Raw genomic sequence first — 144179 nt, 5'->3', positions numbered from 1 at the left:
CTCAAGCCACCCACCGCAAGAGCCCCGCCAGAAAGGTGTCCCCAAGCCCGGGACCTGGTGTGTGCCGCCAACCCGCCCGTTCGGACGGAAGAGAATCCCTCCCGTGCCCTCCGTAGCTCCCCCGCAGCTCTTACCTCCCTATCATAGTAGAATGCTGCTGCACGGCAGCCTCCAGTAGCCTCTCTAGAATAGTCCATTCCCCCATCGCTGTTCATCCGGAGACAAAGACTTTGGCAAGCGGAGGGGATCTCTTCACTTCTTCCTTCCTTGCCCCCCCTCCTCCCCTCCCTTTTTTTTTTTTTTTTTTTTTTTTCCTCCTTGCAGGGGGAGGAAAACAAGCGAAAGAGCAACGCCCCTCTACCGCCCGCAGTCCGGTGGCGGGAAGGCGGCTGGAGGCTGCAGCTCTGCCGAGGACTCCCGGCTCGGCGGGGCTGTTCTGAGCTGTGCCGGGCTGTGTCGGGCTGGGCTACACTGGGCTGTACCGAGCTCTGGGCCCCACGGCGGCCGCCACCGGCCCGGCCCGCTCGGCTGGTGGCCGGCGGATCCGCGGCGTGGAGGGAGGAAGGTTGGCTTTTAATGTCTTGCTGCCTCTAATCTGCCCTTAAGTAGTCTCCGCTTGCGTCACTGACAGGTTGGTGGAGAGCAGCCAAAAGCAACGCTCGGATTTTCTCATTTTCTATTATTCCGGTGAACAGAAATGAATAAATAAATAAATAAATGAGATAAAATAAATGAAATAAATAAATAGGAAAAAGAAAAAAAAAAGCAAGGAGGAGAAAGGGGAGGAGGATGAGGAGGGAGGGCGGAGGAGGAGCTGCCCCAGCCAGCACGAGGCTCGCTGTGCACCCATGTCCCCCCTTACCGGGGCGCCCCGGCCGGGCACCCACCGCCCCCGCCCGCACCCGGCGCTTGGCGCTCGGCCGGCTCCGGGGAGAGGAGGGGGGGGGGGGGGGGGCAGCCCCGCCAGGCTGCTGGTTTGAAAAGCTGCTCTAGGGCGTGCCTGGGACACCGGGGGTGTTCCGAGGAGTTGCTGGGCTTTGCCTCTCTCCGAGAGAGCCGGCGTTTTCTGCCGCTTACAAAACAGCGGTGTCATACAGAGGTAACCTTACCTGTTCGGGCTGCTTACCCTTGGATACTGTACTTAAAACTGCATCTTCATTCTCCTGAGTTACGGATGTAACAATCACTAAGGTTAAATTAAACCTATTTATAGCCATTTCAGAGAATTCTGAGGCTAGAATTGTATTTATGCTAGGAAGGTCAAAAAACCTTTACTAAACAATCTCTAAACAGCACAAGAATAAAAGTATCTTGGATAAATCTCTGCATTATAATCAGTTTACATATTTTATACCCATAAAATACTATTCTATGTTTTTAAAAATTTTGTTTTACAGGTACCCCTTGACACTGCACTTGAACCACCACCAAATAATTCTACACAAATGGCACCAATTGGAATCTCTTCTCTGGTGGAGAAGTGTAAAATGTATTCTGTGGATTTCCATAAAGATCAAGTATAGCTTCAAACCTGCTGTTCTTTTTGGCTCAATCTTATTAAAAAGCAGCATAAGAAAAATTCTAATCATTCTGATCATAATGCTTACTGGCAAACTCAGTAAAAAGAGTCTATTTCAAAAGCAGACTGCTTAGGCTGTTGTAAACAGTGTAGTCCTTGATTCATTTGCATCTCTCTCATGAAACAATTCTGTCTTGCATTAATGCTGTTAAGTGTTTTTTGAATAGGTGGGGCCAAACTTCATCTGTGCGGAAGACATCTGTGTGTTTTAGACACCCCAAGGTTTGTTGTCGTTTTATCTGGAGCATGCAGATGGTCTCTGATTCACATGATATTGGGTCAGTTGCCTGATTGGATCCCCAAATCTTTGAATTAGTGAAGTATCAAATAAGAAGATCAGTGAATGCCTCTGTTTACACAGAAATTGATAGATTTTTCTTCTCTCCCAAAGTCTCTGGAGAAACATTCAATAACCTGGATTGTTGCCTTCCTCCTGCTGCTGGGAATTACTGGGAAAAGTGAATATTCATTGTTTTTCCTTAAAATCTGACTGCATTCTTCTTAGAAGCTGATTCCCACAATTATTGCTTTTTTTCTGTGTTTCTTCTTTTTTTTCCCCATGTAGTTGGTAAAACCTGCTGATGCAGTGACAACATAACTAAAGAGGTTGTGTCTTTTTGTTTTAAGAGGTCTGTAGTATTGACACAACTAGCCTGATGACTGAGTGTCTCATAAGGACCTCAAAGTATCTATTTGCAGATGGAGCTGAAAATGAGAGCAATCAAAGCAGTAGAGGAAGCAGTAATGTATGTGTAGAAGGAGAGAGGGCAGGGAATATGCTAAGAAGCTAATGATGATAATCCTATTTAGCAATCCAAACAGAGAGGGAAAGCCCATGACTGAAATTACTGAAGAGATTTTGGTTCACAGACAAATATAAAAATTTCACAAAGGATAGCACAGGAATAGAAAAGTCACTTTTTTTAGCTTCGAGATCCAGTAAAGAAAAAAAAAAAAAGGAATCGAATTCAGATCATATCAGACACTGGCCTATCAATGAGAGCTGAATCAGTGTTTGCTGTGCATGATGGGTTCTATTTAATACTGGCAGCCCAGCTGTGAAAACATGGAAAGGAAATATTACAAATGAATGCTACAAACATGTAAGCACTGTTATGAAATTGAGTTCCATTTAAATATGGTTTAAAGTTAAATACTTTCAGGCCTGCTCTTGTAGGAGTTACAGCTTTTCCCAAAATAGATGGCCTCTCTGGTTTTTTACCAGTAACCTCATCCACGCTCCCCCAACCATATTCACATGCAAGATAATTGGCCTTAGATTTGAGAAAGCTTACTGAGCTTCAGACCTTAGTGAGTTGGGAAAAAAAATCATTTCCCTGTGAGAGTTTCTACCATGATGCTAACATTCATTTTAAGTGACTGGAAAACTCAAAAGAGTTTGGTATATGTCAAACTATCATGTAAGATTGCTGAGGTTAGGAATTGTTGTTATTAATTTGAGCCCTGAATTATTGCCAAAATAAAAGAAATAAGAACCAGTGGCGATGCTCTGTGCTTAGTGCAAAACTGGAAGATGTAGGAAGACTGTAATTATTTTGCATTTCCAATGCATATTACATGAAGAGCAGCTACCTGTGGACTTGCCTGACAAATTGTCTAAATCACAAAGTGCTCAGACTATGTATAGTCATGATTGTAAGAATGTTGCAGACATAAGAAGATTTTCGGCTTCTGAAGGTTCATCTTAGGTTTCACACCATTCCTCTGAACACTTCAGCCCATTGGTAAAGCTAGGATTTGCAGAGCAGCAAGCTGCCAAGCTACAAGGCTGTAGATGCATATTGCAGAGTGTATCATATTTGCATTAGAAAACCATGCCTACATTTCATTCACAAGCATTCAGGATTAGCAAAGCTTTATGTCTCCCAGCTTGCAAAGAATCATTTCCTAATAAAGCAGCAATACCACTGAGCATCAGGGTCAGGCCTAGCCTGGTCAGTATCCTTTTTATCAGTTGCATACAAAGGAAACAAAATCAGCTTCCCACTTCGAATAGGCGTTTGGGGGAGGGGGTGTATTTCCATCTGGTTTGCTTTTCATTCAGTGAGAATGAGCATTCCTCTACAGAAAAAATTCAGTATAAACTCTGTTGTTCCTAATATGACCTCAGACTGGCTTTGCAAAAATAAAACATCAGAGTCTGCATTTGGTTAAACATGTCACTGCCACAATATTAATTCATGAGAAAATAATGAGGTTGATAAAATAGACTGGGGTTGATCTTGGATTAGGTCAGAAGAATGAGACTGTATGTGTCCTCAATATGATGACAAACTGAGGTTAATCTGTCTCTAAGAAGCTGTAGGCCAAATTCTCTCTAACAAATCCAGCCCTTTTGCCCTTTTTGTAAAGGGTCCAGAGGAGTCAAATCCTGCTGGCTGCACATTCCTCAAGTAGGAAGCCGATCAGATTGGGAGCAGATCTGACACATTTGGCTCTCTTGTCAACCCCCCTGCAGCCTGGACGTGGATAGCATGCCTGGGATAGCATGAGGAAGCCACATGGCTAGTGCCATACCTGCTGTCAGACAGTGTGCCACACAATAGCATTCCCCTGCTTTGCTATTTGCTATGCTGAGAGTTACTGATGCAAAAACAGAATCCAGATCTTAACAGATGCCTTCCCCACATACTACCTCATTTTAAAGTACACATCCATCCTAAATTTATTCTGAATTTTTAACCTTAAAATAAAGCTACATATTTTCAGCACTATCTTGATGACCTTCCTTGATGATCTTTTTTTGCTGTTGGTCACAGTGGTTCCATAATCACAATAAATAAATAAATGTCACATGTAGAATCCAAAACTGCATGACAAATGACCGTATTTCATTACTATATTGAAAACCACTGTTCTCCATGAACTGCAGAAAACTGGGAGCAAAGCACCATAATTAATTACTAAAGTAAATAATCTGTTATTTATTTAGAACATACTGTGAGATGCTTTGCTCCTTATCTGCTTTGTGACTGCATTTTGTAGCTTGTGTCACAAGAGAGAGATTTTTCAGCATTACTTTCATAAAATAGTAGAACTTCCTTTGGAAGACTGGTGTTTTCTTTCTCATAGTATTTCATATAGTCCATGAAATCTAAGTCATTAGCTACTAAATTGAAAATGCCTTTTTAAAACCTCTCAAAGCCATCTGCTATGCTCTGTTTTCATTTGGTGCCGTGTGTGTATTAATGAAATGATTGCATCAGATTATATCTTTTATTCATAAAATCATCTAGGTCATCTGCTTCCACCTACACTTTCTCTCATTAAAATGAGCATTTGCACATACATTCTCCCTCCACTGTATGAATACAATCCTAACTGCAGTCAGCTGCTATGTGCATCTTAATAAGAAACCCCTCCCTATGTTTTATTCTTCAAGAAAATTCCTGCAAGAGACAAGTCCTGTGCTTTACATCACATTTTTCCTATAGTCTGGAAAGTAAAAGCTTCCCAAAAGGTGCAAGATCTGGATGTACTAATGACCTTAGTCCTACATGAGAGTAAGCAACATTTTTAGGACACTGTTGGTTTTGCTGCCAAGAAATAGATGGTGCACCCTTCACATCTGGTCAACAGGGTTTGTGTCAAAACTGCCAGTAGCAGAGCAAGCATTTGTGATCTTGTTGTGAGGATGGAATACAGCCAGCATTTATATGCTTCACACTTCAGACACCTAGCCAGGTGTCAAGTGCACAGAATTCAGGGCTTTGCCTGATTCATAAACAGGCAAAATTATCCTGATTATCACATTAAGTCTCTATTGTGCATCAGGGATTCATATCTACCACTGAAGATTGCTATAAATGTAAAGTTTTTCATAACATCTGAGAACGATATTAATAAATAATAAATATATGAATATGAACAAGCTTTTGTTAGTGTGAGTACAGGTGTCATACTCAGTTTCTATAACTATTGCTACTGGGAATGGGTGAGTAGTTTGAGAAATATTCAGGGAGATCAGGTATTGAGTAAATATCCCTCAATGTTTTGAACTAAGAGAATTTATAATACCTAAATGTAACTGTTGTAACTAGAAAACAAATTTTAAGTGTCAGACTTTTGCTGTTACAGAATATTTTATTCCCTGTCACACAAAATCACTCTAGTTTCACTGGGGTCATCTGTGGTCGTCTGTCCACAAGGACCTTTTCGTCAGCAAACTAACATCTCAAATCAATTTCTGTGGAAATAATTTGGACATATACACTGGATCACAACTGCATATATTTCTGGCAAATATACAGGTCCCAGTGCAGCACTTTGTGCACTTTGTGCAGACTCCTGAGAGCAAACTCCAGTTTGTTTGCTGCAGATAGGCTGCAGCTAAAAGAAAAATTTAATTGAATCAAATCATTATGAACTGACAGGCCCTGGAAAGCACTACAAAAAGAAGTAAAATATTCCAGTAGCCAGATCATTTATTGCCAGTCACCTGGTTTTCTCTTCTCTCTTTCACCAACCTCAAAAGAGCACTCACTTGCTGCTAAAGCATCTGTTAATGCACCTTCATGAACTTTGACAGCCTACGTGTAAATTTGTGAGCAGATCTCACTGCTCTAATGTTCCACATCTCTGCTTTAAGGCTTCATACTTACTAAAGAGACACCCTTTCAAAAATACCTGGGACACAGAGGAATATGAAGTACTCCATATAATCAGATCTAGTCTGCATTGTAAAGATGCAAAGAAATATGCACACACTAACATAACAATAAATTCAATATGTGAATAAAAAGTATTTTCCACTGACAAAATTTTTTCCCCTAGGATCTATTCTTTCAATATATACGTACTCCGAAATATATGCAGCCTTATCTGACAGATTAAATGGATTAAAGTTCACTATGGTGAAATACTATACAGCCACTGTGCTAGAACCAGTACAGAGTATTGTCAAGATTCAGTCTGGCTTATTTTCCTTACATATCAAAGGGAGTTATGAATTGTAATCAGAAGAAACTTAACTGAATTTATTTATAATTATAAGGCTTTTATATAAAAACTGAATACTTCAATTTGCATTTCTATACTGTTATCTCTGTCCCATGATAGTCACTTTGCATGGTACTAATGTCAATTCCTACTTACTTCAGTGAAACCAGAATTTAAAAACCCTTAAGATCTCATTTACAGCTGAACATTTAAAAATCGCTACTAGTAGAATGCAAGTTATGAGAAGCTCTTGTGTCAGACTACCCAGAACAGCAGAAAATAAGATTGAATAAGAAAATAGTCCTATCTATTGGAACTCTAAGCAGCATTTTGATGCTTCTATTATTCCGTAGTAAAAAAATGTTTATGAGAAATTGTGCTTCAGTATTTCAGTATAAATGCATTACATCAAGCATTTTTTCAGAGCTCCTGCTTTGCTTTGCCTCGTCTACATTTGTCTTCGTCCAAATGTGGAATCCCTGTGCTCCCAGCTGCTTTCAGCTCAGTGATGTGATTTACAGCAGAGTTCCTTCCCTTTGTTTTGATTGTTCCACCACCATATGTCTCCAGTATTCCTGGTGCCCCTCGCTCTCATCCATTCCCTCCCTGTCTCACCAGTCTCAAAAGGGAATTCACATTCCACTAAAGCATCCCTTCAGAGGCCAGGCTGAAACAATCCCTTGAAATAACCAGGGCAGACAAGTGATGGATGTGAGAGTAAACTATGCCAGTGAACAGGAGTGAAAAGTGAGAGCTCAGTAAGAAGTGCAGAGGGTTTTTTAATCTTTCTGTCATTCAAAGATTCTACACTTACAATAAAAATGTGTGAAATATATTTTATATTAAATCAATTACAGATATATAAGGTATAAATGTGTACACACACATGCATGTCTTTGCAAGTGTGTGCATTTATCTGTATATTTTACAATAAATGTCTATTAGCATGGCAGACTGCAAGAAAAAAAAAAAAAAAAAAGGAATATTATTGAAGAGAGTTTTCCGTAAGAAATCCTATGCTATAGAAATGCTCTTCTATTAGACAATTAAGGTGATATAATTGACCTGTGTGGGGAAAATATATTTAAATTCCATGTGATTTTAGACTATGTGACAGGTAGGGCTCTAGGTGAAAGTTATTGAGTCATTGAGATACTGAGTTATCTTTTCAGTAAGTGTAGCACATGTGGATCAAGAATACAGTCATGGGCTTGAGAGAAGAATCTGACATGTTTTGTAGACTTTGTGAAATATTAAAAGAAAGTTTTCAAGTTAAAGTTTTATAAACATTTGAAAGTGTCAATTTTTTTAAAGTCTCAAATATTTAAGCTACTCCACATATGAACATATTTTCACTAGAAAGTACTGATTCATGGACCTGGAATAATTTCCCAGACCATCCCTATCATGCACATCTGGATTTCACAGGTGGTGATTTAAACTGGCATTTTTGTGGATTCCACAACTGTTACTAACAAACAGCATCTGTTCAGTGCTGCTGAGCATCCTTTGTTTTCAGAACACCATTTGTTAATATTTTCTAAACAAAAAACTTTTCCAGAATAAGAATTTCAGGGAATTTTTGTAATGTTTCTGTTCAAAAATGGAGCAAAAATCAAATTCAGAATATCAAAACTTTCTATGACTGAAAAGCTCTGACTTTTATAAAGCTGTGATTATACTGTTCAGTTTCTCTTGTCCCATAGAACACTGAGGTGGCTCCCTATAGATTTTGAAAAAAAAAAAAATCATGTTCTGAAATATTCAATTCCTAACTGTGTTTTCCAGACCCTAATAGAAATTATGTACTTTTGACTATGCTGCAGGAAAGAATTTGTGACAGAACAGGAGAAAAAGATAAATTAAATAATTCATAAAACATTGCAGAACACCTACAAGTGTTTGTGGTTTATTTCTGTGCTTTTAGGAAAAAGACAGATCAGCATTATGTGTAATGTTGTTATGGTATTGGAAGCTACAGTTTATGTTTCTAGATAACAGTGAAACCCACATAATTTCTCACATAGGTCAGAGTTGCTCAAGGGCTGCACTGATTTACACATATCCTATGCAAATCTGCCCTCATTTATAACCAGGTATTTACTTTGAATTTAAGATTTAGAGGTTGCTGATTGCAATGTCTTCCATGCTTTCCTGTTAGAAAGTGAGGACTGTTTTCTTGTGAAAAACATAACCACAGAGACAGCAATTTCTACTGAAAAAACTTAAATAAATAAAATTTCAAGGTAATTTGCTCCACAGTTTCCTGAATCTAAGGACTATCTTACTGAGTAGGAAATAGCTGGAAAAAAACATACCTTCTTTATCCACATCATTCCCAAGAGTCTCAGGGGTCTGGTGTGGGCAGACTGGATCCCACTGGCAGCAGCACCAAGCAGCTGTCTGAGTCACCCTGGCACCTTCCTGCTCCTGCTTGCCCAGCTCTACATCTGCTTGAGGATCAAAGGGAAACCAAAAGACTCCATTAGCCACACCTTGCCAGGCTGAACGTCTCACACAGGCCCTGAAACAGAGAGGCTGCCATTAAACAGTGTTTGTCAGTTGAACTTCAAAGGTTACAACAGAATAAGAACAGTGTCATGTGTATATAGATATATATATATGTATACACACACACACATACACACACTTAAATGCAAGTGGGTAAATACTTTATGTGTACAATTTTATCAACTATTATTTTATAACAAGTGTTAAGATTTACTGCAAATACTACGTTATGTTTTATCTACATTTTCTGTTTTTCAAGCTTAAAGGATCTCTTATATTTGTACCCCTCTGTATCATAGACTCACAGAATCAAAGATTATGCTGAGTTGGAAGGGACTCATCAAGATCATCAAGTCAAACTCCTGTCCCTGTCTAGGGCACCCCCAAGATCACACCATGTGCTGAGAGTCTCAGGCACACAAAAACCAAAATACAGAATGTTATTTTTTTCAGTCACAGCTCCAGAATGTCTCTCTTCTGAACACAGCCTCCTCAGAGCAGACCTGTTCAGACTGTGTTCAAACCATTCTGACATGGGATAGTAAGCCTGCCTTTTCCCATATGAATTTACTGCCATTTTCCTTCTTAGCCCAGAGCCACGGTGAAACACAGGGTTTCTCCTGGTAAAACAGGACGTCAGGGCTCCTAAGCTTCAGATTTAATAAAGATTTTCACATGGTTAAGATGGATTAAAATTGCACACGCATACAACATTTTCAGACAGGAATTTCAAGACCTCACATCAAGATGCAGCTATCCAGTGTTTTTTCAAAACTAGATCTCTCCTGTTGTTGAGGAACAGAAATCAATAGATTTCTGGCCCTGATTTCATTTTTTAAGTGTATCTATATCCGATAGTGTCAGTGGAAAAAGAATAGGCAATTCACTTCAAGTATTTGCTGAATAACACAAATTCTTGCCCCGTTTAAAAATATGTTAGTAAATAGTATGTCAAAAAACCTGGATAAATTATTGATCCATTGTCTTTTTTTTTTCCATTAATGCTGTTAAATACACTTCATTATTTCAAAAAATTCCGCAGAATGAAAGACCTACTACGGGGCAGAAATTTTATTACAAAGACCAAAGGCTTACAGGAAAACTAGTGCAGGTGAAGAGACAAAAAAATTACAGCCAAGTCCGCATGGGGCTTTAATAAATATTTTTGAAGCATATTTAGTTTAATTACACCAACTAGTTATCAAAGTCCAATGTCGTGCTACCTGAAATGTCAGTGCAAACTGTTCCTTGGTCTTGAAGACACTGTGTATGCCAAAAAATGAATGTGTGAAATCCAAATATGACTGCCACAAAGACAAACAAGGCATGAGAGAAAACATGAGCTCAAAGATATATCAATTAATCCAAAGAACAGCAACTAGACAGGTGGATGAGTCACACACACCATGCAGGCAGAGCTCCTCTTGAATGGAAAATGCACTTCATGCAGTGTGTGGACAGCAGGCTATACTAATTTAGGTGGCAAACCTTTTGCTTGTGCTGTGATGATCAAAGCATCCTCAGTGAGAGAACAGGTACTGAGTTTCCCTTTTTATAAGGTTTCTTTTGTAATTAAACCTTCCCAACGCTGTGGTTTTCTTCAGTTATTTAAGATGACTTTGGAAAAAGAAGGTATCGTGTAAAGCGAGACATTGTTCTTACATGATAAATAAGAGTTTTCTTTTCAGTGGGAGTTTTGATCAGACAAATATATCAAATGATCATGTCACAAAAATTAAAGATATTTAATTGCTCTTTTCTCTGGCATCAGGGTCAAAGAGGCTTTTCAGAATTGGGAAGTGACAATATACTTGCTTCACAGGGCAGTGATGATTGTTCTGCACAGAGGGTATCACCTATCACAGCTGGCTCTGGAAAAAATCAAGCACACTGCTACAATGGCTATGCATAACTTCTTAAAATATTTTTATTTTTAATGAAATGAATGTGTAAATAGAAAAAACAATACACACAGAAAAGGCAAAGTTAAAAGTGCAACACTCAAAGTCTAAGAGGCCTTCTGTGACTGCAGAGCACTGCTTTCTTCAGAGAACACAAAAGGGTTTCGTATATTTGATATGTATTATGAAAATCATCTTAGAAAGCGAAAAGTACATTCACAGCGATGCAGCTGCTTTTAAGACATAAAATCACCAGCATTTTGGTGGGCATAATAAACAGTTTAAAAGTTGAATGCACCATTAACATTTAAATTATACCTTAGTGTCTGCAACAATGTTCACTGGAATCTAACCCAAGACACCGAGTTCAAAAAACCCACACAAAGTGTCCTTGGACAAAGAGAATCTGACAGTGTCTTCACTTGACCCTTTTCAGCCACTATAACCAATGGATAACTAAAAGCATATATTGGAGAAACTGGAAAAACTGTTCAGGAAAATAGCCACACTTCAGACTCTCCTTCTAGTATCATTGGCTTCCAAACAAGAGCAGTGTTCCAATTTATATGAGCTGAGAATTTGGCCTTTTTTTTTCCTAATGGACCTATGAATATAGTGCAGCATTTTTGTTATATCTCCACAACAGCATTTAAGCTATAGCTGGTGTTCTAGACTTCCAAAATAATACAATTATACTTAAGAAGCATAACACATTCCACTTTTCAAGAGATTTTTTTAAAGAGCTCAACTTACCTATGATTTGGGTAAATGTTAAGTGCTTGTAGAAATTACTGAGCTTGGATAGAGTACTCTCACTCCCTAACGCACCGCTCTCCACTGCTTTCACCAGGAAAACTGTGTTTGTGGGAACAGCAGGGAATTTGGGGGACAGCACATGCCAAATGAATGTGAAGAGTTGATGCCAAGGAATGACAGCAGGACTGACTGGTAGCAAACAGGTTTTTTCAACAGCCCAGGAATTTCATTATATACTCTTCAGTGCCATCTGCTGTAGCCAGATGCATTTGAAAACTTCACAGGTAATCAAATAGCCAGTCTCAGCCACTCTGTGGCAGGGAAATTATCAATCTCTAGGCTTAGGTCTGTCCTGCAAGGATAGAATCCTATGAAATAATCAAGTAACATCATCGCTAGAGAGGAAGAACTTGTTCACAACTATAGGTCACATTCTTTCCACTTTTTGCAATGCTTTTTTAAGCTGCAGCAAAGTATCTTTTACACAACCTAATACCTATGAGAATAGGTGCTAAAACACCACAGCACATCCTCCAGTCAAGCAAGGACAGAACTGCACCTGCAGAGAAGACTCAAGAGCAGCTGTCCGTTTCATGTGCACCCTGTGAACCTACAGGAGACAAGTCAAGACACAATATTTTTTCAAGGTGTAAATGGGATTCTGATGCCCTGAATCCAAAAATCCAACACTGAAAGACAATGGCAAAGCCTTTATCTCCTCTACCACCAGTGAAGTTGTTTTATTAGGTAAAGAAAAGATAGTTCCATTATGCCCTTCGATATCTTAATGTCTTTTCTGCAGTTATTGAGAAGAAAATAATGATGATTTTTTGGTGTGTCTTAGAGTAAGGGTATATTGTGATTGATTATATCCATTCTGTCCTTCAGGATTTAAATAGAGCTCAAGAACTCTTAAATTATATCCTAGAGGACAACTTTCAACTTGAAAATCCATTTTTTCCAACAAGACTTTCACAGTTTGGTGTTAGTCACAAGACACATGGCATATTTTCCAGTGGAACACTTCATAACCTTTATGTACCGGACAGACCCCATTTCATCTGTGATCTTGTTTTTATTAGCTTTAGGACACTCAGACTCTGACAGGGTCTCAATTGCTCTGAAAGCTACAAGGAGACACAGAAATATCTCCTATACAAAAGACCTTTTTGTCTAAACAGGCAAAATAAAGGAAACAAAAAACATGACAAACACTTTTTTTCTTTTTCCAGACTGAGAAAATCCTTGTGAATGGGACCTGTGACACATTTCCAGAACACAGAGTGAGTGCTACAGGTTTAGCAAAGCAATCACCAGCATTTTGCTGGATTTTACACATCAGTATTTATCTGTTCTGTGGTATTTGTGGCATTCTCTATACTTAGATTGCCAAATGCCAAAAATACCATGATAAATTTAACCACTGTGAGTGATAAATGTCAGGCTTTTAATAGCACCACTGTCTCCCTGTCAAAGCACAACCCTATTTGGAGATTGCACAGTCACTGTCTCTGTATTACTACTTATCAAATAAATAGTCTTTTTAGCATTTTAAATGGCAATATGTTTATTATTTGCTTTATGTAATATATACAGACAAGATGAGCAAAGGAACCCTTTGTATGTGTTTTTGCAGAAAGAAGAGCCTGAGGGTACTATTCCTGGTAACTTCACATGCTGTTTATTTACAAAAATAAGGTCAGAGGTAGTTTCCTTTTTCTGTTAGGTGCCAGTATAATGGGAAGAATTCATAGTCTCAGTGGAAATGAAAGGGCAGAAACCAATTTGTCTACCCAGTTGATGACAAGACCTGACTAGGGAAGCAAAGGCCTCCACACTACAAGATCAGGTTCATAACCATCTGACCAACCTGAGTATGTGCAAGGCTATGGGGTCAAATGACAAGAGACACCCCAGAGTCCTGAGGGAATGGCCTGATGTAGTTTCCAAGCCTGTCTCCATGATATTTGAAAAGTCTTGGCACTCAGGTGAAATCCCAAGTGACTGAAAAAAGGGAAATATTGCACCCATTTTTAAAAAGAGTAGAAAGGAAGACTCTGGGAACTACCAGTCTCTCAGCCTCACTTCCGTGCCCAGGAAGATCATGGAGCCTCCTAGAAGCTAAACTAAGGCATGGGGAGGACAGGGAGGTGAGTCAAGACAGCCAGCATGGCTTCGTGCCTTACCAACCCAGGCACCTTCTGTGGTGGAATGACAACATCAGTGACCGAGGGAAGACCTACAGGTGTCATCTACTTGGATTTCTGAAAGGCAAATCTCTCTGAAGAGTTATGGATTTTTAAATGGGTGGAATATTTGGTGAATGAGGAACTGGCTGAATGGTGACATCCAGAGGGTAGTAGTTAATGGCTCAATATCCATATGGAGATCAGTGAAAAGTGATGTCCCTCAGGGGTCCATATTGTGACCAGTACAATTTAATGTCTTTACCAGCAACCTAGACTGTGGGATCGAGTGCAGCCTTAGCAAGTTTACACATGACAGCAGGCTGAGTGGTGTGGTCAACATCTCTGAGGGACGGGACACCATCTAGAGGGAGCTGGACAAGCTTGAGAAGTGGGCTCATGAGGTTCAACAAAGCCAAGTACAAGGTCCTGCACCTGGGTCCAGGAAAGACCCCACACCAATACAGGGTGGGGGATGAAGGGATTGAGAGCAGCCCTGCAGGGAAGTGCTTAAGGCCACTGGGGGATAAAAAGCTGGATGTGAGCCAGCGATGTGTACTCACAGCTCAGAAAGCCAACTGAGCTGAATCAAAAGGAGGAAGGCCAGCAGGTAGAGGGAGGTGATTCTACCCCTCTGCTCTCATGAGACCCCACCTGGAGTACTGCATCCAGCTCTGAAATCCTCAGCAGAAGAAAGAAAGAAAAGACTGGAGTGGCTCCAGAGGAGACTGGAAAGATGAACAGAGGACTGGAGCAGCTCTCCTATGAAGACAGGCTGAGAGAGGTTGTTCAGCCTGGAGAAGGCTCTGGTGAGACCTTATAGTGACCTTGTAATACTTAAAGAGGGCTTATAAGAAAGATGGGGACAGAATTTTTAGCACGGTGTGTTGTGATAGGGCAGAGTTGAATTAGGCTAGATTTAAGGAAGACATTTCTTACAATGAGGGTGGTGAAACACTGGAACAGGTTGCTCAAAGACGTATAAAGCTGAGGGATAAAAAAAGTCAAGCTCTCTTCATCCTGGCATCCTGGGAGGAGTCTGCACATTCTTCTGCCTTTGATCCCAACCCATGTGTTCCTGAATCCATGCATTCCTGTCTCCAGCTCCTGTTTGCCACCCAGTCCAGTAGTCCACTCCAGGACTTTACTAGGGCCTGCCCTGCAGCCTTGGGGGTGAGATAGAGCATTACTGGGGGGAAGCACCATAGTGGGTTTGTATCTATTTGTGCACATATTTTCTTTTTCATCATTACTGTTCCGTGAAAGCTGTGTAGTTTAGTTTCCAACTCATGAGTCTTTCTTCCTTTCTTTTTCTTGGAAGGGGGAGGGGTTGATACAAAGCATGTGCCATTTGTTTAATTGCTGGCTCAGCATTAGGGCTTGGGACTTGAGAGAAAAGTATCTGTGCGCATATATATATATGTATGTAAATGTATATATATATGCACATGTATTACTATAAACATATGTATGTATAAATATACATGTACAAATATATTTGTATCTGTCTAAATGTGTTGTTATGATGTATATATATATTATATCAAATACACTGGAGAACACAGAACCAAATAAATGCAAGAGTGACCATCATCATCAGTGTCATAACCACTCATTTTCCTATGTGCAGTGAAGATATCCATCTCATGTCTCTTTCAAAGACCATTCAATTTAGCTGCCAAAATATTTGGGCAAAAGATCAAAAGCTAATGCATTGCTGTGGTTTGTCTGCTTGCCATACAGAGCTGAGCTGCTGCACAAGAGAGTTGCAATTCAATTAAAAATAAATCTATAATCATTTACACAACCATAAGAGTAGTAAGGCCTAAGACCATTTTTGTAAACTTGTTCATCACATATTAAAGTTTTTGTTACATATTGATGAGACAAATTAACACATATTAATTGTATTGCCATAATACAATTAATTATAATTTAAAAGTATGTCTGAGCATTTCATCTATTTATCTATTTTATCATATTGTGGCATTTAGTAAGTCATATATACATATACATGAAACATATACATATAGATGAAATATCTATGATATATTAATTGCTGTAAATGCACATATGACTATTTAAATACAAATTAAAGAAATGATTCAACATTTGTAATACTATACCCAAAGACTGCATTTTGCCCACCTCAAAGTCATGCATAAAAACCCAGGCTGTCTACTGAGAGTTCAGTGTATTAATTATGAATGAAACAGTAAGGTAACAAAGCTGAAGTAGTAAATCAATTCGTTAATGATATTACTAATATATCAGATAGTGCAAGTCTAGCACAAGAAAGGTTTTTTCCGTTTAGACTTTAACAGAAGACTGAGGATTCCCTTTAATGTTCCACCAAATGTAAAGCTACAGTCACAGAAATTATGGAAAGTAAAATTTTGTGTTTGGGGTTTTTTTTAATAAAATAGTCTTACCTTTTGAAGACAGAAGCCTGTGTCCTGAAAATAAGCTTATAAAATAAAAACAAGGAAAAATTAGCATGAAGTTCAGTGTCAAAACTCATCTCTGACAGACACGTGGATTTGGCTTGCCTTCCCTACACATTTTTCTTTAGTGATGGCAGCTACTGTAAACTCCCCATGCTTCTGGATGTTGTAGTAAATCTCCCTACCCTGACTGGCCCAGCAACAAATGCCTCCCATAGCCCTTCCTCCCCAGAACTAAATGAACAAGCTTTTTCACCTGCTTGATTTCTCATCTCAGCTGAGGCAGAGGCAGCCAGCTACAGAGAGCTGGGGGAGAGAAGGGAACACGTGGAAGGAATTGCTGTGCTGCTACAGCTGCAGATTTCCACTCTCTCTAGAAGGACTGGAGTTGCATACCCTCCCCAACATCTGGGAGTGCCTCGATTTCCCTTTGAACACTGACTTTTTGCAAAAGCAGGTCTAGAAGGCACAGTGTAGCTCATAAGGTATCTGTGACCCTTTGGAATGAAAGCTGCTGCAGTCCTCATGATCTTTGACAATAACCTTTCTGGAGATCTAAACCTGAGGGACTTAGAAACTCGAAACTAATGGCTAAACTCTTTGTTACTGCCTCACTACCTGGATTTATTCTAGTATCTTCCCAGACTTATGACATCATTTACATCTTACATAAATCTATGTCAGTGAAGCTTTATGCTATTCCACATCCACTTTTTCTCCTGCAGAGAAAAAGCATAAAAAATGTTTCTAAAATGCAATCCGTATCCTCCAAGTGAGCACACTGCCCTACATTTGGTAGACTTCAGATATACTGTATTTTGTGAATTGTTTCTTTATGATGAAAAATAAGATTGCCACCAGGTATATTAACTTCTGATAATGTCTGCTAAACTCCGTTCATCCACTGTGATTCACACAGCTTAATCACAAATTAAATCCATCCTTCTGTTACAGATCAACATTATAGTTTTTTCCAGTACTTAATATCTCTATACACTGAGCTTTCAAGCTTCATCAGTTGTAGTAATCCTCAGGAGAAAAAGCCAAGGTAATTGGTAGTATGTTAACTGCCTGAATCACTTCTTTGTTGAGTGTAACAAATGAGATCTACTAATCATTCAATTTTATAAGTATTTTTTTCTCTCCTTTTTATTGTATCTTGATAATGATAGAGGCTTCTCTCACAGGATGCTTCAGGGTGGGACTGGGTTCAGCTGTTACTTGATGAAAGGTATCAATCTCTGCCTGAGCCTTGTATTCAGTTCTTACTACCAGCAGGGATTTTTCTGTTTGTTTGGGAGGTTTTTTTGTATTATTACTGTAGATTAATCTGTCACAGATATTTAGAGTCACCTAATGGTTTAAATCAGAAAAAGCTCAGCTCTTATTCTACATTTCAAAAATTATAACTCTACAGAATTCAATTATTCAAGATAAATATTTTCATATTAGTTCTTTGCCTCAGGATGACTTTTTTAAAGATTTTGCTAAAACAGCTTTCTTAGAGAGGATTAGTGCAAAGTAGACAACTCTATCAGATTTATAATGACTGTCCTACCAATTTTTTTGAAGGAGCTTTGAAGCACTGACAAGTGTCTTCTGAGACATTTTATTTCCTGTTAAAAATTCAAGCAGAAGCATGGGATTTTCAGATATTTAGCATATAGTTCATTTAGATATTATAGGTTTTTTGTTTGGTTCATAATCCTATCCTTCAAGTGCCAAGTTTCCTCGAGCTTCGTGGAAATTTTCTGTAAGAGCTGTGGGTACCTCAAAATCCTTAAGTCAAAACCAGAAGTATACTTCCAAATTATTTTACTTCCAGAGCAACAAAGAGCTGCAAAGTCAGATAATAGGACACACTTGACTGTAGCAGACACAGTTTGCCATGTACCCACAGTACTTTTCAAAATGAGTGTGTTGAATCTATAAATTTGGCTAAACACTAAGTTTTCTCCTTTCATCCAAAAAGATTCTCATCAATGAAGGTTAGCTGCTATCCTTTAGTCTCAAATTTGTCAATGCCTTCATTAACTAAGGTGTTACAAAGAAGAATATTGATGATCACAGAAACACTCAGATACAGCTGTGTTTTAACTTGCCGTTTTCAAGGAAATATCTGTAATAATTTTACTAGTTATCCCATAGGTGCTCTCTAGTTCATTTCTGCATCCCATTCCATCATTTTCATTTGTCATACAAAATGTTTATTAAGCCTTGTAAAATGTAAATCATTGGTATACTTTAACAGTGGCATTTCTTACCAGTGTTTTGAATTGTATGAAGTTACACTCAAATTCCTCCCACTCAAATGATCAGTTGCATTATCAATATTTAAAAGATCTAGTTTTTCTTCTATAAATAGTTATGATTCCCATCCCACTTAATTATAAAAGTTTTCATGTCACTGAGTGTGAATACATATTTTTCAATGGCAAAATATGGGACTATTTCACTAAAACTGAATACATCTGGAAACAGACTGTAAGAGAAGAGGTAAAGCATTGCTACTTTTTAGTCCTACCTTGCGAGCATATCACCACTTTGCACCATCCTTTTAGCTCATATCCGTTTCTGTAAACTGTGAATTACAAACTCCCAAAATGTCTCTGGGAGGAAATTTTCCGTCATGTCATCAGTGACTTCCCTCAGATCCCTCCTCATGCCCACCTGCTCACAGCCAGGGATGTGGTGCCAGCTGTCTGCCTGCCATTCCTGACCTAGCACTCAGTGCCACCAGGCATCCACTGGCTTTGACTTAGCGTGCCCTTCGCATACTTGCTTAACATTTTAAGCTCCAATTAGTTGCAATTTATGTCCAGTATCAACCTATTTATTCACACTAATACCTGAAATGACCTGTCTGACCAGCCTAATCTTTCAAATTAGCAAGCAAGGAAAGTACAATGATTCTGACCAATAATGCAGAAACAGAAACTCCAGCCACCTTCTCTGTCCAAGAGCAGAAATATCTAGAAATATTTCAACAAGCTAGTGGTAGGCAATTACAGTGGAACCTCAGTAAAATATCTTTAAATTATAAGTAAATTAAATACAACTTCATCTATTCAAAGAGTAAAATTACTTCTGCTTAACTGCAGATCACATCTAATGGTCAGTTTTAATGTCTTTCCAGAAAGTAAGAGGTGAGAGAAACAGAGTAATTTTCCCTACAACTATGTAAAGTGCCTATTACCTGATTGGGGTTTTTTTATTAGCATTTGAGTATAAAATGCTAATAAAAAATAAAAATAAAACCCAATATTAAAATACATAATACATAAAAAAACATTATCTAATGGTTTTGAATACCAAGAGTGGCTCTCAGCTGAGCACATGCCTAACTAAGCACAAGCACACCTTATTAAGTACTTTAATTGATTTCCTAAACCAGGTTCAGGTGACCTCCATTCTGTTCCTCCTTTTAGATGTCACTTTTTTTAAAAATAAAAAGAACACAGTTATAAAAAGTCAGGGGGCAGAGCACAGAAGCCCATGGAATGTAGGCAAGTTATTATTGTCAGATCTGGGTCAAATATCAACAAAGAATAATGCATATTAAGGATTAAAAATTGCCTAAAACATATGTATGATGATGTGAAAATAATCCTGATTGTAACAAATATATATTTATACAGCAAAAATTTTGTTTGTGTGCATTAGTACAATAAAGGTTTAATTTCTTTATCTCTGGCTTTGAGGAGGGGGGGGAAGATGAGTAAACTGTCACTTTGAATTAATATTTTGTCATAAATATTTATAGCCCACAGAAAACTATTGTATGACTCTTTAAGACTGAGTTAATTAGTTATAAATCACATTCTAAATGCCGTCACATAATTCTTTCACAGAAGTTTGTCTTTCAATAAATTAATATTACAATACTTGGGTTATGAGAAATGCAACAGAAGAAACATTTCTAAACCTGGTGAGTGAATATGAGAGGTTTCCTTCCACTTGTTCCACTTACCGGCTCTACCCTCAAGGCAGTTTCTTTTGTAAGCCTTGATATGTGATGCTTCTTTTGGTTCAAGTTTCAAAGTTAAAACTAAAAAGTGTAAATTCTTCCCAATACAAAACCGTGACCTTCCATGCCTACATCATGCATGCAGTGAAGGAACTGATAGGTTTGATGGGAGCTTCCAAATCTCAGGATGCTTAGTGTCATTTTTTTTAACCAGAGAATAATTACAATAAAAGAAAAGACAGTCATTTGTAGGTTGCAAGTCCCAGATCTTATTTATTTATAAAGCAATAAATATTAGAATCACAAATAAATTGCACGAGTGTGTAAACAAACTGTACAATGACTGAAGAGTTCAGGAAGGGTTGCCAGAAGACTCCAAGAAGCAAATTGTCGTCATCCTGAGTGGGAAGTAAATTGAGGGAAAACATGCTTAGAAGCATTTGCGGTGGACAATGGATGGCCCAGCCTCATCATACTCCTGTTTACTAATCCACATTTGCTGGAAGGTGGACAGAGATGCTAGAATGGAGCCACCAATCCAGACAGAATACTTGCGCTCAGGTGGGGCAATGATCTAGAATAAAGAAAAGCAACAAAGTCCTCGTTTAACAGTGACATTTCTGAACAAACAACCTGTGTAACAAATCACTCAATATTTCTTTAAGTAAATAAATAACTTTTCTATTATAACAGCATTGGTCTGCAGCAGCTGGTACAACACATGTAATATTCCTTAAGAAAGTCTGACAGTATTTTCCTCTGTTCTTACACTTAATCCTAGTCATTTAATCATTTTCTCTCATTTGTCTGTCAGCTGTAGATCTCCCTTTTAAGTCGTTCCTATACCCCAGTTTAATTATGTGGACATTTTCCCCATCCTTATCCACATTTTATGTGGATACAGAGTCAAATTCCTCACCTTGATCTTCATAGTGCTAGGAGCAAGTGCAGTGATTTCCTTCTGCATGCGGTCAGCAATACCAGGGTACATTGTTGTTCCACCTGAGAGGACGTTGTTTGCATACAGGTCCTTACGAATATCAATATCACATTTCATGATACTGTTGTAAGTAGTTTCATGAATACCAGCAGATTCCATGCCTTGAGAAGAAAGAAGACAGTAGATCAGTAAATTATAGAAGTCTTAATGAAAATAGCACTCAGCATTTCTCCTCACCATTAGCATGAACTTCTATGATACTTTTGCTTTTAAATTACTTACTGATTTCTAAATGTTATAGAAAAACATAAAAAATGAACAAAGGAAATATATTCAAACTATACAGTTAGAGAAGAGGTAGGCAAACAAGACAAACATTTCTTTTGCCCAACAAGACAAAGTTTGAAATCATAGAAGACATGAGTATCAGGTCACGTCAGTCTCACAAAAAGCAGATGAATATAGAAAAGACATCAATAAAGGCAATGAAAGCAGCTGAAGTAGAGTTAAAGAAGACAATAGTAACTTCATGTCTTTTTTAGCCTATTCCAAATACAGTCTATACCATTTATAAACATCAAGGCAAGACATAACCAAGATATGGACCAAGGTATTAGTACTTGGTGGCAAGGAAAAAGAAACCAGAAGCAAATGTTTGTAGGTTGCATTCCAACTTAGTAATTTTAACAGGTGCTTCTTGAAAGAGCTGACATTAGATCCAGAGTAAGATGTCAGCTGATGAACAACTGCATCTATTGCTCAGGAGTACAAGCATTTGCTGTATCCGTCAGCTGCATCCACAAAGAGCAAAGCTGACCAGCTTGACCATGGCAATGTTCAGTTACAGTGCATATAAATATACACACACTTTTGTACCATATTTTCCCCCACCCAGGACCTTTATTTCTTCTCAGTCAGATAGGGTTTGAAGCACAAGCTTTAGAAATACAGCACTGGAAGCTATTCTTTCCATCAAGACATGATATTCAACCTACATTTTATTATGAAAAATTGTGACCTTAAAGCCTGGTCCAAAATTTAGAAGAGGACTCCGAGCTCAGCTAGGGGTTAACACTTAATGCTAACATCAAGCACAGCTTGCAGGGACCAAGCAATCAAACTCATTCTTTATGTCTGATTTCATTTAGATAAGCAGGAAGAGAAGTGGGACACCTTCTAGACCATCTTATTCATTCATATCTCCTGCAGAAAGGAATTTCCTGGGAACACTTACCAATAAAGGATGGCTGGAATAAGGTTTCAGGACAGCGGAAACGTTCGTTCCCAATTGTGATCACTTGACCATCAGGCAATTCATAGCTCTTTTCCAGAGAGGAGGAAGAGGCAGCAGTGGCCATCTCATTCTCAAAGTCGAGTGCAACATAGCACAATTTCTCTTTAATATCACGAACAATCTCACGCTCAGCTGCAGACATTGGGAATCAAATCAAAGTTTGGATAAGAAAAACCCAAGAGGAAAAAGATGGGCCAAAAGAAAAGTGAGTTTTTTCACAGGAAGGCAAAGCTGAACTGACCTGTTGTCACAAAGGAATAGCCACGCTCTGTGAGGATCTTCATGAGGTAGTCAGTCAGATCCCTGCCAGCCAGATCCAGACGCATGATAGCATGAGGCAAAGCATAGCCTTCATAAATAGGTACATTGTGGGTGACACCATCACCAGAGTCAAGAACGATACCTGGGAAAGAAATGTTAGAGACCAGTTGGAATCACCTGGCAAATGCTTAGAACTTTTCAAGAAATATAAAGCAGCATAATTCTATTTAAAAGATTTGCCCATTCCTTCTGTCCTTTCTTGCCTGGACACTGCTATTTGGTGTGAAGTTTCCCATAAAAGAGTTGTCCCATACATACTTTGAGCTAATGCATACAAACAGCCTTCTACTCCTACTACACTAAGCAGTAAGTACACTTGCAATAGTGATTGTCCTGATCCAATAACAGGCATCTTCTGTGCTCAGTTTAAACCCCTGAAGTGGTGTAATACTTGTATAACTTCAGTATCTTTGCATGAATGTCTCTTTGCATGATGACAAGCATCAAGAGAATCAGTTCCACAGTTCTCCTCTGAAAGCAGTGCAGCCAGGTCCACTTTGTTCTTTCCACAGATTAGTTTATACTGGCTTTTCTGCTACTGTCATCACCACTCACTATAAACAAAAATTATCCATTTTCTATAAATTTGAAAGAGTTATGGTATTTTTTTCCTATTTGGAGTGAGAAAGAAGGAGAGTTCCTTATAGATACTAGTGTTTGGGGTTTTTTTATTTTACCTGTTGTACGACCAGAGGCATACAGGGAGAGGACAGCCTGGATGGCCACATACATTGCAGGCACGTTGAAGGTCTCAAACATTATCTGGGTCATCTTTTCACGATTAGCTTTAGGGTTCAAGGGGGCTTCTGTGAGCAAGGTAGGGTGCTCCTCTGGGGCCACACGGAGCTCATTGTAGAAAGTGTGGTGCCAGATCTTTTCCATATCATCCCAGTTGGTGATGATGCCATGTTCAATGGGATATTTCAGAGTAAGAATACCTCTTTTGCTCTGAGCTTCATCACCTACATAGGAATCTTTTTGACCCATACCGACCATAACACCCTAAGAGAAGAATATACAGAAAAGCATTAGTTGTGGAAGACAACACCACTGAGCACAAACAATTAAATGACAGACAACTATGCTATTTTCAAGAAAGGTTGTCATGGGAAGGTTGTTTAGGAAAAGAAAATACCATAATTGAAATGAAGAAGATATGGGGGGTGGGGGGAGGAAATAAGCCTTCTTCTGAAGGAACATTAAAATTACTATTGCTGTGAAGACTCAGGAGTAATGTATTCACAACAACAATAGACAAATTGCAAGATTTTAGTTTAAAAAATAATCTTTACAAACTTTTTACCAAGAAAATTGTAGGAGAAATAAATGCTGTTTTTTTTCTGGGTGCTGATTTAAATGAGAGGAATGAGAGGGAGAATGATAAGGGAACAGACAAAAGGAGACTTTAACAGCAATATGAAAGTAAGATCAGAGTCAGACAAAGTAGAAGAGGGAATTGAAAGAAGGTGTTTGCTATGTCTAACATTGGGCTTGATGGGTGGGAAGGGCATTAAACTGCACCGTGGGCAAATTCAGCCAATGGAGCTGCCTTGGTCTGGCCCAGGGGATGGAGTGGGCAGCAGCTTTGTAGGAAGTTGAGTTTGGGCTCATTAGAAGAGAGAAGGGAGAGAGTCAAGATCTAAGTTGCTGGATTAGGGGGAGCTGAGGTAAGCACCGCAGGGACATGGGAAAGTGCCGCTAGTACCAGCAGAAGGGAAGGGCAGGGTATCTGGGGTAGAGCAGAAGAGTTACAGAAGGAAGGAATGCGGACCTCTGGAGAGAAGGGGAAGGCTTGGTCCTGCCCTGATCGTGCCCCTTGTATTTACCTGATGCCTCGGGCGGCCGACGATGGACGGGAAGACGGCCCTGGGGGCATCGTCTCCGGCAAAGCCCGCTTTGACCAGCCCCGAGCCATTGTCACACACCAGCGCGGTGGTCTCATCTTCGTCACACATCTTCGGAGGGAGTCACGGACCTGAAAAACAGCGCGGCGAAGCGCTCAGAGCCCCGCGGGCAGCGCAGCGCAGCCGCCCAGCCCCGCCGAGTCCCTGGCGGCCCCTCCGCGCCCACTCCCCCCTCCCGCCACCCCGGCGGCCGCACACCCACGGCTGGAGGCGGGAGCGGGAAATTTGACTCGTCCCGGCAGGATTCTCAGTGGCTCAGCCACGCTCCTGGGCAGGCCTTTAAATAGGATGGTCGTCAGCCCCTTCCTTCTGCGCGCTACAGCTTGCGGGACGCTCACTAGGGCACATTAGCCTCAGATTGATAAGGGAGGGCAAGAGTTGGAAATCGAAGAAATAGGCCCTGCCCAGAGCAAGGCTCACTACGGGGCTGGAGCCACGGGCACTGCGCGTCTGGGGAGGGCGTGGGGGGTTTTCCCGACAGAGTAACACGCAGCCGGGAGGTTCGCTGGCACTGCAGCGGCTGCACCTGCACGACCGGCAATCGCCGATCGCCGGTGTGTGTCTGTCTGCCTTCCATCCATTCATCCATCCACCCATCCATCCACCCACCCATCCATCCCTCCGCCCGTCCATCCGTCCCGTCCCTCCCTGCGCCGGCACCGCGGGGCTGAGGGTGCTGCCGCGCTACTCACCAGACCAGCACAGGCGGCGGGGGGGGGCTGCGAAAGAGAGCCTGGGTGCCGGCTTGGTGGAGACGCCCCAATTTATACCCTCCCCTGACGGGCAGCGTCGGCCAGGACCGCCGGGGGACAGGCCGGCCACCTTCTCCTTATTTGGTCGGCTCCGCGCCATTGAGCGGCCGCGCAGCCATGAATGGAGCCCGGCCAGCCCCGGCGCAGCGCGGCCGCCCGGCCCATGTAAGGCAGGCGCGGGGCAGCGCGCCCCCGGCCCTCCGCATGGCCAAATAGGGAGCCCCGAGCAGCCCCTCGGGGGGCAGCGCCTTCTCGGAGCTGGCTGGAGAGGTAGCTGCCTGGGTCACGCTCGGCTCTGGCCACCGCCGGCACCCCGAGGTGTCAACACCCGCCGGGTGCTGACCCAGGTGGACCCAGAAACTCGAGATGCTCCATTCCGCGGCCAAGTTGGCGGACGGAGTGGGGGAAGTTGCACAGGTGGTTCCACCCCTGGCTTTTTGTTTTTCCACTGAGAAAAAGCCGATCGAACTCCCATTTAATCGACGACCCATGAGGTTACTTCGGTGCCAACAGCTGAGGCTCTTCCACTGCAGGGAGGCAGCATCTGCCGCCTGCATTGCCTTAGGAAGGAGCGGTGCACACTCAGGTTCTTTTAAATTTTGATGAGCACATGCTGCAAAAAATCGTGTTTCTCTCTGCTTTTGGCTGGCATCCACAGCACTAAACGAGATCTGCTCAATTACATTAATATGCATATACCTAAGCTCCCCATTTTTGCTTCTTTAATGCACACCAGATCAGTAATGCTCAGTGAAATGGATAGGGTGGAGGACAAGAGATGGGAATAGCTTGGACAAAAAGCAGCTATGGTATTAATGTAATGTGGCAGTTGTTTTCCTGCTCAGTAGTGAAAACATCCACGTTGATAATTTGTTCCAGCAGTGGAACCTAGAATATCCATGTATCTTCAGGTTTGGGGGTTTTTTGTTGGTTTTTGTTTGTTTCTTTGTTTTGTGTTGGGTTTTTTTGTTTTGTTTTGTTTGCTTGTTTGTTGGTTGAGTGGGGTTTTTTTGGTTAAAAATAGAAAGACAGGAGAGGCATCACTTGAGTGGGTTTGGCCTGGTATGTGAAGACAGGGATTATTAACGTGTGTCCCCAGAGGAGTGGCTTTATAATGCAAAGTACAGTGTCCTTTGGGAGATCAGCTTATAAACTGCCCAGTGTCTGCCCATGTAAGACACAACAGGCAGAAAAAAGAATTGGGGTTTGGGACAGAAAGGAAGGGGGGGATGCACAGTGCAAGAGGGTAAAACTTAGTAAACTAGATCAACTGCTTAAACACAGGTCCAGTTTTTGCCCTGGGCAAAGAGTCATGGCATGGTTATTTACATTTTAAACAAGGTGGAAGAGAAGAGCTTGTGGATATAGCCCAGCCTGCAATTCAAGAGCTTTAGAGGGTGGTGTTGGTTTAAGAACTGTCTTAGCACTGTATTTTGGATCTCACAAATGGTACAAGAACTGGAAATTGCGGACTACTCATTTCTAAACTGCAACCGAAGGGGGCGTCAGAGACTCTTAGACTTTAGGTTTTTTCCCAAATCAGAGATAGCGGAATCAGTTTCCTCATTTCTAGCACAATTAATGAGGTGGTTAGCTCCACCCCAGTCCCAATTTATCTTGGGGTTGTGCCCAATTCTGAACACAACTGTGAAGCAGATGTAGCAACAAACTTCCTGGCCACTGGTAGCTTCTGTGTTCCTTTAAATGCCTTGAGGAGACACAACCTGTTACAGGTGAGGCACTATTTGTGTATAAAGGTGTGTGTGTGTGTGTGCATATTTCACATATGTGTATAGATAAATAAATATCCATCTGTGTGTTACATCTGCATGTATTCATATGTGTATATAAACATACATTTTGGGTGTGGTTTTTTTCTTAGCTGCCTAAGATGGAAAAGTGTAGGACTGTGAAATACAGTGACCTCAAAAGGTCAAAGCAGGGAACGACTGTGCTTCAGTGCCTCTGCTCTGGATAAACTATGGCCCTTGGTTTTCTTGGGATTGAAGAAAAAGCACTTAGAATCAGTACTGGTGGGATAAGGACCCCAAGAGAGAATATATTTCTGCAAATCCATTAAGCACAGGTAAGATAAAGATGAAAATATTTTGGGGCAAGCAATACCTGTTTGTATAAGAATTCATGTATATGATAGGGGTGTATAGGTGTATACAACCTTGCACAGAGTACCATTTCAAAGAAAAAAAATTACCATATACTGCTTTCAATTAAAAAAAGTTAGCATATTGTATTCCATTGTAAGTTACCAGGTAGAATTTAAATCTGCTGCTTTTTTCCCCTAGCATATCTTTTCTACAGAAACCATAAAATGTAAGGGATTGGCCAGCTTCTATGGCACTAGAGATTAGTTTACACTGTTATCTCAGCTGTTCCTCCATTCAGAGGTGTTGCAGTATTTACATAGAAGCCTGCTGCTGATAGCTGCACTGAATTCCTCCCCAATCAGAGCCTTCCTGTCACATCTTACATTCCCTTTGGCTAGAGAGAGAGACAGACTGTGCTGAAACTGAGAGCCATCTCTGGCTGCAATATCTACACAAACCAGTCTGGATTTTCTTGTTTCCTTTATAATTAAATATTGGCTTTCTCTACCCTTTCCTCAAGACTTACATTTCTAAGCCAGCAGGACTCATACCTAGGATACTGATGCACTCAAGAGCTCATCAATCTCTCCCTCTCCTCTTCTTTCCTTTTGACCTACAAGGTCAAAAGTATAGGGCACAATGTAATTTCCACAACCCCCAAATTGCATCTGCTTCCTTGTAGCTGTTTGAAAAGTACCCATCTAAACTTATTCCTTTGGCCAAAATAATTTTTGCTTTCTACAATGAAGTGGTATTGTAACCTCGAATAAAGCAAACAAGCAAAGAGGCAAAAACATGAACTGTGTTATGCAATGTCATCTATAGGAAAAAAAAACTTCAAGCATCTGACTGAACAGGTTCCCCACATGCTATGTATATATTCATGACTTAGCTCTTGTGAATCAACCCAAAGACAAAGGAAGTACAGGCAGCATGAGGTGTTGGAAGAACAGACAGGTGGACATGGTCTGCAGGTACTCTACAACACCCTGAACACACAGGAGCATGAAGCCCCAGTGTGTACACAATATTAATGGCAGAGCAAAATAAAATGACACACATAGGCAAAACTGGAGGCATTTTTCAACCAACGACACACTGTTGTGACTGCAATCAAAATCACATCATGAGTTCTTACCTCTTCATGATGAAAACATGAACAAAAAAATCATGCTGCAATCTTCTGTAGTGCAGAAGTCTTCAAAACTTCTATTCAGCTTTTGAATGACAAAAAACCCAAACAAACCCTAAGCATTTATTTTTAAAAAAAGCCTGGAATCTTCAGAAACTTTAAAGCGTAGCACACTTATTGTCACAGATACCAGACTATTTACAGTAGCTAACATTGCATTCAGAAATTGAAAATATGTAAAATCAGATCCTCTCTGTATTTTTTCAGCCTTTAAGATTATTCTTCTATTATCCATACGTTTCAGTAAAAAACATAACTTTTTTATAATACACCTAACCACTGCATATACAGTACACTCTGACCTAGCAGTCTTAGAGCAGACAATTTCTCATGTAAAATCTGTTATCTCTAAATCCAATGGACGAGGACATTAAAGTCTGCCCTAGCACAAAGCCAAGTGTTACCTTTCTTAAGCCTCAGGAGAGCATAATGTTTGGAAGAAACTTTATTTTCCAAGAATAATAAGCAAATGCCACTCTGACAAGTTTGTCTTTATTCCATGACAGCTCTTTGAAGCTAAATGTGCTTTAGAAAAATAAGAAGCATCACAGCAGAGTGTTATTGATGGGCAGTAGTCCTGATGAGACGAGAATGCCAAATATACACTATATCATGAATATCACTGTCATGAACAAGTTGCTGTCATGAAGGAGTCATATGTGGTTAACTACATCTGTGTATACACAGACATAAAAAGAGAAGCCAGAAAAGACAATTCTACAGCCACCACCAACCTGAATTTAATCCCTATAAAAATTGCTATTACACTTTTCCAGTCAGATTTGGAAACTTCTGAGTGAGAAATCTTTCTCCTGCCCTGCTAGAGGGGAATGTCCCAATTTAATAATCACACTGTCAGACAAACCTCTTCAGAGAAGAAACTTCTCTTACTGGGTATTTCCCTTTCTTAGTTATATCTCATTCACCCTACTAATAGCCCATGTTTCATACTTAATACCTTCCCTGTTTTCTCAGCATTTAAACCCCCCACATAGCTGCAGAATGTTATCATCTCTCTGCCTTTCTCTCACTCACTTATGTACTGCTGCACATCTATTATTAACCTGAAACATCTTAAGTGTGCTCTGAAATGGTAGAATAATGATTTGGGCACTGGGACTTAGAGATGCAGCTAAAATGTCTTGTTATGAAGCTGAGAGAATTAGGCATGGGCAACAGAAGTGGAAGTGAATGGCAGGGAAAGGCATTTGTGCTTCTTTGCCTCTGACTCTCCAGAATCATTGCACCATGTCACTTAGAAGGAAAGGCTTGGGCTCTCCCTCACATTACACACCCTTTGAGAGAGCTCAGAGAGTGCCAGGATATCCTAAAATCCCAGTGCCTGCACCGAAGGAATGTGTTGCTTCCAGAAGTGCTGTGCGTCTGTGGCAAGGCAGGACTCCAGCATTTCAGACTGTGAAGGCTGCAAGCTGCTCTGAAATAAAACACAGCCCGGGGAAGCCGCTGCAATTTCTGCTCCTCAGGCTGTCTTATGCACTGAGGGACGTGGAGCAGTTCAAGAGGACACAAATATGTCCCCAACACTTCAGCTGTTGCCAGTCTTGTGCACTGTCTCTGACAGACACCTGCCCTACATCAACAAGCTGATGGGAAGTGTTTCTAATGGCATTTCTAAGTCTCATTTCAACTGCTGGGTTGGTTTTTGGGTTTTTGTTTGCTTGTTACTTGTATTTTATTGTTTGGTTTTGGGTTTTTTTTTTCCAGTTAGAAAAAGCATGTGACCTACACACTAGAAAAGCACCTTTGTGCATGTTTCCTCAGTATCACAGAATCATCCTTTGATACCTGATGATTCTTTGCCTGCTAGTAGGCATCAATAAAGAACAATTACAAGGGCAATGATTAATTGCCAGGTGTACCAAAGGTGGTCTGACAATACCTTATATTACAAATATTTCTGAATTCACCAATGCCTAAGGCTGAATTCTGCCCAGCTAATTGAAATTTGTGATTTTTAAAATTTAAATTATATTTCTCTCTTATCTGTGGCTGCAAAAAGATCAGATTTGCTGAATAGTCACAAAGAAAGAATAATTAAATTTTATGGGACCTAAGCAGATGCTTCATTAGTCCATAAGTTATGTAGATTAATACCTAGATACTTAAAGATGACAAAGGAGAAAAGTGTGTGTGAAAAAGTGAGGGAGAAAATAAGACATAGAATCAGAAATTTGCACCCAAAGGCACTTTCTCACCCTGATTTATTTCTCACTTCACCCTAGGACTCCTCTAATGCAGTTGATGCAATCTCCTGTCATTGATTGTGTTTCTAGTGCTCTGCTGCAGCCTTTCAGTTCACTCTGGTTCTCTGTTCCAAGTCCTCCTGCAAGGTCTCTGAGCCACAACCACCTATGGTAATTCATATAAACAACAGTTTAGAAGAACTGTTCAGAACATTTCATACTAGGAACTGATCTTTTCCCTTTATCACTTTTTCTAATGTCCCCTTCTTCATAAAGTTCCCTTACTTTTATTTATGTTTTCATAATTTTCCATCTATCCTCTATTTCATCACCCTCCTTCTCTTGTAATTTCCATCTTTGTTTTCTTTATTAAGAATCTCTAAAAGCTTTATGTTCTCCAGTGAGCATAGATTGTTGTGTGCTGCTACAATATATGTAAAATGAGAAGGCACCAGCTCTGTGAAGGTAAAAGAGGATCAAAAAGTCAAGGAAAATTTTTCTAGAGTAGCAAGAAACATACCCATTTTCTTCCTCAACTAGCATACCGCTGTATGAAGATGAAATCCAATAAGTAAATCTTGTCTTTCCTGGAATATAACATAAGCCATGTCTTCTTATTTATAACTGATCTTCACGAGCAGATGTAAAGTCCACTCCAGTTCACTACAGCAAACAACCTTCAATAATACGAAACAAAAGGAAGCTGAATCTCCCAGGTGCTGCAAAGCACTCTGTGAGTTTCCAGATTGTTTCTCAGCTGCCTTTTATTTTTCAGGATCAGAGAGAGATTTCTCACAGCTGTAAGAAAAACAATCAAGCAGTCTATTCTAATTGCATTCTAGCTAAAGAATTCCTAGAATTACCTTTTAATAAGGTAATTGCCTTTTCTGTTACCCTCTCCACATGCATTCTCTTGTACTGCATTTTAAAGCAGGAGGACCTGCAATTTTTAATCTGTATAGAAGAAGGAGAGAAGGCTTTACAGAGGAGACACTAAGGTTCAGCAGGATGAAAAGACTTGACCAAAGTCACAATGGAAATTATGAGTGTGTGGAAGACTTAAATCCAAGTGATTATTGAAAGCAATTCAAGCTGTTGAATAAGAAGTGCACAGCTGTTTTACATAAGGGTCCCTGAACCTGTGGCACACACAGAAACTGTTGGCTTTGCCACAGCTGATGGGTATATCCTTCTCAAGAAATACCATTTTAGAAGACCAAAGGATTCTGCTGCTGCTCTGAGAAGCACAAAGATATTTGATGAGTCTGACAATAATGTCAAAAAAACAATGTTATTGGTTTTCCAAACCAATTTTATAAAGTTGCAAGGTGATTCAGACAAGGGCATCTCAGTTATTAGCAAAGGATGTAGCTGGACAATGACATATGAAGAAAACATTTCAGTAAGTGAATTTAAGAGCAGAACTGGAGGATGTTGGGACTGTCTTGTAACTTTCCGGCAAAGTTCTCTCAAAATTCTTCAAAATGCATTTTACTCCAAAAATTTTCTACTCCATTTTTCAAAGAATGCTTTCCAGTCATCCCAATTAACCTTCTTATTAGTTAAAAAAGCCCCCAAAACTAGATGATCATAGAACCTTCCAAGTTGGAAATGACCCTTGGGATCATCAAGTCCAACCAGCATCCGTACTCTGCAAAGTTCTCCCCTAAACCATATCCCCCACACCACATCTAAACGACACTTAAACACATCCAGAGATGATGAATCAACCACCTCCCTGGGCAGCCTATTCCAATGTCTGGCCACTCTTTCTGTGAAATTTTTTTTCCTATTTTCCACTCTAAACCTACCCTGCTGCAGCTTCAATCCATTCACTCTTGTTCTATTGCTACTTACCTGTGAGAAGAGACCAGCACCAACCTCTGCCAATGCCCTTTCAGGTAGTAATAGTGATAAAGTCTCCCCTCACCCTCCTGTTCCTCAAGCTAAATAGTCCCAGTCCCTCAATCATTCTTCACAAGATTTATTCTCCAGACCCTTCACCACCTTCGTTGCCCTCCCCTGCACTCACTCCAGCATCTCCATATCATTCTTAATTGAGAATTATTGCCCCAAACTGGACACAATACTCAAGGTGTGGCCTCACCAGTGCTGAGTACAGGGGAGTGATCACCTCCCTATTCCTGCTGCCAGATTGATTTTGCAGAAAAATACTCTCTGCATTATGAAGAAAAAAAATTAAATTGACAGAAGCTATTTTTCCCAAATTTTGTGTTTTAGCACTTTAAGGTTTTTTACCTCTTATGCAAATTCAATAGAAAAATATTTTTATTTCAGGTTTTTCAAAAGATGGGGAAAAATATCCCAAATATAACAATTTCTTAGTCAAAGCCAAAACTTTGATAATCAAAATAAAATTTCTCTGGAATCTTGCTGACCATTAGAATCCCTTGAAAATTAAGCAATTAGAAGACTGCAGAAGCTTCTACAAAGCTACCTTAGAAAGAGAGTTTATGCAATACAAAAAACATACTAAAACTGTAAGTTGGTGTATTCTGACTGCATGCCATGTTGCAAATGCAAATTTTCTTCATTATTTGCCATTCATTTCTTCTTATGTCTAGTTGAGTAGAGCAGAGAGAAAGATACAGCATGATTCAAAAACCTGGACTTTCCAGTGAAGTCAACAAGTATGGAATATGGGTTGAATTTTCTGGATTTTCAGCCAGCCACTGGACCTAAATTTTACTTTCATGGTGCACTCCTAATGTGTATTTTTTTTTTGGTGCAGGTACAGCTTAGGTACCCCTTTCACTAACTTTTATGAATAGTTAATTGCATAGTGTTTTATAAAGAATATCTAGATATTTCTAAACCAAATATCCTACAATATGTTCTCTTCCATTTGCATCCAGCATTCCCATAATAGGTTCAGAAGAAGCCATTTCAGCCTGGTATTTTTCATTTTTAACAATAAAATACATGTGTAACATGACAAAAGTAGTGACAGATTTTTCAGGTCTCAGAGGGAGTTTACTAAGCTACTCCTATTACGTACATACAGGGTAAAAAAAAAAAAAGATACCACAACACAGGAAACAGAGTTCACTTGAAATGAAAATAGCATAAATCCTGTTTTGAGACATTTTAGAATACATGGTGATAGAAACAATTTCAGGGGACCAAAAGGGGATTACTTCTAGGGTTTTCAATTTTCTGAATAGCATTCTAGAATGGTAGTGGGGAATGTTCACTACAAATACTTATTTTGTCACTTATTTATCCAAAGTTCTAGCTATAGAAAAAATAAAGCAGGGTGTACCTCATTTTTCTTGTAAAAAGGCTCTGTTTTAGGCAAGACTAATCATTTAATAAGGCTTTAGTGAAGATCCTACAGTCTCTTCTGTATATATTCTGAAAACAATCACTGCATTTCAGACTTAGCATGTTCCATTAATATCACAGAAAAATGTTGCAGGGGCTCTTCTGAGTTACCTGTAGAGAAGAATGCCTGGTTTCTGATGTACTGAAATACTTTATTCTAGTTAATGCCATCCTTAACATAGAAAGACCTCTTATGGGCTCAGCCAACTTGATAGGAAAAATATTTCAAAGTCAAATTTAAATCAGCATTTTATATAATGCTGTTTAACATGTCCTGCAGAAAAATAGAGTTGTGAACAGCAGCAATGTACTTCTCCCAGTAAAGAATCTCAAAGGTATATCTACAATCTCTGTTTATTTTCATTTCTCCTGTGAGGAATGGCCAGACAGAAGAATTCCTCAACTTGGGAAAAATGATCCAAAAGAGGTGGGGGTTTGAACTATTACAAAAATGTAGAAAACTTCTGAAAAACAGGGTTAAAATTGAAAGGTTAAATGCATATTTAAGGAACAGGTAATCTACAAAAAATCTCAGTGATTTAAGATCAGAGGAAGTACCAGATGGCATCTCTAAAATTTAACTGGCAAAAGTTCATAATTTAAGTCAACTGGGGAAAATGTTGCTGAAAACACAGTTTTAATTGTTGCCTAAAGCATGTAGATGTTTTGGGGGGAAAAAGGTCAATTTGATGGTTCATAAAGCAATTATTTTTTTCTATAAAGTATCTTCTAAAATAACACAAAAAAGCCAAAGAAAAAATCACCACAAAGAAAATCTAGATGTAAAATAGTATCAAAACCTCCAGGCTACATGGTTGTCCTCAGAGGAATAACTGTAACATTCATGATAAGCAACATCATGATAAGCAATTGTTTCCCAGCATGAAACGTCTTGGATTGACCAAGGTATTAGATAGTCATTGGACAGAGCATGACATGCAGAAAAATTCAAATACAGCATCCTCCTGCAGTTCAAAATGAGAAAAAATGGCTGTAAGACAAGGAATTCAGTAAAAAGCAGTAGGAAAAGAAAAGCTACTTGCTGAATGAAGTTGCCAAATCTCAAGCCAGCCATACTTTACAGAGCACAAGGGCACACAGATGGGCTGGCATTGATGTCATGCTCCAGTAGAGATAGTGAGGACCAAGGTTTTTTAGGATTCAGACTATATTCAGGCTGACTGACAGAGCAAAGAGAAAAAAAAACAACATGTTTATTTAACTTTGTTTAACCTCGTGATATTTGGAGAGTGTATCTGCCAGTGGCCTGAGGGCCTGACTGTCCCTGCTCACTCTCATCCCCTGGGGCTCCCCCCACATTTCCCATGGCCCAGGACCCCACATCAGCTCCCTGGGCCATCAGCCCCTTCCCCAGCAATGCCCCAGCAGGTCCAGTCTTCATCTCTCCATGGGCTGAGGTTTGCTCTGTCCCAGCTCCTACAGCCCTCCCCATGGCATCTTGAAGTCAGGTCTGAGCCTCATTGTCCCTGTTCTTGTTCCCCAGCTGAAACTTGATATCTCAGCCCAGCCTTGTCTCTATGGGACCTGCTGTGACTGACTTCCCAGAGTGACCTCAGTCCTGCCTCATCCCCGTGACACTGCCTTGTCATATGGACTCTTGTTTGGCCCTGGCCACCATCTCCAGGCTTTCCTGCTTGCTTCACTCGTGCACATCCTGGCTGGTGAAACTCCAGCCCTGCCCTGCCCTGTCTGACATGTTATTCCCCACGGGATCCCTACCCTGGTGGCTGCAGCACCCATTCTTTGCTGCTCTTTGCTAACCAGGTCACTACTCTGCTTTTCCAGCCAATGTATTCCTTGCCTGTCCTCCACTCATCAGCATTCACAGAGGCTGTACACAGATATTAGGTTAAAAAAAGCAAAGCTGGTACCCAGGACACCTTCAGCCAAGTACAGCTGGTAGGTTGCAGAGTCACATTTCATCTCTTGTTTCCTCTCCCTTTGCTTTTTCATACCCAGAGGCCCACATGAAGCACAACGAAGCAGAATTTTATCTGTTAAGCTTCAAAGGTAGAATGGTGCAGAGGATGCTGACCTAAGAGCTGAAAAAAACATTCAACTTGAGTCTCACATCCCAGCAGGGTACTCTGACCTCTAATCTAAAATAGAAGGGAGAACAAATAGCCTCCTCTCTACCTCCAGCTTCTTTTCCATGCCCAGGTGCTACTTGAAATTGAACCAAACAGAAGAAATAATAAAGAGTAAGTCCTGTTCAGGTTTTCAAGAAGGTACTGACTGTTTCTACAAGGATTTTAGGTTCTAGCTCCCAACTGACCAGTGTGTTTACTTGCTAGCTTTTCCAGTTCAACCACAGTAACTTCAGAAAGTGTTTGAATTACATGCCAAGATTTAGAGGTTCCATTATAATAGCTCTAAACATCTTACAACCACTTCAGCTTCTTCTGGCACGTTCAAGTGCCTAAATAATCTCATATATTTTAGGTGGATCCTACACACCTATTTCAAAAGTCCTGTGAGGTTTTCATACCTAAGGCAATGAGGTACAGATTAACTGATTAATGATAAACAGTATATTGCCGATCAGTATAAAACCCAAATGTCAAGCTTAGAAATACCACTCCAGCATTCGAAGCATCAGTCCAGGAACCCTCTAATTTTTGATTTATCAGCCCATTCCTACTGGTGTTTTGGGGCATGCAGTTTGACAGAGGACTAGAGCAAGATCTAATAGATGTTGAGGTGAAGAAATTGCTTTGCTCAGCCAGGTTCTCCCAGTTGATCTGCTAAAAAGCCATTGAGGTTCTGCTGGTTTCAGCAAAGTTATCCCCAGCTGAAGTGAAATTCTGAGTTCAGCTGTTAACTACAAGGGAATAAAATACTGAAGGGTTTACCTTTAGGGAAAAAATCTCTCTGCAGCATTTAAATTAAAAGAAAAAGGACAATCTTGGAATCCAAATGAGCACCAAAACACAAGTGGGTTGAAAATCACATCAACTTTACACAAATTCTTGGTTTGTCTCCTGTGTCTGGAACTGCTAGGAAAATGCAGTTGGATATCAAAATGTCACTGCTGCTAAAGCCAATAATATGATATTGTGAGCAGATTAATTGCTTAACCTGGGAAAAAGTCATGTGGAATAGGTGAATTCTGAAAGGAAAGATAAAGGAAAAATATATCCTAGTTTTACACAGTACCATAGAAATCAGAGTCAGGGAAAAGAATGTTAGAAAAGTAAATGTTGGGTAGACATGTCTGCAAGTAAAATGTCAGTAAAGTTAACACAAGGTTATTTCTTTTTAATATTCATGATTTCAAGTTGCCATATATTTGTAATGCATATTTATTTAAATTACCTTATATATCATATTTAGACATCAGTACTCATCAATTCTTATCTGTTTGTCGCATGCTATTGTTCTTACAAGGAAAAAAAATTAAAGCATTACAAAAATACAGCTTGTTTAGTAATGAGCTCATTGTGGGAAATTCTAGCTATTTTTTCTGTTCCTATCATTAAAGGACAGAACAAAATTAGAAGCACCATAAGAGCTGCAGTGCTACTCTTCCTATAGTACCTGGCCTCATTCAGAATCAAGCCTTCCAAGAATAAAAAGGGAGGTCATTCCTCACTGAAAATAAATACACTAAAAATGCAGACCTAAATAGTTTCTAATACTAGCACAGAACTGTGTAAGAAGTTCTGTTAAAGTGAAATTAAAAGAAGTTTTGCTACACCATTAATAATGAAGGAAGTCCAAAGGAGGGCAACCAGGCTGGTGAAGGGACTCGAGCACAGACCCTATGAGGAGAGGCTGAGAGAGCTGGGGCTGTTCAGCCTGAAGAAGAGGAGGCTCCCAGGAGACCTCATTGCTGTCTACAACTACCTGAAAGGAGGCTGTAGCGAGGTGGGAACTGGACTCTTTTCACAGACGACCTTCAACAAGACAAGAGGACACAGTCTTAAGTTGTGCCAGGGGAGGTTTAGGTTAGATATTAGAAAGAATTTCTTCACGGAGAGGGTGATTAGGCTATGGAATGGACTGCCCGGAGAGGTGGTAGATTCTCCGTCCCTGGAGACATTTAAAAAAAGACTGGATGTGGCACTCAGTGCCATGGTCTAGCAACTGCTCCGGTGGGTCAAGGGTTGGACTAGATGATCTCTGAGGTCCCTTCCAACCCGGCTAATTCTATGATTCTCTGATTCTATGAAGTGTGGACCGGTTTAGAACATAGCAGGAATTCTTTCTGACTTTGTAACAGAATTGCAAATGGCCCTGTGTGAGAGGTTGACAGGTTTGTAAAAGTATTTTATTGTTTACCTTAAAGGGATTGGCAAAAAATACACCAGAGAGATAAGAAAATTGAGAAGAGGAAGATGAATGTGAAGAATTGTTTGAGTTCACTCTACTGCTGCACCAGCAGTTCTGGAGCTGTTACAAAATTTGCTTCCTGTATCAGATATGGAAAAAAATAAAAACAAACTCAGAACACTTACAGAACTCAGGGGCTTTTTGGAAGGAGTACGTTGAGGTGCCAATGCTTGTCCTGCCAATATGTAGAAAAATGGTTTCCAAGGGAGGTGCATATAACCTAGGGGGTGGAAAAGACAAACCACTGGGCTGAGGGAATCCGAAAATATTTTGTGTACTGTTAATAAATAAAATTTTAAAATATGTGTCCATACTGTTTATTTCCTTTTTACTTCAATCTCTCCTTTTTTTTTTTTTTTTTTTTTTTTGCATATGTTTTATAACATACAGAATGCATTAGTACAGTAGTAACCATATGTAATAAATACATAATAAATACACACATCTCAGGGATGGATGAGTAAAAAACTTTTACTGATTGGGGTGTGTGATCAAAAATGTTTGGAGACCACCAGTGTAGGGCAGTTACTGCTGAAGGTCAGTTCTCAAAGGGATATGATAAACAATAGGATGCAGTCCAAAATCAGACCAAGAGTGGCTGAACAAATAAATTGAGTAACATCAGGTTTAACAGACTGAGATCCAAACACAAAACACAACAGCCCCTTAAGACATACTCAGCACAAGCAATTCTACAAGTTAGTTTAGGCATAAAAGCGACTTTATAAATGTAAATGGAAAGCCAACAAATGAAGTAGATAAAGGGGAAGGCAGAAAATAAAGGAAAATAAACCAATTAATGAAAACCTAAATAAAAAAAGGAGAAAATAAGAGGATGAAAATTGTGATTAATTCAATTAAATAGCAAAAAAAGGGAAAAAAAAAAAAAAAAAGGGAAAGAGGTAATGAGGTAGATTGAAGATGAGCAATTAGATTAGAATTAAAAGAAAAAAGAGAAGAATGGAGGCATGGAGGCTCTTCTGGCTATACCAGGAAACATTCACATCTTTCTGGACTCCAAAGCTTGTTGTACTCCTAAAGGGATTTGAGTCATGACCTACTAATTTCTAAGTTAAGAGAGATGGGGAGGGAAGAGCAAGACAAAGAGATGCTCACAGAGATCACCAGGCAGTCTCTCTCAGATCCTTCTGATATTCAGTGTCACAGAGACAAGAGGCCCTCTGGTGCTACCAACCAGCTATAGAACAGCCCCAAATCTCCCTGAATGTAGCTGCTAGGGTTGAAGCAGTAACTTAAAAATGTTTGTACATTTCAGGCTCTAGTTTTCCAGCTGGTACAATTGCTGTTGGAAGTCACACAGTAACAGTTATGACTGAGGAGGTAATGTAATAAAAACACTGATTTCAGAAAGCTCATTTCTATGCAGCTAAAAAAAATGAGAGACAGATAGTTCAAAATTAGCTTTCAGAAAGAGTTTGATTTTTTAGAAGTTAGTTTCAAATCTGCTTGAATATTGTGGAGGTACAATATAGGAAGAGAAGAGAAAATATCAAAGTGATTCTGTTTGTGGTGAATAACTCAAAAGTACTCATTTGTTCAGCACTTTGAAGGCTCCCTACAGGGATTCCATCACATGGACCATATAATAGTCTTAGGGTTTGAGTTTGTGTGCATTTCTGTCTCCCATTTTCCATATCCAGAACACATACACTGGTCAATCTAAATCTCATGTTTCTACTTTTAATATTAATATGCATGTTAGAGGGATACTTAATGCCTAACTTTTAGCTGCCTGTCCTGCCTTAGCAGTATTCACAGCTCTTGATTTCCATGTTAACACACAGTGGGAATTAAATGTTTCAAAAAGCAGAATCAGCACAAAAACCTCTGAATCACCATAATCAGCATTGTGTTTTCTCTTATCCTATCCTCTAAAGTATTAAATTTCTCCTATGTATCATCACCTAATTCAGCATAAGATGATACTTTCAGGTTGAGGCTAAATGAGGACAAGGGTCTTTCTGAAATAGTGTTCATCTTAGCTTTTTTCCTTTTCCTTACCCATCTAGATTCACAATCTGAAACTCCCTTCTGACACCTCAAGCCCCTTGCTATTCTCATTGCAGGAACCAAAAAATCCTGCAGTTATGGCCAACTTTATTTTAGAATATCTTTTTAATTGCAGTAGCTGACAGGTAAAGAGCATGATCCTCTGGTATTCCTACAGTGGTAGAAATGTATCTCTACCTCCCAGACCCAAGTTACAGGCAGAAGCTATTATATGAATGAACCATGGCCAGATAGACACCAGACTGACCCTCTTGCTATACCCTAATAATTACATGTTTACTCGGAAGAAGAAATGAGAGATGTTTTGGGGCTGTTTCTATATCTATTCTTTCCTTTAACTACTTCAAAAAGTAACAGAGTTGGATGTGGTGATTGATGGTTGGATGAGGTGATTTAAAGGTTTTTTTCAACTGTGACAATTCCTTGATTCTGTGAACTGTTGCATATAAGTTCTGTAAATGGTCCTTGGAGCTGGTTCTCTGGGACATAGGCTAGAGAAGATGGACTGACTAATTTCCATGGACTGGATGATATCCTCAGGGACTTTGCTGTACCATGCTTTACCACAGAGCTTCCCATGGGTCTTGCAGAACAAAATGATACATTAATATCCACATTTAAAAAGAACTGGAATAGATGTGATGATGTTAAAATCCAAAGTATCACACACAGATCCTGTCCCTGTAGTATCCAGAATGATGCCAAGACCCTCGCTGAAGAAAACACACACAGTCATTTAGTTCCCATTTAATCCATAGCTGTAAGTCAACCATTCTGACTTTGGATGCTTGACTCTGCAAGCATGGTATACACTCACTGAACTGCTTTTGCACAGATGTTTTGGGGAGATTAAAAAAAGAGAGCTGAAATTCAGGAGAGACATCATATGGCATCATAGTGCCACTCTCTCCCCAGCAAGGCCAGTGTATTTACAGTCACAGATACCACTGTGACTAGAAAAACATGTTTCTACAATTACACTGGAGATAAGTATCATTCCTGGATGTGTTGCTTCCTCCAGTTCTTCCAACAACATCTCTTCACCCTCACAACCTCGTTCTTACCTACTCACATTCATATCAAGCTCCTCAACACAATCTTGTCTGGCTTCCCCAGTCTTTCAGTTCCAATCCTCTTCTGAAAAAATGCCTCTGCTGAGAATAGTGGCCAACCCCACTTGCCCCATCTCTGAACCCAGGGTTTTCATTCCTAGTCCCAGTTTCACTTGGTTTTCCCTTCTACAGCTAAGAACCTTCTTCATTCAACTTGGAAAGGCTACTGCAAACAAAGAGAAAAAATCTCCCTCCCTAAGTTCTGCCATCTGACTCCACCTCAGTCCATGGCTGCTAGGAAAATCATTGATTTTCTGTGCATGAGCAGGCAAATGTGGCATCCTCAGCACTTCTGTAGGCATGGGGAGGACATGGCCCAGTCTCATGCAACAGATGAGCACAGTTGAATATAGACAGACTCTTCAGGGATTTCAGCTGCTCTTCTAAGAGTTTGTGAAACAATTGATTTTCAGCAGATTTTCCTCAAAATAGCAAAACAAATCATCCATCACCCTTACACCTCCCTCTGTCCAATCTCAAATACGTAAATTCTGGGATGGTTAGAACCTCTGAACAAAGTTGTTGTACTTATTCTTTTTTACATATTACAAAAATACTTGACTTTCAACAATAATTTTGGGTCAGGCTTGCCAAAATATCCAACCCAAGGTAGACTTTTACGTGAAAATTTCTGCAAAAATGTTACAGTTCTGACAAGATAGATGAGGTCTCTTAAAATACCAAGACCAATTTCCAGAGATATTCCACAGAGATCTTGCCACAGTACTTACACATTCAAGGAAGTAAAGAAAGTCCTACTCAAAACCAGTGAAGCATTTGACTTTGTCAAGTCTGTTTGAGTCACTCAGCTGAACTGGGGGAAACTTTCTTTTACTTTTTAGACAAAAACACATTCTTTCAGTGACAAACTGGATGAAGTGACAAACAACTGAAAGCTATTAACAAAGGAAAGTCTTCTCCAACGTCAGTAAGGTCCCTTGTATCATTAAATATACCTCTGAACTTACCAGGCTGCCATTGCAGACCTCTTGGAATGCTGTCTGATTTTCAGAGGGCAACTTCTTTCTGGTCTTGGTACCCTGAGAAGGCACTGTTTCATCTAATCATAACCTCTGGATCAATTAAATCTCTTCAAATAGCTTTCTAGCTTACTAGATTCTAAAGTATTTCTGGAAATACACAGGAAACTGTAGTTACTGTCTCTCTGTCAGGCGGTCATTATAAGCGATGCAACATCTGAAGAAAGAAAAGGAATTTTCAGAAAAACAATCTTATTTTTTATATAATTGCTCATTATAATAAAAATGCAGGATGATGGAACCGGGAAACATAGGCTGTAAAAAGTAAAATAAAAAGGATTTTCTCTAGAGACTTAATAAAATCCTTAAAAATGCAAAGTATTAAAAGTAAATGGTTGGACAATGCTTAATATTTAATAGGTCATAAAAATATAAAACACATCAAATGCAAAACAAATAGGAGACACTTCAGTCAGGATGTTTTACAGGTGTTTTTTCAGTAAATAAATATATTTTAAATAATTGCAGTGAACCCACATGAGCGAAGTTGTCCCACTGAAAAAATGCTCTTTGCAGGAAGTTCACACAAAATGAGATATAAATGAACAAGATTTCTAATGTCAGTTGCAAAGGAGTGAAACTAAACAGGTACTGAAACATATATGAAAAAACACACACTGTAAGACATCAGGTCAGAATTTCACTTTTCTTATTACTTATTTCACTTTTTATTATTACTGAGCAATGTATGCTCTAGATTAAAATAATCACAAAAATAAATTCCAAAATTAGTATTCACCCTTCACAGGTGTCTTAGCCAGACCCAGTAGGTGCTGTATTTTAAACTATTTATTTAAATTTTGACACATTGCAAAGCCTGAGATGCAGGCATTGCTGCCTTCTCTGAGTACATGCTATCATTTCTCATTTTCAAAATTATCCCTGCAACTTTCATTGTATATAAATTATAGAAGACAAACCTCTGGACTTTTAAGGTTTCTTAGACATCCTCTACAGAAGTGGATGCAGTTTTAAAAGAATTTTGTTTAGAGCTGAAAAAATTAAGAATAACAGAGTAAATTAAGAAATCCAGCAGTATACAGCCAAATGCTTGTCAGACACAGGGCTCTCTTCACTTCTTAACACAGGGGCTTGCAATACCCGTACCCTGAGCAAGCTGCCTCCCCAGACACATGCCCTGCAGCAACACTTCATTTAGTTCATCTAGTCCCAGTCAAGTAGCAAGAAGGGAAAGGAATACATGGAGGGCACACTATGCCTTTGGGCCAGCCAAAACCCAGCAGCACAATGAGCCAGAATAATCCCGACAATGAACACTCACATTTTGCCATCTAAAACCCAGTGACACAGAAAAGAAGGGTTAATTTTGGCTGCAAGTGTATACAGATACACATAGTTAGAACTTTCCATTTGAAAATCTTCGGGGGGAAAAAAATATGTATTTTCAGCCAAGAAAAATATGTTTTCTGTGTTTAACAAAAGACTAGTGTAACAAATACCAAGTCAATCAGACTTCCTAGAAAACTTCCTAAGGAGAAAAGGGAAATATCAGATTCACTTTAATAAGTAGTTTTCTAGACTATAGTGACTTGGATGCGAGTTTTCAACATAGCTGTAGAGAGATATATTCCTTCAATACATGTCAGAGTACTGCTGCAGAGGAGGGAGACAATATTTGGAATATAGTAAGTTAAGAATATCCTGAGGTGCAGACAATGGCTACACCATGGATCTTGCAGAACCTTTCAGGTTATCAGCCTGAGGCAGACACTCACCATTGCTTATTCACTGCCTAAATGAGAAACAGGCTGCACACAACTAGCACCAGGTTAATGGAGTTTACATCTCTGCTGCTCCTTTTCATTATCATCTACTCCCTGTGCTGAGCTTTGAGCCTCTGAGTTTTATTTAACAGATCCATCAAGCCTATTATCCACCAAGACTATTAACAGTAATCTCCCCAATGACTGAGATGTGTCGTGAGCTGTCAGAGCATTTTATTTCTGCCTTCCTTGTTCATTCCTTCAGCAGTCTGCAAAAATTGCAGATATAATTATATGTAAGAAAATGCTGCACAAGCTGAAACAGAAGCTGGCATTTTCTGGTAGCTTAGTGGGAAATCCAGCAGCCAAATAAACCAAGAAAAATCAAATAATAGAAAAATAAATTGATCCTAAGTAAAACACTGGGAACATTTCTCAGCAATCCATTTTAAGTAAGTCATGGTTAAGATCGCATGGTCAAAATTAAAACTGCTCAGGAAATTCTTTTAAAAATAAAACCTGAACACTAATACATACACTCTGGTTATCAAAGGACTGCTGTTAACCAGTCATATAGTTAAGGTCATAAAGTGGTTAAACATCAAGGAGAGAGAAACAGAAGCAAAAGTTAAAGTAGTAAGATGCAGTATTACTTGGCCTAATGAGCAAACACTGCAGGTGGCACAGTGTTACTGAGTTCAGTAGTTTGCTCTGATTCAGACATTAATAAAATACATGAACAACAAGACAGCAGGCACTGCTTTGAGATCCTGTCACAGTGAAAAATGTCTTGAAAAGTAACAGAAACTCTGGATCTACAGGTAGTCCAAATGGTTTCATTTTTTCAGCCAAGTTCTGTTTTCAAAACATTTAAAATACAATTAGAGAGCGTGTTTCATTTAACAGTGTCACTCTAGCTAGAGAGTGGTGCTCACAGACTGATTTCATACCAACCACTCTAATATTTCATACTCATATATTAATGCTGCTTCCACTGTTCCTGATTAGAAAAAGGGACTATACATTGGCTCAGGGAACAGATGGTGTAAATTTATTTGCTGGATTTATGCTGCTTTATGAAATCATACTTAAAAGTACACAAATTGCTCAATTATCAGTAAAAGCAGAAAAATATATGGAAAGCAGCCTGACCTTTACAGCTCAACTCTAGATGCATTTTAAATGATCAGTTTTTCTCTGCCAAATACTCACCAAAACAGAAGAGCAATGTGAATACCTTGTCTAACAAAAACCCTCATCTCTTCCTTTGTCACCTGAATATGACCAACCACACTGTGCCAAAGCACAGACACAGCCTCAGCAAGCAGCTCAGGCCCTGGGTGGACTACAGGGATCATTGCAAGGAGTAAACAGCTCTCAGGACCTGAGGCACCCTTAAGCCAGGCAATTCCTGACATTCACACCTGTAAACCTGCAACTGTGGGGAAAACTATCTTTGTACTGGCTTGTGTCATCCCAACTGGGCATCTGGGAGCTACTGGGCTAGGAGAGAGAGGTGCTGAAGGCACCAACACCACCCAGAGATGCCCATCCCAAGGGGAAGTGCTGGCTGCCCTGTAAAATCTGTGTCACCTGTGCCACAGTGGAAGGTGAAGCTTCCAGCCTTACCCATGCTTGTGGCAGCTGCGTTTTTGTTGCTAAGGGAAGTATTTTCTGCTCTCAACCCCAATAAGCATGATGTAGGGAAATTAAAGATAGACACCAACACATGTACATGACAAGTTTTGATTAGGGAAAACTGTTGGAGGAGATACCTGGCATATCCTAGAGATATTAAAAATACAGTTTTCCCTTTCCTTCCATTACAGGGATAGAGAAATAAGGATGGCTAAAAAGTTTTGCAGCAATCTTACAAAAGAATCTTAGACTGAGCTCAGAGGAAAAGACTTGGTTTTGAAACAGAAATACACTAAAACCAGCAAAAGAACAGAGAGGGAGGAAAATGTGTGTCTCAAAATCTCTGTGGGAAGGATCCTATTTGTATCAGTTACACGAATGCTTCTGACATTCCTTATATTCTACAATTTCCTTCATTTTGTCTTTCCCATCTTTTTATTAGATACCAAGAACATTCTATCATTTCCTAGGAATTCCTAGTCTGTATTTCTTTCAACACATTTGGTAGATTTTTAAAAGACATTACGTAAGCTCTGCACAGGCAGCTTTTTATAATTCAGTTACATTTATGCTACAGAAAATTCTAGTAAAATCCACTTGGGCTATACCAAATCACATCAGAGTGAAACACTGTAGAGATATTCTAAGTAACTTTATTTTTATCTAGACATCTGCAAGAAAGCCTTAGCCAAAAAATGATTTCAGCATTTAGTTTAACAAAACATCTTATAGTCAAGGTAAATGCATGGTGGTCTGTATTATGTCAAAATTATGCCTTACCCATGTCAACATTTGTTTCACACTGTATATGAAGATGTGGGCTTTTTCATAATTTTTTTCCACCACTGAAGTTGCTAAACAAATATTATGGTTGCAAATGCAAGTATATGGATGTCATGATGTTCACAGTTACAATGCTGCCGGCAAGCCTGACAGCTTGCCAGCTGAAATTTTAAACAGCCAGTCAACTTAAGCAGAAGAATTAATTCAAATGAAGAAACTGCAGAGGACATAGCAAACCAGCTATAATTTTCAGCCTTGTCTTTGCTGCACAGGCTCTTAAAATGTAGTTGCAGACAGTACTGTTTTTTTTCTCCCACTAGAAAATAGCTAATCTTACTCTGAACATGTACTTACTGAAATAATATTGCAAATTAGTGTTCAATTTCTGGTGGCCTTTCATAAACAAACTAGTTAAATAGCTAATTAAAACTGTCTTCAAACATCTCAGCTGCAAATATATTGAAGATGTCCTAAATATGGCTTCAAGCCAGAAGAAGAAAAGAAAGTACAGTCTTTATTGTTCTATTGAATGACTGCCCTCCTTTAAGCAGATTTTTCTAGGGTATCTGAAATGTTGATAGTCCACAGAATTGAATGAAAACACTAAAAACGCTCAAGTCTTTTGTGAGTGCTACCAAAAAGATTGTTATAAATAATTGTTCCTTTTCTCCAAGACTGCTGATTGAAAAGGGTGCTGCAAGACTCACTGATTTTTCTTCCATCTATTAATACTTACAGTGATCAGACCTGGATCTGGAAAACAAAACAAAGCAAAAAAAACCCCACCAAAACCCACAAACCAACAAAAGCCAAAAAACAACAACAAAAAAAACCCCTCTGTGACTATTTTGTACCTCAAATATTGCCTCCAGCTCCTCCTTCAGGAGGGAGATTGAGGAGTTGGAGCGTGTCCAAAGAAAGGCAATGAAGCTGGTAGAACAAGTTTTATGAGGAGCACCTGAGAGAAGAGGGGGTTTTCACTCTGGGGAGGAGGCTGAGGGGAGGAGACACCTTACTGCTGTCTACAATTACCTGAAAGGAGGTTGTAGTGAGATGGGTGGTAGTCTCTTCTCCCTAGTAACAAGAGAAAGGCAAGTGAAAATGTCCTCAAGTTGTGCCAAGGGAGGTTTAGATTGGATATTAGGAAAAATTTCTTCATTTGAAAATATTATCAGGCACCAGAAGATGCTGCTCAGGGAAGTGGCATCATCATGCCTGGAGATGTTTAAAAGATGTGTAGCTGTGGTGCTGAAGAACACACTTTAGTAGTGGACTCGGCAGTGTTAGGCTTCTGGTTAAACTCAGTCTTAAAGGTATTTTCCAACCAGAACAATACTGTGATTCTACAATGGGACATGTGGGAGGATGTTGGACTTGATGATCTCTGAGGTCCCTTCCAACCCAGCCAATTCTATGATTCTATTCTATGTGTGTGATTTGCAACTGTCTCAAAGGAGCAATTTTAAAATTAATAGCCCTGGCTTGGGTGGAGGACCTGTCTGGCCAGAGCTGAGCAGGGGTGACACCACGATGTGATAAGGCCTATTGGGTGGAGGCTATTCCTCTTCTCTGAGTGCCAGCCTTCAATGCTGGGACATCCCTCCCAGCATGACTGAGCCACCTTGATTGTATTTGTGAAGTACCTGGCTTAGGGGGCTGGAGCAGAGCAAGGATGGCATCAGGAAGAAGATAAGAACTGATGATTGGGTTGAGACTACTCCTCTTTCCTGAGAGCCAGCCTTCAATGCTGGGATGCCCCTGGAGGCAGGATTATGTACCTGGCTAAAGTGGCTGGAAGAGAGGAGAAAGGCATCTGGAAGAAGATAAGAATTGATGAGTGGGTGGACGACTACACCCTTCTGCTCTCCTCCAGGCAGCCTGTCTGCTAACGACCCTGGCTGACTGACAGCTGCCCCTTCAGAACAAAAGGACTCAGGGGTATATATGGCTGTCCATGCTCTGACTTGTGTCATCTTTTGACCCACTGTCATTACTGCACCGGAACCAGCACCATCCTGAAGAACCTCGCTGGACAGCTGGACCCCTGGTGGTGACTCTCTCTCTCTCTCACTCTCTCTCTCTCTCATTCTCCCCACTTTCTTACCCTTTATTTCTTCACTTTTCTCTCCCATGCTTTCTTACCAATTTTCTTACCATTTCTCTCTCTCTTACATCTTCTTTTCCTCTCTACCTCTTTTGCCTGGCTCTACATTTTTACCTGTGTCAATTGTCAAATAAAATCTGCTTGCACTTGACCATTTCCATGGTTGGACTTTGTTTCACGTATCCAAAACAAAAACAAATTTTAATGTTACTTCAGCCCGTAACAGGATGTAAACATAAAAATCTAAAGCTGTAACCTGCAAATCTGCACACAGCTCCTGCCTAGTGCCCAAGGGCTGTGTGGCTCATGAGAGACCTTGATGTACACTGGTTACACTCAGAGTCAAGCAGAGGAAATGAGGTTACTGGCAGTTTGGCACTTTAGGCTGACTACCTAATGCACATTTCTACTTCTGATTCTTCTTCACATTGTATCTTTCACAGGCATACCACAACCAGTGCAAAATACAAAGAAGGCTTATGCATTCCCCCTCAACTGTGTCTTTAATGTGGTCATAACCAGACTACAAAAAGCTGAAGCAAAAAGCAGCAAAACTCATCCAGCAAATAGTTATGAAGCAGGGAAAAAAGGGTCCTGTCACCAGCAAACTGGAATACTGAACCCATGCCAGAAAGAGAGTAGGGCAAGATTCCCACTAAGGCTTTTCTGGTTGACATAAGGAAGAGCTTTTCTCTGCAGGCATGAATGAAAGAAGAGTCATGAACACAGTTACTTCTCTCCCTCTCCCTTCTCAAAGGAGAAAGGTGGCCTAAGGTAGAGACAGGTACCAACTGGGAAAATATTCAAAGTAGTTGTACTTACAGTTCATCTGAAAGATCTTGCTGTAAGAAATACAGAACTTCATAAATTAAAGCAAAAACAGTGAAGTGTATGCTTAACTTACTGATAAACATTTCTGGACATCTTCTTCTAATATACTTAAGGCATAATATGCTTACTGCACCTCTGATCTAATGTTTTCACCAGTTTCTACCTTTAGCCCTACAGGTCCCAGTTACCCACAGCCATGCAGTCCCTCATAGTAAAGTTTGGATGGCAGTTTTCAGGATAGCTTTATATTTGCATGTATGCAAGCTTAGCATCTTTAGATAAAATCTAGGAGGATTAAGATAAAAATTCTTGACCCAAACCCTCATTAAGTGGATGGAACATGCTCTCCTCTACTATTCTCCTTTGCTGGAAGAATTCAGAAAGCCAGGATAGGGACTGCAATATCTCCTCCTCCATCCATGGTACAGGACCATCAGTAACTTACATTGTCTCTTTATTCCACTGCATTCATCTTGAAACACTGTAAATCAGAATTTCTAAATATGAGAAATAAATTTAAATAGAATAAGACTGGGTTTGCAGGGCAAATATTTTTTGGAAAAATGAGATGACAAAACATCACTTGCAAGGGCATTAAATTGCTTAAATTGAAAGTTTTTTCATATAATCCCAAAAAGAGAGGGTGTGGGTTTCATTCACAGCTGCATATATTGAGTATATATGCAGTTTTCCAGACTTTGTGCATTATTTCATAAAATATCATGTTTCATACTGACATAATTAAGCAGATTGCATCTGTGATTAGAGTAAGAACATAGATTTACCACTACACAAGGTGTGCACGCTCATTTCCACCAATACTCGCATTTCAATAAATCAAATTTGACACTAAGCCTGCCATGTTTCCTTGTTTTCAGCTTTCCTTTCCCATTTATACTGATAATTGTTTCAACTTCAGAGCTACAGGAAGGCAGAGTGCATGGGGCTGAGCAGTCGGATGAGTCAGGAGCAGCTGCTGTCCTCAGCGCCTCATCTGAGGAGGCAGCCGGGACTGACAGAATGCCAGTGGGGGAACACTGCAGGAGCAGGGAGCAATCTGGGACAACTGCCCCATCTCTGAAGTATCTGGCTATGCAGGAGCAAGGTTAGTTCATAACACATTAGAGATGAAATGAGTCAAGGAACAGAGCCTGCGGAAATTATGAGCTACCCAGGAGCATTTCTTAGCTCTGAGTAAAACAGGTGCCTGGAACACGGGCAATCTCAGCAAGGAAAGAAATAGTGTGTGACTACATCCTGCACCAGGGGAGGAAAGCAGGGAACTGAGAACAATTTTAATAGCTTCACCTTCATAAAGACTGTAGTGAATCATTCACTTCTGTGTCCAGACCAGACAGGCTTCAAACTGGAACTCAACTGGTACCACAGAAAGGGCTGAGCATCCAAACATTTGAGCACAGCCAGTCAGATTTTCCAGTCTGAATTGTGTGTGAAATTCCAAATTTTAAAATTTCCTTTCAGTGCTAATTGGAAAGAAATCCAACAAAACAAACAAACAAAACCACCACCACCAACAAAAGTGTCGAACATTTTTAAAAAGCTCTGAAGTATTTTGGCATTTTTGGTGTGGAACTTTGTGTGATTGTTTTTTTGACTGGAAATACTGTATCATTTACTCTCTATTTTATCACATTACTTTCTAATAATGAAAGATTAACAGAAGGTTAAAGTGCATTTTAAAGTGTCCTGGTTTCATGGGAATAGGATCAGAGGAGGGCAGGCCATTAGTGGCCCTGAGGGAGCTTCAGTCAGGGCACTGCCCCAGGGTGACTCAGGGGGGTGACCCACACCACTGTCACCACTGTCCCCAGGCTCATTACTAAGGAGGAGCTGTACTGGGGGCTGTTTCCTGGGGCTCCTGCCTCTTGCTCTCCTGCTCCTTTGGATGCTCGGGAGGGCTAGGCTGAATACAAGCTTGTATACTTTATGTTTGTGTTTGTATTAATTTTGTTATTTCATTAAATCCATTATTATTTTAACCAGAGGGATTCTCTCTTTTTCCCTGATTTCCCTTCTGGGCTGGAGAAAGGACATCAGGTGACTGATAGAGCAATTGCTATAGTTCAGCCCTGGATAGAGGCTAAATGCAGACATCAAGCTAAGTGCCTGAATAGTCCTTGTTTGGTTGGTCGGTTTTAAACATGATACCTACAAAGTGCAGCACTAAAAGTCTGGGAAAAGCATTGCTTTGGGAGAATTGTCACAAACTCTACTATCACATTTTTTTCTAAAACAATATCCCACAGAAGCTTCCTAATTCCCCAACATGTTCTGTATTTCAAATTCCTAGTTTATCACTTAAGGCTTATGTAAATCACACTCATTACAATAGTTTAGATAAAATATTACAACAAACACAAACACAGAATTGACCAGGATGCCCTGCATTCTGGCCTTCTACCCCACATGCTTTTTCACCACTACACACTGACAGAACCAAGAAAATCCAGAGCCATGCATGGTAGTGTCAGTGAAAGCCAGTCCACAAAATAAGAACTCAGCATTTCCTAGAAGGCCAATGTGTAATATTTTCCTCTAGGATCTGCATGAAAGCACAAAACTGCTACTTTAGTTTCAGTAAAGATTTCATCAGTCAAAGAACAGCAATTATCAATATATCTTTCTGATATGCAAAACCATTATTTCTTATCTTAATGGCATCTTGCTGTAACTTGAGTCAATATTAGGTTTAAATTTAGAGTCATTCAGAGGGAATATTTGGATATGCATGAGTTCTGCTTGAACTTAGCTACATAGAGTAGTTATTTTTTAAACTCTGTTCATGTTTCCACAAGTGGTCAGTGACAGACAGCAAGACAACTCTTTTGCAACTGGCCTTTCTTTGCCCCCACAATTAGTCCTGTTTCAACACAGTTGCATGTGTCCTCAGCACAAGGGGATTATTAGGACAGTGCTTTCTCCCCTGACTCAGCATGAAAACATGTGACATGTCTCATTTTAGAAAACATGATATTGCCCAATAGGACATGAATGCTGCTGCCAAAAATCAGGCCGAAAATAACAGGGCAAGTCTGTACCACCGTGGATTGAGATCAGAAACAAAATTTTAATGTTTCTATACCCTGTCCATTTCTGCTGCTCCTGAACTACTTCCTTTACAGTAGTTAAGATACATTATGTCCCTAATGATTGCCCAGCTAAAAATAAGTGCTCTTGACACAGAAGAGATGTCAGGCTAGCACAGCAGGATGCTGAAGCGTCTCTGGATGCGTCGCAGGGCTTCTCTTACACTGGCTTGAAGCAATTTAGGAATTCACACTTGATAAATGCAGTAGGGGCGGCTGCTTTTTATCTCTAGCAGCTGGTGCCAGGGCTGATATATTCCTGACCCTTACTTGGGTCTCAAGCTTAATCTTTTATGCTGTTCTCTGGAATCATAGAATTCTAATGTTTGATTAGGCAAACACGCACTGTAGTTGTACACACTTTTTCACTGACATCTATAGATGAACTATGAACTGACAGCAGCTGGCTCAGCTTTTTGCTTGGGTCTACATTTTCTGAAAAGAGACTCATACAGAAACATACTCCGTTGGCTTTGATAGTGTTTCTCAAGCACAGAGATAATGCCTGAACTCTGGAAACTTTCTTACCTATAGCCAAAATAACTCTTCAGCTTTTATTTTTATCTTATTTTCCAGATAAACAGTACAGCAACAGGCTTCTCTGCATTACACTTTAGTAATGTTATTCATTGATCCAAAGATCCCTGTCCTTGCTCTTTTTTCAAGGTGAGGGGAAAATCACAGTGGGAGCTGAACCTATTTTTCTTACCAGCAACAGCACATTATCCCTGTTACAAACTAGATTAGCTGATTAAAGCCCTTCAAGAGCAAGGCCAGAGAAATAATCTGACCTTGTTGCTTACTACAGGAGAGAGGAAAGACCACTTTCTCATTACAGTGGTAGTATTTACTCTCCTTAAATACTACGGTTTGCAAACAGAGAGGGAGTAGAGTTGCAGGTATTGTTTCCCTCACTTTTCTTGCATTCTCTTCACAGTAGTAATTTAACAGACACCTGTCCCAACAGATAAATTTTATTTTGGAATACTGAGAACCAACCCTTCCAACCCAAAATACGCCGTGATTCTGTACTTTACCAGAAACCTCCAGAATGTTAAAAAACATACATGGATTTATAGGGGGTGCTTAGTTGGAAGTCTTAAAAAATTTCTTTTTCAACTTGCAATTTTAACAGCGTTATGTTGTTTTTTTTAATCAGTACTAAAGCACATAAACATTACAAAGTTAACAACCCATTCTCTGAGAAAAAGGACTGTAAGAGAACTGCACTTGAGAAACCACATAGCACAGGAAGTACCAAGGGCCATAAAAACAGCCTCCAAAACTCCCCCCAAAATACCCATTTTCTATTGATTGATTCCACTGGGATCACCATGTTTGGCAAAGGAAAGCACAGTGCCATATGTCTTAATGGCATTAACAGCTTCTTGACTGCTGTGGCTTGTGATTCATTTGTTGGCTAGGACATTCACTTTTGTCTGCTCACTCTACAAGATTTCAAGTGTTACCTAATTCTTGAATCAATAGGATTAATTATATGTCATCATGTTTATCCACTATGTGATCCAGATCGCCTCTAGTTCTTTTCAAAAGAATTCTGGGATTTCAGAGAATAAAACTGGTCTCTTTTGTTCTGTCAGCAAAGCACTCTGCCAGGAAAGCTTAATTTCTACTCCTCATGAGAGTACTTTTCTTCAGGATTCAATCCTTTTTTGCCCCAGCCAACTGCAGAGACCCACTCCCAAAGGGAGGAGAAGGGGCCTGATGAACCTACCTTAACCACCACATAAAACCTTTGATATTCACTATTAAAGGAAATGCAACATAGACTAGGAAGATGTAATGGCCTTATCTTAGGAACCTATGGACACATTACTGTAAACCACTTACTGAGAACTCCAGCTTGTGTTTTCTTTTCCCCTTGGCAAACTTTGTCCTGAACTTTTCACTGCCAACCTGTTTTAAAGCCCTGTACAGACTAAAAGAAAAGCAAGCCATGCTCTGAGAGTGTTACTGAAGCATTTTCTTTGATCCTACCTAAACCTGAACTTACTGTGTTATTTCCAAGTCACAGATGGAAAGGGGCTTTTATATAGTACTATCTCAGCTATTTATGGATGACAGAATCCTAAGTAAATTGCTCTTTGCCTTTGTTTTTCTGTTATAGAAATGAAACGTTCCCTGAATTACAGTATCATTTTCATCTCAGCAGAAAATGGAGTCCAAGGGCAGAGCTGCTTCAAAACGAGACTCTATTTCTGGAAAGCAGTGCCTGAGTGCTTGGTGTAACAGAGGAAAAATAAGCAGCTTATGGAAGCACTGGCTAAATAAATATGAAGAAAAAACATTAATAGTTCTTCAGTTTCACTCAAAAAGTCCTACATGGGTTTTTTTTAATTACATGGCTTTGGAACAATAAAAGGAAAAGCATTATTTGCTTTATACACTTAAAGGATATTGTCTTTACAGATTTTGTTCTCTAGATTTTTATGGAGCGCTATAATAATTCTTTGCAATAATACATGAACAGAATTTTAAAGCTATTTTAACAATTGTTTTTTTTTTTCACTTGCTTAGGAGTTCGTCTTTTAAAAATAGTTACATTTGTATATGCCTTTAAAAAAAATTCAATACAAACTTCAACTGGATCATCTTGTTCACTAGAATAAAGACAGGGACAACAGAAGGGGACCCTAAATCCCAAGTAAATATTGACAACCAAACCTTGTAGATAAAAATTATAGCTTTAGACTGCTCCACTACACCCATCTACTCTTTCTTACAAGAAAATGTAAATAGAAGGTAAAAATTTTTGTGGAAAAGACAAAGTTCATCCTTCACCAAAAATGAAAGAACTGAAAAGCTTTTTGGGGAAAAAGCCCCAAACCCTTGACCTTGCACTCCAAACCAAAGCCTCAAAAGCTCTCCAACCACTACTACAAGAAAAGCATGGTTTTCCAAACCACTGAAAATCTACTATCGTAATACTATCACATTCCTGAAAAAAAGTAAAGGTCAACATATGGAATATGGCAGCAAGGCTCATGAATCCTTTTCTCAGCTCAAGTCAACTCAACAAAACCTTCCATCTCTTTTACAGATGCTGCCTGGTCCCTCAGAAAATAAGATATTAAGACTGCTCAAGCTTTTGCAATTGTTTGCAGTTCAATTGGCTCTTACTGCCCCTTGGCCAGACAGTCTTCATTACAACTCCAACCACTTTAGAACACTGAAGTCTAAGAAAACTCCATACTTGGCTGTTCAACAAGGACTGAGCCAGAGGTGACCATGTACATCTGGGGCCTGCACATGGAACCCAGCACAGAATTCTTTTGATTGGAAAAGACTTTAAAGGACCATTAATCTATAACCACACAGGCAGGTGTGGTCACAGACCAAACTATGTTTGACTCAAAGGTCTTCAAAGCTCCTTTCATCTTTGGGTGCTTGCCAATAGTGATTTTATCTATTTATTGATAGCATCTGTCAGTTAAATCATCCATTTTTAGAAGAAAAAAAACCCCAAACAACTGTCCAGAATTCTTTTCCTTCCTAAAATACAAAAGCATAATGACACAAATATGTATAGAACTCAGTCCAGAAAACAAAGATAACAAGTCTCAGTTGAGCTACTCAGGTGTGGCCTGAAGGTCCTGAATTATTTGACCCTGTGAGAATGTGATAATGTTCCTGCATTGAACTTATCACTGAAAGTTCAACACTCTAATATCCATTGTCCCCAAGTGGACAACTGGCCAGTAAACAGTACACTCCCCTCCAATCAAAACAAGCATTTAGGGAACACACATTCTGCTCAAATTAGTTTTCTTGCTGGAGAAAACCTGATTTTTGTGAATGAAAATCATAAGAGAACACTGCCTACCACTAGCAGTTAATGGGATTTATTACTCCTGATTTCCCATCCAGCCTATGGTGATCACAATGATTATAGGGGGAGAGGCAGATGAGATCTCAGCATACACACACAATTATGCAGCAGAAGTGCTTTATGGAGCTTGGCTTACTCTACTTTTTTTTTTTTTTATTATTATTCTACAAAAATATTAAGAAAAATAAAAAACTTACAAGCTTTTACCAATAGCACTGAAGTTAATCATTCTCTAGTGAATTTAGTGAGGAAGTCATTCTGGCAGCTTCACAGCTGCAATAATTTGAAAATCTACAATCTGTAAATCTCACTGAACCATTGAGTAATTTGCCAAGTTGGCAGGTATTCTTAATGAGCCAGGAAAAACATCTCTCTGATCACTTTATGGAAGATGTGCACTTGGATGTTACCTTGAAAACTCAACCATTATGTCATTAGTATCACTATAGTATGCTTTGCAAATCTTGTGTTCAGGGAACTACTTTCATTTTATTTCCTCACATAGCTTTATCCTGAGGAATTAGTGTTTCCCTCTAAAGCAAACAAGTTTATTAAAAAACACTAATTAAAAAAACCAGCACTGTTGAAAAGCTGCATCCTTACTAATTCTGAAAATAAAGATAATTAAAAACAGCAGCAGAAATTCAAGAATGAGAAACTGCTACAAGTACCTGGGCATTATGAAAGTCTACAGTCCCAATTCAATAAAGCTTTTAAGCATTTCAAAGTCCTGTGGTAAATCACATTTCTCAGACTTATAAATGTCTTAGTGAACCTTAAGCCTATAACCAAAATACCATCTCAGCATCTATAAGCACAGCTCTGTGTAAGGAATTCTCCATAGCAAAATATTAAGGAAACAATAAAGACTGACTACTACTAAACATGGGTATTCAGTGAAGTTTAGTGGGTAACACGGGGACTGAATTAAAGGTCAAATAAACAAAACTGGTATAAAAAGCATCTTTACTGAACAACTTATGAAAAGGAAATTGTGTATCATTTGAAGCCATTTAAAAAATTACATTACTGATACCAATAAGAACTTGGTGAAATGTTTGCAAAATGTTTTGCTTGTCCAGAAAGCATTCGGTGAATAATATATGGAAGAGGTCACATTACACAGGCGATGATTTATAAAAGTTAATGTAAAAATAGCAACTACATTTCTAACAGGTTTTATCCCTGTCCATTTTCCAAAACACGTAGAGGACAAATATCACATGGATCACTTTTCAGTCTCATTCTCAGGTTCACTGTCTCCACTGTCACTGTCTCTTCCAGGGTGTTCTGGCATTGTTCGATGTTCATCCACTTCGGCCACTTTCAGGTCTCCCTCCTTTACTGTTTCTTCCCCTACCTTATTTTCTTCTTCTTCTACATCTTCCTGCATGCCTTGCACTTCACCTTCTAGTTCAGTCTCCTGAGGCTGAGAACTTTCAGTTTCTTCAATCATAGCAGGTGGGGGCAGTAAGCGCTGGATGATTAAAAAGAGAGTATTTTCAAGTTTTAAAACAAATTAATTTATTTGGGCACCCACTCCTATTTCAGCTTGAACTGGTCCCCTTATATTTAAGATCTGGCCTTACATATCAAGTTACAAAACCTTAGAATTTAGAACTGCTAAAATTTAGAAATCCTAATCACTTGTAGGCACTTGACTCCAATGTAACAAAAAAAAGCAAGAATAGTCTTCACTCACAAAATGGTCATATGGGACACATTTTTTGACCAAAAGAGGGTGATAAAAACTCTTGACTTCCAGTTCAAGGATAGCAAACACGTTTCATTATCCTCAAAAGCCAGACAAGTAATAGGACTATGGTAAATTCCCCCTTGGTGCTACAAGCACATTTCTAACATAATCTCATCTATTACAATTTTAAACTCTTCGATATATTTAACTTCCTTTTTGAGGCCTTTCACAGGAGTCTCTAACAACTCATTCCAGTTATTCCCCCTTGAAACATCTAGAATGCTGTGTTAGCATTATTTGCACTTGCACAGGTTTCACCCACAGCTGTGAGTGTAGAAGTTCCAGTAAAAGCTAAAGCAATGCTTAGAAATTTTCCACATAGAATTTCAGATTTTTGTTCACAATCATGAATATAGTTTGCAAAACATTGTAAGCAGCAAGGGTAGCCATATTACAGACTTTGGAAAAAAATTAGCAAGAACAGAGTGAGCTGAAAAGTAGGGATGAGTGCTATACACCTTCAGGATGTGCAGAAACATTCATATTTCTTGTAGCCTGACATTATTTAATGGCATGATGGACATTTCCTTTAAATATTGTGACGAATTTTAATGAAAAAAAAGCTTCATAAACCTCCCACAAATCATTGTTTAGTTTTGTTTTTCCTGAAGGCAACTTGGCTTTACATGACAAATTAAGTGTTTAATTACAGTGAAGTCTTATCTTCAATTAGATGACACTAATATTACAAATTTCTGACAAGCACAGACAAATCTGTGAAGCTATTATGACTACCAGCAGAGATATGAAAGATTTTTTCCTGGACTTTGAAGTTATCATACTGTTTCCTATAATCCATCTGCTCACAGAAAAAGTGCATTTCAAGACCAGAGATCCTTTAAATACAAAGATACATTCTTAATGCATCAGACAAACTCAGATTTCTTCTTTTAGTTAGATGTGTGTTGTGCTTTGTGACTCCTACTGTCGAGAGCAGTGTAAAAAGCAAAGGAAAATACCATGTTGTACTAAATAGGGTATGAGAAATTTAATGCATGCATTATTTATTTTTGTAGTTTACTTTTTGGCTTCTCCTGCCAAGGAGAATATGATTCATTGTCACAGTAGGAAACGAGCAGTTTTGTGATTAGTTTTAGCTAGCAATGGATGAGGATGCTAAAAAGAACAACCAGTACTGGCAAAAGGACCAGGTCCATATTTGATCAGCATTAAGGAGCCAAGCACACCAATCTTTTGATAAAATTTAGATGCTACCATTAGCTTTTCAGGACATATCTAAACTTTTCATGAGGCTATTCATTTCCACCTGAAGGTGACAAACTGCACAGCCCACCGAGTCTTCATCATATAGGACTGGCACAGTTAAGAGATGTCTAACTATATTAGACACACTGGCTCCAAAACAAGTCTTGTGCTTACAGGACTGGGTTTCTAACAAAACAGTGTGAGTTTTCACTACTTAAAAAAAATAAAGTTATAAGAAGAGATTATTTAGTAGTGTCACTCCTCTTTCTCTGTTCGCTTTTCTTTATAGCAGCTAAATAATTAAAACACTTCTCCAAAAGAGAAAAAAATCTTGTACACCTGGCAAAGGCTTCTTCTGGGTAGTAAAATGCTTCAAATTAGGCTCAAGCTAACCTTCCCAGAAGAAAAAAAAATGTAAAAAATTCCAAGATTTACTCGAGAACTGCAGAGGAAAATAAGTTTTCTATCTGGAAGTCTGACATTCAATTATAGGAGAAGTTTTGGATTCTGCTCCCTACTGATTACACAGTTTCATGTTAGATGAAATAGTCACTGGGAGATGGAAGCAAGAGGAGGTGACAGAGAAAAGTCCTTGCACTAAAGAACAGAACATAGATTTCACAGAGAGGCATCTTGGACTAATCTGTTAAAGGATACAGAGCCATGCTCATCCAGCTAACACAGAGTAGTTTCCTACACCATAATTTTTTTCCTCTTTTGAAAATGCTTCAGAAGAACAAAATCTTGGAATGGTTCCAAGACATGACCTGGTCTTTCTATAGACTGCAGCCCTGTCATGAAAACCTCCACCAGAAAACTTTTATTGCACTATGCAGTGGTGCTGTAATAGCACATAAAACCCAAGTTTACTTCAATAAACAGTGGACAGGCTAGTTCTTCAGTAATCAGTGAAGAATTTATGGGCCCAGACAGAGCCATATCTAGCACTTGGCATCAATTTCTGCTGGTTTTAGGGCCTTAATTACTGAAAGATGCAGCTCTTGCTACTGCAGGATTTTAAAGACCTCAACAGTCTCACTCCCAGTCACAAAACCTTCTTGAACTTTAAACATAACAGCAACAGTCTCAAACCTCAACAGCATATCATGCCACTTCCTAAAAATCAATTCTATTTTAAATTGAGATCTCCTAAAAGTTAGAGGGTCCTTACCTGTTGATAGTGGCGTGTGCTCTGTATCATGTGCATATACATATTGTATACAAAGTTAGCCATTTGAGGCATGTTCTTAATAACATGTATTTGGTGAGATGGTCGTTCTCCATTCTAAGGAAGAAAAAGAGACACAGAGCAAGCAGAGTATAACAATCATTATTCAGAGGTTATTTAACTATATTAGAGAACATAAATCCCAAATAGTTAAATAATGGTTTAAAAATGAAAAAAATAGCTGAATTGTTTGGAACGATAGGGACCATAGGTCTTGCATTTGGGGGAACTGGATTAATCATGATACTGCAGCCCAATGAAAAAATTTCAAGGCTGAATTTCAAGGAAAGGCTGGGTTCTGATGTTGACTCCACCAAGTACATTTTGGACTTGAGTCATTTAACATAGTAAAAGCACAAATAGTGCACTTGTCTGACAGTATCCAGCTGCTTCTTGCACACATTCTGAGTTGCACAGCAGACCTCAGTACTTCAGCTCAAGGGCTCCCTCCCAAACTTGTCAACAACACTGAAGACAGGGAAAAGTCTGTAACTGAATTCTGAGTTCAAGTAAGCACCCTTTCCCAAAGCTTCAGGAAGCAGAGCAGATTTGCTCCTCCATTTTTGCTCTTAGCAACCTAATCTGTGTCTCCTGTGCTTCGATCCTGTCACAGTTTAACACAAACATTCCCCTAAAAACAGGTTTTTTTTAGTTACAAATCACAGTTTGGTATTTATGAGCCTACCTCAGAAACAAAGCTCTTTTGATTCTGAACCCAATATGAAAAAAAAAAAGTTCATTGGTTATCCTGATTTACTCAAATATAATTCCACATTTTTAATAGAAAGTGATTAGCCTCTGTAGCATTGGTTTTTGGTTGTTTGGGTTTTTTTTAAACTAACATATTTTTGGTCTTGAAAAATAATGTAACACATTAAATAAAAATACAGAATCACTCAGACAGACAGAACTTGAGAAAAAGCAGGAACAAAGTTACAGTGATAAGATTTTTTTAAAAAATGAGGTGAAAACAGCTGGTGCGTATCATGGTAAAGGTTACAGGGACATCATTATCCAAGGGACACTGGTTCAGCAGACAATATAATCCCATCTCTTAGAGCCCATTCAAAAAAGATGGGCAAAAACACAAACCCATTACAGATAGCAAAATTCAGACCTGATGTTCTTACCTGTCTTGCTGTTGGGAAACATTCAGTGGGAACAATATGGAGGTAAAGTGGCCGAGCTGTGAGTTGGCTGAAAGCTGGGGTTAGCTCAAAACAGTTCTGAAACAGTGATACCCTTGCAAAGATATAAAGCCCAAGCCTGGCTCTTGACATGGCAACAACTAAGCGTCGGACATCCCTTCAAAAAACAAACAAAGTAATTTATATTCTTTTGCCTACATACTGTTTCACTAACTACCAAATCCTAGAAGCATTATATAGAAGAGGGCTAACTGTACTGATAATGATATGAAAAAAACACCCTTTGGTATTTTCCTAGACTTCAGAGGTAAAGATTTACATCAAGAACAAACCACAACAGCATTTTTGTATCCCTGAATGAGTAAACATGAGTTGGGTAACTCATCTAATTCTGCTGAACAGACAGGTCTTCCTCCATCCCACCCCAAAACTGAAGTGCAAACATTTTAAACTGCACATCATGGTACAAGTTTTGCAGTGACGAAATACTTCTGACACAAAACAAAAAAAAAAAAGATTGCTTACAGGCAAGATTCTGTGAGAAAATTTAAGCCTTCAAATTTTCCACCAGCCATTACATTCCTATTGTTCTACTACTGTGAAGCCAACTTCAGCCTATAGGCAATAATATATATACAGTATAAGAGCTATTAGTGAAGGATAAAGTGGTTGTGAACAGGGTACCAGACAGTTATAAAAGAAAACATATCTGACTTTATTCAATGCTTTGCATTAAACTTAATTTCTCCGGCAAACTCAGAGAATTGAACACTTTTGGATAATGCACTATAAACATCTTTCTTATACAGAAACCATAGTTTAATGACCCCACAGGAAAATCTTCTGACATACCTAAGGTGGCCTACAGCTTTGGTACGCACTAGTGAAAGGAGAATATAATCATTTTGTTGACCTTGGAATCTGTCCACAGTTGTTACCTAGAGAATCAAAAACAAAGAAAAAAACCTCTGCAGCTTAATCTCTGCCATTATCCTAAAAAAGTGACACAAAGATTTTAATATTCATTTCAGATTGATTGCAGTAAATGGGAAGAGAAAATGGCCTCTAGCCAGAAATCATCAGCCTGTTCTTTTTGAGCAATGTTGGGAGGAGCTTATGTCTGACTTGTGTACTACTTTTAAATTTAGACAGCTAACAGTGGGGTGCTCATACCAAAACATTGTGGAAAAACACCAGTTTTATGAGTTTTCACCTGCAGAATTAGTATCAGACTTTTATAACTATGCTTTTTTGTTTGTTTCATCATATTCAGCATAATACATTTTATCAAATCATTCCCATTCTGAGCAGATATTTCTAAAAGTGTGGGGTTTGATTACGTTTTTGCTTGCTCTGTTGATTTGTTTTGTTTTGTTTTTTAAGGACAAAACAAATGACAAAGAAAAGAGCTACTCAGTCATATGTAGCCTGTAACCTTCACAACTTCACTGACTTCAGTTTGTTTGTATGTCAAATTACAAACAGTCAGAAATGAGGCCACTACTCTATGAAGTGCCTAAGAATGTAGATAAATAAATGGGCAGTTAACCAGGGAATACTTGCACAGAATTCTGTGAATTATTAAAACAGACTGTACTATAAGATTGCAATTTAAAAGCAAACCAGAACCTGTCCAATGACTGATATATTTGCAAAGTCACCTTGTTTGGCCGCCCAATCAGTGGATTATTTCCACAGCGCTGATTAATGACATCCCGGATCAGGTGTTTCTGTCCATTGTATGTTGTCAGGATACTTATCCTGTCTGCAGGATAACCAAGCAGGCACATATACATGAAGACTGCCACAACATACTCTGCTTCACCAAGATTCTTAAGTTAAAAAGAGAAAGAAAAAAAATAATAGAAATAAAAAAAGGTTACTCAACTGGAAGGTTGGAAAGCATAAAACACAAAACATCATTGTCATGTATTTAAACAAATACCTCATTGCTGAAACCAGATGAATCACAGTGAATGTCTCCAGATCAGATGTTTCTTTGCTTACTTAATAAAAGCCATTTTGAGAGACTAACACAACCACAAGTAGGTTTAATAACTTAACGTTGAAAATACCTCTGTCAATATTACTGTTAGTCCCAGTTTATTTCAACAAGTTTTAATTTAAAATAATGAACATTTCTTAAATATATTAATTTAAAATATTCAGCAGTTCTTAAATATATTAATTGTCAAAAATTAAATTTACATCTATCAGCTACTACATACTTATTTTTTTTTTTAAGCATTTACATGGTTATAGCTGTTGGCCAAAGGAATTGCTGTCTTCTGTATAGTTACAGAACCCAACCAAAACCAATAGTATTTTCCTTCTTTAAGCTCAAATGGTAAAAATTCACCTCTTATGTAAAATCATGGAATAATTATTTGTTAAAAAGTGTCAGAAGCTGATAATCTACAGATATGAAGACCAGGATTTAAAAAACACTTGGCACCAATAAAACATGCCTCTAGATAAGCACCACACAAAAATGTTGCAATGAGTGGCTCTTCAGTAAGCTGAAAGGAAGAACTACTTGAATTAAAGTAACTTAACTCTTTTCAACTATTAATTAGGAGACAGTCATCTGGATAATCAAATCCAGTTATTTCTACTGAGTCTGTTCCTATTCAATTGCAAATGACCAGCTGTTATTTTGTAACTTTTTTCCTATTCTATTATTTATAATAAATAATGTCTGTTCCAAAGCAGCCCTCTTCTGACTATAGGAAGCTTTGTCCTATTTCCAGACTGAAGCTACTCATAGCCTGTTTAAAGCCATTTTCTGTCAATAAAAATTATCTTCCACATTAAAAAGTTGTTCACAATTGTCAACATTTACTTCTGCTTTGTTTGTATTGGGAATCTTATCCCCACTCTGTGACTAGGCTGGACATGCCAGCCCCATTTATTTTTTCTTATTAAGAGGGCTCTGCTTTACTTTTGCAAACACAGTTGCCAGGCATAACAAACACTGTGAGTGTAAAGCTATTCTACAAATGGTAATCCCCTTTAATTCTGGAAAGAACTGCTCACAATCACAAAGAGAAATAATACTTGGTGGCAATCCAGTATCTCATGAGGACAACATACAATGCAACCAACATCCTCTGCTAAGAGTTCCCAGTTTTCAAGACTAACAAAAAAAACCAAAACAAAAAACATCAAACAAAACTGCAGGAAGTACCAGAAGAGTTTGCTGATTACAGCACTGTGGTAACAATAGAGGTGTTCTGTGTCTCTGTTTGAGCATTCTTAGTCTTCTTTAGCCCAGAAGTGGTCTAAAGCAGCACTCAGTGACTAGAATTACATTTTTAAGGCACTAATTTCAGCTGTTTCACAACTTTTTATTGTATGGTACGATTACAGCTTAAAAATCAAAAGAAACTCTCCCCTGCAAAAAAATGTCCTCTTTCTAGAAGTGCAAGAAACCCAAGCAAGACCTATGAATACCTTCCACACCTTTTAAAAGAACAGACTTGATTCTTAATGATCTTCACAATGAAAAAATGAGCAATATTACCATCTTAAAGTATATTGTTAGCTTTCTGTACTATTAAAAAAAAAAAGTTTTAATTCTATGTTTGAATTAAACTCATTAGCTTGCACATAGCTTCAATGTCCAACTTTTTTGGACCCCACACTGGTGATTTACACATAGGAGTTTGCTCCATCACTGTTTTTAAAGCAAGAAAAATAAGAGAACTGAAAATGTGAGTATCTCATTACAAGTGTAAAAGGTTTTCCTACACATATGGGGGCTGTTGTTGATGGCTTAATTTGCAAATTTAGTTGAGAAATTCCAAGGCTGAGGTTTTTTTGCAATTTATTTCAGCCTCTATGTCTCTCTGCCCTGTATGTGTATTTCTTACAATACTGTTCCATTCTTTTTAGCATTCTCACATATAGGTCAAATCAATACAGTGACTTCAAACTCAAATATGTGCCACAGACCAAACTTTGATCCTTTGTGTGCAGGAGGAATCTTACTGTTTATTTCACTGTCATGGCAGCACAGCTGGACTACAATAGACTTTAATTTGCCATACTCAAAACATTTCATAATGATTCAACTGATTTACCAAATCCCAGCCCTACTAAAACAGAATAAACACAGATATCAAGGAAAGTCATCTACTTTCAGCAAACAGTATAACATATGTTATTTTCAACACTCAAAACACATTAAAAGGAGGAAAAAATCATGTATATAGATGACTGAATTATCTACGAACATAAATTAAACATCAGTTTGCTGCATTTTAATATTAAAACCCCCCACGTCTGTCTTCACTGCAAATTTAATAAACCATATTTAGATTAATAAAGCATATATTTAGTATTTCTCTTACCTGATAGAAATAAGGATTGGGTTCAGATTCTCCTACACCGTTGAAGTCTTCTACATTGATCAGCTGGAAGTCATATAAAAAGCCAGCATTGGCTGTTCTGAACTCTGGCAGAAGCTGCACGTGAGGCAGGTTACCCAGATTCTTGTACCGCCAGTTGTAGAGGTTACACAAACTGTTCAAAACCACAGAAGCAGCACAAATAGTTAAAGTGGATCCTGAACTCACTCAAAATGGATCAGATGCACATAACTCCTAGCTCTGAAAATTAATGCTTCTGTAGGTCTTCAATGAAAAAGTTATTGCTGGATAGCCTGGAGATATGTATACAAATATAGTTGTACAATCTACACAGCAACTCTGAAGTTTTGATTCTGTTTAGTTCTATCTCACAGAAAAATTCAGATTTCTCTTATTTTTAGGAAGCTGAGTGCAGCACACTTGGCCCTAAGCATGTTATATTTGATCAGCTCTACACTGAAAGGCAGAGATTTTGCAAAGAAATCCAGTAGAAATTTTCATGGTTAACAAAATTTAAGCAGTATTAATGCGTCTTTACAAAAAGGAAGGAGTAAGTGAAAAGGGATTTTCTGCATTACCTGCTGTAAAGTTGCCTACTGCAAAAAGAAATTTATTATTTTCTGCATTGCCACGTATTAACATGAAGCATGAATGGAAGCAAACAAAATTTACAGAATTCTGAATCATATCTGATATCTATAGGAATGCTAATATAACAAAAATGCTTCCATCAAAAATGCACAGCAATATATAGACCAGATAAAGTAGCAGATATTTCATGGGAAAGCTACCTATGATCAGAAGAAAAGAGAGAATGTAGGAAGGTACAAGAAAAACCTTTGGTTAATATTGAAAAGTGAAGGAATTCTCTCATCTCTAGGAAGATCTCTGAGATGTTACAGAACAGTAGATGACAAAATGCACTTATCATCATACTGAAATATAAATCACATTTTTAAAATTATATTGAAAGTAACTGCTTTTCATTTGTCTAGAAAATAATATTCCAACATACACCAACATTTATTACATAAAAACCCTGAAGTTCTCCTTTACATAGTTCATTCCACTTTCTGCCTAAAAAAATTAGGATTTAAAACTAAACTTCAAGCAGCAAAGTATTATATAGATATATTTTCTCTTCTTTGATTTTATTTTTCCTTTTTAATGTGACACCACCAAACATACACTTCAGACAATAAATAAATTTGACATTTATATTACCACCATGAAATTACAAATACATGGATAAAAAGAAAAAGTATCTTACTACAGGGAAAACGGTACTTTGTAATATTAAAAAGGTGTTACTCTCTTGTGTGTAATTCCTGATTGTCTCAAGTAAGTCAAAGCTGAAGCTTTGCTGAAATAACAAAATTATCCTTTTCTGACCCATAAAGGAAATACAATATATCCAAGGCCAAATAAAGCAAATCTTTATTTGGACTTGAATATGTAGAATATATTAGTTTAGAGAAGGAAATTTGTGCAAAAAACAATCTCATCTGTAAAAAAACCCCCAAACACTTAATACTATTAAAGCTTCTTTAAATATAATTTCATTGAAGTACTCCCACAGTAACAGTCTTACTATATAAAAAAAAAAAGACAAAACTGATTGCCATTCAGCAAAGTAAAATCTGACTTCCTATTCTAACCAAAACCAAATGGAATAGAACAACTAAATACAACAATACGTAGTACTAAAATACAGTACTACGTCCTTACAATAGGAAAAAGTTTCCAGTGCTTTTCCAGTTTTTAACCTGGTAGTTTTTTACAAGCTAGAGATGCCATTTTCTCTGTCTCACCTTGCTCTTGCTCTTCCTTGTGCATCCAAATCAACAGTTGGCACTCCAACACGAACAAACCGTGTAAAAAGGGACTGCTCCATGTTGGAGTATTTTTGAAAAGCCATGTTCTTAATGACTGGTGGCAACTGATGATGGTCACCAATCATAATCCACCGCTTCAAACGACTGAATCCATCCTGAGGGTTCTAGAATTAAACAATTGCACAGTAGTAACTACTACAATATAATCAAGGCACTCGGTTACAACACCTTCGTAGTTAAATTGGCTGTCTTAGCCTAAGCCCTACATTTCAGCATTTGCTCTTAAGCTACAGTGAACTGCCATCATTTTACAAACTACAAGCTTCTTTCCCATCTAATATATGAAAAAGGGAGTACTATTTTAAATAGTCTTGTTTTTATAAAGCAACAGGTAAGTTAACTATTAAATCAAGTAAAGATCATAACTATCTTATATAGTTTTCAAGGTCGAAAGTAACATTACCAGAAAAGGAACCAATTACATACTTATTTCCCCTCACCAGCTTGATTCATCGTGTTACTCACCTCTCAAACTTTTGTAAAATACTATCAAGATGCTTATTTCACTCAATAATTTAATAATTAATGAAAACCATGGTCAAAGCCGTGCAGAATTTATTCATTACACAGTACTGCAGCGTAATGCTGTACATTTAAACTCAAGACGGCCAGAATGACAAAGTAATGGCCTAAAGTCCTATTAGTGTCTTTATGCATGAAGATTTAAATATGTAATTAGAGAAGAAGCCACCTACATGACAACATATGCTTCTATACCTTTCTGACAGTTAGGGCACTTAACTAAGCAGCAAGAAGAAATCTTGCATTTCAGGTAGGACTAATCTGAGTGTTAGTCTAGAGACTACAGTGAGGACTCAATAAGCCTGCAGGAGAGAAAGGAGGCAGGTCTACTTCACTGTATTATTATAAATATTTGCTGAACTATTAAATGAAAAGGAAAGAGCTAGACTGTCATTTTTTATCATTTTTGACAAGCTTCATCCAACAGAGTTTTGGTCTCTGAACACCTCAAACAAAATGGAGAAATATGTGCTCCTGTTCAGAGTTCAGGCAGCATTTGGGGTTTACAGAGTGAATTAGTTTCCCACCTGCTCAGAATTACCAAAACTCAGCAGTCTTTAACATATTAAGAAGATATTAAAGGACTACATTAACATCCCTAAAACTTAAAAACCTAGTTACACAGCAACTGAGAACAGGACTTGGGCTTTAATATGGCTTAGTTGGACATGCACATTCTTTTGTGCACCAAGCCCATATTGAGTTACTTTCCTGCAATTGTATTCTGCTCTCCATTGTTGAAGTGAAAAAAATAACAGCTGCAATTACTAATACCTCAAATGTTTCATGGAGTTTCCATTACGCCTTTTTCAATTGAGACTAATTTTCTGTTATTTTCAAAAGCTGGGATTGCGGTTTTCTAGAGGACTTAAAATTATTGCTTTTCAATGAAAATATCTGCTCCAGGCAAAACTTCTGAAAAGAATCTTAATTTTAGAATATGAGCAAATGCAGACTGTGTATTTTTCAGAAAGCCACTAGAGATTTAGAATCAAATCAACAGTACAGACTGTCTTCAGTTTTACTTCAGACTTGCCATATATCAGCTTCTGATTTGCAGCTAAAGAGTTTTCACAGAGTTCCTGAGGGAGCCCATATTTCACTTCCTGAGGGTGAGATTTTATCTTGTGATAATCTGGGATTGCAGAGATAACAGAGACACAGATGTGTGAGAAGCACATTTTGCTTAATTATGAAATCCCCTAGCACTTTAAAGAGCAAAATTGATGCCTCCCAAGATCAGGTTGCTAAAAGCAACCACAGATAATCTTCACTGGAAGCATAAAAAACTTGAAGACAATCTGAGTAAATGTGTTTAGACTGACCAGAATAAATGTTTTTAGGGAAAAATACTTTACTAGTAGTGGTGTTGGCCTCCTACTACAACAATCCCTTAAATTACAGAGTTATTGCTACCTGACTTCCTGCAGACTGTACTAGAAGTAATTCCTGTGCCACGTTAGTTTCAGCTTCCTTCTTTCCTTGCCTGTGTTAGCAGTACCTTTTCAGCTGCAAGACTTTTATTCAATTATATCACATCTGCACTCCTTTATCTACCACTTTTTGGTTTGCAAAACACAGTACAAGCTGCAGATGATTCCAGGCTAAACACTTACCAAATTAGCTAGGCAAAAGGTGCATAATTATTGGGCAAAAGTAGAAGTAGAACCAGTAACCATTTATTTACTTTCTTTGGAATTTTAACAGCAATTAAAATGTCTGCTCTCTACGTGGCTGCAGTTCTCCTGAAAGTTGCAGGTACTTGCTATCTCTCTGTCTCTTTTAATCTTGACTGAAACTGACCAAACAGCACAAGCAGATAGGACAACAGAAATTCTTCATCAGAACTAATAATTCTAATTCTAATAATAATTAAAACTAGCATTGATCATTATTAGAAGAGAAAGAATAAAAGTAACAAAGCTAGGACCTAGGCTACATAAATATATTCCCTTATTATTTTTGAAAATAAAGACTTCTAATACTGCCATTTAGTCAATAAAAGCACCATATTTAGAACCTAATAGCTTACTCCATACTATTAAAAACCAAGGATAAGCAACTTATATAAAACAATGTGAAAGTTTTTCCTGTCCACTCAAATGGCAGGCCATCAGTTCTAGGTTACTTTCCCCACACAAGATAGTGTCACTTCAATATTCTATACTGTTCAAGAACACAGACTCATTTATTATGTTCTGTGGTATGTTTTATAATTCAGGGCTAACCTGCAACAGGAGAGGTATAAAGGTTTCTATCTCCAGAATCTGAGCAGACTCTTCCATTAAGATGTTGTCATACTGAGAAAGAAAAAGCAGAGATGTCCATCAATCAAAACAAATTAATGCTGTTATTCAGCCTACCAAAGAGAGCATCTATTTCTCATCTGGTTTTTGATGGGTGGGACAGTTACATCAGGATTTTACTGTTTACATAAGCAAAACATCAGTATTACTAAAAATCAATGTCAGAGGGTGAATTCCTACTACATCAAAGGCAAATCTATCTGCACCTATCAGGGACTGCACCTAGAAGGCTGAACTACATGACATGCTTCCCATATGCCATAACTCAACAGCAAGATAAGTTTTTTGCACTAGAGAAATTTTTTTGTATATACAATATTTTGTATATACAAACTTAAAAGTGATCTCATTTTTTATTTACAAAAGTTTACTATTTCAATTGAAACACCGAAACATTCCGATTAAAAATGCACCTCAAAATAATTTAGGTATCCAGATTTACAATAGAAAAATAACATGTATACAAGGGAGGAGGGGGGCTGAAAACCACAGAAACTAATTACGGTAGTAACACTCCTATAGTCATTACTTTGAAGCCTAATTCAACCAGGTCATGTCGTTTCAGAGCAGCATGAGTACAAGTCATGGCAATGATTTTTGCTTCTTTCACCAACAGGTATTTGGATCTATCCAGGCCGCTACGGAGCAGTTCAAATGCTCTGAATTCCTAGAGAGGAGAAAGGAAAATTTTGGAAGTGAGAATACAAAAAATTATTGCTTATAAAATCTATTCAGTCAAACTATCTGGCCACATTCTTATTATTATTATGCAAGAAAAGTTGTGAAGGTTTCTACCATTAAGAATCTCATCTGAATAATTTTTTAATGCTAAACCTGGAATCAACACTATTTCAAAAAACAACCTTTTAAAAACACACCCAAGAACCCAGCAGCCTGGGTGCATATATAAATTTGCAGACAACTATTCCATTGATTGAGCGAACCTCTCAGAATCCCTCAAAATTTTGTTTTACTGTATCTTTGTTTCCTAATTTACTGCATCATAACATCACATCAAATTCAACGTTGGAAAAAACAATACAATTAGTATGACCAAAGGATACCAAGATCATTTTTACCCTAACTTTTCAAGCAATTCTGGGAAAAATAGAATAGACTATACTTAGGTTACTTCCAAGTTATCTGATTAAAGGCAATTCAGTGTAAATAGAATGGCCCTGTGAGGATCACAGGAGCAGTGATAAGTGCACCAACCCTAGTAACCTCATCAGTGAAAGTGGAACATGCAGAATGGCTGCTTCCTGAAATCAAAATAAACTGATTACACCCTTGTCCCAATTGTGAAATATGCCTATATTCCTCTAAGATGGAAATTCTCATATGAATGTCTTACAAGTTAATAAACTTGCCTCAAGGTATATATTCCTTTTATGACAAAGGCCTTATCCCTACAGCCATATCCTTATGATAAAGGGGAATGGAGAATCCTGGAACTTTATGAAGTTTTTTATAGGATGATCCAGATCCACTTACCTTTAACAGTTCATTTCTTACCTCAAGCTGAGTGAATATTTTCTTAATATGTCTAAAACACCCTTCAGCAATTTCCATATCTTCTTCATAGGATTTGCCTTTGAAAATTGGTTGAGGAGCATTTGCAAAATACTGGTGGAAAGGAAATAAGCTGGAGACATCCGTAACATTTGGTGATTTTCCACCTTTAACTTTCACTTTGCTGATATACTCCTCCCATCGAGACATCACCTACGAAAAAGTGCCATATTGACATGTTTTTGTATCATGAAGTCATTGTATAGAATTGCACTAGTAGCTTTAAGACAAAAAAAATTATCACAAAAGCAAGGTATGTCTAAATTAGGATTTGACCTTGTATTAGGATGACATTTTTGAAGCTGTGGTGGTTTTACCCTGGGAAGCTGCCAGACTTCCAGCCAGCATCTCTTACTCCCCCTTGGAGAAAATAAGATAGAAAAGCTTGAGATAGAGATTAAGATAAGGATATGACTTTGCAAGTCCCATCAAAGGCAAAACAGACCTGATTTGGGGAAAATGAATTTATTTTATTGCTGATTAAAAATAGACTAGGATAGTGAAAAACAAAGACAAAACCAAAACCATCTTTCCTCTCTATTCCATACTTCTTTCCAGGCTCAATTTCACTCCCTCATTCCCAAGTCTTCTACCTCCTCCTCACCCTGAGCAGGAGGAATGGAACCTATCACTCAAGTTCATAATGCTACATCCCTGACACTCCTTCATCCTCACACTTCTCCCCTGCTCCAGTATGGGCTTTCCAAAGGCTGCAGCTTCCTTCAGGGCATATCCACCTTGCTCCATCATCATGAGTTCTTCCATGGGCTAAAGTGTGGATATATGCCTTGACACGGCCCTCTATGGACAGCAGGGAGACAACCTGATTCACCATAGCCTCTCCATCAGCAATGGAGGAATTTCTGATCCTGTGTCTGGAGCACCTCCTGTCCCCTCCTTTTCCTCCTGTCCTTGGTGCACAAGATTGTTTCTCACACTCCATCTGTATAATCCCAAAAAGAACATTTGTCTCAAAACTGCCACCCTGATAAAGTGGACACTGTGCTTGGGTGGAGGCCTCACTCGATAGCCATCTGGACTCTGTTCTCTCAAGGAGAGACCGCCATTTGGGGAACCACCCTGAGAAACAGGGCCCTATTCTCACAAGAGCAGCCCCTCCTTTAGTGGCCATCCTGATAAGCTGAACACTGTTCTTGCAAGGGGAGCTCTGTTTGATGGACACCCTGACAGGCAGGACACTGTCCTTATTCCATAAGGGACAGGGGCAGGCAAGCTGCACCCTGTGGAGGCAGAGCGACATCTTGTGTGTGCCCCAGGTAAGGCCATTGGAGAGGGCACGTGTGCCGAAATAAGGGTTATTGCTGTGTCATCCCATCTGGAGTACAAGTGAACACCTGGCTCTGCAAGAGATGCCAAAGCCCCCCCCCAAAATGGTGGGGTCAGGCGGAATAAAAGAGGCACACTTGAAATGCTGGATGCGTGCCCGCCATCCAAGGACCTGAACTTCCTACCAAGATCATTGCTGGATCCAAGGGTGGTGATACCTTTTCTACCTCTTCTTTACCTTTATCTCTCTCTCCATGTCTCTGTGTCAAACCTTATCTTGGCACATGAGGGTACCATGGTTTCTAACTTCGTTAAGTTTTACTGCCTGTTGCTTTAAGTTTTGTTGTAACCTGTACTTTTCACAGCTTCATTAAGTTTTGCTAAATTGTAATCCATTGCTCTGAAAGCATCATCATTTACAATTCTGCTAGTTGTAATCTCACATGCTTTCTAATCTTACTCACTTTTAAGTAGTGTTTTTATACAAACCTCCTGGATAATAAACCTACTCCTGAGTACTGTGCAGAGAATTCCCAAATGTAATCTCACTGAATGGGTTGTTAAAGAGGCTAATTAGAGGAGGAGAAGGATTGGGCCCAGTTGCACCTAGGCTCCTCTTTGAGGGAGTTTAGAAAGTAAAGGGGTCCAGTCTGAATCTCCCTGGATCCACCCACTCTGCAGGACGTAGGGACATGCCCACTCCATGGGACGTGATATTTTGTTTGGCCCCCACATCTGGGGAACCGTGCTCACCTTGTGAGATGTGACAGTGCAGCACGCACCTGGTGGGGCGTGACACCATCCTTTGCCCCCACCTGCTGCACATTGGTTATTCACCTTTTCTCAAAGACATTTTGACAGAGGGACCAGACAGGCTCAGCTTTGTCTCTGCTGGAGACAGCTGCATCCAACACGGGGCAGCCCCTGCTCTTTTCTCACCAAGGTCACACCTGAAGTGCCCCACTACAAAAAACTTGCCCCATAAATATAATGCAGAACAAAATCTCTTCATTCTCTCTCCTTAGGGAGAAAATTTTAAAATACCAACTTGGATTCCTTTGGGAGGAAACTAAATAAGAAGATGAGCTCTAGCAGTGCTCCTGTTACTGTTCAATACCTAATGACCATTTAATATTTAGGCCCACACTACACCTAATCCAGAGTAACTTCTGTATAAACATATACAGTGTATACATTTGATCCTAAGTACCACTCACAGGTTTGCTTAAGCCATACTAATTGCTAATGGGGGCTATGTTACTGAAAAAAACACATAGAAAGGAAACATGGGATATATATAGAAAATCACCATTTCGTCTACTATGCAACCAATTGCACATTGCCATTTTACACTATAAAAGCTTTCCAGCAGGATCATCAAGTAGCTGCTCTAATGCTTGCCCAAAATGTAAAGCAGATCCCAGGTTTTGCAATCTGAAGGACAAAATTCAGGTTAGCTTTGCCAGCAGCAATGCTACCCTGTCAGTTGGTGAGTCATCAGGCAGGATTTAAAACAATAGCAATACAAGTAAGATGCACTGCCATTATAGCTGCAGCTGTTTACTGTATTTTGAACCACCAAAAAATATGAACTTTTTTTAGACTCAATTCTGAAAAACTCACTCCAATTTTTACCAAGTGTTTCATAACACACTGAGGTCATACAGTCAATGTAGAAGTATTTCAGTCCTTACTTGGTATAAGAAAAAGTGGCCAGCTGTTTCACAAGTGTAAGAAACATCTCCATGGACTCCAAGACTCTCTTGCAGTCGTCCAACTTCTCGTAGAAGCTCAAGTCTTCGAGCCAGCACGTAATTAACTCTTCCATATCTACAAAATGGATTAAACACAACATTATTAGCATTTAAAGTTATTTCATTCAAATCCATCTGATCTAAGTAAGACAATGAGACATTGCTACAACCAACAGCCCTCCCAAAAAAACTCCACAACTACTATCAGGTAGCAAAATCCAAAAATTTGCCACACAACCATTATTTCCATCAGTTGGGTCCTAATAATTAACAAAGCCATGCAAGACGTTTTATAGTAGAAAAAGGTCCTTCTATGCTATCACTTTAACAGAAGTTTTTTCAGTGTTAGCAAAACATTTTTTTTGCACAGGAGGTTCAAGTTGAATATTCGAAAAAATTTTTTTACTGTAAGGGTGACAGAGCCCTGGAACAGGCTGCCAAGGGGGGTCGTGGAGTCTCCTTCACTGGAGACATTCAAAACCCGCTTGGACACGTTCCTGCACGATGTACTCTAGGTGGCCCTGCTCTGGCAGGGGGGGTTGGACTAGATGATCTTTCGAGGTCCCTTCCAACCCCTAGGATTCTATGATTCTATGATTCTATGATTTTCATCCTGTACCTGTAAAGAAGAAAACCATTATTTTCAATGTACTACTTGGGAACTATGGTACACTACATGTTACACAAACACAAGTAATTTATACAAGTCTGTGGACCATCATAAATGGAACCTATACCCTAAGTTTCAGTACAATAAGGCTGCCTTCCATTGGCAATATACAAAATGTCTTGCAATAATGCTTAGCCCACTGTAACTGACAGTTCTGCATCCACACGTGAGGTCCTATACTCACAGCTGCCTGTTGAGTAATTTTATGACATTGATTTATAACCTATGCCTTCCATTCTTCCTTCTCACACCAAATTCGGCCCAATTTTTCTCTTAATAAATTGATTTCCTTCATCCATCCACTGCCCCCATGCCAGAAGCAGTAAAAGAAGAACAAAAAATCAACATACCACATTTTCTAAGAAAGAAAACAAAAAAGAGTATAAATGGGCAGTGTTAAAGAAGTGAGAGGAAGAGGACACTGTTTTAAAAATGCACTTGTAGTTAAAAGCTCAAATGTGAATAAAGGCTAAATTTCAAGTTCTTATTAAACTTAATATTCATAAAGTATGCTTTCCAAATAGAAAAAAAATAAGACAACAATACCCGGTAATCACAATGAGCTCTTATTGTCTTATTTAGAAGGGTGAGAGTAGTTAAAGCTGGAGATTTAAATTTACTAAGGCATAACTGAATATGATATTGTTCACAACTAGAAAAAACAAGTTCCTCAGGAACTATGACAGTTATGATCCTTGGAATACTAAATAGTTTCTTCTCCTTCAACAAAACTAATCCATTATGATCACAAGTGACTGGCAACCAGCTGTGGTTTGTTTCCCCTCACACTTCCAATGTCCTCTTATTTCTCACATAAAACAAGATATATGACTTGAATTGCATTTGTTCACTGCTACAAAAAATTTCTTGGGCTGTGATTCCCCTTGTGTTTAATTGACAGATGAGTTCAACCAGCTCCCCTCTACCTTGTGTTCTGATATGCCCCGTCCTGCTTTACTATTCCTGCAGAGGGAGCAGAAAAGGAACACTAAGCTTGCCAAACAGTAGAAATTCCTTAAGCAGTATTGTGCCATCTATAAAAGCCTGACACAAAAACCCCATGATCTCAGGAGCAACCTAAAACCAAAAAAAAGGCATATGGGAAATAACATTCTCACAGTACTGCAGCCCGCTTTCAAATATATTCCTCAACCTTTGTCAGCAACACAGAGTGTCTCAGAGAAAACTGTTCAAGCAATATACTAAACCATGGATATTACTAAATAAATATCTACCACTGCATCATTACACTAAGATTTTGGCTATAAAATTTCTGGAGTAATTTGACTATGCCAAAGTATTAAAATCAAAAAAAAAAAAAAAATCAAACTATTTCACTAAAATGAAATTCATCTGTATAAATGTGGGTAACTTCTGGTAAATATAATTTTTACTGCATCTTTTGAGTCAAAGTATTGCTATAATAATCCTTGTTAATGACAATAATAAGTTAATGACAATTCAGTCATTTCCAATGCACAACCCTTATACCCAACTTACATTTGTGAGCATGTGTAATTCTACTGATGTCAACTTGACTAACATATAACACACAAATATTTTAAGAACAGTTTCTTAAGTCTTTGTACTGATACACACTTGATAGCTTTCCTTATGTATGCATTATTCAAATTGTGATATTTACCAATGAAATAAGCAATTCTGTAATTAAGCAATATTCTGAAGAATTAAGTTTAATAACGTTTCTATTTATGTATACGATATTCATCATGCTAACAGAAATGATATCATGCTTGCACAAAAACTTTCTAACTGCAAAAACCTACCTTTATTATTCAACTTTATCTCAAAAACCAAATCAATTCTATAAAATGTCTATGGGCCAATAATTATTCTAGCAGCTGAGTTTGTGAACAAACAACTGCCCAATTCTGCCCTTGGGCTGTCAAGAGAACACAGTTTCTTTGGTGAATAAGAACTAAAATTACTTAATTCTGTATTGAAAACAAATGTACTCTACGTTATTGTCATTCAAGATATGAGAAAGGTAAAACTTGTCAAGCATAACTCCTTGCCCATTTACAGGGGAGGCAGAATGGATTCAACACATCTAATTTCTGTGTTTATGCATGAGTTTATCATTAGCACCTCCTTTCTCACCTGCTGAAATCTTTCTCTGTCTCTAACTCCTCTTCTCCATGACCCAGACGCAGGAGGTGGCGCTCATCGATGTCTAGAGCCATGATTTTTTCAAAGAGCTGGTTCAAGGCCTAAAGATCGAGAAAAAAAGGTAGTTTTTACACATTCAGATAGTCTTGCAGGGAAAACCTGAAGACTTACTGGTAAGTCACCTAGGGAATTACGCCTATTTTGGTATACATGGAATCCAGAGAACACATGAAGTTAATACTGAAGAAGCTGGAGTTCTTAATCTCGACAACTCGGAAATGAGCCTATTGAAAATGATGTATTTGTTTATTTTACACAACAATTAAATGTGATTTTACAACTTAAAACCAATTTTACTATTTGATTCTATCACCTAGCTAATTTACCTGATAAAGCTATCAGTTTCCAAAGCTGCCTCAAAAGCACAGTTTGCAAACATTGATTTTATTACATGAGTTTAAACTGTTAACTTTCACTGTACCTTAGAAAACTGATCTGGTGCTGACAGGCAGGTTCTGTGACTTTATTCCATAACAATACACATTTTTTCATAAACTCAACTTCAAGGTGTACTACCTGTCCTGCCTTAAACTTTTCATCCTAAAAGTTTCATATCAACTACCCAGGTCTGTGTATTTCAAAGGAGTAAGTTTGTGAGCACTGGATCTCCAAGTTAGAAATTATGAATTAACACAAGCAAGCTCCACTTGTACTTCAAGTCAGCAGGAAGTCATGCAGAGATGTTTCACGTTATGCACCAAGACATAAGGCTGGAATTCTGCTAAGATACTTTATTTCCTTAAGTACAATTTCAAGTTCATGCTCTCATATAAGTCTTGTTCGGTAAGAAGAGTTTCCAACATGCCTCAAATTATTTCCTCCCTATTCTTCTAAACAGACAAGCTCTCAAACCTCTCTCTCCTTTTCCCGTTACTCTTCTGCAACCTGTTGCAGACTGGACTGTGTTATTCCAGCTTGGAAGTCCTCACCAAAAAGAAGAAGAAGATTAAAAACAAGTGTGTGATCTTGCTTTGCTGGACAAAGATGAAATGTTTTCAAAGTCACATGCTCATTTAAAATAACTCCTAACTGAGATGAGGCCAATTAGGGGGACCAGGAAATAGATTACCCTGGTTCCCAAATAAATCCTTCCAAACCAGATGCAGAAAGAGAAAGAGTCTATCTCTTAACTTAGCTTCTATCACTTAACATTACTATTATTTTATATATATTTGAGAATTAGTAGCTAGGCACTCTCTCTTATGAATGGGAAGCAGACATTCAGCTGAAGAGGTCATGGTACTTTTCATGCCCTCCCTTAGAAGCATGGAGCACAGAGCAACCAGTGCCTGAGAAAGTTAGCAAAAATCCGGCATGGATGCAGTCAATGTGCAAAAGTAAGAATTATGCAGACATTTTTTTTTCAAAATACTTCCTAGTATCTACCCAACCAGCTAAATATATTGAAAAATTCTGATGAATTGCTCAGAACTAATAAATCTGAAATTCAAAAATTTAATTACACATTATGAAACTGGCAGAACTGCACACAAGCCAACTCAGGTTCTCAAGAGACAACTCAAAGCTACTGATCTCAATACTTGCTGTGCTTCTTTACTTCAATTACAACAAGAAGTCACACAGGACTGACACTTTACCTGATTTGAGTGGGTAACTATCAGAGTTCGTTGTTCTGGGAAATTATGATAAAGATTGGATATTATCTGGACTGCTACATCAGTTTTTCCAGTACCAGGTGGACCCACTACCTAAAACCAAAACAAGACAAGCAATTAAAACCAAATAAAATCAACACACAAACTCTCAGAATATTGCATAAGCCAGCAATATAACCTGTTGGGAAAAAGCAGAACAAGATCACAAGACACCAACTTCACACATTAACAAAAGAAATATACTGTTTAGTGTACAATTGCTTGCTTGTGAACTTCTACAACACACACATACACCATGAAATACTCAAACCAATGCTAAGGTAGATTCTTGTCTAAGAGGAATACGGTAAATTACTTGCTGGCTTTTGTGAACTTCAAGAACAAACACAAAACACCATGCAAGATTAAAATTCAGGCAGGAATCTGCCTGATTTATGATGATAAGGATAGTGATCCAGCATATGAAACTACTACATTTAGCAACCCATGAAAGCAACTCTCAGAACAAAGGCTGTTAAGCCTCAGGACAGACTAAACAGAGGAAATTATGAAAAAAAGGCATCAAAACACGTAACTGAGAAAGAAAAAGGTGAGGAAGATATAAAGAACAAGGAACAAAAAGAGTCTTTTATTTTTATTTACTCAAAATCTACTTCTGATGTTATAGAAATAATACTGACAGTTAATGTTTTCATAGGCTCAATGATACCAACATTCAAAACCTGACATTATAAAGCATCTCAAAGGAAACTGTTCACCATTAAGTCTACACAAAAATTTATAAATTCGTATGAAATTACACTTGCTTTACATCAAGAATTTCATTGATCACTGGATTCAAAAGCAAATTATTATACTTCTCAAAAATTACAGAAATACACCACAAATGACACAAAATAAAACATATGTAATATTTGCATAACTGTTTTCTCAAGTCTGCCTTCTTTAACTGTGAAAAATTATTCAATGTAGTTAAAAAGATCTGTATTGTCCTTTTGACCTAACAGATGCTCATTCTCTAACCTCTTAAAAATCAACAAATGTGATTTTAGTAGAAAAACTGAAATTATGTAACAACTATCTTCCCAAATATTTATGAAAGTTGATGCAATATCAGGCACAGGAAGTTACTTAGCTTCTTTAGAGCCCTCCAAAGGTGAGGTAGATGATAGTTTATAATGCCTTATACACTTGCATCAGAAGGTCATTAATAGCTCAACAAACATTAATCTATACCAAGACACAGTACGCAAAGGTAATTTTAAAAAAATAAGACAGAAACAGAACATAGGTGATATACAGAACCCCTGTCTATTATTTTGCATGTTAATTATATACTACGGAGTAACAGCAAAGATTTTTAATTACTCACTCTTCTTCCCTACTGACAATGCTATTGATAGAAATAAGTACTCTGATAGGTATTACACAAAGGTTCTAATTATGTAAAACCTAGCAGTTCAAGTAATTCCAAAAAGCCCTTCCAACACTGTTTAATAACAGATTTAAAGCATCTATCACTGTGGTATTTTCAAAGCATTCAAGAAAGAGAGCTTTAATTCCTAAATCAGCAACTAGAAATTTCTGCTGTGCTCTACCAGAAAATGTACAATACTCAAAAACAGTGGCAAGAACTCAGTTAATTTTATAGACATTTATGACACTACTAATTCTGTGATCCTGTGTAATTTCAGCCCACCTAGTCAGACAGGCCCAAAAAGCATACAGTTCCACTGAAGTTCATTTTTTCCTCTGCCATGTATCTTTTGTGTGCTAGCTATAAAGCATATAGGGAGTGGCAAACATAAAGAGGAAGAGGCAGAGTATTATACTAATGAATAGCAATACAAAAACCTAAAAATTAGCATTGTTGTGTACAGAGACCAAGAAGTAATTAAGAGTACCAGAGAAAAGCCAGTCATATTCCACGAAGTCACTACTAGGACACAGTGTACTTCAATTCAAAGACACGTACTTGTAGTCAAAGTGTAATTGTACCTTAAAGATCTGTGCAGAAACTCACTGATCAAAAATTATTTTCATAACAAATCTACCACTTCGATTTGTAACTTCCTATTCAAGAAGTCAGCAGGATATAAAGGATTGCATATTACATTTCTCAAGACAGCAGAGAAAAAGGTCACTGAAGACAATTCAACAGCTTTCATTTCCTTTAATGGAGTTGGTCAAACTATAAATTATGCAAGTAATTTAAAACAGCCAAAAATTACAAACATGGCAAAAGCCTAAAACTAGCAACTCAACCACTGGAAAAATAAATTCAGCTGTGGAAAGTCTTCAGCCACTGAAACACAGAATACAGTTATACATAGATCAAATGTGTTTGGGAAAACATTGATGCTTTGTCTGTTGATTTTTCTTATTTTAATCTATTAATATAAGTGACCTCAGCGAGTCTACAGAAAGGGGCATTGCTGGTATTTCTCTGAAAGCATGTAAAGCCAGAATCAAATAAGTATGAGTATAAAATCCTTTGAAATATTCTTACCATGGTCAGCCCAGGCTGCATTCCTGCACGTATAGCTTCAATCTGAGTATGGGTAAATTGAATAGTGTTGCTGTAAGAATGCAAAACATGATCAGAGAACTGAAAAATTTTGGCAATAGTTCTGATAAATCATACTTGTTAAAACAATTTCATAGTTAAAACTATGTGCTTGAAAACACCAAAGTATGATAATTTCTATGCAAGAAAGTAAATCATGCTCCTCATATGTCAACAAAATCAACCCATCTGTAAGACAGAGTCTCTCTAGTTACTACTTGCTGAGAATGCTGTAAAAATACTTAGATATGATTCTCTTAATATTCAAACACATCCTGACACAATATTAGGAGACAGTATTTCTCATTGTTCTTCAAGGGAATTTTTTAAAGAGAGGATCTAACAGATTGATTTCAATATAAATAAAAGTCATATATTCAAATCTTCTTTTAGCAATGAAATCAAAATGACATTTGCTTTATAATAAACAGTATTATTTTCAAGTATTTCTGAAAATGAACAGCTCTGCATGTGTTACCATTTGTAAATAAATTCTCATCCATTTATTACCGTTTTGGTTGATTATAAGGATATGGACCCCTGTTTGGAATGACATGAGGCTCTACAATCAGTGTTGTAGCTTCTTCAGGTTTTTCCTCATTTCCATCCTCTACTTTCCTTTTCTTTGCTTTACCTCCCTTTACTGGGAAAGTTATCCTGTAAGACATAATTTAAGACTACACTTCAACATGTTCTCTGTGACACCAGACTGTCTTAGAAGTTGAAATAAAGTTTGTACCAGGCTTTCACATCATAGGAAAGCAAGAGCTACAGATGGCAAAGCATTAGGGAGAGTCAAGAAAAGGAATGACAACTAAACTTATGAAGCTGATTTTAAGAAAGCATATTTTATAAAAAGTATTTAAAAAGTGCCCTTTACATAAGATGAATAGCCAGTAGTGCTGAGAGACAGATGGAAAAACAATGAAAGCAAAGAACTCATAAATGAAAATGGAAGGGACAGAATTGAAGTTATAGAAAGACACTGCTACTATCTGCTCAGCAGTAATTACTTGATTTTTTTTCTAAAACTTCTGCACATTTATTACCTTTCTACCTTATTACACATTCATTACTGCTCCAACAGATGCTTTTATCCTCCAAATTCAACTTTTTATAGTTATCTGTATCATATATTAGCAAGTTTCTCTAATTCAGAAACAAATCACAGTGAAGGAATTCCAATGGCTACTCAATTATCTTGAGACAACCATGCAGACATCTTTAACAGCTATAATCTCTTAAATGTCTTTACAGGACAAATTAAGCAGCAGGAAAGCAATAGCTCTTCGTGAAGAGGAATCTATGTTTTAATCTGTGAAGTGAAAATTAACACCAGTTCATTGAGGTAAGCTGTGTGTGGTATCTTATCCTGAAACCTTCAGATTATTTTTTTTCATTATATAGTGCTAGTGCTGTCTCTTAAAATATTCTAAAAGCAGGCTTTCAAAAAAAAAAAATCACTAAAATTACATCCCTGCTTTTCAAGATGCAATTTAGCCATGAGAAGAGCTAGGTGGTAGAAAGACATCTTTTCTTCCTTTCTAGTCTAACCTATTCTTTCAAAAAGACAGTTCCTTCAGCCCAGCTGAAGTAACTATGCTCCAGCACTGTGAAAATCACTTGACATATTCCAAGGAGGTCTACCAGGAGGTACAGAACCGTCAAGTGAAAAAAGGCTGAAGAGCACCAGTGAAACAAAACATGTAACTCTGACTTAGCAGTCACACAGGTAAGCATCTTATTTCAAAAACCATTTCTAAAACAAAAAAAGCAATATGGAACTGCAGACTTAATTCTTTATTTCCAAAAAGCTCACATTTTAGCTTTGATGTAGAAATTGCTGTTGTTGGCTTGCTTTAATGAGACACATAAGCAAACAATGTAATTTAAAAATTTTAAGTTGAGAGGACCAGATACCAAAATGCAGAACTGAATAGTGCACATCTTGATTCTATCTACTGCATGCTGTTGCTTTTCCTACATATTCCATAGGGTGATCTACAAGCAATGCTCTGATATGTTTTTGTACAACAGAGCAGAAGCTGGTCCTGACCCTAACTGTAGCACAGTTACCTCTGTCATGGTACTATCTATATCTGAACATTAACACCTTTCCTTAAAAAGAAGAGCACCCCCCTTCAACCACTGAACTCAATTCCACCTGACAAAGCAATTCAGCAAGAACACCAGACCAGGAGAAATTGAAATTTTGAGATCACCTGAAGGGGGGGATTTGCAGATCTGGATTGTCAACAGTCACTTTAATATTGTACCCAGGAAAGCTAGCTTTTAAGTGATCAATGGACAGGAAAGTGTCATTAAAATCCAGAGTTGCAATCTGATTTGGCATTTTTGAATAGTGTGCACTACTTGGGTCTCCATATCCGAGAATGATGTCATGCAGCCAGTCAGGAACCACACAATCTGTGTTCATCAAGTTCCTAATAGTCTCCAGAACTGCCTGCAGATTAGAAAAAAATGAAAAAATTATTGTAGAGGTTTCATTTTTACCAAGAAAACATGACACACTGAAGAATAATAAGGGCTATTCTAAGATGCCAGTTTGTAACAGTCTTTAGTTGACAAGTGTTTGGTTAGATTGAGTAAACATAAATGAAGTATATATATATGGAACAAAATACCAGTCTCAAGCCATTTAATTCTTGTAACCATCCTATTAGTAAAGAAAACAATAATTATCAGTCATGTTTTCCTTCCATTCCATTCCACTCAGAGAAGAAAAGGAAGGCATAGTTCAAAACAGCCTCTGAGCAAAATTGTCTGCCACGGCCCTAGCTTATCATCCTGCTTTTACAATGAGCAAACAATTCACATTTTATCAACAGCTACACATGTTTTTGCTTAAGGTTCTTCTCCAGGACTTCCATAAGGTCAGACTGTTTATACCAAATACGCATTAAAAATCCTCCCTGGTTATAGCATGATGCACATTAGGTTTCTATATAGAATCTTGCACTTTTCTTGCTTCTCAGTCCTTTCTTTCCTCACCTAAATTCACCCATCAGAAGACAAATAGCAATCCCAGAGGCCCCAACACTTTTCCACACACCCTCTAAAAAACATCAGCTTTGTAGATATTGACCAAGCTAGCAATTTCTAGAAGTAGCAAATGGTAAGCACTGCATCAGGCTTTTTGATGACTACAGACAGGGCATTTTAAGCAATTACTCTTTACTTTGACCAGCACAAAAATCCTGTTTAGTGCAATGCACAACTGTATGGCAAACGAATGCCTCAGTAATCCTAAAACCTAAATCCAGTTCTTACTAGGAATCCGATATAATTCAAGAACACCCTCAATTAGCTTAAGATTTCTTCTTCAACTCTATAAATTTCATACCTGCAGCCAGCTAGTGTTTCCTTCCAGAAGCTTGCTCTTTATCCCCAAATTAACTTCTGTACTCATCTGTGGTTATGTCAGTATTATTGAAAACACCAATGCTCCAGAACCTGAAGGTAGGCATTTTAACTAAGATGTAGGTGAATTTTAGTCTTCCTGTTAAACGACTACTTCTGTGGCAAATTTTCAACAACCTTACTGAAAACTTAGTCGTAGGCCATCACAAATATGCTCTTCAGCAGAAGAAACACAAGACATGAAATCTGCATTGATTTCCAGAGCCTCCAACTTACTATGCTATCAAAAATGCATGGGAAACACAGTGCATCAACAGTCCACGTCAGGACATAATATAGGCCTTTCAAATGCCAATCTTGTATAGAAAAGTCAGCCAAAACTAAAGCAAAGAATTTTATTCTGATAGTCTAAATTTATGTATCTGCCTCTGAAAAGTAGGATTCTCTGCCCTTTTTTTCCTGCTTGTGTTGTATCATTCCAAGGACATGTCACTGTTCACTGTGTCACTGTAATGTGGTCATCATTCCTGCTCCAACTTCTACAGAGATTCTAATTCTCCCCCTCTGCTCAGCATGGGTGAAAGCACACCTAGAGTACTGTGTCCATTGCAGGGCTCCACAAGACAAGAGACACAGACACAGTGGTGTGAGTCCAGCAAAGGGCCACCAATATGACAAAGGGATTGAAAATCTGTTCTTTGAGAGGCTGAGACAGCTGGGACTGTTTAGCCCCAAGAAGAAGACTGAAGGGGTGATGGGGAACTTTATCAGTTTGCATAAAAATAATAATACTAGGAGGAGGCTTCTCACAGTTGTGCCCCATGAAGGGATAGGAGGCAACAGACACAAACAGAGGAAATTCTACTTAAATACATGAAAAAGTTTTTGCTGTGTGGGTTACTGAACATTGGAACAGGTTGTCTACACTATTTATGCAGTCTCCATTGCAGGAGATGCCTAATTCCATTTGTACAAAGTCACAAGATCTAGAGGAACTTGCTTCAGTTGACTCTAATATTGATTTTGGCAGATACTGGACTAGATCATTCCAGAGGTCCCCTCAACCTCACACGTTATATGAACTGTGATCCTTTCCTTTCAATCTCAACCATACTGTGGATTCTGTGACAGGTCTTTATAATTATTAACTGAATGGTAACTTAGCACTATAAAATTTAGGATTGTCATTAAGTTACATGCTCCATCCTTTCCTTATCTAAAAGGGTTGCTTGATTGTCTACCAATAGATTGGCTCCTAAATTCAACTCTCATGCCAAGAAAACATGTTACAGCAGCTCTGTCCTTGCACAGGAACCTTTGGGGAGTCAAATTCCTAGCTGTGGGAAGAAGTGAACCTGCATGAGATAATACAGCTGGCATTATCAAATATCACTGTGATACAAAATACACTTTCAACTTGGCCTCATTTTGTAATAAAGGGAAAGGCTTAAAGAATCTTACCTGATGCTTACAAGCCACTCCAGAAACCTACTCTCCTGTTGGCTGATCAATACATGCAGTGTATTACTTCTTGCTTTTGGTCTTATGAACACTGCATTTTGTGACCTGCAAGACCAAAGAGGTCCTGCACTTAAATTCTGAAGCCTGAAGGTCCTGCAATTACTTCAGAGGCCCAAGACATAATGATGGATAAGCCCCATACTAAGAGTATTTATATTTTTGTTGCCAATATAAAACAAGTGTTTCTATCTTAAATGCATACTAAGCATAGCATAACACAATTATGCTAAGAAAAACACAAGTCAGAAAACATGGCTTCTTTAGGCAGCATTTCTAAGTTCAGAACAGTTTCTCAGAGGAAAGTCCTGAACAGCAAATGTGCTCTTTTTCATCATAAAAACTTCAGTCCAGCTTTTGAAGAGTAACTGCTACACATATAAAAATAGTAAGATTAGCTCTTGAAACACTGCTTACTGCAATGACATAGTGGTGCCACCTTCAGCAAACACATTGTATTTGCACCTCCACTGCTGTCACATCTGCTTAATTTACTAAGACTGCACAAGTGCTCTCTGTCATCCTTCCCACTATATCAGCTTAAAATTTCCAGCTGTCTTCTATCTGCTCAATACATTATCAACACTAATAAAACTGATAAACTGATAGGAGAAAACAAGGTAAGTTAGAAAAGCTTAAGGAGGATATGGAATTCTTGTACCCAAACTGGTAGTGATGTGATAAAAAAGAAAGGCAGGTTTTTTTGTTCATTTTGCATTTTCATAATGGAAAACCCAAGGAACATTAAAGATTCAAAGGTCTAAATGATCTAACAGCAAAGAAACTGAGAATGCATGCAAGAAATATTTTCATGTATACAAAATCATGCATGCTTACAGCAGAGCAGGCCAACAGTATCTTGTGCTGCATTAGGAAGCTGTCAGCAGGCCAGGGGAGGTGCTGCTTTTGCTCTGCTCTAAAATGGTTTAGGTTGGAAGAGACCTTTAAAGGTCATTTAATCCAACCTTTTGTCCATGAGCAAGAACAATTCCAACAAGATCAGGTTGCTCAGAGTCCCATTCAACCTGACCTGGATCTACCACCACTCTGGGCAACCTGCAGCAGTATTTCAACACCCTCACCATAAAAATACCTAGTCTGAATCTACCTTCATTTATTTCAAAACCATTACCTCTTGTCTGATTGCATCAGGCCCTGCCAAAAAGTTCAACCCCGTATTCCTTCTAAGCCCTCTTTAAGTATGGGAATAAGGTCACCCCAGGGCTTTGTCTTTAACCTGAACAACCCCAGCTTTCTCAGCCTTTCCTCACAGGAGAGGTGCTCTAGCTGTCTATTTCTGTGGCCATCCTCTGGACCTGCTTCAATAGGTCCATGTCTTTCATGTTCTGTTTCCTCCAGAGCTGGATGCACGACTCCAGGTGGTATCTCAGGAGAGCTGTGTAGAGAAGAATCACCTATATCTGGAGTTGATTTGCAAGCTAAATTACTCAAATTCTGCAATCACGCCACCTGCCTGGAAAAGGTTACTAGGCCAAAATTAAATTTATATCAATTCACAATTCTGAAACTCAAATATACATTTCAACTTTGTTGAAAAGCTTTCTTCTTCTTGCTTCAACACAGGGTAAGGAAAGCTAAGTCTCTGACAAGCTTCCTCAAAAATCCACACTTGAGGATTTCACATGCAAAACTGAATTGAAGTTGTGTGCCTTTCATCTTACTTGTAGGCAATATACAGTATTGTAATGCATTAGCAACAGGTTTATTTTCAACTCTGACAAAATTCCCTGAAAGCTCTCTTGAGAATGAATATCCAAGGAAGTAAAATACCAAAAAAAACATGCACTGCAACTGTGAGATAACTGTTAGGGAAGAAAAAATAGCACCATAAAGTCTATAAAGCTTTAGTTAGCATACAATCTGTTACATATATCAGTACTGAAAGTGTGTCATCTGGTATCCTCCAAAGCCTACAAAGAAACTGAACCAGTGATGCTCCCAAAAGTTAACAGGTTTCTCTGATTTTCACCTTCTCACTAGTTACACCTTTTCCTACAGTCCACTATTACATCAGATAAAAAATAATCCAAATGCTCACTTGACCCAAAAGGCCAAATACAACTAAGCTGTAGGCTATGTGTTAAAAAACTGTAAATGTAATTTATTATATACTCAAGTGAAGTAGGAGTGTCCTGATTTTCCTTCCACATCTAACTACAGGGGAAAGTTATCACAAGCTGAGTGATTTTAATTTCCCTGAAGTGATCCAACGCCACCTAAAAAGCCTTACTACATGCAGTTAAAATTAACATAACTTAGTATAGCTGGCATATTCATACAGTCTTATCCTACAAGTCAATGAGCAGTACCTTACCTTGAAATTGTTTTCTTTTGGTTTTCTTCTCATTATTATGTTAAATGTCTCATAAACATCTTCTGCTCCATTTTGGATTGTATTGGTCATGTCTTGTTGATACTGGTTTGGGTCCAGAAATACTCTGTATGTTCTGCAATCCCCTTTAAGTCTTGGTTTGGGTTCAGGTCCTGCCCATAATGAATTAGTGAATTAGTTAAGATTAGAATTTGAAGTAGTGCTAAAAGCAGCTTCTCATTCAAACAGGTGATCCATAATATCTTCTCAGTAGTCTCCCATAACAAAACTGATTTCTGCATGGCATTACAAGTATTATTATTTCATGCTTTCATCCCATTTCTAATAGAGATTTTGAAAACAAGGTATTTTATTCCTAAAACAAAAACATAATGGATTTATTTAACTAATCTCACTACATCAGATTTTTGCAGAAGAAACCAGTTAATCTGTCACAGAACTGCTTGTGGAATTGTTTGGGTTTTTTTCGAGTAGGTAATTAATTCATTAAGCAACGCTTAAAACAGAAGTCAAAGATTAGGCTATTAACACACACACAGAAAAAAAGGAAAACAAATTAAAAAAAGTTTTGGTACATCATACCTTCTTCAATAACACGTCCTTTCTCATCCAACATGCCCTGGATTTCACAGCCTCTGACATACACCAGGCCAGTTTGCTCAACAAAAGGTCGGCGTCGGTCAAACTTGGTGCCGTAAGGTTGGGTGGGACGTACGGTGATCAGAAAGCAGACGTCGTGTTTACGCAGACCTGGTTCCAAAATTCAGTGAGATTTGACTGAATGCCACTTTCCTTTTCCATTCCTCAATATATACGTACAACAGAATACACAAAAATTTCTCCTAAAGAACATTAAGAGCAAAATGTGTTCTGTTTCAAAACATGTCTTTGACTTAAAGGCTACCGAACCATAGAACATTGTCTTCTTTTCCACTGTGCTTAGACACTAAAATCTGCCAAGATTTCAGATATGAAAAGAAGAAATTAACCTGTTTCTTCATGACAACATGACAAACTTATGACAAGATCATTCTTCTCCCAGTAATCTTATTTAGATCACAAAAGCAAGATTTTCAGTCTTTTCTTGAAAGTAGTGTGTCATTAATCTCTCAATTATTCTCCTGGACTAACCTCCAAATATTATTTTTTTACAACACTAAGTGCAGTGCCTAGAACTGGGTGCAAAATCCTAAACAGTTACTTCAGTTATCTAATTAACATAGTATACGGTCAGTTTAACAAGTTACTTGTTTTCCATGACACATTCCATTTTATAAATTCTGGTTTGCCTTGGCTGAGTGTTTCTCTTTTTCCTCAGTAATAATATATTCTTGTGGAATTACATTTGCATTTGAGTGATTATTACCTCAGACTTTTTTTCATTCTGTGGAATTACTCCCTAACAAGTTATTCCTCCAGCCTGCATTTGTGCAGTGACTTCTTCCTTAAGTTTAGTATCATCATATTCATTCTTGTTGAATCACACCCTACTTTAAAATGCAATTTCTCCAATTCATTAACGTAATTTTGAACCGTAAACCTATTTTTCCATTATAACTACAGATTCTCATAGATCTCACAGCTGCAAAACTTCATAAACACATGCAGTGTTTTTCTAACAAGACAACTTCTCATCACTCAGTGTATATTATTCAACTTAGAGCAGTTTCATTAAGAGCCAATTATGTCAGGAATTCATTAATTCTTCACCTCAGTTTTGATTAAATAAAAATCTTATGATATCACAGAGGCTGTTCCAGTATTTTGAAAGCTAAGTGCACCACTATACAGGTGCCCTAAGTTCAGTGAAGTCTGCCCCTATCCTTCTAGTTTTCCTGCTTTAATAATCTAAATTCCCAAACTTATAACTTTTATTTATCACATAATTCAGCTTTAGAATTCGTGCTACATGACCTGTAATCACACTATGCAGCTCCAGCACATTTAACAGGCTTCTCTAACAAAAGAGAAGGCAGTAACATTTACTGATAATCCAAGTACAAGTACATGCTTCTATGTCACTTGCCAACACGGTCAACAAAAGTTCAATTCCCCAAGCAAAAGAAGTGTTGCCTGTGTAGATACTTATAAGGAACAGTGTTTATAAGAAACAGTATTCAGTACAGTCAGCCTACCCTAACGACATTCAAATGTACTGAAAACTATTACTTTCAAATGAATATATTAACACCTATCTCACACTCCACACTACATGTTCAATAGGACATTATTAGCATGCATATTCATTTAAAATGCTACATGACTTATTCATATTCCCTGTAAAAAGCAGAATGTTACAAGTTACAAACTGATTGACATCAGTCTGAAATAGTAGACATTCTGCTCCCAATGGATTCATAAATACTTTAACAATGTCAGTCTTCATTTCAGGAAAGTATAAATTCCTTAAGCTTGGATTTTGAGTAACTGTCTTTTAAAAATACTGTATTAAGAATGGCAAATCTGTATCTTAGACAAAAAACTCCTTTCTTACAAATAAGATTGCAATACAACGTAATTTGACAAGCTTGTATTTTCAGCATCTTATTTCAAAGCATGTAAGTACCTTCCCATTCATCTTTGATATTATCTCTGACATTCAGATTAATTGTAACATCTGCTCGTACTCGCATGGGCCAGTTTTCACCAATATTGGGTTTTGCCACCTCCACCACTGTGAAAGAGACAATGGGTTGTGCCATCCTAGCCCATCCACCAAACACCACACCTCCATATTCTGATAACCTAAAAAACAAACAAACAAGTCCATAAACCCAAACACCAAAATTGCATTAGGCTCTATCTGATAAAAAACTGTCTTTTTTTTAAACTGTAAAATACACTCTTACAAAATCATAACACATGATGGTAACATCTTATGGAAGAAGTTAGTATAAAATGTAGTGCCCATACATAATTTAAAATACATTTGCTACTATGCATTTAGTATATCCTGTATCAGTTCTTTATTCTCAAATGATTACAACTGAAGTTGAAGTGACAAGTTTGGAGCAGTTAATAAATATTACCATGGTTTCATTCTACTGACACTATCTTCAATGTCCTGTCTGATCTCATAGGTAGACTCCAAGCGGAAGAGATTGAAGTTCCTCAGCAGGTAGTCATGGAGAGTCAGAAACTGTAGATTCAATTTGGGAAGTGCAAGGCAGCCTAAAGGAGGAGAGGTGGAAGGAAAGAGGTATTTGATGGATTAAAAAAAAAAAAAGATTAATATATTGGTACTACAAAATTATAAATACATACATGTGTTATGACAGAGTTGTTATCATGGGCAAAATACTCCCAACTATACGTGACTAAAAATTGCACATTCTTGTCCCTTCTTCTGCCAAATTTTTGCACTTAATCATAATGAACCTGCACAAGATTGAAAGAATTTTCATCCTTCTGGCAGTAATACAGTGAACTATTTAAAGTGAATAGTATTCAAGCTAAAACAGAACTGACAAAGCTCAAATGCAGGGCATTTGGGAATTCAGTAATAAGCACTACTACATATTGATGAAAAAGGCTCATTAACTAATAATAAAAAAATGCATTATCCAGCAATTCCACAAATGCAATTCTTTACATTAATTAGAAGTCACAACAATGATTAAAATTTTTCAACCAAGAAATCAAAACTTAATATACAGCTTTCTTCAAACTTCTGTTACTGATAATGGTTAAATATTTTTTTATGAGAATGAAAAACATTAGATTAGGTCTAACTAAGCAAGGAGTAATAAAACACATATACAGCTCCTAAAGCTTGGATAGCTTTAAGGTAATCTTAGACACAACTTTTCCACAATGAAAATTCTTATATGTCACTCATTTAACACTACTGGACTAATGTTCCAGGTTAACACCTATGCTTAAGACCTGTGAAAGCATCAGGCTTTTGAAACTTGGAATGTTACCCTTGAAACCTTTCATGGGTGCATGTAATGCCCATTTGCTTTCACATGCACTGAGATACAATAGCAGTGAAGAAAGGTGACAGAACACAGCACTTTCTATTCTGGAAAGCCTCATGGTGATAAAATGCTTTAACACATTTCCCAGCACCAAGTAACAAAGCCTGTCCTGTAAAGATGGTTATATGCACAAAGGGCAGGGCCTAAAGCAACACCTCTTCAAGGCTGTGCAGCATTTATCTTCTTCCCTCATTTTTTAAAACAGAAAAAATCTTCCTATCTTTCCTGGCCTAAAATTTAAGTTTTAGACCAAAAAAACGTAGCTACATTTTTGAACACAAAAAGCCCCAAAATGATGAAAACAAACCCGTCATGTCTGAAATCAGGGCTAGAGAATACAAGGAGACTAAAAAGAGCAAGTGTAAACTGAAACTAAGAGAAGCTAAATAAAAAAACATTGGTAACATTCTGACAGCAACAGAAATGCTTCACAATAGTACTACCAACACAGACAATAACAACAAGAGACCACTAAGAAAGAGGAAACATTTCCACTAGAAATCACTGTTACTTGCCAAAATCACACTTCACCATTAATAAAATTTCTTTAATGAATTATTAAAATAAGAATTAAAAACAGCAGAGAAAGATGTGTGATGAACTGCTCTTTCTTCCCCCTGCCACCCCTGCCCCAGCAATAACATATATATTGTGATTAACTATTTGTCTGTTAGAATACAAAACATTACATGCAAAAGTTCTGTAAAGTTAGCCTTCCAACACAGCCTCCTTTCAGGCAGACCTATAAATAAAATTTTCTATCTTTGTAAAATCAAGACTGTTTTGTTGCCTATAGCCATGCCTTACCTGAGGCAGTCAAATTTCAAAATATCTCACTAATATTTGTTCACAGAGAATGTATGTACAAAAAAGCTTAACTTCAGACTTATACCTACTACACAAAAAAACTCTGAGACAAAATTACATGCATGAGGGTACAGAATACTCACTGCTCAAATCAGAAACATACTTAATACTAGACTTTGAAGATGTGTGTTGCTATTTGGAATTTCCAGGTTTCAAATTAAAGTTTTTACATTCCTAATAAAAATTCTCATGATCCATACTAAAATTTACAGCATGAGGTTTTTAAAAAGCACACTATGTTTTTAAAGTAACTAGATGAAAATGTGTGTTGTTTACTGCAAGGCTTAAAATTACATCATTCCTTCTTTGCAATAACTGTAGTTTGCTTTCAGATGATAAGCATATCAAGCAAGAACACCTGAATTTAAAATGCATACACTACCTTTCAGTGACTAGGTGTACAGTTCTACCTTGAAATCAGAAAGATAATTCATATTAATTTCCTCCCATCAATGCTTTTTCTTTTTTAAAAGGTTGCCTTGAATCTATTTAAGAGTAAAGCACAAACAACACCATTTCTGATGCATGTTTACAGCTTGTTTCTCCTTACACCAACTGCCTGTGCTACAGCACGTTACCCCAATTAGAAGCAAATACATTTCTTTGTGTGAACGTAGGCCTTTTTCCTTAAAAAATTTTCCTTAAATCCACTACAAGTTTGCCAACAATTTCATCTCAGAGTTCCTGATACACAACCCAAAAAAACCTGACCTCACTTTAAAGTATTGAAAGATTCCAAAACACTGCAAATAGAGTGAACTATAGATAAAAAGATAGAGTGAACTATAGACATCAATACAATTTTTTTTTCCCCACCAGCATTTACTGAACTACTTAATCGTACCTTCTCCAGAATAATACTCAGTTGGTACAATATTTTCATCCCAAATAATCTTCTCTGTAGGATAAAGAGGCATCTGGTTAAGTTGCTGAATCTGAGATATTCTTCGTTCGTGACGGGAAACCTAAAGAATGGATGCACTTTAAACTTCCGTAAGAAAAGATGGGACAATAAAGCTTTCTTTGAAACTTATACTTTAATTTTTAAGACTGTTGGTCATCACCAGTCATTTTGTCTCTTTTAACAATTTTTTTTGTTTTTTTAATTAAACTAAATGCACACAGACATTAAAAGATGAACACACATATAGTCCAACTATCAGTGGTAGTACTAGAGTTAAAAGATTCTTTGGCTACTCAGCTGGCACAACTGAACTGAAAATAACACTCAAGGCTCAGCAGAGAATCAACTTCAAATGAAATTTTTTTTGTTTCCCATGAAACATATGGTCACTATAAATAACAATGCTCATTCAGTAAGTCTTAATTCCCTCTTGGGAAGAATATAATCAATACAATAGTCCAATCTGCCATCTGAATAAATCTCTCCCCACAGTATCCATCAGTATCATATTAATGCCACCTAAACCTTAGGAAATTTTATGAACAATTTTTAAACTAATCAACAACCGCAAAATAATCCTATGGAAAAGATTTTAGAAAACAGCTATGCCATGCCATTCTAATACTGGTAGCAGAATAAAAGCCTGCAGTAATGTTGTTATATGCTAAATATAAAAAAAATTATGTGCAAACAGTACTGAAAATCTAGATCTATTTTAGCAGATGTTTTTAAAAGGGAAAAACAAGTTACTACATAAAGAGCAACAACTTTTTCAGAATAGAAATCAAACCAAACACAAATTACACCAAATACAAGCATACTAGTTTCTCAGGGAAACTACATTTATAAATAAACATTTCCAAATACTTAATTTTTATGGATTTAAAACCCAGCCTTTTACTGCTATAACACAGTTGTGGTTCACACATAGTTCAGCCACAGGTCCTAAATGGCTCCTTTAATACCATTTAGATGCCAGATGCAGCCATATCTTGAGTTTGCAATAAAAAAATACAAGCAATATTATTATAGTTTTACCAGCAACTCCAAGAGAAACTCCTTTTCATAGCTTGAGTCTCCTCCTTCAGGCAAGGGTGGCAGCAGGCAGAGGTATGATGCCACCTGATGGAGAGTGTTGGAGCTGCACAGCAGAAGGAAGAAAACACTCGTGTCAATTGACACCGAAATTGAGAGAGAACACTTCCTGAATGCTTTTTTCTTTCTCTCCTTAAATAAAAAATCCAACCATTGCTGAGACCAGCAATTGCAGATCAGTATTTTAAGTGAAGTTTGAGATATTTTGACTATTTATTTTAGGAATTGTTACAAAGTGTTCTAGGACATTTCCATGGGTAAAGGGTGTGCTCAGTCACTCACCCACAATAAACACAGCAAGGTATGACCATTTTTTATTGTTTGAGACATGTATTGAAGACGGTAAGAAACAACAGGGCACACATTGCTTTTGTCAAAATACAGTTACCCTTTTAATCACGTTTACCACTGCATTATACTTTGATGTCTGTTGCTGTTGTTGTACAGAACAGAGTAAAAAAAGCTAAATTAGAAGAGAGAGAGGTGAACACTGAACGTTAACCACTGCTCCAACTAGCTAATTTTTTTCCATAATCTAGTACTTTCACTCATTCATTAGAAAAAAAAAATTCTCATAATGGAATTAGAATACTTCACTACAAACTCTCCCTGTCTCCCTATTTCAGCAGATATTAAGGCAATCTGACAAGTTAGAAAGACATGAGAAGGGATGTGAGAAATCAGGAAAAAAAAAAGGATAGAAGTTTGTTAAATTAAAGCACACTCAGAACAAAGAACTTCAATTTCATGTTGAACTTAATTCTGATAACTTACCTAAGGGGTCCAAATAACTTCACCAGTGAATCACGAGTGTCTACTGCAGCTACATTTGAGAGTGCAAAGTCATATAACTCTGGGAAATGTGCAAATGCTGCTCTCTACAAAAGACCCAGGCCCAAAAACCAAATTTAAGCATATTCATTAGACAATCTGATTACAATCTAAACATCTACACAAAAGCATAGCTTCTTCTAATTCATAATATATAGCACCCTATGGACATTACCAAGATAGAAATAAAAAAACATATGAAATTTCAGGGATTTTTCTGTTGGTACCATCTATTGTATCTCCTGTGCTTCTGATACAGTATCTTTTTATACACTCCTATCCACATTTGTTGTCACTAAAATACAACATAAGGGGCAGACATGTAGCCTTGCAGACAACTAATGAAGACAAGAAACAAGTTTAATTTAACCAAAGCTCCTTGAATTTTGTTAAAACACAAAGGAAAAATTCAGAAATGTCTCTCTCTGACTACAATTACTGTAGATTTTCATTTTTTCTCTTATCAGCACTATTGTTACCATGTGTGTACAGATCTTGAAGAAATGGTGCCACCTACTGCATAATGATAAATTAAGTTCTCACAGCACCTGATTTTCTCTTCTGAATAGATTTAATGGGAGCAGTTCATCTCAGCTTGGCAATATCAAATCAAAAGTGATTGTTTAGTTTATGTTTAGTGATGTTTAGTGTGCATATAACTAAGTCATAGTCACACAGATAAACACTGAAGAGTTAGTGCCTCCAGAATGGTAAAAGGCCAAGTTAAAACTGTTCCTATAACCCAACAGGAAAATTAAAGGGTTTCTTTTGGAAAATAACTTAATGCCTATTCTAGACAAAAGTTAGTCTAACACAGTAAAACACCTAACACCTTTTCTTTCTGATAACCACTTTGTTGTGTGCCTACCTGTAAAGAAGTAATTTTGTCATAATGAATCGTTGTCATCTCATTCTCTGTCAAAGCATTTCCAGTCTGATCATTGATTTCAAAGCCAGTGTAGAATTTGAGCATATCTAAAAGCTGAGACATCATACATATCATAAATTAGTGGATTAACACTAAGACACACCCTACCATTAACAAAACCACAATTTAAGAGGACAAATCTGAGAACCATGCAGACAAAAGCTTCATGAAGTTCTCGAAGAAATGCACTAAGGTATGGTATAAAAATTTTATACTTGGCTGATGCACAAGAAATTGTTTTGGTAACTCATCCACAAGCAGAGCAGACAGTCCAGCCTGTAACCAATACAGTTTTTTTACTTACAAGGACTTGAAACTGAACTGTACTAAGTGACCTAACCAGAAGTTCACTGAAACACTGAACCCAGCTTATGGCTTGCTGCTACCAAAAGAGAGAAGTCTTGCTCCCTCCTGTCCTCTTTGATACCAGGTCTAGAATTCATCAAACCTGTCAAGGAGAGTATTTCTCTTAGAAGAAAATTATTCAGACATTCTGCTGACTTTGAGTTACATCAATACTGACCCTCAAAGAAAATGAACAAATGCCTGAGACAGGGGACAGCAAGCACCATGAAAAGCAGCTGAGATGGAGGCAAGGGGAGAGACCTTCAGATCCTCTCATGAAAAGCAATATGCTATGCTGAAAGACAGTAATGAAACAAAGCTGCTGTGTCAAAGGTCAAAATGGTGCACAGAAGAATGCACTGTTGACAACTTCTGTTATTTGTGGGGTAAAGAGTGGCAGAAGCTGATGTCTTCTAGCTAGTATTTTTAAGAACTGTTCAAAAACAGGGCCAGAAATGCAAGAGCAGTCAAACACGTAAGTACGGGTAAGAAAGACCTACTGTTGGAAGGATTCAAATAAACATTTCAGGTTGCATCTGTCAGAAAAACTCAAATACCTGTCTTAACAAATAAAAAACAAAACACTTGCTGCACCAGAATGAAAAAGCTATTTTCAACAACTTTGTATCTCACCTGGGAGAAGAGATGACCTTCCTTCTCTCTTTTAGCCAGACTGGACAGGTAACAGTGAACAACAAGATGGGAGTCATCCAACACTGTATTAAACCATCGGCGTGTGGGAAGCAATGCCTGTGGTAAACAACCTCACATTAGTTCCAGCAATGCTGCAATATGTAAGAAATCCTGGTTTCAAGAAAGCCTATCAAGAGAGGTTATAGCACTGTTATTTTCATATCTAATACCCTGAACAGTTTCTCATATTAAAATAGCATTTCCATTTGCCAAGACACTGGGGTTTCAGTCAGGTAGGCTGCTATGAACACAGCTTTTTAGAGGACTTAAGAGTGTGGAACAAACTTGCCAGTAATAAAAGTGAATTAAAATAAGCAATTGTTGTAGTACTAAGTGTCTACATAATAACTGTGTGCTACAAAAGATAATATTAACCATTGTTTGAAATGGTTGTTTTCTATACTAATTTCATTAATTCTAAGCTTTTCTTTCTCCAGACTGCAAACTGTATTTCTTCTGCTATGGTAGGTTACCTTCTAAGGCAGTCCATACACTTTAATATCATACAACTATTCTGAAAAACACCTCAACATAGACATAAACCTTATTAAAACAGTACATGCAATAGAGGCAGAGACTAGGATTTACAGCTGATTTTTCTACTGCTTTTTATAGTCATTCAAATAAGCTTCATGAACTGCCCAAATCCCAACCTTCCCATAATAGCTAGTGAGAACCAACATTAAATATACTGCCTCTAAGCATTTAACCTAACAGCCAGACTAAAGTTTCAGAAAACTGTTTTATTTCAGAATATTCTCTAAATCTGACATTATTTTACGTAAATTGGTGCTCATGTGACAAAGTGTAACTAATGTCTAGTATTTTTCATCCTGGTGAAGCCTAGAATAGTCCCATCTTCTTAGTACCTGGTGAGAAATTCCACAAAACTTGCTTGGCTTCCTCTTATCCTGTAACATAACCTAGCTCATGAGAACTGTTACTTCTAAATAATCATTTCTAGTCAAATAGAAATAGTTTACATTTCAGAACTACTGACACTTTCTGGGACTACAACCTACCACACAAAAGATACTTTAAGTGACCTATTATATGACGGGAAGAACACTCCTAGGTTATTCCTAGTGGATTAAAGCATCACACATTTTCTTCAATTGCCAGCATTATTACCACAAGCCCAATTAAAAGTCTTCTTCACTGAGCTACTCAGAATCTTAGATTTTTCTAACAGCTCATCTAGTTCACAAATTTTACTATGTAGCTCCCAATGTGGATGCACTGCTACAGCTTCCTATTTACAGATGGATAAACACTATTAAGCAGCCACATGCACAGCTGGGAGATAGCAACCTGCTAATTGGAATAAGGCTCTAATAATGAATTTACACATTTAAGACCTAAAAAAGTATACCCAGAAACAGGTTAAAGCAATTTAATCACTTACCTCAAGATCCAGCATGAGTTCAATGAATCTCTCACAATAATGAACTTTGTCCATAGAAATAGGACCTAGATAGAAAAAACAATTTTTTTTGCAATTGATCCATACTATAATATATTTAGTTTTCAATTATTCTTTTAAAATGTAGCAAATGCTATGAATATACAAGTACTAGATTTTAACAAGATAAAGCTAACTAGCACATTATTCTCTTTCTGAAACATTTCTTTCACTTATGGCAAACCAGAAAATTTTTGGACATGAGAAACATTAAGAGAACCAGAGTTTCAGGAGGGATTTTACCCACTCTGAAAATAAAACAAAACAAACAAAAAAGCCAAACAAAAAACACAACTGAGATATACAAAAATGCACACTTCTACAAGATAACAATGATCCACTAAATTTCTTAAGAGCTTTTAACTCTGGGTACTCAAAAATACCTATTTACTCAAAAATATCTATTTAAAAGCTGCAATCAAGGGCTCCCAGTATTTTAAGGCACTCATGGGTGACTACTAAGCAGGCTTTAAGATCACATCAAAACACAACACGAAGTCTGCTTTAATTAGTAACTATTTCCTAAAGCCTCCAAAGAACCATTAGAATAAATCTTCTTAAAACAGGTCTGGCATAATTGGGAGAATAGAGGGGTCAATCAGTATTCTTTCTGAGGAAGTCACAGTACACAGAATTTCCCTTTGCATGTCACTTACGAGCTGAAGTTCACAAAGAGTTTAACAGCAAAAACCAGAACTCTGGGAAGTGATTTCACCCAAAATGTGCTGTACTTAGTCTTTTTTGTCAAAAGGCTAACACCTTCTTGTACAAACACTTTTCCTTTTTAAGTCAGGCAAGCATATAATTTTCCTTGTCAGAATGACTTAGAAATCAAGAGCAGTCAAATTTTACAAAATTTCACTTCACTTAGGCTTTGTTCTTAATCAACAGTACTGACAGAAAAGAGCTTTATGATATGCATTTATACCACCTGTTTAACAAGGCATCTATCTAAGTACATATGAAATGCTTTAATGCTGTAAGAAGGCTGAAAGCACACAATACAGAGCATAAGGACTCAGTTGTATTTTTTTACCAAGTTCAGAATGAACAAAAGAGGTTTGAAGTAGCTTTCTGATATTTAATTTTCAAAGCATATACAGATTTGAACACTAATTTTGATACAAAATCCATGCAGCCAGCCATGGATTTCACTGTAACTTCAACCAGATAACGTCTCAGATAACCTCAGGCTGGTATCCAAAGGAGTAGTTGGCTACAGCAAGAGAAAAAGAGCTGAAGACAGATTACCATGTAACAAACTAACTATCGTAAGAACAACAGTTACCTGAGACAGGTATTGACTTTAGCACAGCAATGAATTTCTGAATGAGCTGTGAAAGAAATCTTCTCTCCTGATAGGCTCTAAAATCAGATATATCACAAAAGCATTAATATTCCATAAATGCAGATAAATAAATAAATACCATAAAAACAATAAATACATATTTGATATTTTAATAATGTATAATTACTGTAACAACATATTATTTAATAAGCATATTTAGTACATAACAATTGCATTCTATCACTAATAAAAAGCTGCTTTTTATTTAAATAAATATTTAAAAATATTTGTATGTATTTATATAACAGTAACAGGCTGCTTTGAAACAAGTTGTTTTGATATGAAGACTTCTCTCCCTGAGCTCAGCAGACAGATTAGCACTTTTAGGCACAGAACTGATTAAGAAGCCCTGCTTCCACTTCCACAAAGTAACATGTAAACACCTATACCTTACCACATTGCAACACAAAAGTATTGAACATATTTATTCTAGCTTAAATACAATAAATGCATTAAGAGCTTTGGATTTAACTAGAAAAAAAGGTTCCTGTAACATACTGCTTTCTTGCCTCCTCATCCATTTTCTCATCATTTTTCTTAATGAGATTCCAAAACTTTTTTAGTTTTGGTGTCTTCTTCAGTTCTTGTTCCAGTCGTTTCTGAAATGTTAAAATGTTACTCAGTCACTAAGAACCCTGGTTTTCACAGGAGGTAAAAATACAACCCAGTTGTCTTATTAAAAAGAAAAGATATATAACAAGCTGAAATAAGCAGTTGTCTCAGACTAATGTCAATAATTTATCACTATAAAAAAAGAGTATAATACTGCCAGAAAGAGTCTAGCCATGTCATCAGCAGATTAGATGCCAGCTCCATTCCCCAGTCCCTGTGATCTCATGGCCTTGTCTACAAATTATACCTTGAAGCAACAAAGCTTAGTGCTAGGAAAAATTTTACCAAACACACAAAAATCTAATTCCCTAGCACTGCAGGCAGCTTTAAATATCAGACTTCAGTAACAATATTCCATAAAAATTCACATTACAGGACTTGGATAATGCCTAGAAGATTGCTTTGCCAGTTTAGTGTTACACTTACAGGTTGAAGAGCCATCCACATAGGTAAGGAAATGAGCTGCTGCACCTGACTCCTGATCAAATCCACTTCCTGTTAGAAAGTCAGAGACAGAAAAATGTGAGGGTTTTTTTAAACCTTATGTTCTCTCCTGTGCATCTCTTACAAAATATATTGATGTACATTACTGCCTGACAAAAGTACTTATGTTGTTGTATTAGATTTCACAGTTTCCTAACAGGAAACTGCTCAATAAGCCCTACACAATAACAGTTAAAACTGTTGCTGTAGTTTGCATTTTAGCTTCTTTTAATGGATTTTATAAGTTCCTTTTACTTCATCAAAGGCCCCATCCAAGTAACTCTTTTTACCTTAGAAGCTGGTGAGAACTCATGTTCCTTCTTCAGCCTTTTCTTGTTCTTAAACTGAATTTCCTTATTGTTGTCTCTATTTGTTTCTATGCTTTCTCTTCTGAAGCTCTTAATTTATCAATTTTCTCTCACTTCATCTACACTCTGCCCATTTCCTCAAATAATTAATTTGCTCTGTCATTCATGTAACTTCAGTTGTTCTTTTGTATGTCGTCTCTCCAACTCTGCCTATGATCTGGATCCACAAAGTTTTCTTTCTTTCCTAAACTACTGAAAAACTTCCTTTAACATCTTAAGTATGTCTTCAGACAAATGCTGCATTCCCAGCATTCTGAAACTTAAAACTTCAATGCTCCTTACTTAAAACACTACTGTGACCACTGTATTCTGCATTTCACAAAGAAGTGCAGCTTCTAATTGCAGGATGCTTTTACAAGCACCTCTTTACTGGCTTCCATACCATGTATGTGAAAAACATGATTTGCAAGCAGGATTCAATATGGTCACTATCAAATGCTCCTTTAAAAAGATGACCTGCTGTACCATGGCCACTACAGAAAAACACTACCTCAGGAAACTACACACGTAAGGTTCAGGATGATTACTGGCTCCCATAACCATTTCTAATTCCAGAATAAAATCATACACTTTCTAAATTGTTTTGCCTATGAGACATGATTTTGTTCTTTCCTTGTGCAGACCCTGATTTTGACTGATCCATCCTGTGTGCAGTATAAGTAAAAATTAAGAAAAAGCCCAGTAACAAGAAATGAGAGTACTGTTTCATATTACAGCTAATGTAAATTACTCTACACATTTGCTACTTAGGATGTAAAGCTGTGATTTTACTGTAGGTTGAGAACACAATTTGATCCAATGCTTACTTCAAGCTAATTCAAGAGAAGCACAGATATAAATATTATCTAAACCTAGCTCCAAAAGTGAAAAGTTACTGTCTTTCTCAGCACTTAGTGAAAATTATTTTGTGCAATTTCCCAGCCAAACTAAAAAGAGCAAGGTAGTTAAGTAACATGTTTTTAAGTGTAAAGGACCATTTTCTAATACAAATATGCATTTTTAAGCAGAGTTTTCAATACAAGTCTGCATATATGCCTTTAAATTACAGTAAGTGCCAATACTCCAATTTTGAGTTTCTTATATGACCTTGTGTCAGACAAAAGCAACATGATGAGAGGTAACACAAGAATCAAAAAGAAGGGTAAAAGCCCTCCAGTCTCTTCTTCTTCCTTAAATAGGAATTTTGCTTCATCTGTCTCATAAGAAGATACTGATCAAATGAAACTGCTATGAACTCAGAACCACATAAACACACTGGAAGTATTACAGTTACTTTTAACATACCAAACTATTGAAGCAGTGATCAAGGAAGAGCAGCAGGACTGTCTGTTCATGCAGAGAGTATTCACTGTCATTTTCAACCAACGACGCTTTCAGTATGCATTTGAAAAAGAAGGGAAAGTGTTCTGGCCTTTTTTTGAATGTCTAGGAATAGAAAATGAAATTGATTGAGTCAGGTTGATAAAAGCAAGTTCAATTTCCCATTACACTATGGGAATATTCATAGCTGACTACTGTCTTCTGCTTAGTCTACCACAGGTGATACACAGGACAATGTGAACAACACAAATGGAGTGGATTGTGTTGAGAGAATGTTCAGCTGGGGAATTGATAAGATTTTGTTCAAAATTATGGCAGCCGTTTTAGTGATCTTTAAAAAGCGAGCTGGCAAAACCCACCAGAATTACAGTTGTGCAATTCCCATTAAACTATCTCAGACAGAAAAAAAGATTTACCAAATAATCATCAAGACAAAATGGTTTCTTTACAGGGCAACCATGCACCAAATAACCAATTTAACTAGGTTGCCTGAGAAGCAACACATTCCTGTCATTTTGCATCACGTACATATGGCAGAACAAAAAAATCCACAGACATCATATAAGCATGTTGTTAATCCTTTGTAATAAATGCAGTGCCAGTAATGTCACTACTGCAGGAGTAACAGTAATGGTACCACTACTGGAGGAAGTGTGCTTCTGAAACAACACCTGTATAGAACTTTTAACTAGTCTCATGTTGTCAAGATAGCCTGTGAGAATTGGACTGTTTGTGGCAACACTAAATCATTTCTCCACCCAGTATAACAAAAAACAGTACACATAAAAGCAGAATAAGATATTATCTTAGTATAAAATTTCATGCAAAAAAGCTACAAAACATTATTCACAGGTTTTAAGCAAGACACTATTGGATGCTATGTTAAGACTACGTTAAGTGGTGTGTTCTTCTATTCAAAGACATAAAAATTCTTTTTTCTTTCATTATCAGAACAAGAACTCTGAAAATGCCTGACTTTTGTCAAGTGCTAAAAAAGCAAACTGCTGGTGATGGTATAAAGGCATCACACAACAGCACAAAAGACTTGGGCACCAGAAGGAATCAGGTGATTTTTCCATCCACCCATCGCTTTCTCCAAGAAGCAAACACATTTTAAAACATCATATGAGGCATTCCAGCTGAGGTACCATTTACTTTTAACAGTACAAGCTTTGCTACTTTCTGTCAGTATAAGTGAGCACAAGCTTGGATATCAAAGTCAATCCTGGCTATAATTGAAATTGGTTACCTCCCACGCAGGGACATTCTCTCTGAACTTCTCGTTCACCATACAGCAGATTGACATTAAATATGCCTTACTGGACACCTCTGGAGAATAATTCATCCACAGGTAATTTTCAAGGTACTGGCTGTGAAGAGACAAAGAATATTTCATTAGCTGCTCCCACCCACATAATCTGTCACTCATTTAAAAGAGCAGCAATCCACAAGGGGTTTTGCCTCCTTCTCCTTAAAGCCATCTTTATAGTTTGTGAGTAGTTCCTGAAGTTACTTCTCATCTAGGCCACTGAAGCAAAACTTGTTACTCAGTACTTGTTACAAGAGACAGCTGAGTTTCTTATGAGGAAGCACATTCACCAGAGGGTTTTCAAGTGTAACAAGTAGCCTATGTTCAAATTTACTTACAGGATCATTTGAAAAAGTAACTTACAACTTCACTCCAAGTAGCTTACCTGAATTCAAGAAGCATTATCTTTCTAATAGCAAACCTAAAAAGGAAAAGGTAACCAATTAACAGAGGAAAGACAGCTTCCTACATACATTTTTGCTCCATGGAAAACAGCTGTGTTTTCTCTTATTTTGTTAAACAACAAAACCTGCAGAAGCAGGTAATTCCAGGAATTATTTCTGGCCCCCATATCCATGCAAGTGCAACCAGTTCAGTGTAGAAGCCACTGCTCTAACACTATGGAAACAAAAGTTCATGAAGATTCATTAAACAACAAAATTCCCATTAAAAAATGCCAAACCATCTACATCTTTGAAATACAAACACCAACAGCCTTGAAAACAGAACTGCTAGAAGCAGAGAGTGTCTTCTACAAAATTACAACTACATATATAACCAGTTTGTGATTGTGTCTCTTCTTAGTGACTGGAAATGGAAGTTGCTCTGATCCTAGATGAAAACTTTTACAATAGTTTCGTGAATAAATCAGAGATTTCTCTCTAAAGCTCAAACTTCCTTTTATCTCCAAACAGCTATGGCTACAACTCTTCTGGACACACAGCTGCAGAATGCAGTTTATCTTGTATATTTTGTCTCCCCCATCTAAAACCACAATTAATTCAAATGAGACTTGACCTTTATAAACTTGGTAGCAATTATTAGGGGAAGAATAAAATGCTAGAGAAAGACACCAGCCTTCTATAACCATCACAAAAAAAACCAAACCACAACAGACTATCAGATCAAGCAACTAAACAGTACTACAGTCAACCATCACATTTGGGGATCATGATCTCATTAATTTCCTTTTTGCCACATTTGGACTTTGACATAATGTAATGATTAAATGACTCAAAATGCAGTCAAGCCATTTTCATCTACTTTCAACATGTTAATGCATTTTAAAATAGCCTATGAAACTTTCAGCATGTACTTCAATACAGATAATGTTGGAATGATTCTTTATGAGCAAAAGTGACCAGTGTACTTACTTTGACCTTACAATTTCTTTTGTATATACATCTTCAATAACCTATGGGAAAAAATATTTTAAAAAAGGTTAAGAATTGTATATATTTCATGAAGTAATTAAAAACACATTAAGATACCTTATACACTCGAAGTTATGTTAGTTACCCTCTGAATTACTCTCTGCTTATTACCATTTGATCAAAAATGTTGTACCAATTATGTCTGAGCACTGAAAAGTCCAAAAGCTTCACAGACATACATTTCCAAAAAGAAAGTGAATCAACTTTGAAGAAACTACAGAATGATAAGAGAACTGATAGGGCCCTCATTCAAGTCATTCTGAAGGAATAACCTGCATCTCACTAGGATTTTTGTATAAAAGCAAACAGATCTGAAAAACTTTTTACTGTTCATCTTTGGCTTCCCGTTCAATGTAAAGAACAGTCTTCAAGAGTAAAGCCTGCATCAATGCAGTTACCTGTTGTCACCGTTTCTTTAAAATTACATTTAACCAAATCCAGAAACTTTAACCTAATTTTTCCAAAGGGAATCAAAGAATCTAGGCTCTCTGTTGCACCAGGGACACACTCACATCATATGGCACAGAGATGCAATTCAGCTATTTATGTATGTCCTAGTTCTAACAATCCAGACAAACACTGCCACAAACACTACAAAGACAGTGAGTAAAATGAAGCTGGAATGGGAAATTCAAACAAATAGCCACACAAGAAATAAACCTGAAATTTAAGAACCCCACACTACAGAAAGCTTAAACAAAACCAAACACATCATGCCCAGTTTTAAACATTCAAAACACACACATTGCCCAGAGCAGCACCACAGTCATCAGCTCAAAACTGTCTGAAGAAGCATTTATACAGAATTACCCAGTTCAATAATACCTGCATCTTTCATCCTTCTTTGATTTCTAAGAGAAGTCCCTCCACAAACATTTTTTAATATGCAAGATGATGCTCAAAAATATTTTACTCTAATAAGTTCGAGCAAAATCAACTGAACAATTAGCATCCAAAAAACTGGTCTGCTACAGTACACCTTCAAACCTGTGTTTACACTTGTAAACTACAAATCAAAAGCAAACAATTTATAATTACTGCGTGTTAAGCAACCACTGACCTTCCAAGCTTTTATACTCCTATACTGCTATACAATATAAGAATAATTGAAGGTTGGCACATCAGAAAAGGGTTGAACTAATTCTTCTGCACCCCAACAACATTCCAGTAGAAGTACTTACCTTTAAATCAAAAGCCAATTTTTTCTTCACATGCGGAGCCCAGTATTTATTTGCTAACTACAAGGTGGAAAAATAAAGTAGAGGTTATATATACACATTTTCAGTTGTAGTAATACAGTAAGTCTATAGCACATTTCCTCTTCAACTATTTTCCTCTTCAACTGTCACAACTATTTTGCTTAATTTTGGCTTACGGTATCTAGAAGTAACAAAATTATGTTTTCCAGCAAGAATACTTTTCAACCATCTTTGGTTTTATGCTTAAACCTTTCCCAGTGGAGGTGTAATTCTCTGTAAATATTTTACATGTGTTGAGTGCTAAATAATAAACTGTTTTTCTCTCCCGTTACTTCCATAAAACCTCTCAAAAAGTATAACGATTTCAGAGGACCAGCAAGCTCCAGTTAACAAATTACTATACTCCCATCAAGGAATCTCACTAAGAACTAAATACGAAGGTCTAATATTTTAAAGCTGTTCACTGTAGCCAGCACCTCACTAAAACTCCTGAGCTACGGCAGGAAGAGTTTCCCAACCACTTTTATCCAAACTACTTCATGCTGGAGAAGCATCAGGAAAGCAGCATTCTCAGCACAAAACACGAACACTTGTATAAAACCACTTAAAATGCTCAGCTATAAGAAATTGCCACCAACTTGTCAGGTGCTAGAGCAACGCTGAGTTATTCTGCAGTGCTGCTCTTGTCCCATCCCGGAGTCCATCCACTCTTATGCGGAGCACCGGCGTTAAACTCTCCTCACCCATCACACAACAACCTTTCCTTTTCCCTCACACCCACGGACTGCAAACTCTCTTTTAACCACGGAGCTGCCTTCGCTGCCGGAACAGCCTCTCCGGCACCTGGCTCCAGCCACGGGAGAGGCGGCCCGGAGACCCCCGGAGGCCGTTCCCCCCCGGCCCTACCTGTGTCACGTACTCCGCGTTGATCTGCGAGACGGTGGGGGCCACGATCTTCTTCGGCGGCGCCGAAGACGCCGGCGCCGCCATGGCAGCACCGTCCCCACAGCCCTTGGGCGCGCCGCCAACTCTCCTCCCGCCGCTCCCGGTCCAACGCGCCGCAGCCGGGCTGCAGGCCGAGCCGAACCGGAGGCTTAACCCAATCAACCTCCGGGCAAAGGGAAGCCGAGGACGGAGCGCTTCCGGGGCGAGGAGCGCCAGAGCGGCAGCGGAGAGGGAAGGGCGGCGGCTGCGCCACCTGGTGCGGCCTCCCCGCTACTGCCGCCCTGAGGCAAAGGGGAGGTGAGGGGCGCCCGGGACGTGCTCTGGCGGCCGCGCTCAGGGCCCGTCCCGGGGCTGCCGAGGTAGCGAGCCGGCTGATGGGCCCGGCCGTCCTCGGCAAGACATCCGCCCTTTGCAAGGCGCGCCAGAGGAGGCTGTGGGAGCCGGTAGAGTGCGACGAAGGAAGAGGGAGGTGATAAATGCACTGAGATTGCTTTCACACTCCCCCTCCAAATGCTCAGCTTAGGGTGACTCCTTATGTTGTATGATTTATCCGAGCGGAGGTTTCCGTCCATCTGACGTGGGGAAGAGCCGCTCTTACTCCCCTCAGACAAACGCCGCTGAGGCCCCAGCATGTGATGCTGCCTGGCCGGCCTCCCAGCGGGGGAGAGGCGCGGGCCGGAGGGAAGAGCCCCTCGGTCCCGGCAGTCAGAGGTTTGGTAATGATTTAGAGCACTTTGCAATTAAATCATTCTGTTTGGTAAACAGAGAAATTGAAGAGGACAGCAAGACTCCCCAGAGAGGTTACACTGCTTTGTTTCTGTGCGCATTACCCAGCACCTGCCACTCAAGTACTTCAAACTGCCAGGCTGATAGAGCTGAGGTCTATTTGAATATGACCTCCTTTGTTTTGATACCAAGGTGATCTCCATTTCATTTCTTCAAACGGAGGTTAAACTAAATATTCTTTTTGAAGTTGAGTGAGGATGTACAATGGGAATGGAAAATGTAATGACTGTGCCTTGCACAGGATCAGACAGTGGCTGCATTCAAATAAATATGCCCAGTGCCTGCCTTTGCTTTCAATGAATCAGAATTTTTAAGTTTTCCTTGGAAAAAAACAAAAAAAACCCCAAAAACAAACAAAAACCCCAAAAACTAACTAAAATCAAAAAGTTGCATAAGCACTGCTAACAAACGCTGTAAATAACAAGGACTGAGCTCTGCCTGTCTACTGTTTGAAACCTTTGGAGAGATCTGTATGCAAAGCTGTTAAAATACACCTAAACAAATGTCATATCTTGTCTGGTGCTTCAACTGTGATAAAAATGAGTGTATGAAGGTGCTTCAGATTAAATTAATCAACCCACAGACTGCAGATACAGAGGAAGACAGATACTACGATGGGAGTCTAACACAGACCACCCAGCCAGGATCACGAGGCAGAAAAAATACTCTATAGCAGATGGGAGAACTCTCACAACCACTGATGCCTTTTTCTTGGGGGGAACTTCAACTTACCAGATGTCTGCTGGAAGTAAAATTCAGCAGAGAGTAAAGAGTATAGCGGGTTTCTGGAGTGTGTGGGAGATGGCTTCCTAACACAGCTGGTGAGGGAACCAACTAGGGAAGACAATCCATTGGACCTGTGTTCTTGTGAAAAGAGGGCTTGTGGGCAATGTTATGGTAGAAGGCCATCTTGGGCATAGCAATCATGAAATCGTAAAGTTCTTTAATTCTTGGAGAAGAGGGAGGTCAGAAGAACTGCTACTTTGGACTTACAGAGAGCACACTTCGGCCTGTTTAGGGGAGTGGTATACAGAGTCCTTGGGAAGCAATCCCAAAGGGCAAAGGAGTCCAGGAAGGCTGCGTGCTCTTTTAAGAAGGAAATCTTAAAGGTATGGGAGAAGGCCATCCCCAGGTGCCAAAAGATGAGCCTGTGAGGAAGATAACTGTCCTGGCTGAACTGAGAACTTTGACTGGAACTCAGGAAAATAAGGACAGTTTATGGCCTTTGGAAGGGATAGGTATCTCAGGGTGACTAAAAAGACATCATTAGGCTATGCAGGAAAAGAACTAGAAGACCCAAAGCCCAGCTTGAAATTAATCTGGCTACTACAATGAAAGACAATAAAAAAGTTTCCATAAATATATTAGCAACAAAAGGTGGGCTAAAGAGAATGTCCATCCTTTATTTGATGTGGGGGAAAACAGTAAAAAAGGATGAGGAAAAGGTTGAGGTACTTGATGACGTCTTTGCGTCAGTCTTTAGTAGTAAGACCAGTCGTTCTCTGGGCATCCAGCTCCTGAGCTGGAATACAGGGATGGGGGGAAGAACGAAGCCTCCATAATCCAAGGGGAAATGGTTTTTGATCTGATACACCACTTAGACACACACAAGTCTATAGGGCCAGGGGACATACAGCCAAGGGTACTGAGGGAGCCTGCAGAAGTGCTCACCAAGCCTTATCTATCATCAGTTCTGGCTGACTGGGGTCATCCCAGCTGACCGGAAGTTAGCAAATGTAACACCTATGTACAAGAAGGGCCAGAAGGAGGATCCAGGGAGCTACAGACCTGTCAGTCTCACCTCAGTGCCAGGAAAGGTTAGGGAGCAGACCATCTTGAGTGCCATCACATAGCACATGCAGGACAAGCAGGCAATCAGGCCCAGTCAGCATAAGTTTATGTTGCAAGGCAAACCTCTCTTAGGGCACAGCACTCTGAGGTCCAACAGGCGTTCCAGCAGAAACTCACAAATAGCGCTCTGAGTCTGTTGCCCTCAGGGCTGACCAGCCTGGATCAGTGATATTGCTCCAGATTTGACTGACCTCTCTGCTGGCTTGCTCAGGACTGAACTGAGCCTGTGAGTTTGAGCCTCACCTTTTATTGGCCCCTTAATCCTGCTCATGCGCAGTTGGGGTCCACCCTAATCAGGCACAGGTGGGCTTAACACAAGCTCATGCCCACTACCTGGCAATTAGTGGCACCTGGTTGCCTCATCTCACTACAAGTTTATGAAAAGCACATTGAGCTTGACTGCTATGATCTTCCATGACAACATGACCTGCTTAATGGATGATGGAAAAGCTGTGGATGTTGTCTACCTAGACCTTAGTAAAGCCTTTGACACAGTTTCCACAGCATTTTCCTGGACAAACTGGCTGCTTATGGCCTGGACAAGTGCACTCTTCACTGGATAAAACACTGGCTGCATCCAGAGAGTTGGGGTGAATGGAGTTAAAAACTGGTATCCCTTGGTGGCAATGTCAAATAAACTGATGAAGATTTCTTCCCTATAAATAATGCACAAAATATTTCTCTCCAAGGTCTATTGTTTAGTTACAGACTGCTGTGACAGTAGGACACCAAATTAATAACAAAACATAAATTAGTCCTCTGGCAAAATGCATGGCTTTCAAGCCTTAAGAGTGGCTGAACCTTTAAAGAGGAGTAGTGGTGGTGAGACCAGGCATGATGAAACCAGTGTTGTACCTGTGTCCTCATCTGCAGTGCTCACCCACCTCACAACAGTTTGTTAAGACTACTCTCTTGAATGCTACACTCAGTTTCCCCCAGTGTAGTGGTACATCTGTGACTTTTCACCCCAAACTGCTTTGTAGTCAGGGGAAAGATAAAAACTGTCCCCACAGCCTTCTGTGAAGTTCTCCATCTTTCTTGACTCATTGACTTAACACATCAAGAAAATCAAATATTCTTTCTCTTCAACAATCTGTTAATTCATTCATGAAGACATGTATTATTTAAAAAGTCACACATTTGAATAGATGCAGTTTTCAAGACTATTAGTAATTTCTAGGCTGCGTACAGCCCTGGTCAATTTATATTCAATGCTGCTTTCTTGCTTAATTACCTGTTCTTCTTTTGGATGCTTGCCCTTCTGTACTACTGTAGCCAGGAAAAATATCCCTTTCTCCTCTTCTTCATAAACTGCACAAGCCAAGGTCATCAATAAGCTGGCCAATTGTTGCTTTTATCTCCATGGTACTCTCTCAAATACATTATCAGTGGGTCAGGAAGTGTTTAGTTATTATCAGCAGGGGTTGAGCCTACATTCTGTCCAGCCTAACTGTTAGATTTTTTTAGCTTCTACCTAAATGTCACAGGAAAAAGTCATAGAAATTATTTATTTCTAGCAATGAAAAATCTGAAAAAATAATCTATAAGGATTTCTACTATTAATTGATTTTAATGTTTGCTATTGGTCTTCACTGAGACATGACTAGCAAAACAAGATTCACCTGATACATAATTCCAATATAAAAATAGTTTTATATAAAAGTTGTTTCCCTTTTCCAGTTTCTCTTTTACACAAAACCAGAGATTTATCCTTTGAATCTCCCATCTTTCAGTTTCTTAGACATAATTAAACACAGCACTGAGTGAAGCAGACTCAGTATGGATACTATATTGCACCTACGTAATACTTGGTGGGAAAGCTTTGTTCCAAAGCAAGTAACAGACACCAGCACTGCCCTTAGGGTGCAAAATGGCATTACCTTGGTTCCTTCAAAACTATGAACAGGCATCAGCTTATTCATTATTCTGCAAGCAGTCCTTGTTTTAGGGACCAATGATTCCCATGGTCACTCCAGGAGGGCAGCAGCAATTTCGCCTTGGCTCTTGCTCTCTTGAACACTGGGGTGGATACTGTCGCAACTCTACTCTCTCTCCTAAATTCCCAGCCTCCAAGCAGAGGACAGACTCTGTTCCTTCCTAACACTGCACTAACAAAACAGAAAAGCAGCTCACTGGACACAGTGTCAAACTGCTCCAGGCTCTCCCACCCAAGGGTTGCTCCAGCAGCACAGTTCCAAGCTTGGCTTGAAGCTCCAGCGCATGATAAAGGCTGCTGAGTCTGCCCTGCATTAGTCCTCATAGAGACACAGGGGCCTCTTCTTCCTTCCAAAATCATTGAATGTGGCTATGCTGCTTATGAGTTTTTACCCTTTTCTATGTATGTTGAATACTCTTTGATCTTGGGGTATATAACTCATAGGCAAAGAGAAGTCTACATTATTTTTTTCCAAAAGGGAACAGCAGTTCTTCTGACAGTAGCATTCTATATGCAGAATATCAAAAACACATAGGTCCTCACATTGGCTGAGTTGGCTGAATTTTTCTTTTCCTGTGCACAAGGCAAGAGTATCAAGGTGGTCCAGGTGATTTGTAATAGAACTGATTCTCAAGATTGAGATCTAGATATCTGGAGTGCATCTTACTGCTGTATGGGAATTTTTTATCAATGTAATATAATTGCATAATGCTAAATGCATAAGCTTAGCTTTGGGGAAATACCTACTGCACGATGGAAGCCTTAATTTAGGGCAGATGAATTCCAGCCCCAGTGACATGATGCCCTAAGTTGGGTAGGCTTTCTGTGCAGAAAGGCTGCAAAGCTTAGGAGATTGAATCTCTAAAAATCAGCTTTCACCTCCCACTTGTTGTGCTTTCCACCTAACACCAGGTTTTTTTGAGAGGCATCCCTGTTAAAAGCTCTGAAACAGAAAGCCACGAACATGAGAAGTTCCAGTCTCATCATGTTTATGTACAAATTTGCACACAGAGATTTTCTTCTGACCAAAGAAGGAAAGTGACTGTGGATATGCAGCATTTTGAATTATTACTTGCTAAGTTAATGAAGTAAGTGGGGTTTTTTTAACCATGGGAAATGAATGGCATAGAAATGGAATAATACGTACATTATTCAAACAAGATCAGGAAGCTCCTGTGCCTCTTACCTGTTGAAATGATGGACAAAACAGAGATTTAACCTGCTTTAAGGTAAACATAATTTGGAAAAGCTTCTCAAAAAAGATCAGAGGATTTTTCAACATGTAAAAAAGCTTAGGCACAATGACAAGGGTTATTCATTTGGTTATAGTCTATCCTTCACAGCAGTTAATATTCACAAAAATTAAATGTTCAGCCTGTTCATTATAGTTTTAATTACATTATGTTGCTTTTACTATTTTATGTGCTTTTTTATAGTCCAAGAGTTTGTCACTGTGTTCATCTCATTAAATATGGGTACTCACTCAGTAAATATGTGTACTTCCACTTGGTAAATATGGGTACTTTCAAAAATGATGCCTCAGTTCAGTAACAGATGCTTCTTAAATTATTTAGAATTTTAAAGTGTAAAGAAGCCGTCAGTAGCATTCTGATTTGTGTGTAAATATTTATTTAGCACACATTCTGGCCAATGTACTGCCCTTGATTTTTGTGCAAAACTTACAGTAACTTCAATGGAAATTCTGAGCTCATGACTAGAGAAAAATATGGTTAATTCAGCAACCCAGCTGCTTTCATATCCCAGAATAGCAGGCAGTGCCTCTAGTGAAAGAGGTGGGGAAATACGGGACTTGGTTGTTCGTAGCTTTCTCTTGCTGGGCTCACATTTGCCTTACAGCTCAGGTCAGAGCAGACTTTGGGCTGTTCTAATTCTTTTCCCAGACTTTAAGCAAGGTTCCTACCAACTGGAGCAGAACAGTGCTATGAACATAAGATGTCAATTTCCAGTGAAGCTCTAGAAATACTTGCTAGAAATCCTGTGAGAGACTGTTGTGATAAAATTCCTGTGGCACAAAAAAATTGAGATAAATCTGTTTGATGGAAGAACTTGAGGCCTTCATCACTGAAATGAGATTCTAAGGCAAATAATTTTTTTCTGATAGTGCTAGCATGAGAAATTTTATGGAAAGTTGAGTCTTACTTGCAGAGTCATGGAAAAGTGGATTCTTGATCACACATCCTTTCTCACAATATATATACATATATATAAACAGATTGCAGATAAAACGCAAGTATATTTAATATGCAGCATAAACCTTAGTCAAGAGAGTACAATTTTAAAATGCTGACACCTACCTTAAGTCTCCTAAAGTTTTCATTCTTGCCTTTCTCCATATTTTCTAGCCTTTTGGAAGACATTTGTTTAGCATGACAAGATTTCAAGATTTTAAGAAGATAAAATGGTAGTAAAACAGAATACCTACTGAAAACAACAAAACTCACCCTGGTGTAATAAAAAATATAATTTCTTTTACTTAAAAATAATTTTTACTGTGACATAAATTAATATATAACAAATTATTTCAGCTTGTTGGCAAATTGACATTTTTCCTTTGTTTATTGCACAAGCCTCAGACATGTTATTGGGTGCTTTTGAGGGGATCCTTACAAAGCCATTCTCACTACCCAGCTACCTATTACTAAAACCCAGAGTATAAAATATGAAATAAAGTTTCTCTAGGTCAGCAAGCTAATTTTGCAAGCACATAGTAAGCACTAAAATTTATACTCTTTTTAAAATGGAAAAAAAAAAAAAAGAAACGCAGCAAATTTGCTGATGGTGTTTTCCTCTGTGTCAACAGAAAGTGAGTACTGGGCATTAGGAGTACACGTGGGAGACAGCATCCAGAATTGTTTTCTTTAGTTTAGGAATAGAATTAACTTTTACAAATAGCAATGGCCACATCATTCTCTGTATTCCCCTCCCTCACTATGTCATCAAGGCAAATTGCAGTGAAGCAGCCACAGGAAATGCTGACAGCCACCATTTATTTCCATTTGTTCTTTCTACACTTTGAGTGAAAATGACAACCCACAACCTGCACCATAGCTGGTCAGCTTCTCAAATCCTCAGGCACCATTTTGCTTCCCATGGCAGCACATGAGCAACAAGCAGCTCTGTGACTCTCCATCAGTCACATAAGGAATTGCCCCGATCCATACAAATTGGGATCAGGGATATTGGAGGGGATTTCAGTGAAGAGGAAGAATTTCAGCTGCGTATCCCAACTGCGTATCCCATCAGGTGTGCAGAGGAATCAAGTCACACAGCAGAGCCATGAAGCAGACAGGAACTGGAATGGCAGAGTACAGAAGTTGAACACCATTCAAAGACTTGTGAGAACTCAGGGCAGACATAATGACACTTTCATGTTAAAATGGCAGTTTCTGAAAATTATCAGTTCTTTTCATGAGTGATTTTGTTGGAATAAGGCTGACTTCTCCTCAATAAAACTTCCATGGACTTTGAAGATTCAATTTTTTTTACAGATGCTAAAAAAGATGCTTTTAAAAGCTGCTCGGCAGAACTAGTCATTACATGAAGAAGTGGAATTCATTTGCTCACTCTGGACAAAATAAAAGTATATGAAAGCACAGAAAAGTCACTTGTGTAATTTCAGTTTTCCTTTCAGACTGCCTTTCAGACACGCCTCATCCATAGCCACTGGACCATAAAACTGGGCTATTAAGCTAAAACTTGCACTTTAAAATTCTACAAAACCTTATTCTAGTAAAATGAACCATTACCACTTTAGTTATTTTAGGAGATTTATGCATTTCCAATACTATTACAAGGAGCCATTAGAAGGATCAAATCCATAGTTCTATTGATTTAAGAGTCATTCAACTGTATTTATCTAAGTGTTACTTGAGTGAGCTACTGCTGCAAGAATAAGCATTCCAAAGTTTGACTTTTATACAAGAAGACAGCCAGGAAAACCAAATATTAGATCCAGCATCCCAATCTGAAGCCTAATGTCTCATTAACTTCAATTAAGTTTCTCTTGGGTCTATCTCCCATTTGCTTTGCTAACTTTTCCTGTTGGCACTGGCTATAATAGTGAGAGCAGATCAGGAAAGTAAGAAAACATTCAGTAAGACATAGCTACAAAAGTGACTAAACACTTATTCTGTGTTTTATGATGTTTTTTTTTCCTTTTTGATTTTTCCCTAGACATATATGGGAATATTTATATACATTCTACAAGTTTTGACTTTCTGCAAAGATTGCAAGGATAGCACAGGAAAAAAAAAGTTATCTCAAGACAATGTCATCAGTTAGTACTGTACTCCCAGTGTATTTAGTATTGCATACTTTATGTGTCTTAAAAAGAAAACCAAACACATTTATCTTGTTCTGCTTCTTTTAAATATTTGGCTCTTCTTTTATTCCACATAGAACTACCTCAAAGCTGAATCAATGCTGAATACATCCAAGTTCTCCTTGGGGAGAACTCAGTATTAACACAGGAGGACACACTATTTTCCTGTTTATAGATTGCTTTGGTTCTGCATGTACTTTTAAAAAATACCACTATTTCTGTACTTTGAAATGATTACTCTCAGTCACCAGTGCATTCTAACAAAACCACAGACAATGTCTGCCACCACAGACAATGTCTGCCACCACAGATACTTGAAAAACTGATGGTCTGAACTTGCATGAGACACTATGGACACGACTGACATAATAATGAATAACACAAAATATTATTGTTAACACTGAAAAATCCAATCTAGCTCCTGTTCTCAAAGGTAAAGGGAGAATTTCACTGTTAACTTCAAAAAACACAGGATTTCAAGCTTAGGTATTTTGTTTGTTTGTTAGCTTATTGTTGGTTTTTATTTAGAAACCTCTTTATCCCTTCTGGCTAGTTCATGCTATAATCCCCCCAAAGCATAAATTTAGACTGGCACAAAACTTTTCATGCAGGGGTAAAGAGCCAGATAAAAAAATGGGTGCTTACTGCCCTTCTGAACCCCCCTGGGCCCCAAAGATTACATGAGTTTCCCAATAAGTCAGGTAGTAACACTTTCTATGTGTGTCTCTGCATCCCTGAAAAGTAGCTTTCTATATTACCTTCCCCTCATTTTAGTCAAATTGATATTTCCAAAACACACCAGGTTTAGTGTTTTCTAACCATTACTCTCAAATACAGCATTTTTTTTAATTACTGACTTTTTAAGAGAGATCTTACTATCTTTAGACATATTTTCATTTCATTTCTACAACTAAAAATATCTGAAACAAAACCTACTGTTCTAAAATGCAAAGTTAGTTATTTTAATATGCAGTCCTAAGCTTTTCTACATATTGAATGTCATGGAGTTTGAAAACTCTGGGTTGCACATAATGCAAACAAGAAAAGTACAAGATAAATAAAATAGTTTATTACAAGTATTTTAGGTGAGCTCTACAATACGTTTTTAAAACATTTTATACAGTATTCTGTCTTTCAATATGAAACAATTCATGTAGGGAGAAAAAAATCTCAATATATAAACATTATTAATGTGCTGAGTTCATCTATCATATAAACCCCACAGTAACTACAGACTGCTTTTGAGTGTCTTTCCTTGTTTTATTCTCTCTGAAAACAGGAAAGAACAACATGTATACAAATAAAATTAAAATTCCCTTCAGCATTCACTTCATTTATACCAAATACTACAAAGCTCATGCTACAGAAAAATCTGTTCTTCCAAACATTTCCAAAATTAGAAAAAACAAGGCCATTTTACTTAAATAAATATGGTTCTTTTCAAATAGTGAAAAGAACGTCTTGTATCATATATATATTTTAATTTAGTAATAGGAGTTAAAATGTTAGGTTTCAATTTATCAGAAGTTGCATAACAGAGGTATGCAACTACCTAAAAGGTAGTTTTTACAGAGGGAAAAAAAAAAAGCAAACTTCATTCTTGTTCATAATGAAGAAAGCTCCACTGCACTTAAACTTTTTGCCAGCCCCACAGGCACAATGGGCAAGGCTCTCTACTGATCAGAAACTATAGTTATAGATTCTATTAATAAAAAATCAGAATTACTTAATTTGAGTGAAAGGCAATTTTAAGTCTCTTGTATTTAATGTAATGAGAACATGACTTTCCACAAAACTGCTCGTCTGAGTTATTAACACATTGCAGAGAGCATTTCTTTTACTGGTGCAATATTCACACGAGAAGGAGATTGGAACAGACAGTAAGCCCATTTGTAATGTTAATGATAATGTCTTTTTTCTTGCAGCAAAAAAGTTTAGTATAAATTGGCTGAAAAAGCTAGAACAGGCAAGGGATATACAAAGGACTAGATAGAATGATGTGGTGAAATGGATTAATTGATTATAAACTGCTATTTTTGCTTTATCTACTTATATTTTATCATAACAAGGGAAAAGATCTAATTCCTCATTCACACAACTCCAAGCATATTACAAAAGTTATTTTTTTCCTGTTAACTGTTATATTATACCACATAAATATTTTTTCTAATTGAACTTTACTCCTTTTTCTAAATTTGTTTTCATCTTTTATCTAAAAATAGGTTGTTTTTAAAAGGATTAAATATATACAGCAAGTGTCATGTGTTTGCAACACATAGGGAGTCAGAAGAAAGTAAAAGGACCATTTTTTCTGTATTCTGAAAATTACCTTTTTATCTTTTCTGATAGTTATCAGTAGAGAGCATGCCATAAAATACAATATGGGAAAAGGTATAACTTTTAAAATATCTGATTCATGAAGTGCTGCAGATTGCTGCAACACTATTAATGCAGTAAAAACGTATATTTACAAATTAATTCAGTAAAATAAAAAGTGACTTTTTGTTGCTTGGTTTATGCATCTCACATTCATCACAAATTGTATCAAGCAGACACTTCTGAAGACAGTAGATTAACTCTTCACCAGGTCATCTCCATAACAGGAAAAGATAATCTCCTTCAGTCACTTGCTGGTATAATACAAGCCTTTTAATGATTTTGCAACCAAAAAATTTAATATATCATTTCATAGTGCATTATCCAGTTTTGATAAAAGCAATATATTCTCTGGCTGTTGCTCAGAAGAACTCATCTTTAAGCTCTCCTTAAAGTGAATAAGGCAATGTCTTTTCAAATGTGGGGCCTGTCTGAAACTTTTCCCACAAACTAAACATTCAAATGGCTTCTGTCCAGCATGCATTACGTAATGCCTTTTAAGCTTAGAAGGTGATCTGAAAGTTTTCAAGCAGATGCTGCATTGATACAATTTGTTAGCAACCTCACTTTTTTCAGTGCCTTCAGAAAAACCATGCCAATAATTGTAACAGCTTTGCTCTGCTTCCAACGATTTACTACCCGAATAGGGCTGTGTCTTTCTACCACTGGTCTCAAGAACCAAGTCCCCAGACTCAGTTTCGACTTTGATTTCAGCTGCTTGGTTTGCCTGAATGAGCTCCAGTTCCTGAAAGCCAGATTCCTGCGAAGCTGTTTGAGAATAACCCGAATAACCCAAAGGCTGAGAAGACTTAAATTCAATGTGATCCCCCTGACGATTGAAAAGTTTGTTCAGATTTTCAAATTCTACCTGGCAAACAGGGCTTTTACAGGTTCTCTTTTCAGTATGGGTGAGCTGATGTCTTTTTAAGTGAGCTGACTGTCTAAATGTCTTCCCACAAACATCACAGCCAAAGGGTTTCTGTCCCGTGTGTATAAGATAGTGTCTTTGAAGTTTGGATGAAGACGGAAAGATTTTTTCACATCTGTCACATTTACACACTTTGTGTCTATTATGTATATTTTTAGCAGAAGCTGAAAAAGAACAGTGAAATATTTCAGGATTATCAAAGAAACCATCATCTGATGAACCATAAAAAGCATCATCTTTATTATGCAGTGAATCGTGGATGTTTAACATGCTCTCACCAGCAAGCATACCTTTTAAATTCATTCCAAAGTCGTGAGGTTGTGGGTGCTCTTGCCAAGGTAATGGCACAGCAAATGTTCTTTTCATCCGATTAGGGAGTGCCTTGTGCATGTCAAGCTTGCTGTGGCAATCCTTGAAAGGTTTAGTGGAAGCACGCTGCTCAGAACGCTGATCTCCAGCTGCAACCAGGTCAGGACTTTTAGAGTGACCCGATTTTATTTTTTTGCTGTCAGTCTGAGAAAAATCTGTTGATTTTCCTCCAGTACGCTTCCGCTTCCTTAGAATCTTATTTTGCACGATGCTGGTGTGGCTGCGTGCTGTTGTACCTTTACTTGAACTTTTGCCATCTCTCAGATAACATTTGTGCAAACTTAGAACCTGCTCCGTTTCAAAACACTGCTCACATGCTGGGCACTGGAAGGGCACAGTATAAATCAAGTGAGCATCATGTGGGTCATTCTCCTGTGACTTGTAAGTGTCAGCATTTGTGCAATTCTCCCTCTTTCTTTCCCACAGGTTCTCTAGTTTGGGATATTTAAGAGTCTTTGCTTTGCATAAAATATTAGGGAAAGTCTTATTTCTGGCATGGAGCTGTTTGTGCTTCACGAGTTTGCTCTGTACTTTAAACCCCTTCTGACAAAAGCAGCACTGAAAAGGCCTTTCCTCTGTGTGTGTGAGCTGATGAATTTTCAAGTGTGTTGACTGTCTGAAAGATTTACCACATGAAGAACACTTGAAAGGTTTCTGGCCAGTGTGAATGAGGAAGTGTCTTTCTAACTTAGATCTTGATGGAAATGTCTTGTTACAGGAGTCACAAGCATGGATTTTCTTTCTCCTGCTGGCACCATGTAGATGATCTGCCTTCAGGCACTGATGCAGCATCCACCTCTCTTCAGTTGTAAAAGATTTCCAGCACATAGAACACTGGAATATGCCATAAGTGACCCTGTCTTGCTCAAAATTCACAGAGTCTTCTGCTTGACTGGTATCATTCTGATAATTTTCATTATGAAGCTGCTGATGCTTTAAAAAAGTGATTAAGTTCTTGAAGTTTCTATGACAAACAATACACTTGAAAGGAAGATTGTGGGTTAACTGGTGCCTCTCCAGGTGGACTAGCTGCCTAAATGTTTTATGGCATACCTGACATTCAAAAGGCTTTTGACCAGTATGGATCAGGTAATGCCTAGCTAATTTTGATGGCGTTTCAAACTGCTTATAGCAAATGTCACAAATGTATCGCTTTTTCTTGGGGATCCGATCAGCTGCTACACACTGCTGAACTTTTAACATTTTGAAAGAGTAGTTACACCTTGCTTACTCTTAGCTTCTTCAGATCGGTGTATCAAGTGAAATCATGGATTGCATACTAAGAAGGAAGACTGTAGAAGCAGCAAATTTTCATAGGAGAGATATTCTTAACTCCCACAGGTCCCTAAAATGAAAAACAGAGTATTATTTTAGCCTACATTAATACAGAATTGCCCAAGTTTGTCTTGTTTTCTATGTAAGAGACCAAAAGCATCTAGATTAAGGTAAACTAAATCGGGAATATTCTAAAATGCTTTCCTCACAACAGAGTAATCTCTTACATTACATGATCCAAAAGAACTAGACTACTTTCTAGCAGAAACAAACAATTCTATGTCATCTGTGCTGTAACACAGATATTGTTTAGTCCTGTATGTTTCTTCCAAATAACATATGGTTCATCTATCATATGACATGTCAGTTATATACAAATAAAGCATATTTGTGCAAACAAAATCCACAAAACTTTACTGTAGTACATTTCAGCCCTTCACCAGGGTTATTACTCCCAGATACAGTACTTATGAAGACAAAAGACAGAAGAATTAGGGATTCTTGGGCTTTAGAAATAAAAATTGAATGCAGTGTTAGTGAGAAGTAGAAATTAACAATAAATTGAAACTAAGTACAAAGTTATTATGCACATTTCTGTATCTTAAAAAACTATGTCCTGCAGAAATAGTTGTTTTGTTTTCTTTATCTCAAAAAGGCAAACACCAGAACCAGCCAGCAAGAGCAGCAACCATAAAACACAACCAGAATGAGGATAACCCCCAAACAAGACTGAATACACACTATGTTCACTATCTCACTATAGAAGCAGAATATCAGAGGTGTGATACCCAACCATGCATATACTCTAAAGTCATCACAAACAGAGGTCATTAGCAGAATTTATCATTAATATTTCCATTTAAACTAAAACAATTAAGTTTTAATTTTCCTTCAATTTTCAGAGGACACACACTTAGGCAAGTTGCTGTTTCTCACTGAAGTCATAATTTCTTGCAGACATGGAACAGTAATTTTGTAAGTACCCCAGTGCATGAAAAGTTATTAAAATATTCATAGCAACAGCAACCTCAAGCAACCATTTAGTCCAAGACTTCTACTGTATGTCAGCTCATGTCTAGACAGCCTCCAAAGTGGTCTTCATAACTTTTGCTGAAGGATATTCCTCAACCTCAGCAAGGCCCCTGCTTCCAGTATGTCCCGTCCCATCCCCCCCTCATGAAGCTTTTTCTTGCACTCAGCTGAGCCTTTCTTTACTAGAGTTATAGTTATAACTAGAGTTATTTTCATTGTCCTGAAAAAATAACTAGAGTTCCTTGTCACAACTGTATGGCTTCAAAGTCTACCTTTTTTTTTTTTTTTTTTAAACTAGGAAAATTCTGTGTTTTCTAAGTATTGATTTTAGGTCCACACAAGATCCACACAAAAAAAGGTGACTGGCTCTTTTAATCCTCTCTGGGCTAATTTCAACTGGTCACATCCTTCCTAAACTGCACCATCTGAGACAGATTAAGTACACTAGTTAATGAGAGTAGTAAGAACAACAGAATAAAAGTACCTTTATGGTATTACCTGTATTCCCGTATAAAAAGGAAAAAAGGAGCAAACTTGAGAGCAACAGCATTAATAGTTAAGTCCTTTAGTAACTTTGATGCACAATTAATTTCTGCTAACTATGACTTATGGTATCTTCATACGACAACTCACAAATTGTGTATTCTTTCCACAAACCAGTTTCAGGAAGACCTCTCACTTCACAAAGAGTTAATGTCTCTAGTTTTTTAAAATTCAGAAACATCTGAAAAGTCCATTCAAAATCATTGCAATAGTGATTTAATAATAATGATACTAATAATGATACTAATAATGATAATAATAAATTGTAATTTAAAGCAAGTTACGATGAGATTTAAGACATATCCACAATAGACAGAAAATATGAATCCGTTTATCTTAAGGTTAATGGAAAGAAACCTGGTCATCTTCTAGGATCTAAAACATATGTTCCTATACAATTGTGGGCCTGACTAAATAACATTTGGATGCACACCTTAGGTGCAGCAGGCACCACACTGAGAAGGTACCTAACTGCACTGAAACTGAGCAGCATAGGACTTCTGTGAAGCACTTAACTTTTCCTTTCCTATTTTCTTTTCCTGTAAAATTTTAATGCTACTCTGGGTTTTATTTTGAAGATGCAAGAAACAACACTCCTAAGAGTCCCCCTTTTCTTCCCACTTGTTGTCACATCATGTGAATGCAGAGTTTAGGGAGGGTGTGTGACACCAAATGCTTTTTGTGCTATGATGGAGCTAGAAACAGGTGAGCTGAGAAAATGCAGAAAGCTTCTCTGCTATGCTGGAAGTTTCTGTACAGCCCAAGGCAGCCTCCATTAGCAAGGAAGGAAAACCTCTTGAGAAAGAATTATAAAGTGATGAATTTTTGTTAACATACTGTCATACAGATCTCATTTACACATCAGGAAGGTGCTCAAACAGTATAGTGACATGCAAAGGAAAAAGGTCCAAAGTAAGAGACAGCTGTGGCACATTACACAGGGGGGTTTGTATTTAGCTTATAATTTTTTAAAAGATTCTATCTAGCAAATGAAGAAAATGCTCTGTAATACAAGGTGTCAACAGCAGAGCAGAGCTTATTGATGTGGTCTTCTTGCCCTCTGAAAGAGAAGGCTCAGATGAGGTGGTGGATGCAGAGAAAGCAAAAAAGAGCTACTGTGTGGCCCAAATATATTTTCAAATCTTATTTAACTAAGGAGAGACTTCTCCACATCTGTTTCAGGGTGCTCTGCATCTTGCACATCTAAGGAATAAACACACTGCTGCTAAAGATCAAAGAGCAAGAGACTAGCTTGTAATATTGTCTCCTGCCAGCCCTGGAAGTACACAGGCTGGTCCTAATTGGAGGCAGAAAATGTATTTCCTGATGTGATAAGGATTTAGTTTGTGGCATTGGTCCAATTTAACATTAAACTGACACTACTTTTCATCTTGGCTGCAAGGTCATGCAGAAAGAGTCAAGATGTAATGTAGGCCACTGAGGTTCATAGAGGACTCTCCTAAGTCAGTATTATTTAATGATTAAGTAAAGATTATATTTATTAATATTACAGATGGCAGCAAGCTGCAAGAAAATAAGAATTTTCTTCCATCATGTTTTCAATTCTAATTCAGTATGTACTAATCAGGGACATGGTGGTTTGTTTGGTTTTTGTTTGGTCTGGTTTTGTTTCTGTGTTTGGTTTGGTATGGGGTTTTTTGTTTGTTTAGTTTTGTTAGTTTGGTTTTTAAATACAAAACAGAAGAAAAAGAAAGGGAAAGGGAACATTAACAAGAAGAAATGCAAGATTTTCTATTGTGGCAGGAAAAATCAACTGGAAGAGGAACAAATTACTGGAATCTAGAGTTGAAAGAGAAGCTGAATATGCCAACAGCAAGCGTGCCATCCACCCCAGGATGCATAAACAGAAGTAAAGCTTTGATAGCACATACATCTACTATACTACTACCATTTAGAATTCAGCTCCAGTATTCTATTCAGTTTTGACTACTGCCCTTCAAATTGACTCACATATATGAACTAATTGGAAAGAGTCCAGAGAAGAGGATCAAGAATGATCAGAGCTTAAATGCATAATATACAGGAAAAGATTAAAGTAACTGGGAATGTTTAAGAGATAGAGACCTGATAGAATGGTAGAAGAGACCTGATTAAAAAAGAACAAAAAAAAACCCAACCCCAAACCAAACCTAGCATAAAAGCCAGCTTAAAGGAAACCAGAAATAAGCTGTTCCCCAAGCCATTTACAGTGTGACTACAAACAGATTTAAAATATAGCAGAAAAGATTCAAGTACATTATTGCCCTTACAGCTGCAAAGTTCTTCCTAATGAGTATACAAATAAGCATGGGGAAGTTCTGTGAGGAGATCACTCTGCCTCCCAAACCAGGTGTCCAAAAAAGGCTGTGAAAACATCTCCCAAATTCCCACACCCATATACTTTCACTATATAAAATGAAGATTTGGTTTCCTATGCCTCTTTAATATAATTCAAAACACACCATGTAATAATTGAAAATTCAATAAATTCCTAAATTTGCTACTGAAGGATTATTTGACATTGTAACTCCTATATTCTCAGACCCTTATAGTAAGTTAATGCTTATAGCTTTCCAGGCACAATTACAAGAAAATTATACTAGAAACGTGTGAAGCAACATATTGTACCTCTTGTAACAATAACTACAGAAGGAACACGTGAAACTACAGCCGCGGATTTATGAAACTCATGGCAGGCAAAAGAGAGGCACCTGAGCACTGCGACAAACACATTGCTGGATTTTTTCCTCACCAGCTTTCAGCAGGGAGAAGATGAGATTGCTGAGGGGGAGGACAGATTCCTCCAGCAGTGTAACTCCCACCAGCAGCTACACAGAGCCTTTTGAATCCTCAAAGCCAACACCGCTCCTTCTCCCCTATTTTCCATGTGTTTCTCAACACATCTTCTGAAGCAAATAAAAACAGAGGATATGTAACGCTGAACGGGGCTGGTTTAAAGAACAAGCCCAAGTTCTGCTAAAGAGTTTAGAGACCCCCGGGACTGACATCAGCACCCCCCCCCCCCCCCCAGCTCCTTGCAGGACTCATTCAAACCCAGTCTAACACTTAAGAGCAGTGAGTGAGGGGAACCGGCGCATCACCGCCGCCGGCATTCCCTCAGCACAGAGCCGGATCCTCGCCCGGCCCGCCCGGCCCCACTCCAGCCCGCGCAGCCGCCACCAGGCACAGCCCGGTACCTGCTCCCGGTACCGGCTCCCGCACCCAGCGATGCCCAGGGGCTCTGCCGCGGCGCCGGCCCCTGCTTCCCAAGGCCGCGGCGCTGAGCAGAGGTAATGGCGGGGAGCGGGGGCGAAGCGGGGAGCGATCTGGAACAGCAGACACGGCACCTCCACCTTCCTCATCCCTCCCGACGTTGCTGCCTCCTAAACTCTTCCCCCCGGATGGCACCGACACGCCGGGACTCATGGAAACCCGGGCCGGAGCTTTCCGTTCCCCTGCGCAATCCGGCCCCGCCTTCCACCCCTGCGGGGCGCGGATCCGGGGAGCTCCGGCCGGGACCGACTGGGCCCGGGGACTGACCCCCGACTTCGTTTCTGTCGGAGCAGAAAATGACCCCTGGCTCTGCTGATGAATTATTAGTCGCAGGTGGCACGTTATTCCTACAAATAAGTCACTTTATCTACTTCAGCATCCTAAAAGCAGAGGCTGGGCGGTCGCGGGGTTCCGATTCGAACCCCTCGTGTGCGGTACCGGCACCCTGCGGTCAAACCCAGCGGCCCGAAAGGCTGGGAAGCGGTGCTTGGAATGGAAGGGGGAAAGAAATCTTTCCCTGGGAAATCTAAAAGAAGACTTTCAGTAACCTGCGCGCACAGAAGTAGCGGTTTTGTGGAGTTTTATCCCTTCCGCAGCAGCGCAGAGCCACGCAGGTGCGGGAGCTCTAAAGCTGAGGGATGGAGTGGGGACCCTGCAGCAACCAGAGCCCCCTCGGCGTGAGCAGCTCCGCTGAGGACACCCCAACAGGCAAAGGGCTAAAAACAACCAGAAAAAGACAGAAGTTATTTACAGCTCAGTCCTCCATCCAGCTCTGGGGTCCCCAGCACAGGAAAAACGTGGATCTGTTTTGGACCTGTTCTGGAAATCATAGAATCATAGAATCGACTGGGTTGGAAGGGACCTCAGAGATCATCAAGTCCAACCCTTGATCCACTACCGTTGCAGTTCCCAGCCCATGGCACTGAGTGCCACATCCAGTCTCTTTTTAAATACCTCCAGGGACGGAGAATCCACTACTTCCCTGGGCAACCCATTCCAATGCCTGATCACCCTTTCGGTAAAGAAATTCTTTCTAATATCCAACCTAAACCTCCCCCGGCACAACTTGAGACCATGCCCTCTTGTCTTGGAAAGCTACGGAAACAGCAAGAGGGCTGAAGCACCTCTGAGGAAAGGCTGGAGAGAGTTTGGGATGTTCAGGCTGGAGAAGAGAAAGTGCTGGGGAGACCTTATTGCAGCTGTCCAGTACTTTAAAAGGGGCTCATGGAAAAGGTGGGGACAGACTTTTCAGCAGGGCCTGATGTGATAGGACAACGGGAAATGGTTTTAAAGTTAAAGATGGCAAACTGGCTGTAACAAAGATACATTTTTACAGTGATGGTGGCCAAACACTGCCCTGTGTTGCCCAGAGAAGCTGTAGATACCTCATTATTGGAAGTGCTCAAGGTCAGGTTGAACCAGGCTTTGAGCAATCTGACCCAGGGAAAGACATCCCTGCCTTACAGCAGGAATAGATGCTCTTCAAAGGACCCTGTCAACCTCAACTCTCTGTTTTTACTTTATAAACAAACATGCAGATGGCACAGCAAGGTGTAAGAGATTCACACCATAAAAGCCTGTTCATAGCACACAAGGGCATGGATAAAACTGGTTAGGTTGTAGCTCTGTTGGGACAGAGAATTTCAAGTCACCAGAATTTTGATTCAGACTGTGTGCATAGCTCAATATGGACTCTGTTAGTGAAATCTTAAACACTTAATCAAAATTTCACATGAAGACAAGCTGTAGAGAGTTTTGTTGTTGTTTTGTTGTTGTTGTTGTTTTAATTTGGGTTTTGTTTGTTTGTTTTTAAGAAATCTGCCCTAGCCCAGGAATTACAGGGCCAGCAGAAGTTACTCATCTATTGTGGTTTCCTCTCAGAAAAAAAGAACAACAGCCCAGCAAAACCCACAGAAATCCACCTTTTAAAAATAAGATCATTGATTAGACAATCTTTGTGAGTGAATTTGCAATACTGAAGACAAAATAATTCATTCTATTAGATAAAAAAATATTGAAGGTTAATATTTTTAATATAAATGCATTTCTCTGAGGGCACTTCTTATTTTCTTTCTTTTGTTCATGCAGGTCTGAATTTAAAAAACATATATATTTGCACAAGCAGCATTTATTTCCTAGGAAAAAGCAGGACTGTCATCTCACTCATACTTTTCCTCAGCTGTCCTTTTCCTGAAATTCCACCTGTGTGTGTGTGATGAGTGAGGTTAGGATCTCACTTCTAGCAAGAAGAATGAAAAAGGACAGAACAGAGCAGACAACAGATGAAATATTTAAATCAGTGAAAAGCCCTTTGGTATAACAGGGAAATACACTCTAAAAACTATGCTAGAGAGCAGCTGAACTGGCACAGAACAGCTCATGTCTCCACTGCATTTCTCTGGTGTCCTGCAGAAGAGGTGGCTGCAGGAATTTCTAATGTCCTTCTGCTCTTCCTCTTGAGCTCTCTCTTCCAGCCCTACTGAGAATTCAAAAGACACTCACGTATGCTGAGGAAATGCCCAACAGCATGGCTGTTTCAAAACTATTTGGCTAAGACAGCAGGAAATCAGAGCTGAGAACCAGGTGGCAGTGAGGAACTCAATGAGCTGACAAGGTGGTATTTCAGCTTTCTGTTCCAACATGTGCATCATCTAAATCCCTGCTACCCACAAAACAGTTACAAAAGATTTGCCCACATTTTGTCTCGTGTCAATAGCAGTAATGCAGAGAAGCTTTTAGCCAGGTTTCTTTGCTGGGGTATTTTGTTTGCTTTGGACCTTTTAAGTTACCTGCAGGTTGCTAACACTCAAAAAAAGGCTGTAGGTTCCCAGCTGTCACTTACACTTGACACTGCTTTTCCTTGCCTGACCCTATGCTCCTCACTCACAGAGCAGAACTCTTCTTACTTGCAATGAAACAAAGAGAAAGAGTAATAATTTATGTCTCTCTTTTTGGAAAGAATGGGAATCAGTCATCTTTCACTGATGTGCTGCTTATGTCGTACAAGCCATTGCAGTATGATGCCAATAAAATAGAACATAGAATTTGATAATCATAATTCTGTCTTTGGGCAGAAGACACACACAATTCACTGTTGATGAATACAGATAGATACCCTGTTATGTTAAAAAACCCACTTGTTTACTTATGGATTTTGTATACCTTAATGTAACAGAAATTAGCAGCATTTACAGGCCTAAGCCTAAGATAATTTTGCACACCCCAGTGTTGCGGGAGGAGCCATTCTTGCTCCTGAAGCTCGACGAGCTGCTGGTCTCTTCCAGGACTCCAGCCACCACACAGCGCTTCCAGGGTAGAAGTGTAGCAGGAAGAGCCTTTCTTGCTCCAGAGGCTCCACGAGCTGCTGGCCTCTCCATGCCTCACACCAGAGTGAGCTGAGGTCTTTCTGTGGGTGTGTGTCCCACCTTTATTGGCCCCCTGGCCTTGCTCATGCCCAATAGGGGCCTGTCCTAATCAGGCACAGGTGGACTCACACCCACTTACTGGCAATTCGAGGCACCTGGTTTATCATGTCTCTCTACACCCCAGTATCTCTTCAGAGCTGTCTTTGAGATGTATTTTTTGCTATCTAGAAATAGCTGTCTGTAGAACTCCCATCTCTCTCTCTTAGTTTATCAGTTTATAGAAATCAAACCAATCTCATTACCAGTGATTCTAAATAATATCTGACCTGGTTTGCAACGTAAGTCAAATGTTAACACTACAGGACAAAATCTATTTGAAGTTAAACTTAAATGCTTAATAGAACAACTTAAATAGTGTTGATCATTACTAAGTAGGTACACGTTCAGTAACTCTAAGTGGAAATCTACAGCTTGTGGCCTAAGGCTTCAGCAAATCTAGCTGCTTGTGCTAGGTTAGTAAAGCCAAGCAACAAGTGTACTATATCACACAATATTATAACTCTGACAGCTTCCTTCTACTTAAAACTTACTTATTAAAAAAAAAAAATTAAAAACCCCCCTTACTTATTTAATCTTACTTTTTAAAACTTACTTATTTAAGCTAACCAACTAATACCTCTTAACACTGAGAGGGAGAGATGTTAAATGGGAGCTCCAGTTGCCACCCAGAGAGAATTCAAATTGGGCTCAGCCAGTGATCTGTTATTGGTAAATGATCTTTAAATGGCAGCCTGGAGCTCCAGGGAACAGTGTCACCATGAAGCCATGCTGCTGGCCAGGGAGAGCTCAGAGAAGCCTCACTGAGGCTGTCCTCTTGCTGGTATAAAGTGGTTGGCTCAGTCCCATTGTATTCAGTGGGAGAGCTTTGGATGAGGCTCCTTGCGTTCACAGAGTTGCTCTGCTATGTTGTGGGTTTTGTTGAGGAGTTGTTGGTCCAGCTACAGCTCAGGCCTTTACCTCCTTTGGAGCTTCTACCACACTGCTGCTGGCTTGGTTAGTGGGGGTTGAATGCATCCATCACACCCCATCCCTGTAAATTTCTGCTCTGTGCATGTACCTACTTAGCCAAAACAGGGCCTCCAGTGTCAGTGTGAACCAGAGCACACGGGGGCATCAGGGATACAGCCATCAACAACTCTACAGGACAACACCCTGAAGTGTCTGAAGACACTGAACGGATCCAATAAGAAACAAGGAGACTCCAGACCCAAATGTTACTACTGGACCAAACCATTGCATGAGGATCAGGTGAAGTCAAAGTATTGCTTATCCCTGTCACAGGAGTAATCACTGCCATCACAAACCACATTTGTTTCACTTGTTAATAGGCACATCCCACAGGGTGGAGAGCATCACTTTGTTGATTTAGGCTAAACAATATGAATTACAGGGTCCAACTTTAACTATTCAGCTCTTGTCACAATTTACCAATTGCTAGAGCCAAACTGCACACAGTATCAAGGTTTACTACCCACCTTCATTGGAATTTTACAGTGGTAAAAAAAGTCTGTTGCAACGTGATGATAGGGCACCTTCTTGGGATAGTAACAGCAACAGGAACTTTGAATCAAATGCTTGGTTCAGTTCTAACAATATTCTACTTCTTATGATATAAAGGTTGGGTTGATGACTAAGAAAATACTCCCTGTTAATCACAAGGAATCCCCCAATAATGTAATTAATAGGAATATTTTATATTATTAAAAGCTATTGGTTTACAATAAATCTGCAAATGTGTCAATGTAGTATAAAAATAACACCTGCTAAGCTGTAGGTAGATATGTGCTAGGATCTTGCTGACCTGCTAATCTAGGTGCTATGAATACATGCCATTCTTTTAACTGTTCTCCAGCTGGTTTTTCCTTCTGATGATTCCACACTGAGATGTTGCTATTCATCCTCCATGCATACTAATCTTAACATTTCTGTAACAACTCTGTTCATACCAAGAATGCATAGGCAGCTCGTATTTTTGTATACCATTATTCCTGTTTTATTTAACTAGATTAGGTTGTATTTAACAGATAAATAAAACAGGGGCATGCTGAAGCAGTTTGCATGTTATCTGACTTGGCACTCAAGAACTTAAACAGTAGTGATACCAATAGTGTCACACATGAATTGTTTGTTTGTTTAATTTGCCTTTTTCAAAGAAAAGAAAGCAGAAAAAACCTAACGACCCACAGTTACTAAATTCCTAACTTTCCTTAAAAAAATATTTGTCAATATTATAATTTTATTAGCTAGAACTGCATTTTAATTGTCTCTTCATTCATGACAGAAAGCTTTACTTCCTACTTGCTACAACATAAGCTATGTAACCCTTTTACCCTACTATTCTGAATGCTGAATATTACTCCCCTTATAGAAGGCATTCAGTTTGGAGTCAGTATTAGCATTTTAGTTTTAATGTCAACAAAACATGAGCAATTGCTCTTTTTGTGGGTATACACTACAGTAGGTTGATATAGAAAACCAGACCTTGTTCAAATAAATTTCAATTTTCTTCAGTTCCTGGGGCCTGGAGGGTTTCATCTGAAAATTTTGGAAAGTTACCTCTGCAAGCTGACAGCTGGCAATTCAATTACCTGAGTTAGGGAGGCAGTCTGGGACTTAACTGCAACGTTACCATTAGCATTGCATCTGCTTTTGTAAGGTGCTCTGTATTTTAACCATGTGCTGTATATGCAATGTGTTACAGCGATTTCCCTGGTGTTATTTTTATTGGATTCTAGGCTAAATAGGCACATAACACAGTATATAACTTGCTAATGTGTCAATTAATGCCACCTCAGGCCTGAAGTAAATTGCAAAGACTTTTAAAACTGTGAATACACATTTCGTGCTTGTCTTAGGTTTCTCCTTTTTCCTCTTGTCCTATTTTCTGCCTTTTTTTCCCCCCCAAATAGTCCATCTTGGAGCCTTTTAGTGCATAGCAATGAATTGCCTTGAGGGGAGACAGTTGTTTAATCAATCTCAGAAATAAGTATTCTACATGTAAAAGCATCATATTTTATTTGATTAAGCACTATGCATGGCAAACCCTGGGTAATTCTCTGTGTAATTTTTAACAAAGTAAAATTTTTTTTCAAAAAGTATTTTTAATGATGTTTTCAAGAAAAGTAAACTTTATTCAACCAGACTTACAAAAAGCTAGAGGATCATATCAAAAAGAGAAATTTTAAAAGAATAAGATGACATTTTATAGGCTACACATTTAATGCTGTGAAATGTAAGAACATTTATACTTATATATATAGCTATGCTTAAATGTAGTCACTTGCATTAACTATTTGGCTTTGTCTGGCAATATATTTTGCTTTATCTAGCAGTATATTCCAAGAAAAGTTTAGCATCTCCTATGTTGTATTTAAAACTGATTAACAAAACAGTTTATGTAGATGTTCACTTGTTGAGCAAAAAACCCACAAATTGCTGGCTCACAGCCCTTAATCTCTAGAACTGCTTAAGAATCCCTACAATGAAATTAGTTGCAGGCTCTATCAATTATATCTGTTAAATGGGCAAATTTAATTACTAGAGAAGAGCAATTGATTTTTAAATTACCACTGATTGCACAGTGGGTATCTCAGTAGGAAGACAGGTACATGCAGGCTCTCAACTGGAATCAATGTATTAATTAATCTACAGATTGACACACTCCATAGAAAGTTCCCTTTCTCTTCACCTCCTTCCTGTAGAGTCATTTGTTTCAATTTAAAAGGAATTTCTGATGATCTAAAAGTGAAAAATCCAGGTGCAATTGAATATTTGCACATGGCTGTGCAAAATATGCACAGGGGTTTTTTTCCAGCTTTGTGCATTCTGTGCCATTTGCAATCTAGGTGGCCTCTGAGTGACAAAACATTCCTTACAATGTTGAAACATTTTGCCATGTGATATCATGCCCATGATATGTATGCAAGAATGGAGCTAAAAGTGACTATAAGTAAAGCCTTAAATGATTATAATGTAAAGCCTTAAATGACTATAAGTAAATTGCTTTCATGGAACCAGTAAATGAGCATAAAGGAAAATGGGGCTGGAGAAAACAAGCATCCCCTTGGTACTATGTCTGGTCCTGGGCTTCCCAGAACAAGAGAGAGATGGGAATGGGTCCAGCAAAGTGCCTCTAAGATGATTAAGGAGCATCTGTTATATGAGGAGAGGCTGAGAAAGCTGAGACTGTTTAGCCTCAGGAAGAGAAGACTTAGCAGTGATCTTATCAATGTTTATAAATATATAAACTGGAGGGAGTAAAGCAGCTGAAGCCAGCTTCTCCTCAGTAATGGCCACTGAAAAGACAAGAGGCACAGCTTGAAATACAGGAAATTTCACCTAAACATTAGGAAAAAAGCTTTTTTTTTTTCCTTTCTTTCTTTTGACAATGGTAAAAACACTGCAAGAGGCTGCCCAGGGAGGATGTGGAGTCTCCATCCCTGGAGGTGTTCATGACCTGGATGAGCCTCTCCCTGAGCCATCTGCTCTGGCTCACCCTGCTCTGGCTGGATGCTTGCACTTGATAATCTCCAGAGGTGCCTTGCAGCCTCAGCCATTCTGTGATTCCATGGATATTGCTATCAGGTTTAAGGTTCATGTAAGGGACCTGTAATATTTCAGTTTTAAAACTGCTTTCTAGTCCTGAAGTGACTCCTGTCCATCAATGCAATTGGTTTTCTCTACAAAGCAGAGAATCTTGACAAATCAAATTATCAAATTACCTTGATTTGTAATATAAATATTTTCATTTAGGTTTGATCTTGTAACTTAGAAAAAGAGAGACATGCAACATCATTGCATGTCACTGCAGTGGGGTGCAAACAGCAAAATTATCTGTCCTGATTAACTAATAATTGTTTTAAATTTCAAGAGTTTTGTAACAATCTAGACACTTCCTTTTAAGTATCTTTCCACAATCAGATGACTGCAACTGCTTAGTCCTGTAAAACTCAGTAGAGCTCTCTGCAGGTGCAAGAATCTTCACCATAAAGCTAGTCAGAAAATGAGGAACTGAGTCTCACAGAGTTACAAGCAGACTAAGTATTTCTGATAACTCAGGTAATAAGTTGAAATGTAATAGACGTGCTTAATATCAGCTAAAGTCATATTGCAGGAAGTATAAAATCATTAACTTGGAGAAAAATACACTTTTGGCTTCTATGGATAGATTTTTACTTGTGTAAGATCTGTAGGACTGGATATTAAGGCAAAAGATATTTTCCATCTCACATTGCTTTACCCTGCTGACTTCAGCTTTGAATTACCTTCTTAACACAAGTTTCAAAAACAGTTAAGAAAATAGAAAATTTGTTAATTTTACACACCCTCCAAGCCCTGCAGTTATCACAACATATTACGGGTGCTCACATAAGCCTACACATTTACTTGGGAATCCTTTACTACTCTAGAATTGTCACAAGAGCATAACAACTTCCCACTCAAATGCCAGCCCACAGCTGTCTACTGCCCTTTGCACAGCTGGAAGATGCTGATTCTCCAGGGTCTCATCCCTCCCTTCCACAGATTCTCTACCTTTTACCATCTGTTATGAAGTTAACAGCTTTCTATTTCTAGTTTAAGTATCTTTGAAGCCCTGTAAACAAAGGGATATAGCTTGGATGTCTGGTCAATCCTAAGAGCTCCATGTGATCCAGGATCCTCTTAGAACCTGGAAGTAGTCATGTTTCCCTCTTTGGCATCCTTAATGGGGATGTTGTCCCCTCTTATCCATGGTCCTGGGAGGGCTCCATTTATTCCTCTGCCTTTAATCCCAATCCATGCATTCCTGCATCCAGCTCCCATCTGCCACTGAGTCCAGAAGCCCAGTTTGGGACTTTTCCAGGCCCTTCCCTTCAGTGGTGACATGAGTGTTTTTGGGGTAGCATGATATTGGTTCTGTATATATTTCAATATATTTCATTATCTTCTTTTTCATAATTGGTGCTGCATTAAAGCTTCCAACCCACAAGTCTCTCTGCCTTATTTCCTTTCCCTACAGATAGAGAGGGGTTAACAGAGAGCATCTGTTGGTCATTTAATTGCCAGCCCAGCATTAAACCATGACACCAGTGCTCCTTTTTTTTAACACCCATAGATCCATTATTTGTTTCTGCATCTCCTTCTGTACTTGAACTTCTCACATAACATTATCTCCAACAAGATTCTAGTTACATACTGTAAAGAAAAATCAGACAAAAAGGAATTTCCTATGTTGCTAAGTATTTCCAGATACTAAAAAAAGGGAGAAGTTAACTACCACATTATTTTGCATTGTGAGAATTATGGAATAATACTAACACCAGGACATGATTTGTATACATTCAATAATATAGGGCCTTTTTTCTATTTTCTTACATATTATAAAGTAATCAAAATTAATGCAGAGCTCACGTAAGTGGAACTTGTCAAGAACTGCTTGATGAATCCACCTGTTCATCAGAAAAGTCTCATTTACTAAAACTAATTTTTGGAGCCATCTATCAGTTTTAACACAATGATTTTTGGTGAAGTTATGTCGTGTCAAGCATGTGTTTTCCTGATTAAAACTGCGAAGTGAGGCTGCACCCTTCCTGAACAAACAAATAGCTAAGGCATTCATAGGGGGTGTGGAAAATTCCAGTTTATTTCTCTGCTCTGAATGTGGTGGAACTGGAATTTAAAACTATGTGTCTGTAAAAACAGTGCAGAGTTAACCTACTTTACTGTAGAATCAGAGATTTCATGAGATCTGCCCAGCTGCCCCAATGTATTTAGCAGCTGTTGGCAGCATAAATTAAAGCACCGTAGTCCCATAAAATTTTGTGCTGTGTTTGCAGAGGTAGAAATGATCACACAGAATGTGAAGCAGCAGAAAGGCTGCCTCTGAAAGTGGTCAGACTTGCTTCAGATGTGTGCTGCCTGTAGTCAGATCTAAGAAATGAAAGTAGTGATTTAGTGTCATTGAGGTGATGCATTGGCATTTAAAAAAAATCCCTAAAATTTAGATGCATGCCAGCGTTTACAAATAGTTCAAAGTATCCACCAATAATTTTGTGCTGCCTGAATATGTGCTCAACATACACTGCAATCAAAAATCAGTTGTCAGGGGACTGACAGCACTGGCTTGGGAATTTTATATCCACAGTAGATTAATGCTCTTGCTCTCCTCAAAAAAGGAAGCACGTAAGCCAAGATTTTTCACCGGGCCATGCCTTGTGTTGTGCCCAGCCATACTGTGGTTTTAGGTCTATGAAGTAGATGATGAATGTGCTTTGGGAATTAGCAATTAATCTGTTATCTTATGCTTAATGAGGAAGACTCGGGTGGAGTATCTGGGATTTGTGTCTGTAAGGTGAACCCTTATCTATGGAGACTGATCAGAGTGGAGATGAGCTTCTCAAGATACTGTGGTTTCTATGGCAGTCATGTGGAAACAGAGTGAGAAGAGAAAACCAAACCAAATGACCTCATTTTTCTTCATTTTATTCTCTTTATTTTTCCTTTTTCTCACTGAATCCTGGAAAATGATTTATTTTCAGGGGGAGCCATCCATAAACCTTATTTTTCTAAATTTTGGGGTCATATTTCCTGACTTCTTCATAGGGTAAATTAACCAATGCACCTTCTCCATGGGAAAATTCATAAAGCCAAATGGTAGTTTGTTTCAGTTTATCAGTTTTGATTGGAAATTCAAGTGGGAGAAAAGTAGGAAGATCAGATTGTCTATTTTTACTGTATGTTTGAACTTTAGGGCAGATATAGTACACAAAGAAGTCAAGCTTGCCCTCTGCCTGAAATATAGTCATCTCATGATTAGATTTCAGTTAGTTTAAAGCAGCAGAAACGTATCAAGTCTCTATACAAACTCACTTTCAACGTATGGCTAGTAAAGTGTATGATGAAAAGAGTGACCTGAACATTTTGAAAACCTCTGGCATAAGTACTTCAGTTACAAATGAAGATATAGTAAGAAGTATTGGGAACTTAGGAAACCACTTGGGGTTAATATTCCAATAGAGAACATGAAAGATTAGCCTGAAATTAAAGGCACTTTTCATATCTCTCATATAATTGAAGCAAGGAAAACAGTTGGTGAACATGTCACTCACTTTTTAGACATGTCACAGCTGTCCACGTGCTTGCTACATCACCATGTTCAATTCTTAGAGTTTTTAATATGAATATCAATCCTTCTTTTCATAAATGTAACCTATAAATGCCATGAATCCCTCAGGAGTTTTCTCAGACTTTATTTAATGCCCCACAAGAAAGGATGTAAAAGAGACCTTTCTTTTGTAAAGTGATCCTATAATTCTCTTCAATATCCATCATTTTCAAGGCTAAGTAATCATATTTAATGGATCCTAAATTACTTTCTGTCAGGCAAGGATTCCCTCGATAATATTAACCAGTACAGAGGACTGACACTTGGCAGGCTGAAACTAAGAGGTTTTTTTATTGCAAGCAGCTTACAAGTACTTAGACAGGGTTGGCCCTGCCGTAGGTAAGGGTCAATGTTTCCATTTTGACCTGTACTTTCAATGGGTTTTAGCCTGGCTATAAATACTTAAATTGGTTTCTGCCGAAAACAAATGCCTAAGGTGACCTGCAAATGATTTTTACCCTTTGCTGTGTTTGTGTCTTCTATTCTCTCTCTCTCTTTTTTTTTTTTTTTTTTTTTTGAGGGTGGGAGTGTGTGATTGCTAGGCCCGGATTTCTTACAGCATATGAAGGTATTGTCTAGGAACAGGAAGAGCAGGATGTTCCCTAAGGAAAGGTGAGCCAGGAGCCAAGGGGGACCCAAGGCAAGTGCAGGGCTGTGACTGCACTAACTGGGGTCCAGTCCCTTTGGACCCAAAGAAGAAGAGCTCAGCAAGTCTGAGGTAATGAGGGGCAACCAGCAGCCCAGGGGTTGCCAGACAAATCTGTAGTGTTGAGACAGGTGCAAGACCAAGCTGGGAAGTCAAGCCAGTGGAGCAGGGTCAGGTATAGATCAGTGGGGTGCATGGGCAGGGACCCTCAACAGGGACCAAGAGCAGGGGTTTGAAAGCAGTTTCTGAGCAAGGAGGGTACAGCCAAGCCCCTTGTCACACTTCTTTCTCACACAACTGTATTCTTACAGCCTGAACCCAGATTTTTATCTGCAGCATGTCAGCTTGGACTTGAGAATAGACAGCCAAATCCCCTGGAGCAGGGACACAGGGCTGCACCCAAGGCACTGGTAAATGTCTACAATTTTTTCCTACCCCATTTTATGTTACATTTTCATACTGATAAGCTCTTTCTTCTGATAAGCTTAAGAGTTCAGGTGCCATGTCTAGTCCTTCACTTTGAATTAAGGTTTGTGTAGAGGGGAGTTTGCTGAGCTATGCAAGAGGTGGCTGAGAAGGAATCCACTCTAAGAAGGACCTAGAATTTTATGTAGAGGGCTTTCACTAATTCAGAAGTTATGGCATTGATATTTTAATCATGAGAGATATTTTTATCATGAGAGATACTTTTTTCCCCCAAGTATTCAGCAGGCATTTTAACTTCAACACATATTAAATAAATACTACTGAAACTCATTGGTCAAACATAGTCTGAACATCTCATTTTTTTTCCCAGTAGAGAATGGTGCAGGAGATTTCAGGCTGTGGAAGCATGGGATTGAATGGCCTGGACTGTGTATGATAGTAAGTAGATGATTTTCTATGGTGCCAATTGGAAAATAATTTGTTATATCTATAGTATGATTTACTCCAGTAGTAATGAGGAGGGGATCTGCTCTGCATTTGTGAAATTAAGGAGAAATATTGGCATATACTGAAATCTTAGTGTTCCAAATCTACTTCTTAATATGATGCACTCTAAGGATCTGGGTAACATTTCTTTGCTGACAATTTCTTTTTCACTACAAATCAGTCATCTGAAGGCTGATCTTGCCCCTATATGTAGTTGGTTACAAGGGTAGAGTAAATGTTACTCAATCTGATGGAAAGTATCATTCATCTTCCACATATAATGGTTCCACCATCTAGAGCAGAGGAAAAATAGAACTTTTTGACTTCCTCTGTGCTTCAGTTTATTTCTGTAAACTGGAGAGAGCATATCTGTTCTTGATCAAAATATGCTCTTAAATAAAATTCAGTATTACCTGTGAAGTGCTGAAACACTGTGATATTTGATGTCACATAATGCCTGGGAACAAACATTCCTGCTACACTAAGAAAGTACAATAGCTTCTGCCTGTTCTCCCAGAGTCAAATTCCACAGGTATATCTATAGGTGGTGGTACTAAGTTTCAAGGCAAAGAATTTTCAATACCTCCACATTCAAAGCTTTTTCTGTATCATTTCTGTAATGAACTAAATGGCAAACAAAGATCCTTCCCATCTGCCAAATACCAGTCAAGTTTTATCAAAAGTTTTTCATCTTTTAGTTTTCTTTTATAGTTTCTGCAATTTTTTACTCTTTTGTACTCATGAACAGGCTCCCAGCCCTATTTCTCATAACTGTTTTTTACAGGTCCTACACAATATATCAGAATTGTACAGATAGTCTTAGGAATCTAAACATGATCAAGGACTTTGAATGGAAATGGCTTTTCCCATCACTCCAAACCACTGTATTTAGGTGAAGAAAATACTGTACCCTCAATTAAGTGATACTTTTCTGGGGTTTGGTTTGTTTGGGTTTTTTGTGGTTTTTTGAGACCAAAAGAAAGGTTTCTCAATATTCATCTATACCTGAGAGCTTGAAACAGTGATAAGCACATTATGCAGAAATCTATGAATTTGGGCATAACAAAGAAAATAACCTTTCAAAATGTCACATGGAGCACGATGAAGAGGATTTGGCCATCTGGAAATTTATCAGACTTTTTTTTTTTCAGGTATTAAAGCAGAAACAGGTATTTCTGTTGGCTAGATTACATGAAAGACAGCGATTAACTTTTAAAAAAGTATGTTTATTAGATGATAGAAGTAAGAGAAGATAGTAGGATCAGTTGTGAAAGCAGCTGAAGGAGGCATTATGAATTTGGATGGTCATAGTATTGAATAAAGGGGGATAAAATGAAGTTGAGCCTCACCAATATATCCCACAAACAACCTAAGGTTCTTTAGGATTGGGACAAACAAAGCAATGGTCAATCATTGACACAAGAAAATAGTTCAAAAATTTTCTGTGAAATATATTTTCTTAATACATGTGGCTTCTTTGAAGATTTACATTAAGGCTTCCAGAGATGATGATTTAGTGTATGGTCCTTGGGTGGGGAAAATGTTCAAATCTTTTTTTTTTTTTTCTTATTTGCAGTGACCAGGGTATAATACTCTGTGCTGAATGAAAAGGCAGAAGAGTAAACCTGGCTATCATGCTTAAGACCAGTATCCTAACCACCAGAAAATAGGCTTCTTCATGGGAATTTCAGCACCATTAAGGTTTGCAAAAGTCCCATTCCAAATGGAAAGGACACATGTAAAAAATTGCTACTGAAAGAGAAATTATTGTTATCTATTTTGCTATACCTTCTTCAGCCCTGCATTTACCACTTTTGGCACTTTAAAGCACAATCCATTTCATACACATTTTCCAGGAGAAAATCAATATGAAACTCTAATCTGAGCTATAAGTAGTTGCTACAGTGAGCAAAAAAAGTTTGATACACTGAACTGCTCAATCAAATAAA

At 38.4% G+C, this 144179-nt stretch overlaps 4 protein-coding genes across 5 annotated transcripts in view; all 4 read right to left on the bottom strand.

Annotated features, from left to right (window-relative positions):
- GJD2 (gap junction protein delta 2) overlaps positions 1-293 on the bottom strand; it is a 1798-nt gene extending 1505 nt beyond the window's left edge. Inside the window, exon 1 of the mRNA XM_030452156.1 lies at positions 135-293. Coding sequence (XP_030308016.1) covers positions 135-205 — 71 coding nt within the window. The 5' untranslated portion in view covers positions 206-293. The remainder of the gene's footprint in view (positions 1-134) is intronic.
- Positions 294-20548: 20255 nt separating this feature from the next.
- On the bottom strand, positions 20549-25556 carry ACTC1 (actin alpha cardiac muscle 1). The gene is made up of 7 exons (XM_030452432.1): positions 25455-25556; positions 24685-24833; positions 23536-23860; positions 22779-22940; positions 22478-22669; positions 21223-21404; positions 20549-20877 (listed from the first exon to the last, which is right to left on the bottom strand). Exons 2-7 carry the CDS (start codon positions 24811-24813, stop codon positions 20734-20736), a joined length of 1134 nt encoding a protein of 377 aa, XP_030308292.1. The 5' UTR covers positions 24814-24833; positions 25455-25556; the 3' UTR covers positions 20549-20733.
- A 32214-nt stretch (positions 25557-57770) lies between these two features.
- On the bottom strand, positions 57771-110559 carry AQR (aquarius intron-binding spliceosomal factor). The gene is made up of 35 exons (XM_030452434.1): positions 110355-110559; positions 109431-109487; positions 108190-108230; positions 107202-107237; positions 106757-106877; positions 105472-105612; positions 103763-103831; positions 103223-103323; positions 102665-102741; positions 101320-101384; positions 99855-99971; positions 98817-98930; positions 97892-97995; positions 97061-97163; positions 95963-96083; positions 93301-93442; positions 92838-93016; positions 90854-91021; positions 90254-90423; positions 85242-85483; positions 83530-83676; positions 82963-83032; positions 80436-80546; positions 78769-78878; positions 75918-76053; positions 72880-73089; positions 71894-72031; positions 71287-71358; positions 68453-68640; positions 66624-66795; positions 63933-64103; positions 63124-63209; positions 62254-62428; positions 61067-61180; positions 57771-58410 (listed from the first exon to the last, which is right to left on the bottom strand). The coding sequence occupies exons 1-35, from the start codon at positions 110436-110438 to the stop codon at positions 58162-58164; spliced, it is 4401 nt and encodes a 1466-aa protein (XP_030308294.1). The 5' UTR covers positions 110439-110559; the 3' UTR covers positions 57771-58161.
- An 11326-nt stretch (positions 110560-121885) lies between these two features.
- ZNF770 (zinc finger protein 770) lies at positions 121886-124252 on the bottom strand. 2 transcript variants are annotated; one of them, XM_030452573.1, is made up of 2 exons: positions 122903-124252; positions 121886-122776 (listed from the first exon to the last, which is right to left on the bottom strand). In XM_030452573.1, the coding sequence occupies exons 1-2, from the start codon at positions 124182-124184 to the stop codon at positions 121995-121997; spliced, it is 2064 nt and encodes a 687-aa protein (XP_030308433.1). In that variant the 5' UTR covers positions 124185-124252; the 3' UTR covers positions 121886-121994. The 2 variants fall into 2 exon arrangements, with proteins under 2 accessions (XP_030308433.1, XP_008493484.2); XM_008495262.2 differs by having other exon boundaries at positions 121886-124252.
- Between the last annotated feature and the right edge of the window lie 19927 nt (positions 124253-144179).

The sequence above is a fragment of the Calypte anna genome, chromosome 5A (assembly GCF_003957555.1).
Source record: "Calypte anna isolate BGI_N300 chromosome 5A, bCalAnn1_v1.p, whole genome shotgun sequence".
NCBI classification, from domain to species: domain Eukaryota; kingdom Metazoa; phylum Chordata; class Aves; order Apodiformes; family Trochilidae; genus Calypte; species Calypte anna.
This window is presented reverse-complemented; position numbering and strand designations above follow the sequence as displayed.

What these genes read in the sequence shown, in the direction of transcription:
- ACTC1 (XM_030452432.1), bottom strand. Translation starts at nt 24,813, where the DNA reads ATGTGTGACGAAGATGAGACCACCGCGCTGGTGTGTGACAATGGCTCG. An exon ending in TCGGCCGCCCGAGGCATCAG is followed by an intron (nt 23,861 to 24,684) that starts GTAAATACAAGG and finishes TTCTTCTCTTAG; the next exon opens with GGTGTTATGGTCGGTATGGG. An exon ending in ATTCCAGCCATCCTTTATTG is followed by an intron (nt 21,405 to 22,477) that starts GTAAGTGTTCCC and finishes TTTCTTCTCAAG; the next exon opens with GCATGGAATCTGCTGGTATT.
- AQR (XM_030452434.1), bottom strand. Translation starts at nt 110,438, where the DNA reads ATGGCGGCGCCGGCGTCTTCGGCGCCGCCGAAGAAGATCGTGGCCCCC. An exon ending in TGTGGATGGCTCTTCAACCT is followed by an intron (nt 103,324 to 103,762) that starts GTAAGTGTAACA and finishes TTAACATTTCAG; the next exon opens with AAACGACTGGAACAAGAACT. An exon ending in CCTTATAATCAACCAAAACG is followed by an intron (nt 83,033 to 83,529) that starts GTAATAAATGGA and finishes GCATTCTTACAG; the next exon opens with CAACACTATTCAATTTACCC.
- ZNF770 (XM_008495262.2), bottom strand. Translation starts at nt 124,184, where the DNA reads ATGTTAAAAGTTCAGCAGTGTGTAGCAGCTGATCGGATCCCCAAGAAA.